The 144,179-nt window shown below is 42.6% G+C and overlaps 5 protein-coding genes and 1 pseudogene across 8 annotated transcripts; 4 read left to right on the top strand and 2 right to left on the bottom strand.

The window, feature by feature from the left end:
- The first annotated feature begins 56,315 nt into the window (after positions 1 to 56,315).
- On the top strand, positions 56,316 to 122,635 carry LOC147627973 (ultraviolet-B receptor UVR8-like). Of its 3 annotated transcripts, none has more exons than XM_086814939.1 (12): positions 56,316 to 56,886; positions 58,389 to 58,575; positions 58,841 to 58,987; positions 80,605 to 80,686; positions 91,843 to 91,995; positions 92,074 to 92,247; positions 92,450 to 92,521; positions 92,884 to 92,955; positions 119,537 to 119,655; positions 121,756 to 121,847; positions 121,963 to 122,021; positions 122,323 to 122,635. In XM_086814939.1, the coding sequence occupies exons 1-12, from the start codon at positions 56,805 to 56,807 to the stop codon at positions 122,410 to 122,412; spliced, it is 1,329 nt and encodes a 442-aa protein (XP_086671065.1). In that variant the 5' UTR covers positions 56,316 to 56,804; the 3' UTR covers positions 122,413 to 122,635. The 3 variants fall into 3 exon arrangements, with proteins under 3 accessions (XP_086671065.1, XP_086671066.1, XP_086671064.1); XM_086814938.1 differs by having other exon boundaries at positions 56,323 to 56,886; positions 121,963 to 122,060; XM_086814940.1 differs by lacking the exon at positions 92,884 to 92,955 and having other exon boundaries at positions 56,319 to 56,886; positions 121,963 to 122,060.
- On the bottom strand, positions 93,814 to 105,985 carry LOC147627974 (uncharacterized; annotated as a pseudogene). The gene is made up of 4 exons (XR_015268357.1): positions 105,649 to 105,985; positions 105,350 to 105,517; positions 104,835 to 105,225; positions 93,814 to 93,918 (listed from the first exon to the last, which is right to left on the bottom strand). The product of XR_015268357.1 is annotated as an uncharacterized LOC147627974 (transcript).
- On the bottom strand, positions 95,067 to 98,168 carry LOC147627978 (uncharacterized). The gene is made up of 3 exons (XM_086814936.1): positions 96,278 to 98,168; positions 95,867 to 96,182; positions 95,067 to 95,736 (listed from the first exon to the last, which is right to left on the bottom strand). Exons 1-3 carry the CDS (start codon positions 97,780 to 97,782, stop codon positions 95,305 to 95,307), a joined length of 2,253 nt encoding a protein of 750 aa, XP_086671062.1. The 5' UTR covers positions 97,783 to 98,168; the 3' UTR covers positions 95,067 to 95,304.
- LOC147627977 (uncharacterized) lies at positions 98,280 to 99,224 on the top strand. The gene has a single exon (XM_086814941.1). It carries the CDS (start codon positions 98,295 to 98,297, stop codon positions 99,222 to 99,224), a length of 930 nt encoding a protein of 309 aa, XP_086671067.1. The 5' UTR covers positions 98,280 to 98,294.
- On the top strand, positions 99,253 to 100,917 carry LOC147627976 (uncharacterized). Its single transcript, XM_086814942.1, has 4 exons — positions 99,253 to 99,389; positions 99,506 to 99,851; positions 99,983 to 100,144; positions 100,266 to 100,917. The coding sequence occupies exons 1-4, from the start codon at positions 99,253 to 99,255 to the stop codon at positions 100,488 to 100,490; spliced, it is 870 nt and encodes a 289-aa protein (XP_086671068.1). The 3' UTR covers positions 100,491 to 100,917.
- LOC147627975 (uncharacterized) lies at positions 101,792 to 104,430 on the top strand. The gene is made up of 3 exons (XM_086815055.1): positions 101,792 to 103,206; positions 103,302 to 103,617; positions 103,748 to 104,430. Exons 1-3 carry the CDS (start codon positions 101,792 to 101,794, stop codon positions 104,171 to 104,173), a joined length of 2,157 nt encoding a protein of 718 aa, XP_086671181.1. The 3' UTR covers positions 104,174 to 104,430.
- Positions 122,636 to 144,179: the final 21,544 nt, after the last annotated feature.

Here is a 144,179-nt window from a genome sequence, read left to right as displayed (position 1 = left end):
ACACAGGAGATTACATTCAATATACAATTCAACTCCAAAACAGTCCACAAAACCTGCATATAACTGTCTCTAGGCTTCTCAAAAGAAACCTTGCAGCACCACATCCACTTCTAGAAACATCACGATGCTGCAAATAGCCTATGTGGTAAGTGTTTGGGACTTCAAAACCAAGGCATTGTAGCACCACATCTCGAACAAAGGCACCCCTCTTGTCTTCTATTCTTTTTTAGCAGAAGCTGCCTCTCATAGCATCTCTCAGGATTCTGTGAGCCCGACACACATGCTCACATCAGCAACTCCCCCGATGCTCCCCTTCATCACCTTCCTTTTTTCCTCTCTCGCATGCTAGCCCATCGACGTCCTCTCCTCCTTTTTCTTTGCCTGTAGTCGACGCCACCTTTTTTCCACGATGACTCTTCCCCTCTCCTCTCAGGGATTCTCTGCTCCCAATATAGCAAGCTCACTCCCTTGAGGCTATGTGGTCCCTTTCAATTCTTTTGGCGCACGCGGTGAGGGTAGACCTGCCAGGATGTCTTGGCGACCGCCATCTTGATTTTTTGGAAGCTTGAAGCTTCTAATCTTATATTAGTTTTTTATTATTTATGGTTGTTCACACTGAGCAGCCCTTTCAGCCAAGTCCCCAAGCCACTTAAGCCTTCCCATCCATTGCTCACATGCCATTAGCACCACCCTTTTTGCCTCCTCATTAGCCTTAGGTCACACGCCACAAGTCATCCATGCTATTTATTTACAAGGGCATGCTCAAATGCAAACAGCACTCATGACACACCCGAAGACTTGCCAACAAAAACAACAAGATCACCACATCATGAAGATGCAAGGCTTGATGGTTATGCCTCTGCTCCTCTTGTACAACAGATTTAATCTCAACCAAAACTCAAAACAAACCCAAACTGATTACATATTTCTTGAAGCTCTTAGTACTCTGCACAGTATGTACACATCATCGGTCTCTGTTTTTGTCCATACACCGCTGCAGAAAATTCAACAATTTGTGGAGGACAAACCAGCGTGCTGTTTCTGGTAAATTTGTGTGTCTAGCAAGATGTCAAATGATGGCATAAACTAGATTGTTGCTGAGAATCTTGATAAGAATAACTTCCATGCTTGGAGGTTCAGGCTGACAAATTTCCTGATGGGAAAGGGTTAATGGGACTATATAGAAGGTGAGCATGAAGAGGCACCGGAGATACTGGAGATCAATCCGACTGCTCTCTGCAGATGTGAAAGAGTTCAAGGATTGGAACCAAGGAGCCAAAAAAGTTATGTATTGGCTCTCTATCAGTATACACAACACCATGATTGGGCACATACAGGATGCCAAGTCCCCCAAGGAGGCGTGCGACACCTTGTTAAAACTCTATGAAACGAATACCAAGGCACGAAAGATACAGTTGAAGAATGAACTTCATATTGTGGAGAAAAAGAGTATCTTTGTAAATGACTATGCATTGAAGAGGGTATTCTATGAAACGAATACCAAGGCACGAAAGATACAGTTTTGAAGAATGAACTTCATACTGTGGAGAAAAAGAGTATCTTTGTAAATGACTATGCATTGAAGAGGGTATTGTAGAATCCCTCGCATCTATTGGTGTTTCAGATGATGATGATAAGGTGGAAGTTTGTCTATGTGGTCTCGGGCCACAATATAAGGCGTTCAAGATGTCTATTCAGACGACTCAGGAAAACATTCCCAATTTCACAAATTTGGTGTCTATGTTGATTATAGAAGAGAAGAGCTTGGGTGAAGACCAACAGTCTTCACAAAACAAAAACAGTTCAGAGCAACAGGCCTTCTACACAAGTTCAGGAACTTAGGACGAGGTAGAGGAGGCCGTGGACGCGGCCAAGGAGGTGGCCGAACAGGTAATCAAAATTATGGCCAGCAAGCAGCAGCAACAACAACAGTCCCAGAATTCACAAAAACAACACGCAGGTGGAAGAGGCCAATTCAGAGGCAGGGGGAATCAAAGAGGTCGTGGAAATTGGCAAAAGTAGTATAATGATACACGTGGATACTTTTACTGTGGTAAGCGTGGACATGTGCAGGCATATTGTTATAAGAAGCAGGCTGACATGCAAAATAGGAAATTGTAGCAAAACAACTATGCATCCTCGAGCAGAAACAATGAGGATAATGAAAGATTGTTTGTTATGCAGCATGTCGTTAATGCCATGTCTGAAAATGTTGAAGCAGCACATAAAGATGATGTATGGTATGTTGATTCAGGTGTTTCGAACCACATGACAAGTCATGGGGAGTGGTTCAAGGAGATGAAAAACCTTTAAAGACCACGTTTTGTGGAAACAAGGGATGACACTGCTCATCAAATTGACCATGTTGGAGATGTGCCATTGTCTATGCAGGGCAAAGTGAAGTACCTTGCAGATGTACTTCATGTTTCGAACATAACAAAGAATCTGGTATCAGTTGGCCAGATGATTGAGCAAGGTTTGCAGGTTTGTTTTAATCCTCATGGTTGTTATGTTGAAGACTTTAAAGACAAGTGCAGGTTGGTTGCAAAAGGCAACAGAGTGGATAGAATGTTTACATTGAATGTAAACATGCCTGAAGTGAGTGCTGCAATGTTTGCAAATGGTTTAGTAATTGTTGCAGACACAGACATTTGGCATAAAAGAATTGGACATGTGAATGTACAAAGAATGAAGTCTATGCAGACTAAAGGAATTGTGACACGGCTGCCAAAGTTGAAAGTTAAAGCTATGCAGAGAATATGTGGAGCATGCCAATTTGGAAAGCAAACAAAGCATGTATTTCCATGTAACAGAAATGTGAGCAGAAATGCACTAGATGTATGGGGTCCTACGAAGACCATGTCTATGGGAGGCTGTAGGTATTATGTGACATTTATTGATGACCACACAAGAAAAGTGTGGGTATACTTCATGAAGGAGAAGGGTGAGGTGTTCACCCATTTTCAGAATTTCAGAGTTATGGTTGAAAAGCAAACAGGGAAATATGTAAAGTGCCTAAGGTGAGATGGAGGGCGAGAGCGCTTCTCCAATGAGTTCTCTGAATTTTTGAAGAAGAATGGTATTCGGAGACAGTTTAGATGCAGATACACTCTGCAGCAAAATGGAGTAACTGAGCGAAAAAATAGGCACATTGCTGAGATTGCGCGAGCATTGATGGAAGAGAAGAATATGTCGCATAGTTATTGGGCTAAGGTTGTTTCTACAACAACAGTTTACATCATGAACAGGACTCCAACTGCAACCATACATGATGTAACTCCAGAGGAGATGTTTACTGGCAAAAAACCTGATTTGTCTCATCTGAAAGTCTTTGGTGGATGCATTGCATATGTGCATGTGCCAGATGAGCTGAGAACTAAGATCGATCCAAAAGCTGAGAAATGTGTGTTTACTGGATGAGCAAAAGGGATACAGGTGTTGTAACCCTACTACACGTGAGTTGAGGGTAAGCAGGGAGGTTGTTTTTTATGAGATGAGCGGTTGGTATGCTACTAAAAAAGAAGCTGTTGGGACTGATGTGAGTGGAAATGTGGTTACATAGAATGCAAGTTAGCAATCACAGTCTTTGAGTGGACCAGGAGAGTCCTCATCTAGTGGTTCAGTTGATAAACCATGGAGTGGCAGGCTGCGTCATAATACCAATCCTACAAATGTGATTAGTACATCACATAAAGGCAAAGAGAAAGTGGTTGAGCCCCTTAGTATGCCTAACATTTTTGCAGGGCATTCTTATGTTGATGGAGAGTCTAGTGGCTCAGAGATGAGCCTTGATGAGAGGAGCTTGGGATACCAGCTATGAGAACACCTGTTGTAAAGAAGGCTATGGAAGCCATGAATGCAAAGCTGTGAAGATCAGGGAGAGTGAAGAATCCTATGCAGAGGTTTACCTATGATGGTTATGTGGCACATCACTATGCATACATGGCAAAGGTTGTGCAGGTTGTAGAGCCCACGTGCATTGATGAGGCTATTGGAAATGTGTGTTGGGAGAAAGCTATGGATGAGGAGATGGATGCAGTATATGGAAATGAGACTTGGGATTTAGTGCAATTGCCTTGGATGCAAGTGGGTGTACAAAGTAAAACATAATAGTGATGGAAGCCTAAGCAGGTACAAGGCTAGATTGGTAGCCAAAGGATATGCACAGACATATGGCATTGATTATGAGGAAACTTTCAGCCCAGTTGGCAAAGATGGCAACAGTGAGAGTTGTGATAGTAGTGGCGCCGTCAAAGAAATGGTCTTTACATCAGATGGATGTAAAGAATGCATTCTTGCATGGGAATTAACAGGAAGAGGTGTATATGTTGCAGCCACTTGGTTATGAGGATGTGAGTCACCCCTAGTATGTTTGCATGTTGAAGAAAGCCTTGTATGGCTTAAAACAAGCATAAAAAAGAGCATGGGCTGACAAGATTTCTGAATATCTTGTCACTATTGGCTTTCATGTAGCCAATGCAGATTTCTCGCTGTATGTGAGACACAGTGATAGCGAGGTTGTGCTTGTTGTCATCTATGTAGATGACCTTATCATTACGGGGGACCATGATGCAGAGATCTTTGATGATGTAAAGATCTTGCTTAGATAGAAGTTTGAGATGAAGGATCTACGGGAGCTCAGATATTTCTTGGGCATTGAGGTGATTAGGTCACCACATTGTATTGGATTACTACAGAGACAGTATGGCTTGGACATGTTGTCCAAGTATGGTATGATAGGTTGTAAGCCTATCTCAGTGCCATTGAATCAGAATGGCAAGTTGAGTGCAGATTCAGGAGAGATTTTGGAGGATCCTACTATGTATAGGCGCATAGTAGGAAGCTTGATCTACATGACGATCACCAGACCAGATTTGAGCTATGTTGTTGGGTTGGTGAGTCAGTTTATGCAGGTTCCGCGAAAGCCGCATTTGGATGCATTGAGACGCATACTGAGATATGTGAGGGTCTACTTTGCATTGTGGACTATTTTATGAAATTGGGACAGAGATATGTGTACATGGGTACACAGATGCTGATTGGGTAGTATCTCATATAGAAGATCTACTAGTGGCTTCATATTTTCTTTGGGGAGTGCTGCTGTGACTTGGAGTAGCAAGAAGCAGCCTACGGTTGCTCTATCCAGTACACAGAGGCCGAGTACAAAGATGCTGCTACGGCAGCATGTGAGGTAGCTTGGTTGAGAAAGCTACTTGCAGATTTGGGTCTATCAGTGTGGATAGACAAGTTGTCATTTTTTGTGACAACATTAGTAGTATACAGTTGGCCAAGAATCCAATTTTTTATGCTCGCAGCGCAGAGAAGGTTTTGGCAGGTGACATTGACCTTGTTTATGTCAGCACCACACAAGATCAAGTCGCTAACATCTTCACCAATGCATTGGGTGTATAGAGAAGCTCTGCAGATTCAGGGCTTTGCTTGGTGTACAAGAGATGGAGTGGAGCTCGAGGGGGGGAGTTTTGAGATATCAAGCTCATCTAGTGAGGCAGTGGACACTGATGACCCGCCTGGGGGATAGGCCCCACACTTACACCACTGGCATGGTTGGTGAGATCATGGGTGATATGCGGCCAGTGGGATGATGACAGGCTGTGTGATAGCCATTCTAGAGAGACTGGCATAGTTATAGCGCCAGCTCATTTAGTTGGGTTCACACTATAGAGAACCCTAGTATATATTTGGTTGAGTACCTTTTCATGAGAGTGTATTCTTATCTTTGTATATGGACTGTTGAGTGTTGAGTGAAGAAGAAGAAGATTTTCAGCCTCTCACCTTGTGTGTTCTCTTTTAGGGTTTTGTGAGTGTGTGTGTGCTTGCAAGAGCTCAAGCTCTCTTCTCCCCTCTGCGAAAGAAAATGAGGACTTTTAACTATCTAATGCTTAATCACTCATTCTGTTAATCAAGCATACAGACCAGCACATACAGTAGTGTTGTCACCGAAGCACCAAAATGACATGCAAAAATGCAACACATTCCAAAAAAACACACACACATCCAAGGAACCAGGATCAAAGAAGAATGATCAAGGTTTATATTCCACTGTAGGGAATTGAGTATTTTAGAACTTGAGGGTGGTTGTCCAAAGTTGTATCCAAAAGGAGTAGCTTTGAGATTGAACAACACTAAATCTTTTGTACAAGAGTCATGGGACTAGCCATCTCATGGAGGTATTGTTTCAGTGAAGGAAATTGGAACTGAGTACATGGATATGAATATTGTTAGTCTACCATAGACAAACAATGACATGGGTAGTTGGACTATAGTGGGAACTCGTGTAAAAAACAAGAGGTTGGTTCTAAATCTTCCTTGAAATCTATGTGTAAATCTTCCTCTTCCTCTTCCTCACTACCATCATCGCTCTCCTCTTGAAATCTTCCTCTTCCTTGAAACCTATGTGTCTTCCTTGAAATCTATCTATAAATCTTCCTCTTCCTCTTCCTCACTACCATCATCGCTCTCCTTCTCTTCACTCTCATCCTCATCATCAAGAGTCCTTCTCCTCGACATATCAAATATTTTCTTTACACCCTTGTTATCATAAATAGTGATAGTAAAATTCCTCCAATTTCTAATGGCACTAATAGCCCTCAACCAAGGGCTCCCTGTGATGAGAAGGAAGCACCCAACTCAATAGGAATTACATGGAAATTTACTTTCACAAGCACATTCTAGAGACTGGCATAGTTATAGCGCCAGCTCATTTAGTTGGGTTCACACTATAGAGAACCCTACTATGTATTTGGTTGAGTATCTTTTCATAATAGTGTACTTTTATCTTGTATATGGAGTGTTGAGTGAAGAAGAAGAAGATTTTCAGCCTCTCACCTTGTGTATTCTCTTTTAGGGTTTTGTGAGTGTGTGTGCTTGCAAGAACTCAAGCTCTCTTCTCCCCTGCATCTTTTCATGGTATCAGAGCCTGGTTCATGCTAAGAAGAAGATTTTCAGCCTCTCACCTTGTGTGTTCTCTTTTAGGGTTTTGTGAGTGTGTGTGCTTGCAAGAACTCAAGCTCTCTTCTCCCCTGCATCTTTTCATGGTATCAGAGCCTGGTTCATGCTAAGGGCTGAGCTGCAAGCAAGAGAAGCACAAGAAGCGGTACAAGGATAAGAGCTTCAACTACTCTTCCCTATTTGTGTTGGTGGTGACTACACCCTTGTCGGGAGCTCTACGGGAGGCACCGACAAACGATCTCTTATTGAGGAGCTTTCTTTACGGGAGTAAAACTATAGGGCAACTTTATTATCCTATCAAACTTATTTTTCGGGCGAAAACGCGTTTCAGGTACGTTACAACCTCCGTTTTTCAGAAAGCAGGCGATTTCATCGAGCACTACGAGTAAGTCATCGATTCTCTGCATAACTCTATTTTAAAGAACTACAGGAAGGCAGATTGGTTATGCAGACATTGTGTGTGCTGCAAGGAGGTCAATAGTTGCCATTGGGTGTATGTATGCACATTAAGGTCACTCGTTAATGACATTTGAGTGTACCACAATACCGCTGCAGAAAATTCAGCAGTTTGTGCAGGACAAACCAGAGTGCAATTTCTGGTAAATTTGTGTGTGTGGCAATATGTCAAATGATGGCATAAACCAGATTGTTGCTGAGAAGCTTGATAAGAATAACTTCCATGCTTGGAGGTTCAGGTTGATAAATTTCCTGATGGGAAAGGGTTACTGGGACTATATAGAAGGTGAGCATGAAGAGGCATCGGAGATACCAGCAGAGATCAATCCGACTACTGCTGCAGTGCTACAGGTTGACAAATTTCCTGATGGGAAAGGGTTATTGGGACTATATAGAAGGTGAGCATGAAGAGGCATCGGAGATACCAGCAGAGATCAATCCGACTACTGCTGCAGTGCTACAGATGTGAAAGAGTTCAAGGATTGGAACCAAGGAGCCAGAAAAGTTATGTATTGGCTCTCTATCAGTATACACAGGACACCATGATTGGGCACATACAGGATACCAAGTCCCCCAAGAAGGCATGGGACACCTTGGTAAAACTCTATGAAACAAATACCAAGGCACGAAAGATACAGTTGAAGAATGAACTTCATACTGTGGAGAAAAAGAGTATGTCTGTGAATGACTATGCATTAAAGGTCAAGGGTATTGTGGAATCCCTCGCATCTATTGGTGTTTCAGTAGATAATGATGATAAGGTGGAAGTCTATCTACGTGGTCTTGAGCCACAATACAAGGCATTCAAGACATTATTCAGACTCGAGAAAACATTCCCAATTTCCCAGATTTGGTGTCTATCTTAATTTAGAAGAGAAGAGCTTGGGTGAAGACCAGCAGTCTTCACAAAACAAAAACAGTTCTTCAGAGCAACAGGCCTTCTACATAAGTTGAGGAAGAGGACGAGGTAGAGGAGGCCGTGGACGCGGCGGCCAAGGAGGTGGCCAAACAGGTAATCAGAATTATGTTGAAATATACAAGTGAATAGGGTGTGTGTGGGAACAAGCCCTTGGTTAGAGGCTATAAAAGAGAATGTGTAAATGTGAAAGAACCTGTGAAAAGGTGAGAAGAATCTACTGGGAGAGAATAAAGGGTAGCATGAGAAGATTTAGGAAGTGTGGAAATATTCTGGGAGATATTCTGGGAAAAGTAAAGAGGTGGAGATATTCTGGGAGAGGTGGAGTGAATCAAGGAGAAATCAGTGGGATTTGATGCTTGGATGTAAACTCTATAAATTGAGGAATTGGCCTAATGAGAATTTGCTGGTTTTTGACTATCCATGCCTACATTAAGCTATTTGCTAATTACTCACTAATTACTAATCACATTAAGCTATTTGCTAATTACTAATTATGCACTACATTAAGCTATTTGCTAAACGTCTTAATTATTTGCTAATCACTTTGTTAATGATGTTGATTCTAGTATTTGATCCACCATAGCTCATCACATTGCTCTAATTTCAATATGGTATCAGAGCCAAGCCTAGAATCCATCATTTTGTGAGCCCATTATCTTGCTAATCATTTTGCTAATTAGGATTAGTAGAAAATTATAATTTTTCCCTCTTTTTTCAACTCACCTTTGTACCCCCAGCTAGTGAAGGAGCTCTAGCTCCTTGCACACATCACATTAGGACAAACCCTTCTAGCCACAACCAGCCAACTCATTGCTACTCAAGCTCATCAAATCAGCGCAGCAAACCGCCGATGGGTTTAGGAGAAATCGCAAATTTAGCAAGCACCTATTTTTGGGAGAAAATTTGAGATCTTCACTTCCACAGTTCAAATGGGTCTAATTCCTCTTAGCCCCAAGTGTTTTCAAGCATGCTCTACAAGCAGGTGAAGTCAGAAATCAATTTAATCAAGTCTACAGTGAGATCCAAGCTCTTCATCAAATCTACATGTGATTTTGGTAAAACAGAGATTAAGCATTCAATATTTGGTCAAATCTTGTGTTTCTTGGCTTAATCCTCTACTAAACTCATTGCTATTGATGTCTTTGAAAGCATTTGAGCTCATTTGAAGTCTAAGGCACTAGATCTGGACTCCCCGCATACTCTATTTTTTGCACATAAAATAGAGGATTAATTTGCTAATCAGTGATTAATCAATGCTAATCACTATATTTTGGTGCAATTGAGGGTTCAAATTAACCATTAGGTATCTGATACAGATCCCTATAACTTTAGATTGCAGTTCGGAGTTGGTTTGATACTCCAACCATTCCGTACAAAAATTGGTTACCCTTGATTTAATATAATTTTTGTGCTGAAATTTGTTGTAATCATCTCTTAAACACCATATTGAGTTGTAAAAGGGTAGACACTGCCCTTGAATCTTGAAATTGGATCAAAAGATAAGACCCCCTTCACATCATCATGAGTATAGCACAAGAAATAGCCAAATTTAATGGGAAGCAGTTTTACACATGGCAAACAAAAACCATGTATTTGCTCATGTGAGGAAAAATCTGTGGGGGCTAGTTGAGGGAAGATATGAATGCCCAGAGGCGAGAGGGGAAAATGAGTAGAAGAGCAGGAATGAAAAAGCATTGGGACTTTTTGCACTCGATTTAAATGATGAAATCATTCATCACATCACAGGGATACAATGGGCAAAAGATGCATGGGATGAACTCAATAAATTATTTGGCACACAAGCAAAAAATTCAAAGATAAATCTATTAATGCAATTCTACAAATTGGACATGAAGGAAAGTGAATCTTTAATCACACACTTGAACAGATATAAAAGCATTAAGCAACAACTGGCAGCTATTGGAAAAAAGGTAGAAGATGATGATGAGGCACTAGCATTGCTTCTAAAGAGTGTGGACAAAGGTGAAGAGCAAGAGAGCAGAGGCAAAGAGAAGAAATGGCTCAACTCAACAGTAGGAGAAGAAAAAGCATTCTTCACCTGAGGAGGATTCTCTTGAGGACGAGGACAAGGAAGAGGCAGAGTAGGAGGAAGGACCTTCACTTGCCACAACTCTGGAAAGCCAGGACACATGGCAAGAGACTGCTACAGCAAACCCAGTGGAGAAGGAACGACATCGACAAACTTCATGGAGGCTCCAAAGGAAGTGGAGTCGGATCATCTTTTCTGAGAGAGAGAGAGAGAGAGAGAGAGAGAGAGAGAGAGAGAGAGAGAGAGAGAGAGAGAGAGAGAGAGACCCCACAACCCAATGTAACCTGTCCCAACAAAGTAAAACCACCTCTGAGCCACCGCCGATGATGTAGGCCATGTGGTAGATGTATGTGTGAGTACTTTAGTCAAGGTCCCGGGCACTTTTAGTAGCCTTGGACACATAGAGAGAGAGAGTGTGTCAAGGACTATGAGTTTAGGGACTTGAGGCACTAGTCGCGGGCTATCAAGTAAGAGAGAAACTTGGTATAGGGTCCAGGTGTGCTAGGAGTATTCACTTGAGGGGAGGTATTGAAATATACAAGTGAATAGGGTGTGTGCGAGAACAAGCCCTTGGTTAGAGGCTGTAAAAGAGAATGTGTAAATGTGAAAGAACCTGTGAGAAGGTGAGAAGAATCTGCTAGGAGAGAATAAAGGGTAGCATGAGAAGATTTAGGAAGTGTGGAGATATTCTGGGAAAAGTAAAGAGGTGGAGAGAATCAAGCAAAAGAGGTGGAGATATTCTAGGAGAGGTGGAGTGAATCAAGGAGAAATCAGTGGGATTTGATGCTTGGATGTAAACTCTATAAATTGAGGCATTGACCTAATGAGAATTTGTTGGTTTTTTATTATCCATGCCTACATTAAGCTATTTGCTAATTACTCACTATTTACTAATCACATTAAGCTATTTAATTACTCACTATATTAAGCTATTTACTAATTACTAATTACATCTTAATTATTTGTTAATCACTAATTACATCTTAATTATTTGCTAATCACTTTGTTAATAATGTTAATTCTAGTATTTGATCCACCATAGCTCATCACATTGCTCTAATTTCAACATGGTATCAGAACTATGCCTAGAATCCATCATTTTGTGAGCCCATTATCTTGCTAATCATTTTGCTAATCATCTTGCTAATAATTTTGCTAATTAGGATTAGTAGAAAATTATAATTTTTTTCTCTTTTTTCAACTCACCTCTATACCCCCAGCTGGTGGAGGAGCTCTAGCTCCTTGCACACATCACATTAGGCCAAACCCTTGTAGCCACAACCAGCCAACTCATTGCAACTCAAGCTCATCAAATCAGCGCAGCAAACCGCCGATGGGTTTAGGAGAAATCGCAAATTTAGCAAGCGCCTATTTTTGGGAGAAAATTTGAGATCACACAGTTCAAATGGGTCTAATTCCTCTTATCCCCAAGTGTTTTCAAGCATGCTCTACAAGTTGGTGAAGTCACAATTCAATTTAATCAAGTCTACAGTGAGATCTAAGCTCTTCATCAAATCTGCATGTGACTTTGGTGAAACAGAGATTAAGCATTCAATATTTGGTCAAATCTTGTGTTTCTTGGCTTAATCCTCTACTAAACTCATTGCTATTGATGTCTTTGAAAGCATTTGAGCTCATTTGAAGTCTAAGGCACCAGATCTGGACTCCCCGCATACTCTATTTTTTGCACACAAAATAGAGGATTAATTTACTAATCAGTGATGATTAATCAATGCTAATCACTATACTTTGGTACAATTGAGGGTTCAAATTAACCATTAGGTATTTGATACAGATCCCTATAACATCAGATTGCAGTTCGGAGTTGGTTTGATACTCCAATCATTCCATACAAATTGGTTACCCTTGATTTAATGTAATTTTTGGTGATTTTATGCTGATAAATTTGTTGTAATCATCTCTTAAACACCATATTGTAAGGTTCCCCCCTTCCACAAATGGGGAAAACGCTTAAGATAGTCCACTAAGTCTTATCTTAGAGAAAATTTCCTACTCATCGACACCTTGACCATACAGAGTTTCAAGGATACGATTCATAGGTAAGACCTAGCTGTATCCCGCAGGGGAGCGTGGTCTTCTAAAAATCAAATCACCCATAGGGTAATTGATCATAATTTGGGCAACTACTAGTCTTGATTCCTAGAGACAACGCTTTTTTTCTCATCCATGCAAGGCACAGCCGTTGGCCTAGTCTTCTAGAATAGAATTGCTCGAGAACCTATTTATCTAACGTAGGGCTTTCACTTAATATGTTGGAAAGCTACCCGACTAATCGGGTCCACCCGTCCGTAGGATGGTGCCGTCGGGGCATAATCGGGTCCACCCGTCCGTAGGATGGTGCCGTCGGGGCATTCATCCTCCCACTTTCCACCCTACTCACGCATCAATTTGTTTTCTAATTAATACTACCACACTGTTTGACATAAATAAACATATTCCTTAATTAGGGCCCTTCTTCACAAGGTTCGTTATAACAGCCTTCTTACACAATACAATCATACCAAAGACAAGATGCATTTATATAAAAAGTTTATACATGAATCCATTTCCATACAAGCCAATCCGGCTCTCTTATTCTTATTCTGCCAATGATCTAGAATTCGGCCTTCCAGCCTCTACATGCTGGGCATAACCCTACGGGACCATACACCTCATCGTCGGCTGCTGGCGAGGACTCAAGCCGGCCTGTCGCCCTCTCAGGCTCCATCGCTCGATCCTCCCGCCCCTCAGAGGGATGTCTGCACACTAGGGTGGGCTAATTCACCGCACTAGCTTGGGCCCTCAGAACTAGGCAGCATCATAATCACTAGCCTCAATCGGCAAACCTCATTCTCCCAATGGTATGAGGGATACCATGGGCCAACTCCGGGCCTTACTAACGTCTCCGTCGTCCAGCTATACAAGCACAAGAACGGGGCAGCGTCAAGGCAGGGAGAAGTTGTACCTGTACCTTAATTTAACCAAGATAACAATCCATTTACTCACTAAACCATAGGACTACAATCCATGTTACTTTCTTAAAAAAACAATCCTTTTCTCACACAGATTTTAGCATTTCAACTTGAGATTGCGATAAGACATTCTTTATTAAGGCATATGCTGTTGTTTAAAAGAATACAAACTTTAAATGGTAAATCAATAAAATAGATCATTGTAACAATCAATAGAGAAGCCGGGGCCATACCTCAACCCCTAAGAATGATATATAATTGAAAAACAAAATATATATATACCTTATAGAAATTTGTCGTTTATCGTTGCCTTTGCTCGTTAACAAGAGCTTTAGAACTTGACATATGAGAATAGAGTCTTCTAATACCTTGTCTTACGATTGAAATCATCCAATCATCTCCAAGATTTATCTCCTCTTACTCATACTATGACTCTTCTCTCTTTCTAAGATCTATGGTGGCAAAATAGCCTCCTCTTTTACAGGGCTATGGCATACTATTCTTTCTCTAAAAGAAAAGCTATGGAGTTTTGGTCTCTTCCTCCGAAAGACTATAGCAATCTAAGCTTCTTTTCTGAGATATTAGATAAGAATGAAGGGATATATACATCTCAAACTCTAGGATTACCTTGAGGCTACTTGCTGTCTTCTCACAGTTTTCTCTATGTAGAGACCCTGACAGAAACAGCAAACTATTTCGGCCATAACTCTCTGATGAAAACTCAGAATATAGTCATGTAACCAGTCAAAAGAACGGGAAGACATCTGGTCTACAAGCCAACATGAGCAGAATAGGCAAAAACGTCTGTATATAGCCACAAACGCACTATCTTTAGAAACGCATTGTTTTTCTACATTTTTAGTATGCATGGACTCTAAATGTGTAAAAGTACTCTAAATATGACCTCTTATCACTTAAACTCAAAATTCTATTTTGGGGATACTTATCTCTTAATAGAACTATTCTTATGTTCTTATTTCTTTTAGGATTTTTAGAGCTAATATTTTTATTCTAACACTTTTCTAATGTTTCTAGCCTTATTGTCTCACTCTTTCTAATTACACTCTCTTTTCTTATTGAAATCTATATTAAAAGAGACACATACATACATGGCTTGGGAGGGACCTTACACATATTGAGTTGTAAAAGGGTAGACACTGCCCTTGAATCTTGAAATTGGATCAAGAGGTAAGACCCCCTTCACATCATCATGAGTACAGCATAAGAAATAGCCAAATTTAATGGGGAGCAGTTTTACACATGGCAGACAAAAACCATGTATTTGCTCATGAGAAAAAATTTGTGGGGGCTAGTTGAGGGAAGAGATGAATGCCCAGAGGCGAGAGGGAAAAATGAGTGGAAGAGCAGGAATGAAAAAGCATTGGGACTTTTTGCACTCAGTTTAAATGATGAAATCATTCATCACATCACAGGGATACAATGGGCAAAAGATGCATGGGATGAACTCAATAAATTATTTGGCACACAAGCAAAAAATTCAAACATAAATCTGTTAATGCAATTCTACAAATTGGACATGAAGGAAAGTGAACCTTTAATCACACACTTGAACAGATATAAAAGCATTATGCAACAACTGGCAGCTATTGGCAAAAAGGTAGAAGATGATGAGGCACTAGCAGTGCTTCTAAAGAGTGTGGACAAAGGTGAATATGAAAATATTGTAGCAACACTAAAGAATATACCTGAATTGAAGCTCTACTAGAGCAAAAGAGCAGAGGCAAAGAGAAGAAATGGCTTGACTCAATCAACAATAGGAGAAGAAAAAGCATTCTTCACCCGAGGAGGATTCTCTCGAGGACGAGGACGAGGACGAGGCAAAGGCAGAGTAGGAGGAAGGACCTTCACTTGCCACAACTGTGGAAAGCCAGGACACATGGCACGAGACTGCTATACAGCAAACCCAGTGGAAAAGGAACGACATCGGTAAACTTCATGGAGGCTCCAAAGGAAGTGGAGTTAAATCATCTTTTCTAAGAGAGAGAGAGAGAGAGAGAGAGAGAGAGAGAGAGAGAGACCACAACCCAATGTAACCTGTCCCAACAAAGTAAAACCACCTCTGAGCCACCGATGATGTAGGCCACGTGGTAGATGTATGTGTGAGCACTTTAGTCGGTCGTCTCGCGGCGGGCACTTTTAGTAGCCTTGGACACATAGAGAGAGAGAGTGTCGAGGACTATGAGTTTAGGGACTTGAGGCACTGGTCATGGGCTATCAAGTAAGAGAGAAACTTGGTATAGGGTCCAGGTGTGCTAGGAGTATTCACTTGAGGGGAGGTGTTGAAATATACAAGTGAATAGGTTGTGTGCGGGAATAAGCCCTTAGTTAGAGGCTGTAAAAGAGAATGTGTAAATATGAAAGAACCTGTGAGAAGGTGAGAAGAATCTACTAGGAGAGAATAAAGGGTAGCATGAGAAGATTTAGGAAGTGTGGAGATATTCTGAGAAAAGTAAAGAGGTGGAGAGAATCAAGCAAAAGAGGTGGAGATATTCTAGGAGAGGTGGAGTGAATCAAGGAGAAATCAGTGGGATTTGATGCTTGGATGTAAACTCTATAAATTGAGGCATTGACCTAATGAGAATTTGCTAGTTTTTGATTATCCATGCCTATATTAAGCTATTCAATAATCACATTAAGCTATTTGCTAATTACTAATTACTCACTATATTAAGCTATTTGCTAATTACTAATTATATCTTAATTATTTACTAATCACTTTGTTAATGATGTTGATTCTAGTATTTGATCCACCATAGCTCATCACATTTATCTAATTTCAACATGGTATCAGAGCTATGCTTAGAATCCATCATTTTGTGAGCCCATTATCTTGCTAATCATTTTGCTAATTAGGATTAGTAGAAAATTATAAATTTTCCCTCTTTTTTCCACTCACCTCTGTACCCCCAGCTGGTGGAGGAGCTCTAGCTCCTTGCACACATCACATTAGGCCAAACCCTTCTAGCCACAACCAGCCAACTCATTGTTACTCAAGCTCATCAAATCAGCGCAGCAAACCGCCGATGGGTTTAGGAGAAATTGCGAATTTAGCAGGCGCCTATTTTTGGGAGAAAATTTGAGATCTTCACTTCCACAGTTCAAATGGGTCTAATTCCTCTTAGCCCCAAGTGTTTTCAAGCATGCTCTACAAGCTGGTGAAGTCAGAAATCAATTTAATCAAATCTACAGTGAGATCCAAGCTCTTCATCAAATCTGTATGTGAGTTTGGTAGAAGAGAGATTAAGCATTCAATATTTGGTCAAATCTTGAGTTTTTTGGCTTAATCCTCTACTAAACTCATTGCTATTGATGTCTTTGAAAGCATTTGAGCTCATTTGAAGTCTAAGGCACTAGATCTGGACTCCCCGCATACTCTATTTTTTGTACATAAAATAGAGGATTAATTTGCTAATCAGTGATTAACCAATGCTAATCACTATATTTTGGCGCAATTGAGGGTTCAAATTAACCCATTAGGTATCTGATACAGATCCCTATAACTTTAGATTGCAGTTCGGAGTTGGTTTGATACTCCAACCATTCCGTACAACATGATGTGCAAACAACTCTTTCTATATCCAATAAAAGGACTCAAAAAGGTTGTTATCACTGCAACAAATGGTGGGACAATTACTCTCTCAGAAGTCTCATTTGTGCCACGCATAAAAAAGAACTTGTTGTCAGTCTATACCATTGCTAGGATAGGCCTAGTGGTCAAATTGTTTGATATATAGGTGTACAATTCATTGACAAGAGTGATGGAGATGTCACTATAGTATCTGGTACTCTAAGCCATAGGCTTTACATATTGGATAGGTATGAGGCTTTACATATTGGATAGGTATGAGAGATTGGCACATAATGCTTATTCAATTACTACCACACGTGTTATGAGTGACGCGGAGCTAGGGAATGCCCACTTTGGTCACTTGAATTTGGGTAGTTTGTTACACCTTAAAAAGAGTGGTCAAATTGTTTGATATATAGGTGTACAATTCATTGACAAGAGTGATGGAGATGTCACTATAGTATCTCGTACTCTAAGCCATAGGCTTTACATATTGGATAGGTATGAGAGATTGGCACATAATGCTTATTCAATTACTACCACACGTGTTATGAGTGACGCGGAGCTAGGGAATGCCCACTTTGGTCACTTGAATTTGGGTAGTTTGTTACACCTTAAAAAGCAAGAGATGGTATCAAAGTTGCTAAAGTTTAAGGTTTCTGTCAAACATGTATGTGGGGTGCATTTTGGGCAAGATGCAATGCGCATCATTCCCAAAAATGGATTAGTTAGAACTGTCCAGAAATTACAACTTATATATAGTGATGTATGAGGTTTACAACATACCATCACCCTCCCTCATTTCTAACTTGGCTAGTGTTATGGCTCACCCTAACCCTCCTTGAAACACATCCAAAAAGAGATTACCTGGTGAACCGCAATTGTTGTGATGAGGAGGATCTTTCCAATGGGGCTGAGCTCATAACCCTTGAGGTCTCCAAGCTCTACAACTCCTTGAGAAGCAATTCCATCGCGTCTCCCGCGAGCGTTGTCACACTGTCGCGTTGCACTACGGGTACCCGTCCCTCCTCTCACCTCACTTCACTCACACACTCACTAGCATGAATTAGGGAGAGAGATTAGTAAGAGCAAGACTCAATTGCACAATGGGAGAGTACGTTGTATTATGAGAGAAATTCACTTATATACATGGCCATAAGTGTTCACACTCACTTAAACTGTGGTGGCTGGTCATGCACTTTAGGCTCATAAGAGGCCTAATGCTATTACAATGACTACTCTCATAATATATCCGTGAAGTACATCACTTAGGACTTCATCCTATCTTGCTACCGGGAATCGCCATAAATACTCCATCACACCATTACAGGCGCCCGTCCAAGTTGTAGTTTTGGACACTATTGCTTCATATCTTTAATGTATGACCCTTTGGTGTATCTATCGTGACTCCTTGATGTAAGATAATGGTGGTAGCTCTTGTTAATCCTAGAATTGGATTAATAGCTAGGTGACTCAGAGGCTCTTTACCTTGGTTACTCTTCTCTAGCTCAGAGGTTATTTTAGAGATGGTCTGGTCGTCGAGTGTTTTACATTTGCATCACTTCCCCTAGGTGCTCTTTGGCTACTCTTTAGTGGTGGTAAAGCATGCAAACGCATAGATTTTCCTACTCATTTGGTGGCTTACAACATATGATTTAGTTTAGGTTAGTGGTTGGTATCTCCTTTGTTGTTCAGTGTTGCTGCTTGTTTGAAATCTCCTTGCTTTTGCTTGATGAAGATCTCTTGTTGCTTTTGCTTGATGAAGATCTCTTGTTGCTTTCTTCATGCTCCATGTCAATGTTGTTTCTTCATGCTCCATGTCAATGTTGTTTCTTTTTCTTCTTTGCATTGTTGGATGCTTCTTGTCTCTTGGTCTTTACTTTTTGGTTTGACTTTTTAGCTCTTTGACCACTTGTCATTGCTTGTTGTCATGTCCAACTTCTATTTTATTCATTGTGCCTTTGATGTAAACCTTTCTCTTGATGCCACTTGGTGCTTCTGCTTGGTGCTTTGATGCTTTGTATGTGAGTGCCATGCTTTGTAATGTGGTCACTCCATGAATTTGTACTCTTGGCATGCTTAAGAAAGTGTTTTATGCATCTTTTCTTTGCTTATGCACATGTGCGTACAATTTCATGCTAATGGGGTGCTTTGCCCGAGTGTATGTCCCTTCTCCAATGAACTTCTCAATGCTTAATGCCATGTATCTATTTGCCATTTGAGAAGGTCTTACCACATGAGCTTTTATTAAGTCTCTATGGTATTGTCTAATCTCATAAAAGTAATAGAGAAAATGCTTTAAATGCTTCTCAGCACTAACTCAAATGTCAATTGATGAAATTTGATACTCATACAAGGTTAATACAACCCAAACGTGTGAGTGACATGCTCAATTTTTGCTAATTACTATCGATTTGTTGTTAATTGATTGATTAAAATTTAATTATAGTGATTATCAGGGCCAAGATTTAGAGGATTCAATTGCTTTTTGTATAGGGATGTTACCCTTGTTGATGACGAGGAAAAAATACATAAGCAAGATCTTCAGCTCAAAGTGGGTCAAAAAATGCGAATATATGTTGGAATGGGTGACTAGATTTTCAATTCTCCCGCCTCGTGTAGTTAATGGAATGCCTTAAGATTCAAGCTATGGTGGGTAGCTTGTACCATGCTACAAGCTCACCTAAGAGAGATTGACCCAGTTTTGTGTGTGGTGGGAGAATAGAAGAGAAAACCAGTCGGGAGAGATGCAACGATTTTCGACCGTATAATGCAAATCCAGGAGATGGTGTGGTGACAATGGGCATCTAGGAGAGATTGACTTGTGGCTAGACGGATTTTCAAAATGGTGGAGAGGATGATCAATGCCAAGCCTTTCAATTTGGGCCATAAAGGGGGTTGGATGGATAAGCTTGGGATTAGTGACCTTATTAGTGCTAATGATGTTTAGTGGGTTGAGAGAAATGTCATGGAGAGGCTCATGAGTAGAGGGTTGGCTCTGATACCATGTTGCAAAACATGGATACCATTGCATATGCATGGCTATGGTTATTAGTACTAATCTTACATTAATCTAGTGATTAAGCTAATCTAAGGTGGGTGAGCTTAAGTATAAACATGATGGTTAATTGCTAACTAATTAAGCTTAGACTCAAGAACAATTAGGATACAAGAATGAGACTTATACTCAAATAAAGAGACTTGAGAGCTTGCTTCATTTTTCATTTCTTGAAATGGTCCCTTTTTATATGAGGAGGTACACCTTTGGGCTTGTACATCAATGTGGGATAATTCCCTTTGCTCATGTGGCTCACGCGTGTTATGAGTGACGCGGAGCTAGGGCATGCCCACTTTGGTCACTTGAATTTGGGTAGTTTGTTACACCTTAAAAAGCAAGAGATGGTATCAGAGTTGCTAAAGTTTAAGGTTTCTATCAAACATGTATGTGAGGGGTGCATTTTGGGCAAGATGCAATGCGCATCATTCCCAAAAATGGATTAGTTAGAACTATCCAAAAATTACAACTTATATATAGTGATGTATGTGGTCCCACAATGAGGACACCATCGATTGGGGGATATCTCTACTTTGTAACTTTTAGTGATGACCACTCCAGGCACACCTAGGTGCATCCATTGAAGGCAAAGTCAGAGGTCTTTACATGCTTAAACACTTTCTTTCTATGGCTGAAAATGTATCTACAAGTAAAGTTAGCATCCTTCATACAGATTGAGGGGGGTGTTTATGTCAAAGGAGTTTCATGTATATATGGTTGAAAGAGGTATAAAACATCAACGCACAGTTCCTTATACACCTTAGTAGCAAAGTGGTGTCGATAAGAGGAAGAATATATCTCTCATGGGAGATGGCATGTTGCATGGTTAAAAGCCTGGATTTGCCTCATGTTTTTTAGTTGGAGGCAATTATGTGTGCCATTTATGTGCTAAACAGATTTCCTACCAAGGCCTTAAGACAATTACTCCTTATGAAGCTTGGAATGGCAAGAAGCCCATTGTGGCTCGTTTATGTGTTTTTGGTTATCTTACTGATGCTCTTGTGCCTAAGCAACAATGCAATAAGCTAGATGAAAAGCAAAGGGTATAGACTCTACCATCTAGCCACAAAAAGCTGATTTTAGTGAGTAGAGATGTTCTCTTTTTTTGAGAACTTAGTTTAGCCGATGCTTTTATGTAAAAAATAGTAAAATGTATGCTCACATGACATCTTTTTTTATCTTTGTGTTTTTTGTTATCTTACTTATTCTCTTATGCCTCAGCAACAATGCAATAAGCTAGATGAAAAGCAAAGAGTATAGACTCTACCATCTGGCCGCAAAGTGGATTTTAGTGAGTAGAGATGTTCTCATTATTGAGAACTCAGTTTAGCAGATGATTTTATGTAAAAAACAGTAAAATGTGTGCTCACATAACATCTTGGATACACTCCTAACTTTGCACAATGTTGGGCAACCATATGTGGAATAAATGAATGCTCAAAAAGGTGTTGCAAATCAGCCCATACTAGCTGAAAATTAGCTTGAATTTCAGCCCATAGTCAACCTATTGATGAGGCAATTATGGATGATACAGTGGTATATGAGGAAAGGATAACCATATAGGCATCTAAGAGTATGCCAAATTTTCTCTGGTCTAGACATTGCAAGATAAAAAATTAGCTACGACTCTACCTAGCAGGATACGTGCAGTTTCTCATCATGCATCTTATTCTTTTATGGATCATGCTCTCTTTGCCAGTATATGCAATGAAGAAGAACCTATTTCCTTTGAGGAAGCACAAGAAAATGATCATTGGATGCATGCCATATAGGATGAGTATGACTCAATCCTCAAAAATGACACTTGGTTTAGCATATTTGCTTTATGGTAAAAAGGCCATTGGTACAAAGTAGGTTTATTGTTGAGATTCAAGCTCGATGTCAGCTTGTGCCAGCTGCGCTATGTGCTGGCATGTTAGGTAGGAACATGTGTGAGACATAAATGACCGCGTCTAGCTGGTCATAGTGTGTGGACATTAGCTAGGGTTAGCAGTGTGTGGACACAACACATACAGTGTGTAATGTGTATTATGGATTATGGCTTTATGCATTGTGTGAGAAGGGAGATGGCTTCCCTCTATGGTTAGGGTTTGCAATATACATTAGGGTTTGCTCCTGTGTGTGTGTCTCCTCTCCCTCTACCTGTTTTTCATCATGGTATTAGAGCCTGGTGCTCTCTATTAGGGTTTATGAGTGAGTGAGAGAAGAGGGAGAAGAAGCTGTGAAGCTTGAAGTTTGCCATTGATGCTGTGAAGCTTGGAGCACACCAATTTCTATCAAATCTGAGAGCTTGGCCTACCGGGTAAGGACTACTAAACACCCTTGATCGGATTGCAGGTGATTCAAGCACAAACAAGGCAAATCAGGGTTGCCCAAAGCAAAAGAAAATTTTGGTTTTTTGCAAGCTTTCCATTGGAGCTTGAAAGCAATGATGTATTGCAAATGGATGCAATATGGCAAAGGAAAATGTATTGCAAATGGATGCAATATGGCAAAGGAAAATGTATGTGACAAGGATTAATGTATTGGCAACTCATGTGCAAATCCTAGAGTAAATCTGGAACAAGATTGATGCATTAAAATAAGAGAAAAATTTTGGTTTTGAAACCTCCTCCAAAACAGTGAGTATATGCTCAAAATTGAAGCGATTTGTGAAGGTTTTTACATCAAATCAATGCATTGATTGGTTGGCAACCTACCTTAGGTCTTTGCTAAGGCTTATGAGCAATCATTAGTGTGTATAAACTCTCCAAAAATTCCTACAAGTAGGCGGCACTAATCTCTGCAGGCTAGGAGTGCATTTTTTTAAAAATAATTCACAAGTTGAGGTCTTTTGGATGATATGAATGCATGGGAAGCTTCTTTGCAAGTTTAACCTTGAGCAACATAAAGATTTGAGCTGAGTAATGAAAAGCAATGTGGGGTAGTCAATTGATGCATGAGTTCTCTACCGTGTGCATGAAGTTCTTCTCTTTCTCAAAATCTGAATTTTTTGGCAAAGGAGTATAAGTCTTTTAATACATCTATCTCGGTTCGGAGTACATGTTTACCAGATTTTGATGAGTTGGTTTCACTCTTGCTTATTGTGAGGAAATCAAACTCAGTGACTCTTTTCATGATGCATCTACTAGCCATGATGATAATGGCAGAAATCAAACTCAGTGACTCTTTCTATTCACAAAGGGGATTTAGAGGCAGGGGGAGATTTGTATCACGTGGCTGTGGTAATGGTCATGGATGGCAGGACAGGTCACCACAACAGAATTTTCAGCCTACATATGGTGCGAGAGGTGGTCATGGATATACACCTCAGAGAGGCATAGGTAATCCTCGTGGGGGTAGGACGTTGGCAAGGCCAACAAACATTTATGCAAAATGTGGAATGCCATTACTGTGAGAAATTTGGTCATATGGCACGTGATTGTTTCCGCAAACAAAATGATTTGAGAGGGGGTAAAGCACAACATGGTGGACATTATGCACAACATGGTGAAAATTATGCAAGTGGTGGAAATTATGCATCAAGCAGTAATGAATGGCAGCGCAAATCACTTGTTTGCCACCATAAAACATGTTGTGGGATCTATGATGACAAATGGTGAAAGTGATGACACTTGGTATATGGACTCTGGAGCATCAAACCATATGACTTGTCATGGCGAATGGTTTGAGCATATGAAGCCTATGGATGTGAAAGGCTATGTGGAGACAGGAGATGATACCCAACATGCTATCACACATGTTGTGGAAGTGTACCATTGGTTATGCACAATAGTGAAACAAAGTCTATGGCGGATGTCTTGTATGTGCCTTCTATTACAAAAAGTTTGGCCTTAGTTAGTCAAATGGTGGAATAGGGTTTACAGGTTCGTTTCAACGAGCATGGTTTCTTCGTTGAGGATTTCAAAAATGGATGTAGAGTCATTGCCAAAGGCAAGAAAGAAGGCAGGTTATTTATGTTGGATGCTGGGATTCCTGAGTTGAAATCAACCATGTTCTCTAAAAGCCAAAATGTGGTACAGGACATTGACATATGGCATAAAAGGATTGGACATGTGAACATACAAAGGTTAAAGAACATGCAGGCAAGAGGCATTGTTAGTGGGCTACCTAGATTCAAGTATGATGGGAATATGCATGTTTGTGATGCCTGCCAGTTTGGAAAGCAGGTGAGGTTGTCGTTTCCTAAAGAAGGCAACATGAGTAGCAGGCCACTTGAGATAGTTCATATAGCGATGTATGGGGTCCTACCACAAAACCAATCCATTAAAGGCAGCTTGTATTATGTGACATTCATTGATGATTTCAACAGAATGACTTGGATTTACTTTCTCAGAGAGAAAAGTGAAGTGTCGGGAAAGTTTATAGACTTCAAAGCTTTTGTAGAGAAGCAATATGTCTCTTGGATAAAATGTTTGAGGATAGATGGAGGTGGTGAATACACCTCACATGCTTTTGAGAATTTCTTGAGATGGCATAAGAAGACAGTTAACTTGTAGGTACACACCTCAGCAAAATGGTGTTGCTGAGAGGAAGAATAGAGTCATTTGTGATGTGGCCAGGGCAATGCTCAATGAAAAGAGCATGCCAGACTATTATTGAGCAAAAGCGTGTGCCACAGTGGTGTACATACTTAATAAGATACCCACAGCAGCCATACATGGAAGTACGCCAGAGATGCGGCTTACAGGTTTTAGGCCAGACATTGGACACCTCAAAGTGTTTGGTTGCATAGCTTATGTACATGCGGCTTACAGGTTTTAGGCCAGACATTGGACACCTCAAAGTGTTTGGTTGCATAGCTTATGTACATGTGCCTGACGAGAGAAGGAGGAAGTTGGATTCTAAGGTAAAAAAGTGTGTGTTTGTGTTGGATATGCATAGGATCGCAAGGCATATAAATGTTACAATCCACAAACTAGGCAAGTGGTTATCTCACGAGATGTGGTGTTTGATGAACAGGCAAGTGGTTATCTCACGAGATGTGGTGTTTGATGAACTTGCTAGTGGTTATCTCACGAGATGTGGTGTTTGATGAACTTGCTAGTGGTACAAAGCAAAGGATGAGGGTGTCATTGATTCCGTTGATGCTGATGTGCATGTGAACTTGCCACAAGCAAGTTCTATTTTTATGTCTGGGCCAGCAGAGTCTGAGAATAGCACTATATGTCCATGGTCAGGACGCTTGAGACATGAGAGTGTGAGCACTGGGAGTAGTGCTGTGGATAAAGGGAAAAAGAAGGTTGAAGGAATTGGCATTACAGGTTGTGAGTCGTCAAGTTCAAAAAGTTTGGATGAGGAACTTTGGTATACCAGTTTTACGCACACCAGGTGCAAGGCAGGATAGAAATGTGCCTCCACATGCTAGAGTGACAAGTGTTCAGAGTGATCCGCATGCATTGCGGAGATCCCAAAGGGTCAGGTATCCAGTTGACAGGTTGACATATCGTGATGACTTTGCTATGCATTACGCATGTATGACCTCTTTGGTGAAGCATGTGGAATCTACATGCTATACAGAAGCTATTGGGAAGCATGTATGGGAGAAGGCAATGGATGTTGAGATGGATGCATTGGTTCATAAGGAAACATGGGATTTAGTTGCCTTACCACAAGGCAAAATGTCATTGGTTGCAAATGGGTTTACAAGGTGAAATGCAAGTCAGATGGTTCCATTGAGCACCATAAAGCGCGATTGGTAGCTAAGGGTTATGCACAAACCCAAGGCTTGGACTATGATGAAACATTTAGTCCAGTTGCAAAGATGGGAACAGTGAGAGCAGCAGTCATTGCTATGGCTGCAGCAAATGGTTGGGAAATGCATCAAATAGATGTGAAAAATGCATTTCTAAATGGTGATTTATAAGAGGAAGTTTATATGGCACAGCCAGAAGGATATGTACACCCAAGGTATCCCACTCATGTATACAGATTAAAGAAAGCATTATATGGTTTGAAGCAAGCACCTCGTGCTTGGAGTGGAGTGATAAGATAAGCCGATATCTTATCTCCCTTGGATTTCAGGTTTCTTCAACAGATTCTTCACTCTATGTGAAGAAAACAAATCATGGGATCGTCTTGCTTGTCATCTATGTGGATGACTTCATTATCACAGGAGATCATGCTACAGATGTTATGCATGTAAAGAAGGCATTGAGTGGGCAGTTTGACATGAAAGACTTGGGTGAATTGAGATATTTTCTTGGCAAAGGAGTATAAGTCTTTTAATAATCTATCTCGGTTCGGAGTACATCACTCCAAGCACGAGGTGCTTGCTTCAAACCATATAATGCTTTCTTTAATCTGTATGCATGAGTGGGATACCTTGGGTGTACATATCCTTCTGGCTGTGCCATATAAACTTCCTCTTATAAATCACCATTTAGAAATGCATTTTTCACATCTATTTGATGCATTTCCCAACCATTTGCTGCAATCATAGCAATGACTACTGCTCTCACTGTTCCCATCTTTGCAACTAGACTAAATGTTTCATCATAGTCCAAGCCTTGGGTTTGTGCATAACCCTTAGCTACCAATCGCGCTTTATGGTGCTCAATGGAACCATCTGACTTGCATTTCACCTTGTAAACCCATTTGCAACCAATGACATTTTGCCTTGTGGTAAGGCAACTAAATCCCATGTTTCCTTATGAACCAATGCATCCATCTCAACATCCATTGCCTTCTCCCATACATGCTTCCCAATAGCTTCTGTATAGCATGTAGATTCCACATGCTTCACCAAAGAGGTCATACATGCGTAATGCATAGCAAAGTCATCACGATATGTCAACCTGTCAACTGGATACCTGACCCTTTGGGATCTCCGCAATGCATGCGGATCACTCTGAACACTTGTCACTCTAGCATGTGGAGGCACATTTCTATCCTGCCTTGCACCTGGTGTGCGTAAAACTGGTATGCCAAAGTTCCTCATCCAAACTTTTTGAACTTGACGACTCACAACCTGTAATGCCAATTCCTTCAACCTTCTTTTTCCCTTTATCCACAGCACTACTCCCAGTGCTCACACTCTCATGTCTCAAGCGTCCTGACCATGGACATATAGTGCTATTCTCAGACTCTGCTCTGGCGCCCAGACATAAAAATAGAACTTGCTTGTGGCAAGTTCACATGCACATCAGCATCAACGGAATCAATGACACCCTCATCCTTTGCTTTGTACCACTAGCAAGTTCATCAAACACCACATCTCGTGAGATAACCACTAGCAAGTTCATCAAACACCACATCTCGTGAGATAACCACTTGCCTAGTTTGTGGATTGTAACATTTATATGCCTTGCGATCCTATGCATATCCAACAAACACACACTTTTTTGCCTTAGAATCCAACTTCCTCCTTCTCTCGTCAGGCACATGTACATAAGCAATGCAACCAAACACTTTGAGGTGTCCAATGTCTGGCCTAAAACCTGTAAGCCGCATGTACATAAGCTATGCAACCAAACACTTTGAGGTGTCCAATGTCTGGCCTAAAACCTGTAAGCCGCATCTCTGGCGTACTTCCATGTATGGCTGCTGTGGGTATCTTATTAAGTATATACACCACTGTGGCACATGCTTTTGCTCAATAATAGTCTGGCATGCTCTTTTCATTGAGCATTGCCCTAGCCACATCACAAATGACTCTATTCTTCCTCTCAGCAACACCATTTTGCTGAGGTGTGTACCTACAAGTTAACTGTCTTCTTATGCCATGCTTTCTCAAGAAATTCTCAAAAGCATGTGAGGTGTATTCACCACCTCCATCTATCCTCAAACATTTTATCCAAGAGACATATTGCTTCTCTACAAAAGCTTTGAAGTCTATAAACTTTCCCGACACTTCACTTTTCTCTCTGAGAAAGTAAATCCAAGTCATTCTGTTGAAATCATCAATGAATGTCACATAATACAAGCTGCCTTTAATGGATTGGTTTTGTGGTAGGACCCCATACATCGCTGTATGAACTATCTCAAGTGGCCTGCTACTCATGTTGCCTTCTTTAGGAAACGGCAACCTCACCTGCTTTCCAAACTGGCATGCATCACAAACATGCATATTCCCATCATACTTGAATCTAGGCAGCCCACTAACAATGCCTCTTGCCTGCATGTTCTTTAACCTTTGTATGTTCACATGTCCAATCCTTTTATGCCATATGTCAATGTCCTGTACCACATTTTGGCTTTTAGAGAACATGGTTGATTTCAACTCAGGAATCCCAGCATCCAACATAAATAACCTGCCTTCTTTCTTGCCTTTGGCAATGACTCTACATCCATTTTTGAAATCCTCAACGAAGCAACCATGCTCGTTGAAACGAACCTGTAAACCCTGTTCCACCATTTGACTAACTGAGGCCAAACTTTTTGTAATAGAAGGCACATACAAGACATCTGCCATAGACTTTGTTTCACTATTGTGCATAACCAATGGTACACTTCCAACATGTGTGATAGCATGTTGGGTATCATCTCCTGTCTCCACATAGCCTTTCACATCCATAGGCTTCATATGCTCAAACCATTCGCCATGACAAGTCATATGGTTTGATGCTCCAGAGTCCATATACCAAGTGTCATCACTTTCACCATTTGTCATCATAGATCCCACAACATGTTTTATGGTGGCAAACAAGTGATTTGCGCTGCCATTCATTACTGCTTGATGCATAATTTCCACCACTTGCATAATTTTCACCATGTTGTGCATAATGTCCACCATGTTGTGCTTTACCCCCTCTCAAATCATTTTGTTTGCGGAAACAATCACGTGCCATATGACCAAATTTCTCACAGTAATGGCATTCCACATTTTGCATAAATGTTTGTTGGCCTTGCCAACGTCCTACCCCCACGAGGATTACCTCTGCCTCTCTGAGATGTATATCCATGACCACCTCTAGCACCATATGTAGGCTGAAAATTCTGTTGTGATGACCTGTCCTGCCATCCATGACCATTACCACAGCCACGTGATACAAATCTCCCCCTGCCTCTAAATCCCCTTTGTGAATAGAAAGAGTCACTGAGTTTGATTTCTGCCATTATCATCATGGCTAGTAGATGCATCATGAAAAGAGTCACTGAGTTTGATTTCCTCAACAAGCAAGAGTGAAACCAACTCATCAAAATCTGGTAAACATGTACTCCGAACCGAGATAGATGTATTAAAAGACTTATACTCCTTTGCCAAGAAAATATCTCAATTCACCCAAGTCTTTCATGTCAAACTGCCCACTCAATGCCTTCTTTACATGCATAACATCTGTAGCATGATCTCCTGTGATAATGAAGTCATCCACATAGATGACAAGCAAGACGATCCCATGATTTGTTTTCTTCACATAGAGTGAAGAATCTGTTGAAGAAACCTGAAATCCAAGGGAGATAAGATATCGGCTTATCTTATCACTCCAAGCACGAGGTGCTTGCTTCAAACCATATAATGCTTTCTTTAATCTGTATACATGAGTGGGATACCTTGGGTGTACATATCCTTCTGGCTGTGCCATATAAACTTCCTCTTATAAATCACCATTTAGAAATGTATTTTTCACATCTATTTGATGCATTTCCCAACCATTTGCTGCAGCCATAGCAATGACTGCTGCTCTCACTGTTCCCATCTTTGCAACTGGACTAAATGTTTCATCATAGTCCAAGCCTTGGGTTTGTGCATAACCCTTAGCTACCAATCGCGCTTTATGGTGCTCAATGGAACCATCTGACTTGCATTTCACCTTGTAAACCCATTTGCAACCAATGACATTTTGCCTTGTGGTAAGGCAACTAAATCCCATGTTTCCTTATGAACCAATGCGTCCATCTCAACATCCATTGCCTTCTCCCATACATGCTTCCCAATAGCTTCTGTATAGCATGTAGATTCCACATGCTTCACCAAAGAGGTCATACATGCGTAATGCATAGCAAAGTCATCACGATATGTCAACCTGTCAACTGGATACCTGACCCTTTGGGATCTCCGCAATGCATGCGGATCACTCTGAACACTTGTCACTCTAGCATGTGGAGGCACATTTCTATCCTGCCTTGCACCTGTGGTGTGCGTAAAACTGGTATGCCAAAGTTCCTCATCCAAACTTTTTGAACTTGACGACTCACAACCTGTAATGCCAATTCCTTCAACCTTCTTTTTCCCTTTATCCACAGCACTACTCCCAGTGCTCACACTCTCATGTCTCAAGCGTCCTGACCATGGACATATAGTGCTATTCTCAGACTCTGCTGGCGCCCAGACATAAAAATAGAACTTGCTTGTGGCAAGTTCACATGCACATCAGCATCAACGGAATCAATGACACCCTCATCCTTTGCTTTGTACCACTAGCAAGTTCATCAAACACCACATCTCGTGAGATAACCACTAGCAAGTTCATCAAACACCACATCTCGTGAGATAACCACTTGCCTAGTTTGTGGATTGTAACATTTATATGCCTTGCGATCCTATGCATATCCAACACAAACACACACTTTTTTACCTTAGAATCCAACTTCCTCCTTCTCTCGTCAGGCACATGTACATAAGCTATGCAACCAAACACTTTGAGGTGTCCAATGTCTGGCCTAAAACCTATAAGCCGCATGTACATAAGCTATGCAACCAAACACTTTGAGGTGTCCAATGTCTGGCCTAAAACCTGTAAGCCGCATCTCTGGCGTACTTCCATGTATGGCTGCTGTGGGTATCTTATTAAGTATATACACCACTGTGGCACACGCTTTTGCTCAATAATAGTCTGGCATGCTCTTTTCATTGAGCATTGCCCTGGCCACATCACAAATGACTCTATTCTTCCTCTCAGCAACACCATTTTGCTGAGGTGTGTACCTACAAGTTAACTGTCTTCTTATGCCATCTCAAGAAATTCTCAAAAGCATGTGAGGTGTATTCACCACCTCCATCTATCCTCAAACATTTTATCCAAGAGACATATTGCTTCTCTACAAAAGCTTTGAAGTCTATAAACTTTCCCGACACTTCACTTTTCTCTCTGAGAAAGTAAATCCAAGTCATTCTGTTGAAATCATCAATGAATGTCACATAATACAAGCTGCCTTTAATGGATTGGTTTTGTGGTAGGACCCCATACATCGCTATATGAACTATCTCAAGTGGCCTGCTACTCATGTTGCCTTCTTTAGGAAACGACAACCTCACCTGCTTTCCAAACTGGCAGGCATCACAAACATGCATATTCCCATCATACTTGAATCTAGGCAGCCCACTAACAATGCCTCTTGCCTGCATGTTCTTTAACCTTTGTATGTTCACATGTCCAATCCTTTTATGCCATATGTCAATGTCCTGTACCACATTTTGGCTTTTAGAGAACATGGTTGATTTCAACTCAGGAATCCCAGCATCCAACATAAATAACCTGCCTTCTTTCTTGCCTTTGGCAATGACTCTACATCCATTTTTGAAATCCTCAACGAAGAAACCATGCTCGTTGAAACGAACCTGTAAACCCTATTCCACCATTTGACTAACTAAGGCCAAACTTTTTGTAATAGAAGGCACATACAAGACATCCGCCATAGACTTTGTTTCACTATTGTGCATAACCAATGGTACACTTCCACAACATGTGTGATAGCATGTTGGGTATCATCTCCTGTCTCCACATAGCCTTTCACATCCATAGGCTTCATATGCTCAAACCATTCGCCATGACAAGTCATATGGTTTGATGCTCCAGAGTCCATATACCAAGTGTCATCACTTTCACCATTTGTCATCATAGATCCCACAACATGTTTTATGGTGGCAAACAAGTGATTTGCGCTGCCATTCATTACTGCTTGATGCATAATTTCCACCACTTGCATAATTTTCACCATGTTGTGCATAATGTCCACCATGTTGTGCTTTACCCCCTCTCAAATCATTTTGTTTGCGGAAACAATCACGTGCCATATGACCAAATTTCTCACAGTAATGGCATTCCACATTTTGCATAAATGTTTGTTGGCCTTGCCAACGTCCTACCCCCACGAGGATTACCTCTGCCTCTCTGAGGTGTATATCCATGACCACCTCTAGCACCATATGTAGGCTGAAAATTCTGTTGTGGTGACCTGTCCTGCCATCCATGACCATTACCACAGCCACGTGATACAAATCTCCCCCTGCCTCTAAATCCCCTTTGTGAATAGAAAGAGTCACTGAGTTTGATTTCTGCCATTATCATCATGGCTAGTAGATGCATCATGAAAAGAGTCACTGAGTTTGATTTTCTCACAATAAGCAAGAGTGAAACCAACTCATCAAAATCTGGTTGTCATCTATGTGGATGACTTCATTATCACAGGAGATCATGCTACAGATGTTATGCATGTAAAGAAGGCATTGAGTGGGCAGTTTGACATGAAAGACTTGGGTGAATTGAGATATTTTCTTGGGATTGAAGTGATCAAAGACCATGTAGGGACATGGTTAGTGCAACGCCAATATGCATTGGATATGTTGGCAAAATATGGGATGACAAGGTGTAAGCCAATGAGTACACCTTTGGAGCAGAATGTGAAGCTGCGGGCTGATTTTGGTGAAGAGTTGGATGATCCATCTATGTATAGAAAGATGGTTGGGAGTCTTATTTACATGATTATCACACGCCCGAATCTCAGTTATGTTGTGGGGCTAGTAAGCCAATTTATGCAGAGCCCCAGAAAACCTCATTTGGATGCAGTGAGACGCATTATGCCATATGTAAAGACCACTGCACATTATGGTCTTCTTTATGAGCATGGTAAAGGCTTGGATATACATGGCTACACATAGACGCAGATTGGGTAGGTAGCTCGTATGACAAGAGGTCTACTAGTGGTTATGTCTTTACATTTGGAAGTGCAGTGGTGAGTTGGAGTAGCAAGAAGCAACCTATTGTTGCTTTATCTAGTACAGAGGCTGAATACAGGGGTGCAGCCACCATTGCTACATGTGAAGGAGTATGGTTAAAGGGTCTCTTGGCTGATTTGGGTGAGCCTATTGATGGGGCAAGGTTATCATTCATTGTGACAACATGAGCAGCATCATACAGTTGGCCGCCAAGAATCCATTTTTTTATGCGTGGACCAAACACATAGAGGTCCACTATCATTTTGTCAGAGAGAAAGTGTTGGATGGTACAGTGGATTTGCAGTATGTGAAGACTGTATGTGAAGACTGAAGAGCACATGGCTTCCGTACTATGTTGGGAGTACGTGGGATGAGCTTGAGGGGGAGTGTTGAGAGCTTTGATAGCCCAAGCTCATCTACATCTTCATCTATGGCAGTACATCATGAGCTTGAGAGAGGCTGTTGAGAGATTCAAGCTCGATGTCAGCTTGTGCCAGCTGCGCTATGTGCTGGCATGTTAGGTAGGAACATGTGTGAGACATAAATGACCGCCTCCAGTTGGTCATAGTGTGTGGACATTAGCTAGGGTTAGCAATGTGTGGACACAACACATAGTGTGTGTTGTGTATTATGGATTATGGCTTTATGCATTGTGTGAGAAGGGAGATGGCTTCCCTCTATGGTTAGGATTTGCAATATACATTAGGGTTTGCAATATACATTAGGGTTTGCTCCTGTGTGTGTGTGTCTCCTCTCCCTCTACCTGTTTTTCATCATTTATAAGCTAAAGCGTAAAGCTGATGTGGTAGTGTTATGATTGCTTTACAAGGGAAGGCTTGGGGTTATGCTCAAGAGAAGGGCATAAATTATGATGAGACCTTTACACCTACGCCTTGCATGACTACGATCATGTGTATTAGTGCATTGACAATACATCATGGTTGAAATATACATCAGTTGGATATGAGGAGGCTCATGTATCTCAACATCATGGTTTTATTGAGAAGGGGCAAGAATTTAAAGTATGTAAATTAAGAAAAGTTTTATATGGCCTTAAGCAGGCTCCCACACCATGGTACGAGAATATAAACACATACTTGGTTGTTGCAAATGGTTTTTGCAACAATCCAATTGAGAGTACCCTCTATGCAAAGAAGAGCAAAGATGATTTTTTGCAACAATCCAATTGAGAGTACCCTCTATGCAACAATCCAATTGAGAGTACCCTCTATGCAAAGAAGAGCAAAGATGATTTTTTGCAACAGCCCCCAGCTGAGAATACCCTCTAAATAAAGAGGAGAAAAGATCGTTTTTTGGCCATCATTTTATATGTTGATGACATGCTGCTCATATTTCAGCCTTCAAGGTTAATTACATGTGTCATTTAAGATGACAAATTTGGGCTCATTGCATTATTATTTAGCAATTAATTTATGCAACATAATGATAGTATTGTAATGTTACAACAATCAAATTAATTAGAGATGCTACTTACACATTTTAGTCTTGAGACTGTCAGCCTATTGCTACACCAGTAGAGACAGGTGATAGGTAGTCCATCCCCCACCTCCATCTTTACTGACCAGCCAAAGTGCATTAGTCATTTATGAGGAACCCAATGTTTTATGCTCGCACAAAGCACGTTAAGGTGCATTATCATTATGTCAGGGAAAGGCTCATTACATGAGAAATTAGGTTGGCTTATGTCCCTACACACGATAATGTGGTAGATATGTTCACAAAGGCTCTCTTACGAAAGTTTGAAGCTTTTCATAAAGCTTTTGGCTTATTGCCATTTGGGGATTGATCAGCCACACATGATCCTTGTATATGTTCACATCATCACTACATGGGGTCTTTGCAGCATTTATATGGTGGTGATTTGTAGATATATGCTAATAATTGGATGGGACTTTTTTTCCCTTGAGCATATGTACACACTCTTATGAGTGTGTAAGTGATCTTATCATGACACTTCTCTTGTACTTCACTCAGTCTCATCAATCTTAGGAGGTTTTTTACCTCGAGCATATGTACACAATCTTATAAGTGTGTAAGTGATCTTATCATGTCGCTTCACTTGTACTTCACTCATTCTCATTAATCTACTTTGAGTGTTGTGCTTCCATCTATCTTTGTTTACTTGCTACATCTATGTGTGTGTTGCTACATTGGTCTCCACTCCAATAGTTAGAGGGCTGAGATTTGTTTGGGTTCACATATACTTCATTCTTCCATTCTCTAAAATAGCTCATCCAAGTCAGATAAAATATATTTTGGTGTGGTAAGAATGGCAATTAGTCACCTCATATCTTAAGGGTGTCCATTTGATTGAAGCTCCATTCTATATGATCATTGTACATGCTTAGATGGAGGTGGGATAGTCTTCACTGTTCAGGGATTGGTGAAGGAGCCATAGATGGAGGTGGGATATGTTGAAAATACAAGTGAATAGGGTGTGTGTGGGAACAAGCTCTTGGATAGAGGCTGTAAAAGAGGAGATGTAATTGTGAAAGAACCTGTGAAAAGGTTAGAAGAACCTACTGGGAGAGAATAATGGGTAGCATGAGGGAATTTAGGAGTGTGGAGATATTCTAGGAGATATTCAGGGAAAAGAGAAGAGGTGGAGAGAATCAGGCAAGAGGTGGAGATATTCTGGGAGTGAATCATGGAGAAATCAATGGGATTTGATGCTTGATGTAAACTCTATAAATTGAGGCATAGCCCTAATGAGAATTTGCTAGTTTTTGAGTATCCATGCCTACATTAATCTATGTGCTAATTATTCACTAATTACGTCTTAATCATTTGCTAATCACTTTGTTAATTATGTTGATTCTAGTGTTTGATCCACCATAGCTCATCATTTTGCTCAAATTTCAACATGGTATCAGAGCCATGCCTAGAATCAATCAGATTTATGAGCCCATTAGTGAATTAATTAGGATTAGTAGATAATTAGCAAAAAAATTAATTTTTAGTGAGTTTTTCACCTTCCCCTTCACCCCCAGCCAGTGGTGGAGGATCTCTAGCACCTAGCACACATCAAATTAGGGCAAAAGCTTCTAACCATAGCTAGCTAAGATCCTTGGCTTCAAGCCCATCAAGAAAACACAGCAAACCGCCGGCGCGCGGCGGGTTCACGAGAACTTCACGTTTTTTTCAGCGCTGATTTTTCTGAGTAAATTGCAAATCTCCACTTCATCATTTCAAATAGATTCAATTCCTCCTAGCCCAAGGGATAATCAAGCATGCTCTACAAGCTGATGAAGACAGAAATCAATTTCATCAAGTCTACAGTGAGATCCAAGCTCTTCATCAAATCTGCAGGTGACTTTGGTAAAACAGAGATTAAGCTTTCATTATTTGGTCAAATCTTGTGTTTCTTGGCTTAATCCTCTACTAGACTCATTGCTATTGATGCCTTTGAAAGCATTTGAGCTCATTTGAAGTGGAAGGCACCAGATCTGGACTCCCCGCATACTCTGTTTTCTGCACAGCATTAATTTGCTAATCAGTGATTAATCAGTGCTAATCACTGTACTTTGGTACAATTGAGGGTTCAAATTAACCATTAGGTATCTGATACAGATCCCTAAAGCTTCAGATTGCAAATCGGAGTTGGTTTGATACTCCAACCATCCCGTACAAATTGGTTACCCTCAATTTAATGTAATTTCTGGTGATTTTATGCTGATAAAATTGTTGTAATCATCTATTAAACACGAGATTGAGTTGTAAAAGGATAGACACTGCCCTTGAATCTTGAATTTGGATCAAGAGGTAAGACCCCCTTCACATCACCATGAATTCATCACAGGAAATAGCCAAATTTAATGGGGAACAGTTTTATACATGGCACACAAAAACCATGTATTTGCTAATGAGGAAAAATCTGTGGGGATTAGTTGAAGGGAGAGATGAATGCCCAGAGAGAGAAGAAAATGAGTGGAAGAGTAGGAATGAAAAAGCATTGGGACTTATTGCACTCAGTTTAAATGATGAAATCATTCATCATATCATAGGGATACAGTGGGCAAAAGATGCATGGGATGAACTCAATAAATTATTTGGTACACAAGCAAAAAATTCCAAGATAAATCTATTAGTGCAATTCTACAAATTGGACATGAAGGAAAGTGAACCTTTAATCACACACTTGAACAAATATAAAAGCATTAAGCAACAGCTGGCAGCTATTGGCAAAAAGGTAGAAGATGATGAAGCATTAGCTGTACTTTTGAAGAGTGTGGACAAAGGAGATTATGAAAACATTGTAGCAACACTAAAGAATGTACCTGAATTGAAGATACATGAGATAGAAGCAGCTCTACTAGAGCAAGAGAGCAGAGGCAAAGAGAAGAAAGGGCTCGACTCAACAGCAGGAGAGGAAAAAGCATTCTTCACCCGAGGAGGATTCTCTCGAGGACGAGGACGAGGAAGAGGCAGAGTAGGAGGGAGGACCTTCACTTGCCACAAATGTGGAAAGCCAGGACACATGGCGAGAGACTGCTATACAGCAAACCCAGTGAAGAAGGAACGACATCGGCAAACTTCATGGAGGCTCCAAGAGAAGTGGAGTCGGATCATCTTTTCTGAGAGAGAGAGAGAGAGAGACCCAACAACCCAATGTAACCTGCCCCAATAAAGTAAAACCACCTCTGAGCCACCGATGATGTAGGCCAAGTGGTAGATGTATGTGTGAGCACTTTAGTCAAGGTCGCGGGCACTTATAGTAGCCTTGGACACATAGAGAGAGAGAGTGTCAAGGACTATGGAGTTTAGGGACTTGAGGCACTGGTCACGGGCTATCAAGTAAGAGGGAAACTTGATACAGGGTCCAGGTGTGCTAGGATTATTCACTTGAGGGGAGGTGTTGAAAATACAAGTGAATAGGGTGTGTGTGGGAACAAGCTCTTGGATAGAGGCTGTAAAAGAGGAGATGTAATTGTGAAAGAACCTGTGAAAAGGTTAGAAGAATCTACTGGGAGAGAATAATGGGTAGCATGAGGGAATTTAGGAGTGTGGAGATATTCTGGGAGATATTCAGGGAAAAGAGAAGAGGTGGAGAGAATCAGGCAAGAGGTGGAGATATTCTGGGAGTGAATCATGGAGAAATCAATGGGATTTGATGCTTGATGTAAACTCTATAAATTGAGGCATAGCCCTAATGAGAATTTGCTGGGTTTTGAGTATCCATGCCTACATTAATCTATGTGCTAATTATTCACTAATTACGTCTTAATCATTTGCCAATAATCACTTTGTTAATTATGTTGATTCTAGTGTTTGATCCACCATAGCTCATCATTTTGCTCAAATTTCAACAGGATAGTCTTCAGGGATTGGTGAAGGAGCCATAGATTTCTATAAGAGGGAGTCGATGATCAATAATAACCTTTTAAGATATCAATATTTTAGAGATGTGAAGGTATTTAAGCTATTGACATACTTATTATTAAAAATGTGTGGAAGATGCTTAGACTAGATTTGTTGAGAGGGAATGTAGAAGAATATCAAAGACGCGGCCACACTAAGAGCCAAAGAAAGAAGGAAAATGCAAATGAAAATTGAGAGAGAGTGGAGCCAAATCCTAGCTAAAAGACATGGGACTACCCTCCCCCTAGATTAGGAAGAGACACAAAGAAAGAGTGGATCCAGCTCCTGCTAAAAGACATAAGACTAAAAGACAAGAGACTACCCTAGATTAGGAAGAGACCAAGAAAGAGTGGTGCCAACTCCTAGCTAAAAGACATGAGCTAAAGGACAACATACTACCCTAGATTAGGAAGAGACACAAAGAAAGAGTGTAGGCAGCTTTCCTAGCTAAAAGACTGGAGACCACGAAGAGTGGAGCCAACTCCTAGCTAAAAGATGAGCTAAAGGACAACAAACTACCCTCGATTAGGAGGAGGCACAACAAACTAAAAGACTAGAGACTACCATAGATTAGGAAGAGTGGAGCCAACTCCTAGCTAAAAGACTAGATACTACCCTACATTACGAAGAGACACAAAGAAAGAGTAGTGCTACTAGCTCCTAGCTAAAAGACATGAGACTATACCCTAGACCAAGAAGAGACACAAAGGCCTAGATTCAATGTAAAAAATAGATGGACATGTTTGAACTCAAGAGTAGGTTGCTCTCTAAGAAACTATTCTTTAAAGCTAGTAAAGTTCCCTTGAAATATATTTTTTAGAAGTCTTTAAAAAAGGAGAGAGCCCATGGGCTTATTTCGTAGAGGGAATCTCAAAGAACCCTCATATTATGGCAAAAAAGGGGTGGAATTTTTGGGGGATACGCTTTGGCTTCAAGAGGATGTGTCCGTTAAGAGATTCCAAGCTAAAAGATGGCTCTTATATATTATTCGGGAAAATCTCCTATAGTGAGGATGGATTCTTAGTTGAGTTGTTCATTGAATTTTAGCCTTCTCTAGAGCAACATGTGAGTTTCATTGTTAGTACAACATTCATGATTGGTAAGATGGAGAATAGGATTAAAAAGACATAATTAAGTGCATACCTATAAACAAGTTGCCTGTGTGAACTTCTCCCTAGCTATGATTGTATGTCAGATGATCAACATTTGTAATAAATTTAATTTGACCCTCCCTCTTGACATCTAACATAGCATCCACCCAAGTCATCCTAATCCCACACAAAAATCATTCTACATGATGCTAATTGAGACACAAGGGATTTATTATTGCACTTATTTTGAAATTTTTCATAGAAGCATGTAAGCTTTTGCACACACTCAAAATAAAGAAAAGTGCAATTCATAGAAAACATTATTCAAGCTATGTGAGAAGTTAATGTGTGGAACACAACTACATATGAGGGTGAAGTAATGCTTTATGACCAAGAATTGACTTTATAGCCACATTTCATCAATTGTTATACCATAGCCATGATGCATGGCTAGATAAGACTATACACTACCATAAATATTTTGAGAAAAGTCTTCCATGTGGTTCACATGTCCTTCACATGCACAGTTGATAAATTAAGAGCTCCCTACAAGTAATAGGCTTATTGTCACATTTTTGTCTGCTGCACCAACCCAAGGAGCGTTTAGTATTTATTGGTGACGGCTCACGAATCACGTCCATAAAATGTGGGGCCCAGGCATTGTACGTACACACTATGAGACGTCCTTTGGAGCACACTTTTTTATTTATTTATTTATAAAGGCTCCAAAAAGTGTGGATGGGTGGACCGTGCGAGTTTGGAAATGCGAGCCACGTGAGAGGGTTGTTGGGCGCACGAAGATATGGTGTGGACTCCAGCAGGGCAGGCGGTGGGGTCGGGCAGTTTGAACCTGGAAGTTTGACGCATGTGCCGACGCATAAGGCAAAGCCGCTGGCCTCTCTCTCACGATTCATGTGAGCAATTATATATGAATGAAAGCTCAGTAAAGCTGTTGCAGTTGGTCGTTTCCTGCTTGGCATGTTCAACGAAGGAATCGTACCCCCTCCTTGTTCCACACCTTCTCCGTTCTCTTGTCCAAATTTGTGTGTTAGGCCCGTTACACATATTGCTTGCCCATAAATTATGGGCAGTGGATACCCCCACCACATCAGCATGGGCATGCAGGGCTATGGCGATGTGTAATGGGCCTTAAAACATGGAGCCGCCCACTCCACCAAGAATGTCCCAACAAGGAGAGAGAATAAGAAACTCTCCAAATCATTTATAGAAATAACCTAGTAATCTAAAAACTCACTAAGGAAGCTCTCAAAAAAACCACGTCCAATAATAATCATAATGCATCACCAAAAACCCATGGCATATACTGTTTCACCATGAGAAGGTCTGAAAATGAATTGTCCTACGAGTGATGCTATCCATTTTGCAAGCCTCGCTATGCGTCATCCTGGAGAAGAAAGAAGCAAGATGTGTCAGTTTGGTTCCCTATAAAGTTTGACATGTAAATTCAATACTGTCTCTACGTGTTTGTAGACCTCATAGAAGAAGCAAAGAGCTACATGTCTCTAATCATCATATTCAACCATCTTGCAAAGAAAACTAAATCCTCCATAATTATCAAATAACATAACATGTTGGACAATTGTAAACAATAAGTAGTGTGTATATTCTCATCACTTGCTCTTGTTGATAATCTTAAGCGTAATGCTATACGTATCTTGAAGGTTGCTTTTGAACTTAGGACTCTCGAATTTTGTTTGATGAATGCACAACTAACTCTAAATAGCATCTATGTTTGCTGTAAATAAAGGATGCATTTTTTAGAAGCCATACTCTCTATGTGCATGGAGAAATAAAGGATGCATTTTTTAGAAGCCATACTCTCTATGTGCATGGAGAAATAAAGGATGCATTGCAAGAAGGGGCTCTTATACCAACGTAAGAAGGGAGAAATGGGGAGACTCGTTTACATGGAGTCTAGAGACATGAGACGTCGTTTACATGGAAGTCTAGACATGGACGTCACCATTAGAAGGTCAAATGAATAGTCCTATGAGTGATGTTATCCATTTTGCAAGGCTCGCTATGCTTCATCCTTGAGAAGAAAGAGGCAAGATGTGTTAGTGTGGTTCCCTACAAAGTTTAACATGTAAATTGAATAGTGTCTCAACGTGTTTACAAACCTCCTAGAAGAACAAAAGAGCTACATGTCTCTAATCATCATACTCAACCATCTTGCAAAGAAAACCAAATCCTCCCTTGAAGAAATAACATAATTATCAAATAACATAACATATTGGAGAATTGTAACACACAATAAGTAGTGTGTATATTCTCATCACTTGCTCTTGTTGATAGTCTTAAGCGTAATGCTAGACATATCTTAAAGGTTGCTTTTGAACTTAGGACTCTTGAATTTTGTTTGATGAATGCACAACTAACTCTAAACAGCATATGTATGTTTGCAAATAAAGGATGCATTTTTTTAGAAGCCATACTCTCTACATTCATGTGCATGGAGAAAATAAAGGAAGGGACTCTAATACCAATGTAAGAAGGGAGAAATGGGAAGACTCATTTACGTGGAGTCTAGATACATAAGACGTCGTTTACATGGAAGTCTAGACATGGGTGAAGTTCACCATGAAAGCTTGGGCATAAGCTCCAAGAAGACAAGATGTCTATAGAGTAAAATATCATCAAAAGGGTTCAAAAGGGTACAATGTCCATGAGCCCCATGCCTAATATAGCCCAAGGCCCCCAAAAGTACACATGTGAATGACCCTAAGCCTAAGTGCCTAAGCCCCATCCCCCATGTGCATGTGCATACCAAATCCACTTCATTACAAACCATCCTATAATGATTTCGTCCTCGAAATCGAAGGGTGGTCACGCACAAAAGACATACAAAGGCAATATACAAAAGCCAAAAATCATGACATATGTCACTATCATGGAAGACCCAAATACCATAGCATAAGTAGTATGATCCCCAGGGTCAAATGGAAAGGATGAGGGACTCCCGTCCGATGATGATGAAGCTAAGCAATCTCCCTCCTAGGTCAAAGGAAAAGTGTGAGAGACCACTGTTAATGATGAAGGTAACCGAATATCCTCCAGGGTCAAATGGGAGATGTAGGAAACCAATGTCGATGAGTGACGAGGCTAGGTATGAGTCTTGCTGGGTCAAATGGATAAATGTAGTATACATCACGGACCCTCGAATCCAATGTAACAATGGCTCTCAGGTCAAAAGTGAAGCTTAAGTCTGAGGGATAGCTCATAAGCCCATCCTCGCAACCATAACATCATCTAGGGTATCTACCAAATGGAAACATAACTCCTAGCTAGAATGTCGAATGGTCCGTGTAGATCAAGACCAGGAAACATCATAAGTGCATATAAACGGTATGTCATGTAATCATCTACCATACATTGTAGTGGTATATGATGCACCCAAAGATGAATATCTCGCCTCCAAAGAAACTAGGGTCATGTAGACAATCATGGAAGCCAAAGAAACACATCTCAAGGTCGGCATCGTGTAGGAACTCGTGTGAACTAATGCCGTCATCCACTATAGTATAGCTCTAATCATCTATAGCATTCCTAAGGTCTCTAAGGTCATCCTCATAAACATCGATTATCTCCATCAATGATGCCCCTATGTGACCTACTTCCCATGACAAATCTATCTCTGACAATATAGGATCGATGGAGATGTCTAGATCAAATGCAAATCTCTCAAGATCTATGCCATACGATCTACTATGGATATGATCAATATCCTACTACGATCTACTATGGATATGATCAATATCCTACTACGATTCTCACCTTAATGGAATCATCACTACTCTCATGCATTGTCCCTGACTGCTCAAATACATGAACTCTATCCATATAAAATGCTGCCAAGAATGCTATGAATAATAGGAGTAATGGTCGTATCATGGATATCTCCACAAATAGAAATCCTAGAAAATTAGCATGACGCATCTAACACTAGGAACTCTAGTCTAAGATCATAGGTGTCTGTCACTCGTATGTGGAATAGCACTAATCTCAAGTGTGCTAATGGATACATTAATCCCGAGTGTGCTAATGGATGCATCACTAATTAAATGCATACTATCCTCTAGAATGTCGCCATGAAGAATGCTATGAATAATAGTAGTGGTCGTAAACAATGATATCTCCACAAATAGAAATCCTAGAAAATTAGCATGACGCATCTAACACTAGGAACTCAAGTCTAAGCTCATTGGTGTCTTTGTCACTCATATGTGGAATACCACTAGTCTCAAGTGTGCTAATGGATACATTAATCCCGAGTGTGCTAATGGATGCATCACTAATTAAATGCATACTATCCTCTAGAATGTCACCACGATCAACTAGCGTGTCCACATGACCTATAGGAAAGACAATAGGCATATAGTGTTGATACTCTGTATGCTCGTCTGCCATCTCTTCCCTCGATATCATGCCCACATGATTTAATTCACACACATCACTATCACATACATCATCATCATGTGTTTATGTGTTAGTAGCATCATTTGCACGTATATCACTATGATCACGTGCATGTGTCTGCGATACATTAATATCATCATGTGTGTGTACAATACATCATCATGTGTATGAGTGTACAATATATCATCACCATCATAAGTATCTATGTCGGTGTAGTCCATAAAGAGAATGCGGGGGAGAGGGAGAGCTTGAGTTCCTTGTAAGCAAAAACACACACGCACACACATACACACACACACACATAAGAGAGAGAGATGGATGGCTGAATTTTCTTCTATCTTCTTCTCTACAACCATAATCTCACCAACCATTCTAGTGGCATAATCTTCTTCTAACTTCTTCTCTTCTCTACAACCATAATCTCACCAACCATTCTAGTGGCATAATCTTCTTCTATCTTCTTCTCTTCTCTACAACCATAATCTCACCAACCATTCTAGTGGCATAAATGCGGAAGCTATCACCCAGGCGGGTCATTGTCAAGACACCAGTAGGACTAGGCAAGAGTCAGGCGGTTCAAGGGAGTCCGGACATATGTGGATGGCCAGGGTTATTTTAGCCGGCCAGGGTTCTTATATACGGCGATCGGGTGGAGAGTTGCCATATTCTCTTCTAGCAGTCTTCATGGAGATCTCACAGTCTCATCAATGTTCACCGTAGCACTAGGCCGAGCTCGATATCTCAACACTCCCCCTCGACCTCAAACTCCACACACTGCACTCCAAGTAAGCTCAAGACACCAGTAGGACTAGGCGAGAGTCAGGCGGTTCAAGGGAGTCCGGACATATGTGGATGGCCAGGGTTATTTTAGCCGGCCAGGGTTCTTATATACGGCGGGTGGAGAGTTGCCATATTCTCTTCTAGCAGTCTTCATGGAGATCTCACAGTCATCAATGTTCACCGTAGCACTAGGCCGAGCTCGATATCTCAACACTCCCCCTCGACCTCAACTCCACACACTGCACTCCAAGTAAGCTCCTAAACCTGTGGAGCTTCTATGTGCCCAATGCCTTTGGTGAGAAGATGTCAGCCACCTGATCCTCTGTGCTGACATATACCAAATCTACATCACCTACTAGAACCTTCTCCCTCACAAAGTGAAAGTGTATCTCAATGTGCTTCATTCTAGCATGGTATACTGGGTTACTAGCCAACTATATGCTACTCATGTTGTCACAATAAATAACAACTACCTTATCCACGGGCTCACCCATATCACCAACTAGCTTTTGAAACCAATTTACCTCACAGGCTACCATAGCAGCACTCCTGTACTCTCTGTCTCTGTACTCGACAAGGCAACTGCTGGGTGTGTCTTAGTGCTCCAACTCATAGCAGCACTCCCAAATGAGAACATAAAACCATTGGTAGATCTCATGTCTGCAACACTACCAACCCAATCACCATCTGTGTAACCATGTAGTTGTATCTCTATGCCAGCCTCATAGAAAAGTCCAAGCCATACTGTCTTTGCAATAATAACAAAATGCCATGAGGTGATCTCACCACCTCTATGCCTCAGAAATACTGCAGCTCACCCAAATCCTTCATCTCAAACTTTTGCTTCAAAAGCCTCCTAACATCATGTATGTCAGCATCCACATAGATAACTAATAGCATAAACCCTCTATTTGTCTTTTTCACATAAAGTAAAAAATATGCATTGGATATTTAAAATCCAATGGTAACAAGATACTCCCCCATCTTGGTTGACCATGCTCTAGGTGCATCAAGCCATACAAGGCTTTTGCCTAGCCTACACACAAAATCAGGGTGTGCATCATTCTTATAACCATGTGGCTACATCATGTATACTTCTTCTTGCAAATCACCATGCAAGAAGGCATTCTTTACATCCATCTGCTGTAAAGACCAACCCTTTGTTGCAACCATATAAATGACAGCTCTCATGGTTTCCATTCTTGCAACCGGGTTGAATGTCTCTTCATAGTCAATGCCATAAGTATGCACATAGCCTTTGGCAAGCAATATTCCCTTATACCTGCTCACTGAACCATTAGCGTTATGCTTGACTTTATACACCCACTTACTTACATCTAATTCCCTTCTTTTTCTTAGGCAAAGACACTAACTCCCATGTTACATTTGCATCTAATGCTGCCATCTCCTCATTCATGGCATCTTCCCATTTCTTATTTCAAAACAAGTGGGCTCCAATTCCTGTAGTACTTTAACCATGTAAGAATAATGATGGAAAGACATTATCTCTTCTTACTCGCATCTTTACTAGTGGTAGGGTTATAACATCTATAACCTTTTAGCTCCATAGCATAACCAATAAAGATACATTTCTCTACCTTTAGATCCAACTTTGTCCTTACTTCTCATCACTTGAGAACATACAATGCACCCAAACACCTTTAAGTGAGACACATCCGGTCTTATGCCAGTAAACTTTTGTTCAAACGTCATACCATAAATAGCTATAGTGGGTGTCCTGTTCATAATGTACATAGCAATTTCTATTGCTTCTGTCCAAAAATAATGTGGCATATTCTTTTTGGCCATCAAGGCATGTGCCACTTCTACAATGTGCCTTTTTTTCCTTTTTGCAACACCATTTTGTTGCGGAGTGTACCTGCATGTAAATTGTCTCTTGATTCCCTACCTTCTCAGGAAATTGTTGAACTTATTGGAGAAATATTCTCCCCTACCTTCTGATCTCAGGCATTTTATACCTTCTCAGGAAATTATTGAACTTATTGGAGAAATATTCTCCCCTACCTTCTGATCTCAGGCATTTTATTTACATGCCTTTTTCCTTCTTTGACCAAGGCTTTAAATCTCTGAAAGTTAGCAACTTTTCTCCTTCATGAAGTAAACCCACACTTTCCTAGTATGGTCATAATACTTGCAACCTACAACTGTTGCAGTCTTGGCTAGTCCCCATACATCTGAATCTATAACATCTAATGACCTTGAACTGACATGCTTTTCATGTGGGAAAGCATGTTTGGCCTGCTTACCAAGCTGGCATACATCAACCTTAAACTTTGGCAAACCTACAACAATATTTTGGGCCTGCATAGACTGTATATTCACATGACCAATGCACTTGTGCCATATGTCAATTTCTACAATGACACTTGTTCCATGCGCAAACATGGTTACCTTTACCTCAGGCATGTTCACATCCAAAGTAAACATCCTACCATTTATGTTACCCTTTACAACCAAGCGACACTGATTTTTGGAGTCTTCCACAAAACATCCTTGAGGATTAAACCTCATTTACAGACTCTGCTCAACCATATGTCTAATAGAAACCAGGTTCTTTGTAATATTTGAAACATGAAGTACATCTGCCAAAGTGATTCATTTTGCCATCCTACATAGACAATGGCACTTTACCAACATGCGTAATGCGATGTATCATTACCTGTTTCTACATAACTTGATTTTTTCATTTTCTGCATGTCTCTAAACCACTCAGCATAACTGGTCATGTGGTTAGAGACACCAAAATCCACATACCATATATCTTGAGATCCTGACACATCCCCTATTGTGTAACTGTGCATATGATGCATCACAAACAACTGCTCACTTCTATCATCACAAACAACTGCTCACTTCTATCATCACCATCCTGTTTACTAGATGATGCATCACCATCCTGTTTACTAGATGATGCATACTTGCCTTGCTGCAACTTTCCACTTTTAATATCATTCTGTTTTTTATAGCAGTCCTTTGTCACATGTGCCATGGTTTGCCACAATAATAGCACTCTATGCTATTTGCTATTTGCACTTTGATTTCTTTGCCAACCACCTCAGCCTCTTTGGCTTCCCCTGTCTCTAGACTGGCTTCTTCCACCTGTGTTGTATGATTGCTGTGAATCATTGGACTGTTGTTGTCCAGAATTTTGATTTCCTTGTTAGTCACCATCTTGGCCTCGTCGACCACGACCTCTACCCCTGCCTCTACTTGAATTCGAGTAAAAGGCCTAATCTGATGTGTTCTTTTTGTGAAGAAGAGTCCTCACCTAGAGATTTTCCTTCTATGATTATCAGCACTTTGATTTCTTTACCAACCACCTCAGCCTCTTTGGCTTCCCCTGTCTCTAGACTGGCTTCTTCCACCTGTGTATGATTGCTGTGAATCATTGGACTGCTGTTGTCCAGAATTTTGATTTCCTTGTTAGTCACCATCTTGGCCTCGTCAACCACGACCTCTACCCCTGCCTCTACCTGAATTTCAGTAAAAGGCCTAATCTGATGTGTTCTTTTTGTGAAGAAGAGTCCTCACCTAGAGACTTTCCTTCTATGATCATCATAGACACCAAGTCCCGAAAGTTGGGAATATCCTCTCTAACATCAATGGAGGTCTTGAATGACTTGTACTCTTTGCCAAGCCCATTCAAAGAAACACTCAACAAATCATCATCTTCCACCGATACATTGATAGAACTAAGGGATTCAACAATGCCCTTGATCTTTAAAGCATACTCATGACAAACATGCTTTTATTTTCCACCATGAGTGTTCCACTTATATAGCTCTTGTTTTAGCTGCAATTTTTTTATCTTTGTATTAGTTTGGGATATTTGCACTAGGTTCTGCCATGCAACTACTAGAGTGTTGGCATCCTGTATGTGTCCTATCATTGTGTCTGTGATATTAATCGAAAGCCAATAAATGACTTTCCTTGCACCTTGATTCCAATCCTTGAATGCCTTTATATCTACTAGAGTGGCATTCTCTTTAGACAACTCTAGAGGCTCCTCATTGTCTCCTTTGACATAGTCCCAAAATCCTTTACCCAACCATCAGAAAATTGGTCTATCTGAACTTCTAAGCATGGAAGTTGTCCTTGTCCAGCTTCTCCACTGACAAATTTATTGAGTCCGTCAGACATGTTTTCCTGCAACAATCAGAAACCTGCAAATAGAAAATTTATGTATGCAACTTGTAACACACCAGTATCTTCTGTGTCTGCTACATCGGTACTTTAACACAATCTATAAATCACCAGATCTGACCAAAGTACATGTACATACACCCAATATACATGTGCAAACACTGTCTGCACTCCAAAAATGCACTACTGCACTGCAATAACTAGATTTCGACTAGAGACAATTCTCCACTAGAACTTCCTAAAATTGTCGAAATTACCTTGTAGTGACAGAATGGGAGACCGAAATGTGCCCGAAATGCAATTCTAGCTGCAAAATTACTTGCATACCACATAGGCACCTCCAAGCCTACGAAAACAGCTCCTTAATTGGAGATGTGTAGCTCCTGGAGCTACCAAGGGGTGTTGTACCTAAACCAAGAAGGGAAAGAGACGATGAAGCTCTTATCCGTATACCGCTTCCTTCATTGCTTGTTCTTGCCTCTTACTTGCCTCCTTAGCTCTCACACGAACTAGAGCTCTGATACCATAAAGAGAATGCAAGGGAAAGGGAGAGCTTGAGTTCCCTGCAAGCAAACACACACACACACAAGAGAGTGCAAGATATAAGAGACAGATGGATGGCTAAATTTTCTTCTATCTTCTTCTCTTCTCTACAACCATAATCTTACCAACCATGCCAGTGGCATAAGTATGGAAGCTATCACCGAGGCAGGTCATCAATGTCCATCGTAGCACTAGTTGAGCTCGATATCTCAACAACCTGGGTTCTTCGAAACATAATCATGGTGGCTCAAGAGTGTGGGACACTCTTGAAGCTATCACCTAGGCAGGTCATCAATGTCCATCGTAGCACTAGTTGAGCTCGATATCTCAACAACCTGCGTCCTTCGAAACATAATCATGGTGGCTCAAGATTCTTCTATCGTCTTCTCTTCTCTACAACCATAATCTTACCAACCATGCCAGTGGCATAAGTATGGAAGCTATCACCCAGGCAGGTCATCAATGTCCATCGTAGCACTAATTGAGCTCGATATCTCAACAACCTGCGTCCTTCGAAACATAATCATGGTGGCTCAAGAGTGTGGGACACTCTTGAAGCTATCACCCAGGCAGGTCATCAATGTCCATCGTAGCACTAGTTGAGCTTGATATCTCAACAACCTGCGTCCTTCGAAACATAATCATGGTGGCTCAAGATTCTTCTATCTTCTTCTCTTCTCTACAACCATAATCTTACCAACCATGCCAGTGGCATAAGTATGGAAGCTATCACCCAGGTAGGTCCTCAATGTCCATCGTAGCACTAGTTGAGCTCGATATCTCAACAACCTTCGTCCTTCTAACATAATCATGGTAAATCCTTTTGTATCAAGGTAGCCAAGCAATGAAGCGATAGTCACCATTTGTGGACCATATGGCACAAACCTTCGAACATAATCATGGTGGCTCAAGAGTGTGAGACACTTATGTAAGTAGCCAAAAGAAGACATCCCACGCGAACAATACCAAATCCTTTGTATCAAGGTAGCCAAGGAATGAAGTGATAGTCACCATTTGTGGACCATATGGCACAAACCTCTATCTCATCAAACAAATGCCGTTGGTGACTAGGTATCAAACGTACTAGCTCGAGTATGCCGTGGCACGAGTATGCCGCCTTGTCATAGTGAAAAGTTGACGCATGAGGATATAGAGGTCTAAGCCTCGATGTGCGAAAGGTATGTGTGAACACGGTAAATGATATGTGCTGCAAACTTTGAATGAACCCTGCGCTGAATAATATCTAAGCCTCGATGTGCGAAAGGTATGTGTGAACACGGTAAATGATATGTGCTGCAAACTTTGAATGAACCCTGCGCTGAATAATATCTGCGCTTGCTCTCAGCTAGGTCTTAGAAAAACTCTTGATTATGGTGAGTTGAGCCTTTAAAGGCTCGCTCACCCCAACAATAGTTGAGTAACCACATGTATAGGAGACTTGTGTGAGGCGTGGGATTCTTGGGACTCCTATCCGGCCTCACATGGTGCTCTCAAGGTACTCCCATATAGAGGCAAAGTATTCGGGCCCTCCAAGCATCCCTTGAGAGCACCATGTTAGGAATCCCAAGAATCCCACGCCTCAAAACTTGCGTCCACTGACCAACTATAGTTGAGTAACCCACTGTGTGCAGGAGACCTGCGCGCCTGCTCACCAAATAAGAGATGAGCAGGTGTCATCATACTGTGAGATAGGTGATGCCATTAATAACTGCAAGTATGGATCTAGAGTTACCATAGCCATTAAGCATTTCGGAAATAATCATCATTTGAGAAACTCTATATAGAGTTAGTTACCATAGCCATTAAGCATTTGGGAAATAATCCATCATCTTTGTTATTAATGATCGAGCCTTGGCATGTTGTACCAGGCTGAGCCTCAGAGAGGCGATGAAGTTGTTTTCTCCTGAGAAACCAATCACGAACTCTTATGTCCTCCCCCTACACAGCTGAATTCTCATGAATTGAAGCCTTTGTTGCCTTCTCCTAGTGCATTAACTCAACCCAACACTTCGCAACTCAAAAGCATAACTGAAATGCTAAACTTAACTGCAAATCACTGCTTATATTTGAGTCAACATGATGGTTAAGTCAACATGACATAGCTAGGAAGTATGGTTAAGTCAATAGTAATGCTATTTTGCAAATGAAGGGAAACTGTGTTTATTCAAGAGAAAAGAATCTGTTACACATGACAAGTTCTTTTATTATGTCTCGTCTGTAGTGATGAACTCTCGATTAATGCCACATCACCATCCTCGTCGTTCACAAAAGGACCATGACTTTGGAAGAGGTTAACACTTGCTGTTTCAACCTGGGAACAAGTAATGGAGGAAAAAGTAACTCCGTCAAATGTCGATACATTGCAGGTCCCTTTGTGTGACCATGAAGCCTAGAGCTTAAAAACTCAAGGATGACTAGGCACTTGCTTGCATCCACCAATGAACACTGCAGTGAAAGATTCGTCTCAGGGCTGAGCCTTTATCCAAAGGGAATGATGCATGTGCCCTTACAAATATAAATGTTTTTCTAAAGGAAGATGTTACAATTGCTTTAATCACTAATCTTTTGCAAGATTCATCCTAGGAACTCCTTAATCATCTTGATTAAATTAGAATCCACTTAATCTTGCAACAATTGTGTCCAAATGGCTTATTGTTAACAATTTCCTTTTTCCTCAAGTAATTTCTACTTTCTTTTCAAATTGTTTTGTGGTGTATGGTGCACACAAGCCTACACATGTAGACTGGGTTTGATTTTCAGGAAGGCCATACTCTATATCTACATCAAATATACAATATCTTGCATTGTTTTTTTTTGTGCTACAATCTGCACTCAATCTTTTCCAAAACTGCACTTGCTTTATCAAGACAACACTTCTATGAACTTGGTTTGCTTAAACTTCCACAAGATTATCACTAATCTTTGAAGATTAATACTAGTCCACTTGATTACGTTATAAACGACCTAATCTGAGGACAATATCCACAATCCACTATTGTTTAGTCTTTCTTTGTAAACATTTCTTGGCATTTTAACCATTTCTTGGTATTTCAACTGTTTTGTTGCAAGAAATCAACAAGAACTGTAACAAATAGCAAAGAGATGCAAAGAATGTGTAGGATTTTGACAAATATCACTCACAATTGTGAATCTTTGCAAAAATCTTGCTCTCTATACTTGAATCTTCAATTCTGCACTAATCTTGAACAAATCTTAATTGTTCTTCAACTTTGCACTTGAATCTTTAGCTTTGTACTTGAAACTGCACAACAAATTGTATTCTACACACTTTCTTGAAGTTGCGCCAAGATTTTGCACAACAACCTTCTTCATGTAGTATTCCTTCAAGAACTGAAAAATTTGACAATCTAAGGTTTCAATCTTAAAGAAATAAAGGCTTTAAGAACTAATCTTTGAAAAAGTATGCTCCTTAAGTAAGACAATGCAAGAAATCACTCAAACTGGTTTGCTGAAATTTCTAGAATCAAGAAAATTTTAGAAATCAAGATCAAGAAGATCAAGAAATTCAAGTACTAAAGTGGATTGGGGTATTTGAAAATAGTGATTAATACAAATTTAAAAATGATTGACATAAATTTTATTGCTAATCTTCTAAATCAAGAAATTAGCAAATCTAAAAACTATGTAAAAATCAATTCCAAATATGATCAAGTACTAATTAGTCCCTAATTAAAGCACCAAGATCTAAACCAAGGGCTCTAATACCAATGCAAGAAGGGCTCTGATACCAATGCAAGAAGGGCTCTGATACCAATGTAAGAAGGGATAAATGGGGAGATTCATTTACATGGAGTCTAGAGACATGAGATGTCATTTACATAGAAGTCTAGACATGGATGAAGGTTACCATGAAAGCTTGAGCATAAGCTCCAAGAAGATGAGATGCCTATGGAATAAAATATCATCAAAAGGGTGCAATGTCCATGAGCCCTATACCTAATATAGCCCAAGGCCCACAAAAGTACACATGTGAATGACCCTAAACCCAAGTGCCTAAGCCCCATCCTCCATGTGCTTGTGCATACCAAATCACCTTCATTACATGCATTTTTTCGAAGCCATACTCTCTATAACTAGCCCCAACAAAAGGATACATTTTTTAGAAGTCCTACTTTCTGGCCCCAAGAAAATGTTGTTTGCAGCATGTATACATGCATGTATGCATGTAGATTTTGGCATTCACAACAACAACTCCCTTAATAGGTACCTCAATTGATAAATGTTTAGTAAATTGCTCTTGACAAGATGCTTTGATGTTGTGATAGACTATACACTTTGTTGACATGTATGGAATAAGTGTTGTGAGCAAAATAACTGGGATTTGTGGGAAGGTGTGAATTGGGTTATGCTTCTTCCTCCATTGAAAGGTAAGCTTTTGAGCAATTTATTAAGGGAATGGTAAATCTTGCTATAACTATGAGACAATTTAGCATATTGTCTATGGTTATACTTAAATGGAAACACCAAAAGTCAATGTGATAATGAATAAGCATTAAAAGAACATGATAAAAGTGTCAATCTTGCTTTTGATCATCAAACCTTGTTAAGTCCACAATGATGCTATAATTTATTTTGAAACATGACACACTTATATTATTAAGCTTTGTTTTCAAGATGAGCACGAAAACCCCCTTAACAAGTAGGTATGCTTATTTTTAAGTGTATTATTTAAGCACTCTACAAAGTGAAGAGTTTTTATGTGCTCACAAAAATTCAATTATGGATATAAAAATGGCTTTCTTTTAGAGGTTAATGGGTCTCCTCACACAAAAATTCAATTGTGGATACAAAAATGGCTTCCTTACAAGTTAATGGGACGATGAACTTGTGGCTCAACATTGGATAGCTTTGTTCATATGACAAAGGTATAACATGAGTGCTCTTATAGAGTGACTGGTTAACCCTCTTTAAAATTTAAGAGGGTTGCTTAAGCCTTAAATCATATTTTTCCCTTCACCCTTATATGAATTTTGTTCCCTTTATTGATTAGTGATACATGTTTTTCAAATTGCAACATTTTGAGCATGGCTTCATTAAACATGGCTTCATTTTGAGCATGGCTTCATTAAACATGGGTTATGGAAGATTTAAAACATATCATTGATTAGTTGTTTATTTTGTTCTATAAGATTTGTTGTAAGGTTATGGATACTAAGCTCATAATAGTGGTACTCTTTTTTGTTTCAATACTTATCTTTAGTAGGAAGAAGAGTACGACACTTTGGAAGAACCTAATTGGGGAAGCGTTTTATTCTGCAAGATTTGTAGTAAACTTGAGCTCACAACAGTGGTACTCTTTTTTGTATAGGGTCAACATTTATCTTTAGTAGGAAGAAGAGTAAGACACTTTGGAAACCCAATTGCGAAAGTGGGTGTAATAGTAAGTGACTTAGCCAGGCATGCAAGACACACTCATCTGGGTGATAGATGGACTGTCACTCCCCTCTAAAAGGTATTTTCGAGCCATTTGGACTGGAAATCTCCTAGGGGTACTAAGATTTCTACATTTGTCTACATGTGTTTATGGTGTTGATCTTTTTCCTTGGCCTTTTGGGTGCTTTTTGTAGACATATAAATATGTCCTCCCTCCTCTCAACTAGTCAGTGGGATTGTATAAAGGGTAATGCATCTAAATATGTCTTCTCAACTACCCAATGGGATTGTATAAAGGGTAATGCATTTGGTCAAGCCATTAGTTGACATGCGTTTTTTGTAAAAACCTTTTGTTGATGCCCTTTGGTAGCATAGCTAACTAATACACAAAATCATTTCCAAACCTCCCACCTCCCACCTTCTCTAGCAACTCTTTACAAAGATAGGCATGCTTCTCTTAAACATTAGTTAATAAAATAGGTGCTGAAATTTAATGGAAAAGAATGTTTGTCTCTTGGAGATGTCTTTTTGCAAGGTCTTATGGGAGTTTGTGAATACTTATATTTATGATTATGAAATACTAGTTGCACTCAAGAATTGACATGGGGCAATGTGATTTAGAGCCTTACTAGTTGTGCAAGGTACTTACATTCATGATTATGAGATACTAGTTACACTCAAGAATTGACACTAGGCAATGTTATTTAAAGCCTTAGTAGCTATGTCTCAACACCATACAATTGCCCCCATCATACCTTTAAGGGCATCTACACACATCGTGAGTGAAAATGCATGAATGGTCATACAATAAATAGGGGGGATGGCCATATTGCTTTTAGCCTACTTTTAGGTGAAGCTCCCAATACCAACAAAGGTTGCGTAACAATGAGGTACTGCTTATGCTACCGCTTCTTGACCTCTAGTCTCCTATAAAGCTATCCATTGAAGTGACAAGCATTTGCTCTCTAATTTTTGGTGCATTTAGCATAAAACTAGGAGGGGCAGGGGATGTGGGAGACTCCATCGTCCATGAGCCATGGGCAAGGGAGATATCCCATTACTTTCGAGAATGTCAACATAAAAATAGGGTGGGTGCAGCTCATAGGGTGGGAATGGATGATGGGGGAGACTCCATCGTCCCCATGAGCCATCGGCAAGGGAGATATCCCATTACTTTCAAGAATGTCAACATAAAAATAGGGTGGCTGATTTTGTCATGAGACGTAATACTCTAGCTATAATTGAAGAAGGTGGTATCCTACTTAGCATCTTAGGGGAAGAGGCCACCTCATGGAGATTTTCTCGGGTTTTTAAGAATGCCAACATAAAAATAGGGTGGAACACTGTTCGAGAAACTATTTTTACTGAGCCTTTCTCAGCATAAATTGAAGTGGAAATTGTAATTTTGAATAAACGTTTTCATCATATTCAAATCTAATTATAACTAAATCTTCAAAATTTTGATAAAGCTCTCCTAGAGCTAAAGTGAACCTATCTTTTCTTCCCGAGTGATGTGTAACTCAAGACCTCGTTAGGTAATAAATGAATTTCTTCTGGGCGGAACGAAAAACGGCTCGCTTTTATGGGATTTGCTCTTTCTCTCTTCCTCAACGTGTCAGTCGCTAGAAGCCCTCCTCGTAGGATGCTAGTGGGGCCGATGAAGAAAGCAACGCAATTCCTACCTTGAAGGTCTCTCTCTCTCTCTCTCTCTCTCTCTTGTCTCTGTCTGTTGGCTAGTATCGGCTGCCATAGCTTTGCTAGAAAGCTCTGTTTTCCTCTTACCCTGCAGTATGCTTGTCCCATAGCTCGGTTCAATCCAGCAGTACGCTCCGCTTCTTGCCTCCCCAACGAAGGTCACGTACAGAAGAAACAGCGCTGCTAACCCCTGAACACTAGGGCGAACCCCAGCTCACTCAATCTGAGCGAGAGCGTGGTGGGAAACGCATGATTTACATGCTATGGCTTCCCGTTTGTCGCAAAGAATAGGGACCCTCTTTATTCTGCTGTTGTAGCAGAGAATGGAGATGTGCATGTCTGTACCTAAGCTTCGCTCAACGAAAGACAGGATCTGGTATTTGCTTCAAACATCACTCGCAGAGGTGCAGCGAGTGTAGCCAAGTTGCAGAGATATGGACGGAACCGGTCCGAGGATTAGCCAAAGGAGAGTGGAGCTGGTTTCAGCGGGTGCCAGCCACACTCTTGCTCTTCTCTGTATGTATTTCGTCTGCCTCTTCTAACCCAAAAGGCGAAACATCCGTGCATTCTATAGCTATTGAAAAAACTGTAAGGGAAGGGGCAAGACTCCATGCATTCCATTGCTGTAGTTTTAGGGGAAGTGGTTACTGTTAGTGGTTTTGGCTAAAGCATCTATGCATTCTATTGCTGTAGCGTTAGGGAAATGGCTACTGCTGGAGACATGGCCACTCTCCCTCTTTCTTCTTCATGTATGCTGGTATACGCCATGGGATGAATCTCTCTATTTTACCTCAAAGGTAAAGCATCGATTGCTTGACTATTGTGGCTGTAGGCGCAATGGTTAATTTAGGGGGCATGGCTTCTTGTCTCTGTTTGCGTTTAGGATCCATGATGTGAATTTATCTCTTTATTCTCAAAATGACAGCTTTCATTCACTCAATTGCTGTAGTTTAGTGGAAATCGTCCTTCCCTTACTCCATGTTTTTATATGTCCTTCCGTTTCATTTCACAACGAAAGCATTCATGCATTCCATTGCCGCAGCTGTAAGAGAGAAATGTGTTCTTCAGGGGAGATAATGACTCGCCTGTTTTTGCTTCATGTATGAATGATTCTTTCTTCAAACATGAATCCCATGTCTCTCATAGAAATGGTCTGCTGCACTGTACTGCTCTGCTAAATAAACACTAGTAATTTCATGTGTTTCTTGCCTTAGAAAATTGGCAGCTTGCCAATTCCTGGCAAAAGGACTCTGTGATGGTGACATCGCTTGTGAAGTGGGGCTCTGCCTGCTCCTTCTCACTTGGTGCAGCTGGTACAGAAACCTTGGGAGTTATGTTGGGTATGTACATGTCAGGAAACATTTTTTCTCATCAAGCTCACACAGCAGTAGATCTGCTTTTGGGAGAAATTACTAGCCCGCTATTGTTGCAAGAAGGTTTATTGATTACTGGGAATTGTTACCCTATCATATCTTTTCAATCCATCTGTAGGACAGAAATTAGCTTGGATCTGCTTTGTGAAAGTAAATCAACCCTGTCTTTACATTTGCTCGATTCATGGTCCTCGGGAGGACTTTTCTGTCATTTGCAGTTTGAGGGTCTTCCTGCCTTAGTAGGATTCTGTTCTTTCGGAGAGATCAAGTTTGTGGATGTGCAATAAACTGTATAAGGGGTTAGTTTCAGTGCTATTGTAGTATCTCTCAAGATGCACTATCTAGGACCACTCTAGGATCACTGGTCAGTTCCATTGCTTCCAAGTCCTCCTTGGGTGCTCTCAAATGTGATATGGGAAGGAAAGATTTTGCTTTAATATTGAGCTCAGTATTATCTTCCAGAGGCAACTTGTCCTAACTTATCTTGTCATGCTTACAATGGCTTGAAGGTTTAAGATCGCCACCTGTATATGCATATGTTGCCATTCTCTATGGCCATACACGTGTTCTCTTTGTCTTCAGTGCAACTAACTTCACAATTTCAATGCCATTGAGGTAACTTGGGTGCAAATTTGTGGTGGGCAGCTGGAGACATTGTGTGCTCTTGGGGTCGAGGGGAGGACGGACAACTAGGTCATGGAGATGCAGATGAACGACACAGTCCAACCATCATCAGTTCTCTTGAGGAGTGTGAAATTTCCTCTATAACATGTGGGGCCGATCATACAACTGCTCAGTCAGACACAAGATCAACAGTTTACAGCTGGGGTTGGTAAGTGGAAAGCATGTCTCAGATCTGTCTCAGATCCTTTTTTTGCATATTGTTAAAATACAGTGCTCTGCACTTCTGCTGGATTGTTTTGTTGGTAACGTTCAATTTCCAGACTTGACAACGTTGTCATATCTCATGTATGGTCCAGTCACATGCATCTGTGTGCACTTGGTTTTCTGGTTGGGCCTTTGTTACTTCAATATGTAGCTGGTTTCGATTGAGGGAGGTCGCACAAGTGTCCTAAATCTGAATCGAATGCTCACAGGGGTGATTTTGGACGCTTGGGACATGGAAATTCAAGTGATCTTTTCATTCCTCAACCTATAAAAGGTCTTCAAGGCATTGAAGTCAAGCAGATTGCTTGCGGTGACAGCCACTGCCTTGCCATCACCATGGATGGAGAAGTGAAAAGGTATTTGATCAATTTTAAGTGGTTTACTTGAACGGATTTTTCCACTGAAAGGCCCATTGTCGCACTCATCCATCCAGAAGTTTGGTTCACAGGTATATGTTTCTTTTGAAGGGGTTATAAGATAGGCCATATGTTTTTACTGCTAGTTTTTAGTATTAACTGGTTTTTCTCATAATCTTGAAAAAGCCCAAAATTTTAGCAGGTGGTATTTTCAAAAAAGAGAATGCATATGTATTGAATGTACTTTTGGGTGCCAATGACTTGAGTAGGGCTGCCAAATCATTGTTTACACATGCAGGATAGTAGAAATGTACTTTATGCGTTTCAAATGTTTAGTATGTATAATTTCGATGACCCTGAAGTGATTGCATGAGAGCCATATATCTAAAGCATCTTTGTGGAATATTGTTGATGGAATACAAAGTTTATCTTAGTGTATATAGGCTATGAGGTGTTTGTTTTCATGAGTGTGGAGAGATACCAAGGTTCTGTAAACTATATATTTCCAAGTTGTTTAAAGGTCTCTTATAAGAGCCTTTGAATTAGTCGATGATATGGGTGGGCTGAAGGCCAGTTTGCATTCATTGTAACAATCAAGCATTGGAAGAGGACTTGCTTGATCTAAGAAAGAGTTTTCTTCGAGATAGTCAACATTTAACATTCGTTACATGTGGGCGGGCTGAAAGGCAGTTTACATTTATTGTAACAATCATGTTATGTACCTGGACATTAATTTAGGAATTAGGGAACTAATCCAACGGGGTACAGGAGCCTCAGGATTAGGGATTAACAGGTTGATACTCGTGATCTTGGGTGAGCGAGATTTAGCACTTCATCTCGATATGCGAGGTTTCCTTAAGCAGCAGCAAATTATCTTGGGTTTGTCATAGCTGATGAAGTACAAAACGATTGTCGGATGAACGAGAATGTCCAATCTGACAATGGCCATCAGGATGACGATGCGACGATTGATGACCTGGTCACTAAGGTTGACTTCGACGCAAGGATGACCTTGCTTGAGCAGCAGATTGTGAACCTGACTAACACCATGGTTGTTATGCAAGCAACTTTGACGGGTTTGGTGACAGCAGCAGGGGGGGGGGGCTGGGACAACTTTAGTTGTACCCTCTTTCACTCCAGAGCCAGAGCCCTATATGGGGGAGCAACAATTGAAGGCCGAGGAGGTGGTTGACTCTTGGCACTTTGAGTTCCATCCTTTCCATGAGGGGAAAAGATGCAAATGATAGAGGATTCCTGATAGGAAAAGCCCTTACTAAGAATTATGAGTGAAGCCCACGACGTGGGTAGATTTTGAATAGGTTTTCTTGGAAGAGTTCCTGCAAGCCGAGGATGAGTATGACATTGTGTCCAAGTTTAAAAACTTGGAAATAAAGAATATGCCTTTTGAGGCATATTTGCATGAGTAACATGAGTATATAACATGCACGTTCCTAAAAGGTGAATTTGGGCATGTTCTTGGATTCATCTAGGTATATAATTCAGCCGTATTAGCGGACATGGAGATTTCACATTGTGAAGTTTTCGTCCGGGTTGCGGCCGGTTGGTGTTGTGCTTATTCTTTCTATCTTTACCGGTGCATTTGCCCTATCAACTACTTATTTGTTGTACTAATTCTTTCCATTTGCTACTTCCCTTAGTGCTAGGTTGCATTATGGTTGAGTCTGCCTTGTATCTCCGGAGGTTTGACAAAAACTCAGTACGAAGGGATTTGTGTGAATATATGCTCTCGTGTGTGTGTGTGTGTGTGTGTGGAGTACGTGTGTGAGAGCATAGCGTGATACAGAGTCCTACACCCACTATTGGGCATTGATGACGTTAGTGGCGATATCATAGTATCTAGTCCATACTATGCATAATGGAGTTGATAGTTATATAGTCTTGTGGGTTGACTACCATGAGTATATAACATGCATGTTCCTAAAAGGTGAATTTGGGCATGTTCTTGGATTCATCTAGGTATATAATTCAGCAGTATTAGCGGACATGCAGATTTCACATTGTGAAGTTTTTGTCCGCGGGTTGCGGCCGGTTGGTGTTGTGCTTATTCTTTCTATCTTTAGCGGTGCATTTGCCCTATCAACTACTTATTTGCTGTACTAATTCTTTCTATTTGCTACTTCCCTTAGTGCTAGGCTTCATTATGGCTGAGTCTACCATGCATCTCCGGAGGTTTGACAGAAACTTAGTATGAAGGGCTTTGTGTGAATATATGCTCTTATGTGTGCATGTGCATGATCAATGCCATGTACCTTCTCAAGTGCTGATCCAGAGGAGGCAGCTAGATAAAGAAAGAACCAGCTAGGAGCACAAGAGGACAAAGGTGGATTCAGAGCAAGGCTTGGAGGAGCTTCATGACCATGTGTTAGGAGCCAGGACATGGGGTCGGCCGAACCAGCACTGGTCGGTTGAACCAGAGGAAACAGAAGCCGGCGCGTGATGAGCGAGGGGAAAAACCCTGTTGGCTGCATGACTTGGTGTTGTCGGCTGTACCAGAGGGGGCAAGGTGGTTGCAGGCGCTCCAGAGGACAAGGCGGCAGTGGCGACCAAGGATTGAAGAAAGCCACCAGTCGGGTAGCGTTGAAAAGGCGCATTTAAAGCATATAAGACTGGCCGACCAGCAGTCGGCCAGTACACCAAAGTGTCCAAGACTACTATAAAAGGAAGAGTGTGCTCATTATTAGAATCATTCTCTCCCCTGTGGAGTGGATCAAGTATTAGGCTAGATTTTGGTGATGTTCACCTTTTATAAGGCAGCCTCTGGTTGTAGAACTAGAGTACCCTTTTTGTACTATATGAAATATACTGAATTTCCAGCACATCTCTCTCTCTCTCTCTACTCTCTCTCCATATCTGCGTTTTGCATCAGCATGTTGCTAGGAGTGTTTAGGGTTGAAAGAAGACTCCCAGAGCTTCCGTGTGTTACATTGGTGTATCAGAGCATCAAGCTCAGCAAAGCTAAACACTGACTCAGTCCCATATGATGGTGTACAGGTCCAAGGTACAAGAAAGTACACGGATACGAAGCCCAAGGCAAGGAACACAGAATCGGGAAGAGCTCCCAAGAGGTTTGTTGGTGGTGTTCCACAAAGCCAAAGGGGATGGCAGTCCTGTGAGCCAGATAGGTTCTCGGGCAACGGTCTCAAGGGAGGTTTATCCTCCAAGGGTGATGTGAGGGTGCCAGACTCATTTTTCAGGAATGAAGACGAAGACAGTGTTCAGAGTTAGGCCAGGAATGGATTGTGGACTAGATGGAACAGATGCATAGATCTTCGTTTGAGACAGAGTGGTTTGGAGAACAGGCCGGGTTTTTAGAGAAAAAGGGTTGCCAGGGATGGATGGATGACAGAGGGACTTCGGGAAAAGGATTGGGATGATGACAGTCATCCAAGAGCAGGTTGGATTCCCGTCATCAAGTTTAGCAGAGGGGGATGTCATGTGCATGATCAATGCCATGTACCTTCTCAAGTGCTGATCCAGAGGAGGCAGCCAGATAAAGACTATGAACCAGCTAGGAGCACAAGAGGACAAAGGTGGATTCAGAGCAAGGCCTGGAGGAGCTTCATGACCATGCGTTAGGAGCCAGGACATGGGGTCGGCCGAGCACTGGTCGGCTGAACCAGAGAAAGGCAGGAGCCGGCGCATGATGAGCAAGGGGAAAAACCCTGTCGGCTGCATGACTTGGTGTTGTCGGCTGTACCAGAGGGAGCAAGGCGGTTGCAGGCGTTCCAGAGGACAAGGCGGCAGTGGCGACTAAGGATCGAAGAAGACCACCAGTCGGGCAGCGCTGAAAAGGGGCATTTAAAGCATATAAGACTGGCCGACTAGCAGTCGTCCAGTACACCAAAGTGTCCAAGACTACTATAAAAGGAAGTGTGCGCTCATTATTAGAATCATTCTCTCCCCTATGGAGTGGATCAAGTATTAGGCTAGATTTTGGTGATGTTCACCTTTTATAAGGCAGCCTCTGGCTCTAGAACTAGAGTACCCTTTTTGTACTATATGAAATATACTGAATTTCCACCACATCTCTCTCTCTCTCTACTCTCTCTCCACATCTGCGTTTTGCATCAGCTGAAACTCGCGGCGGGTGCCCGGGGGACTAGGGCCTTTGACACACTTGTTGATACCATCAATGCATGTTAAAACACTTAAACATGGCCACAGCCTTAACACATATCCATCATCACTTTGCATAAAACATAAAGCTAGACAAAACATCCACAAATGCTGAAAATGGAGCTTGCACATGTGACACCGCATAGAGGCCGGAATGGGCCGACCCCCCCCCCCCTTGGAGTACTTTATTACCCAAGGAGAATAATATCATGTACAAGCTTTGAGGGCCTTACTCTCCCCATGGGAGATGCCGGATTATCCCTATACAAATGCCATAACACAGCCCAACACAAGGCTACCAAGCCAGAACATAGGCTGTAGAAATGCCGAGCCAACAATATAATCCATATACCTTCGTGTGGGTACTGATTCTTCCCCAAAAACCACGGGTCTTCATGCAATAGAGCTGGTACAGCAAGTACAACTCTCCATTCAGCCGGTATAGCAGGTACAATGGTTGGTACAGCAAGTACAGTAGCTGGTACAGCCGGTACGGTGGCTGGTACAGCAGGTACATCAGTATAAATGCTGGTACAGCAGGTACAATGACTAGTACAGCAGGTATGGTGGCTGGTACAGCCGATACGATGGTTGGTACAGCAAGTACAGCAAGTACAAATGCTGGTGCAACAAGTACAATGGCTAGCAATCATAATAAATGATTAAATACCCTTGCCTTCAGTATTTCTTCGCGATGGAAGCCTCCAAAACAGTCCCCAACAGCCGGTATTCTTCATGGGCAGCCTTCAAGAGAGAGAGAAAGAGAGTAGCCATCATTAGGGAAGCCTGTAACGGTGGTAGAGGCTAGTGTGCAGCAAGAGAGCCTCCCATGAGCTAAAATGGCAAAAGAAGGTTACGATGATAGGTGGAGAGCCACACAATAGCTGAAGTGACAAGTGTGAGGCCACTTGTCTCACTTTGATCCTTTTTCTAACAAGTGTCAGGCCACTTGTCTCACTTTGGTCCACCTCCTTGCCACATGTCCCAATCTAAGAGATGGGTCCTTCCATAAACTTTATCTCTAAAAATATCCCAACTGGTAGACATTCTGTCATAGGCACTTTGCCAACTCTTGGTACCTGCTCAATTCCAGATGTAGTTACGCGAACAGAACTTCCATCGGAGTCGGGCCAAAAATAGCAACTCTCCTAAATTTTAGGAGTGTGGTCCTTTGTATTCTAGGATAATCCCCCATTCCCAAAGCTTGTACTTTCCAAAAATTTAAACATTCTGGAGTTCACCAGATCCCTTTCAGACTGGGAAATGTCCAGGCTGGTGACATCCTCCCAAACTTCTTAAAAGTTGTCCGCAACTTTAAGCTTCAAGCCATATATTCAAGATATAATCATGTCCCATCGATTGGGCGAGACGAGGCAGTCTCAAAAATCCAATATAATTGAAGAATCCATGTCCCAAAGAAATGGGCGAGACTAAACAAGTCTCCATAATACCAATATCAAAATCATGTCCCAAGATAAATGGGTGAGACAAAAACAGTCCCATAAGTCCAGATATCATAATCATGTCCCAAGATAAATGGGCGAGACAAATCAATCCCATAAGTCCACATATCATAATCCATGTCCCAAGTAAATGGGCGAGACAAAAACAGTCCCATAAGTCCGGATATCATAATCCATGTCCCAAGTAAATGGGCGAAACAAAACAGTCCCATAAGTCCAGATATCATAATCATGTCCCAAGATAAATGGACGAGAGAAATCAGTCCCATAAGTCCAGATATCATAATCCATGTCCCAAGTAAATGGGCGAGACAAAATAAGTCTCCTGCCAACAAGACATCGGTCCACATGACCCTTGGCATAGACATAAGTCCCGTCATGTCCACTTTACCACTTGCACTCCGTGTTGGTACTCTGACCACACACCTTGTGACCACACACCTTGGATGAGAGGTGGGCTCAAGTAACAAGATAAAACAATCACTCGCAGGCATAGATAACCTGGTGTTCCATAAGCATTTCTGCTACACATAGTTTATAGGCATTTCGGCCACCAATAGTTTGTAGGCATTTCGGCCACCAACTCACACTACCCTCTCAGGTGCCCATGTTCCCTTCCATCTGCTCTCTATTGTTCCACCCACACATGGTAGAAACAATCTTCAAGAGAGCACGTAGGACAAGAGAACACTACACAGGGTATGTTGTGCTTGTCACTACCCTTTGAAGTGCCCATGTTCCCTTCCATCTGCTCTCTATTGTTCCACCCTCACATGGTAGAAACAATCTTCAAGAGAGCACGTAGGACAAGAGAACACTACACAGGGTATGTGAATCATGAGTTTCATAAGTCCAATGCATCCCAAATAAAGGGAGCCAAAAAGAATAATCCATCCCAGTAAAAGGGAGCCATAAACATAATCCATAAACCTGAGGATGGATCCAAATCCCTAGAAAAGAAGTCCAGGAATCCATAGACCTGTATACCATAATCCTTGTATACCATAACTCTTACCACATACTCCGTGCTAACCACACACCTTGGAGTAGAGGTGGACTTTATCCATAAAAGCATCATATCCATGAGATATCCAAAGATTTCTTCTCTATAAACTCGGACAGATTCGTCCATAGAAATTGCTTGTGAAGCCCAATATCTATATAAATCTCGTCCAAGAAAGAAATCTCCATAGATATAATCCATCCCGATAAAGGGAGCCATAAACAATGTTTCCCTGAAACCATCTCAAGGCAAACAACAACACCTTTCTCCTTGCACAGCTATACAAGGGTTAGTGAACATCAAAAACACTTCATAGCAAAAGCACTAACTTTGCAAACTCAAAGTATACTTAGCTTTTCTTTGCCAGGTTGGTCATGAAGCCAAAAGAAATATCTCCTCACCTTATCCTTAAGATATATCTCCATATAGCTTGCCTGTAAGCTTGATAATATAATCCACAATATCCATATGGAAAGAGTGCTAAACGTGTGCACATAAAGCCAACTCCATACTTCCAAGATAAATTTTGTGAATTCATAAATCCTTAGACCAAGCTGTCTATTGCTCATGCTCTTGCTTCATAGGCTCTGAAGTGACTGGCCATGCTTAATAGCAATGACGGTAAGTGTGGTCCCCATTTGAGATCTTTTCTCTTTCTTATTGATAGAGAGAAGCCTCTGCTTCCAAGAAAGCCTATGCTCTGATACGAATGAAACTCGCGGCGGGTGCCCGGGGGACTAGGGCCTTTGACACACTTGTTGATACCATCAATGCATGTTAAAACACTTAAACATGGCCACAGCCTTAACACATATCCATCATCACTTTGCATAAAACATAAAGCTAGACAAAACATCCACAAATGCTGAAAATGGAGCTTGCACGTGTGACACCCGCATAGAGGCCGGAATGGGCTGACCCCCCTCCCCTTGGAGTACTTTATTACCCAAGGAGAATAATATCATGTACAAGCTTTGAGGGCCTTACTCTCCCCACGGGAGATGCCGGATTATCCCTATACAAATGCCATAACACAGCCCAACACAAGGCTACCAAGCCGGAACATAGGCTGTAGAAATGCCGAGCCAACAATATAATCCATATACCTTCGTGTGGGTACTGATTCTTCCCCAAAAACCACGGGTCTTCATGCAATAGAGCTGGTACAACAAGTACAACTCTCCATTCAGCCGGTATAGCAGGTACAATGGCTGGTACAGCAAGTACAGTAGTTGGTACAGCCGGTACGGTGGCTGGTACAGTAGGTACAGCAGTATAAATGCTGGTACAGCAGGTACAATGACTAGTACAGCAGGTATGGTGGCTGGTACAGCAGGTACGATGGCTGGTACAGCCGATACAATGGTTGGTACAGCAAGTACAGCAAGTACAAATGCTGGTGCAACAAGTACAATGGCTAGAAATCATAATAAATGATTAAATACCCTTGCCTTCAGTATTTCTTCGCGATGGAAGCCTCCAAAACAGTCCCCAACAGCCGGTATTCTTCATGGGCAGCCTTCAAGAGAGAGAGAAAGAGAGTAGCCATCATTAGGGAAGCCTGTAACGGTGGTAGAGTCTAGTGTGCAGCAAGAGAGCTTCCCATGAGCTAAAATGGCAAAAGAAGGTTACGATGACAAGTGGAGAGCCACACAATAGCTGAAGTGACAAGTGTGAGGTCACTTGTCTCACTTTGATGCAGCCACACAACCTCGCAAGCAGCACCACAAGTAGCCCGGTACTCTGCCTCTGTCGAAGATAGGGCAATAGTTGGCTGCCTCTTACTGCCCCAAGAAACTGCTCTTGAGCCGAGGATAAAACTGTAACCTGAAGTAGATCTCCTCGTGTCTGGATCTCCTTCCCAATCTGAGTCACTCCAACCTTGGAGTTTGACTCCATCCCCTCCTGTGTAGAAGAGTCCTAGATCTTTCATACTCTGCAGATACCGCAAGATCCGCAATCCTGCGTCCCAATGAGACTTCAATGGCATCTGCATAAAAGAGCTCAACAGCCCCACAGAGAAGCTCAAGTTCAATCTGGTGTTCAGCAACCAGATCAATGAACCGACCAACTTTCGATACTGCGAGGCATCAACTGGCTCACAAGGATCATTAACAGTTAACTTTGTATTTGGGTCCATTGGCGAAGTAATAGGCTTGCAGTTCTCCATCCCAAAGGCCTGAAGCAACTCATGAACATACCGCTCTGCTGAGAGAAAAAAAACCCCTTTTGGGTTTGCCAGATCTCCAATCCCAAGAAGAAGTGGAGTAAGCCTAGGTCGGTCATCTCAACTCCTTTAACAAGGCAGCCTTCGTCACGCCAATGTGCTCCACATGACCGCCGGTGAGAATGAGATCATCCACACAAAGGATGATAATCGTAACCATGCCGCGTTCCCGAAAGAGATATAGGTTGGGATCTAAAACCGATCTGTGAAAACCACTCCGAACAAAGAAGGAATCAATCTTCTGATTCCAAGCCCTGGGAGCCTGTTTAAGACCATACAAGGCCTTACGTAACCTATAAACCATTCCTTCTGATCCTGGAACAACAAAGCTTGGAGGCTGCTCAACATACACCTCCTCCTTCAGGTCACCATTAAGGAACGCATATTTTACATCCATTTGATACACAGGCCACCTCTGAGAAGAAGCAAGGGCAAGAACGGTCCGAATCGTGGTCATCCTTGCTGTTGGTGCAAAGGTATCCTCGTAGTCGATGCCTGGCCGTTGAGCATAACCTTTAGCCACGAGTCTGGCTTTGTGTTTGTCCACCGACCCATCTGACGCATATTTGGTCTACTGTATTGCTTTTGTCGCGGACTCTGTGCGATCTTCGAGGGCCGTCCTTTGTGGTCCACTCGGAGGGTAGCTCCGTGACATCTGACTCCCGAAGGGTGTCCATCAACCACCTAGGTACTCGAACTTATCGTGGAGCCTCCTGCTGTTGCGGGGACTCTACTCCAACTGCGGGCTCAACCTCCTGTACTGACTGTGGTTGACCAACTGGAACAATGGTCTGGGAATCATCATCAGACTCCTCTGGATCTCCAAGAAGTGGCGGCTCCTCGACAGTGGATACTGGAACATGCTCATCAAAGACCATATCTCGGCTGACAACAATCTCATTCCTCTCTGGATCATACAATCTGTATCCCTTGGAAAGAGAATTATACCCCACAAATATAAGCTTACGGGATCTGGAGTCAAGCTTCCCCCTCTGCTTCTTCGGAATATCTACATACGCATCGCTCCCAAAAACATGGAAGTGGGAGACATCAGGTTTCCTGCCAAAGTATGCCTCAAACGGAGTCATATTAGGTACTGAAGTCGTTGGAGACCGGTTGAGGGTATGGACAGCCGTTGCCACAGCCTCTCCCCAAAGATCACGATGCTCGAGCATGGTTCTCGCCATCTCCACTACAGTCCTGTTTTTGCGTTCTACAACTCCATTCTCTGAAGGCGATCTTGTTTTGGCCAGTTTCCTCTTGATGCCATGATCTGCACAAAATCTGACGAAAACATTCGAAGAGAATTCACCCCCTTTGTTAGCCTTGAGAGTCTTTACCTGCAATCTAGACACTTTTTCCACCATCACGTGCCAATCCTTGAACCGTGCAAAAGCTTGGTCCTTCTGTGAAAGAAAGTAGACCCACGTGAATCTGGTACAGTCATCAACAAGTAGCATGAAATAAAGAGATCCTCCCAATCATGGTGTCTGCTGAAGTCCACACAAGTCAGTGTGAATCAACTCCAATGGTTTTGAAGCCCGCCTGGAAGCCTGCTTCAGAAAGGATTCCCTGTGCTGCTTACCACGTATGCAAGAACTGCAATGTCCTTGCTTGCTGCCAACATTTGGCAAGCCAACCACCATCTGGTCCCGGAAAGCTCGCCGTAGTGCATCCACATTTAAGTGGCCAAAACGAAAGTGCCACAGATCTTCGACCTGAGAACCTGTCTTCAATGAGGAGAGTGCAGAGAGCTTGTAGATACCATTCTCCCCACACCGCCTTCTCAAACAACCTGGCCAGTCTCACTGTCCCGTAGAGTGATTGAATGCTCCTCAAATTCCATCCGAAAGCCAGTCTTGCATACTTCATGCACTGACAGAAGATGAAAACCAAGAGCATGGACGTAAAGAACACGGAAGGAATGCTCCCCCCCTTTGCCGTTGGGAACTGTTGTGTATCGGAATGGTGGAGTTGTCGCTAATGAAGATGCGACCTGACTGCCGTTTAAGATCCAAAAAGAAGTCTCGGGAAGGAGTCATGTGCCTGGAAGCACCACTGTCAGGAATCCACTCCCGGGTATTCTTTGCGGTGAAGCCAACTGCCTCCTCGCTCGAAGACGATGAAGCATCCGAGTCCATCATCTCTAAGTGCACAAATGCTGGAGTCTTTGCAGCTGAGGCTGAAGAATCAGCACTCTTCCCAGTCCGCTTAGGACACTTCCGCCAATAGTGGCCTTTCTTGCCATAATCATTGCAGGACCTCTCGGCCTTCAGTTTCTCTCTATTTGTGTCAGGCTTCTTCTCAGAAGACTTCTTTGGTGAAGCCTTCCCTTTGCCCTTGTTGTTATTCCAGCCTTTTGGCCGTTGGCCAGTTAAGGCCTCTGAACCTCCACTGTGAGGAGGGTTCGTGAATCGTTCCTCCTAGTCCAAGACCATGGGCACAAGCTCCTCCCATGTAATGGTGCTGAGCCTGCCACTAGTAATCAAAGAGGAGTAGAAAGCGGAATATTGAGCAAGTGGGACAGCAAAGTAATGGCCATATCTTCTGATGATATCTCCTTCCTAGCCTGGAGGACTTCCTGCTGAAGGGCTTGCAGCTTGTTAATGTGGTCCCGCATCGTCAGGGTTCATAACCCGCATCTGTACTTCCAAGGAAATCCTCTTCATGGGCGATACCCTGTTATAAAGAGAAGCCAAGTGCTGCCATATGCCTCTGGCCAGCGTCATATGCTTTACGTGATTGATTACTTGCGGTGTGCAGTTGAGGAAGATAAATGAACGGACCCTGGTGTTGACACGATCCCACATCTGTGCCTATGCCTCGTGGTCTTTTCTGGTTGACTGTAACTCCCCTTCCTCTGCTTCTGGCCGTGGAACCCCGACAACGATGAAATCAACAAGGTCGTATGACTCCAGCACAGACTCCATCATAACCTTCCAGATGCTGTAATTGTTCCCGTCCAATTGCGGTCCACTGGGAACGTGGGGAGTGTTGGGATCTTCACATGCTTCTCAGCCATCTCTAACAAATCCGCCATCGCGGGGATGTCACTGAAAAGTGTGGGTGAGTGGGGAAAAAAACTTACACCTGCAAGTGGTTGTCAAGCAACTCAGCCCGCCTTCCTCTTGCTTCTTCTCTTCCCGAACAGTCCCTAACAATCCACCAATCAGCAACGCAACAGTCCCCCTCTTGCTCAAAAAACTCCCAAGATCTTTCAAGAGCCTAGGGCTCTGATACCATGTCAAAATACGCAGTGGAGATGATAACCAAATCTGAGACCACAAGAGCAAGTAGAGTGCAAACAGCACAAGAGAAGGAGAGAGATAGGCGTGTAACTCTGCTCTATATACACAAGATCCTGGAATGATACAAGATGAATATGGCAAGGGGCTATGGGGCCTTTTTATATGGCCCCAAGAGAGCAGTCGGCCTGCTTCAGGAACAGCCGGACAGGGCCTGCATCTCCACGACCTGCTGAAAACATCAAGTCAGCCAGCTCATAGATGTAGTCGTGGACCTGATTCCTGAAGCATCAATCGGCTTGCAACTGTGTACTCTAGCCACCACAGGGCAGTCACCCAAGCCATAGAGAAATAGGGAAAAATGGGGAAAAAAATACGGGGAGTGAGGAAAAATGAGAAAACACCTACAAAGGGTGGGCACACCCACAACAGAGGCCTTGGTGTCTGAAAAAGACAGGAGATGACTTCTAACAAAGCACTGCGTATTACGCTTACTCGGACTGGGAGGTAGATTCGTGACAAAGTTTATTGAAATATCTTGGAAAGGACCCTCAGGAATTGGCAAGGGCTGTAACAACCCTATCTTCTTTACACGAGGAGCTTTCACCTTTTGACAAATATCACAGCGTTGTACATATGTAAACACATCTCGCCTCATCTTTGGCCAATAATATTGCTGTTCCAATTTCTCCAGAGTCGAATTCATGCCCCTATGACCACCAGTAATGGCGTCGTGGGCATCATGGAGAAGAGCTGCCCTGAACGACTTCATGACACACAGTAGGTCTTTGTAGAAAAGCCAACCATCGCGTATCAGAATGTGGCATGGTCTTGTGGCATCCAATGCCTGTTCCCACTGTGTGTACCAAATTCCTTGGAATCCGCGTACGTGTGCTTCATGTCATCTAGTCCTGTACCAACAAGATTGAGTCTTTCTAGTGGTCTGAATCGAAGTCACTTGTTCCTTCCTGCTTAAAGCATCGGCCACTGGATTGGCCTATCCTGGAAGGTACTCAATCATACCACCGAATTGCTGGAATATCTGGCTCCAGCGGTGTTGTCGATCACTCCACTGTGCACTTGGCATTGTCCTAATCCAGCGTAATGCGTGATGGTCAGTGCGAACCTCAAAGTCATGGCCATAAAGAAAATGTTTCCAATGTTTCAAGGCCTGTATAACTGCGAGGAGTTCACGATTGTAGACTGAGTAATTTCTCTCTCTGTGCAGTAACTTACGAGACATGTAAGCTACTGGATGACCATTCTGTTGTAACACACCTCCAATTGCGATGTTACTTGCATCGGTGATCACCTGAAATGGTTCGTCCCACGAGGCAAGTGCTAAACAAGGCGCTTTTGATAAAGCCACCTTGAGGTTCTTGAGTGCCTCCAACGCTCGTGGAGTCATTCGAATCTTTTGTCTTCTTGTCTTCACACCTTTAGTAGATCGGTGAGATCCGCCGAGAGATCAGAAAACTTGTCTATGTGGGTGGAGTATGCCTGGCATATACCTACAAAGGATCTGATGTCATAGGCCGTCTGAGGTATTTCCCAATTGACAATCTCGGCCACTTTAGCCGGATCAAGTCGAATGCCTTCGGCACTAATTATGTATCCTAAGTAATGCACCTGGAATAGATAAAACTCCGATTTCTTTTCATTGACGTAGAGCTCGTTGCTTTCCAACAACTTAAGGACTTTCTCCACATCAATGTCATGCTGCTTAACCGTAGCTGAAAATACCAGTATGTCGTCCAGAAATATGAACACACACCTTTCAATCAAATCCCGGAAAACACGCATCATCATGCGGTTAAATGTAGTTGGGGCGTTCATCAAGCCAAATGGCATGACCACAAATTCATAGTGGGCCTGTTCCGTATGGAAGGTTGTCTTGGGGATGTCCCCCTCCACAATCCTCACCTGGTGGTACCCACTCTTTAAATCAAGTTTCGAGAACACCTTTGCTCCATTTAGCCTCTCGAGAATATAATCTATTCGAGGCATCGAGAATCTGCTCTTGATAGTCAGCTTGTTGAGTGCACGATAATTTTACACAAACAGGAAGACTCATCTTTCTTCTTGACAAATAAAATCGGTGCTGCAAATGGCGACACGCTGGGGCGGATGAAGCCAGATTGCAACAATTCTTGGAGTTGGCGGTCCAACTCCGATTCCATTGCCTTGGAAAGGTGATACGAAAACTTGCTCGAGGATTCCGAGCCTGGGAGGAGGTCAATCTTGTGGTTCTCCGGTCTAGACAGGGGGGGTTCGGGAGGGAGGCTGTCCCGAAGAAAAATCTTCTGGAACTTTTCATGGAGAGCCGAGTACTTCTCGGAAGCACTGGCCACCGTTTGGGCTGACTGGATGTATATCATCGCACACTATGCATCTTTCCCGACTGCTCGCTTAGCCTGCAACAAGTGGCTTATGAGCGGAAAGTTCGGAATTCTTGGCTCACACTTAATGGTCATTGGGGCGTTTGACACATTCCGATTGATCTGGAACGTGTGCTTGTCCCACTTGACATCTAGAAGAAACTTGTGAAACCACTGAATACCCAAAATTATGTCTGCTTCTACAAGAGGTGCAATCATAAAATCACGCACAAATTCTATGCCCTGAATAACTAACTTAGCACCTAGAGCTTCATACTTGACGCTCGTTGTCATGCCTGTGCTAAAACCCTCAACCTGTTTGTCCACCGAAGTCAGGACGAAACGGGCACGCCTAGCGGTCTGTTCCGTGACCACATCCTCCGTGCTGCCGTTGTCAAACAAGACAACGACTCTCTGGCCACCTATGTAGCCAAAGGACTTAAGCGATTCGTTGCGCTCATACCCTTGGTCATGGGCGCCCTTCTGCTTATCTTCGAGTTCCCGGCTAATAATTGCACCAGCTGAAGCACCGGGATTTGAAGAACTAGGGGCAGCCCCACTGGGGTCTGTGTGGGAGTTGAGCTCACCACGGAAGCTGTGGAGGCAGCGGCGGCGGGCTTTGGAGGCTTCTTAGGACACTCCCGAGAAGTATATCCTTTTGTATGACAAAAGAAACATCTACCCTCCTTCTTGTACTGACAAAGCTCCGCAGCATTCAACTTGCCACCTGTCTTGCTTGCCTCCGCTTTCTGGTCTGGAGTAAGCTTAGACGCATTGTTCGAGTTCTTGGAGCTAGAGCCTCCCGGCTCTGTCCTGGGGAAGACCCCGTCGGGTTCTGGCCTTTGCCCCTCGAGGCGGTAGCCTTGGGAGAAGCCGGTTGGGAAGTCTTGGGCTTGCCATCATTATGCTTCATTTCTGCACTCTGCACAAGCGAGAGTGCGTCTTCAAAGGTGGCTGGCCTAAATATACGCACCTCCCATTGGATTTGCGTGTCAAGGCCATACAAAAACTGCCCTTTCTTGTCCGAATCAGATAAGCCTAATTGCAAACATAAGGTTGAAATTCTATTGGCAAACTGAAGGACTGGTTGCGCGTTCTGACGGGCTCCCTGAACTTGTCTTTGAGTTGGTCAAGGTAGTGGGGCAGTAGAAACCGCTGCTTAAGGTCGCGGACAAACTCGTCCCACACATAAGCTGCCATACCTAATCTAGTGTGGGCAGGAGCCCACTGAGTCCACCAAGGAATGGCCTCACCTTCCAAGTACCAACTAGCTAAGATCACTCTGTCAGTATCTGTCTTTCTAACTGCGGCAAAGTAAGCTTCAAACTGATGTAACCATGAATAAAGAGTTGTGGGATCAAGTTTACCATTATACTTACTGAAGTTCATTTTATCAGGAAAATGATTCGAGGGCGCCGTCGGTGTCAATCTGGCGTCCAAAGCTGCTAGGTAACGCTTGTGTTCCGCGCGTCGCATGGCTTCGTCTTCACGTTGTCGGATCTCCAATGCACGCATCTGCAACTCAAGCAAAGAGCTCGGCTGCGGTCGTGACCCCGCGAGAGGGCCCCTGTGTCGAGGATCTGGAATCTGGGATACGGAAGGAGAGGGAGGAGGAGATGGAAAACGCGATGCTGGGGAACGGGTACGTTCTTCCAGAGCCTTGGTATCTGCGCCTTCTACTCTTCCAACTTGGTCGTCTGGTTTGCGATTGCTCGCATCATCTACTGGAACAAATCTGTAACACTCAAGCCTGGTGCCCTAGCTGGGCTGCCCGGTGCACTCTGGTCCCATGGTTCCTGGTCTCTCTCTCGTCGTCGAAGCTCGCCATAGCAGGAGAACGCACTTCCTTTCCGGAGCGCAATCTGACCATCCACTATGTGTGTGGGAGACTTCCGGAGGTTTTTGCATCAAGTTGTTTCTATGAAAGGTGTTTAGGGCTGAAAGAAGACAGAGCTTCCGCGCATGTGACATTGGTATTAGAGCTTCAGCAATGCTAAACACTGATGGTGTCCCAGATGAAGGTGCATCGTCCAAGGAGAGTAACGCAGCATGTGTCAAGACCCCTTGAAGCTGGTTGGTGTCTGGCAAACCCAACGGGAGCGTTTATGAGAATCGGTAGCCACTTGGGGATGCTCGAGAGGCTTTTATGGAGTACTCCAAGGGATGAAGATCATCCAAGCATAGTTGCATCCAAACTACGTTTCCAAACGTTCCAAACACTTAGAACATTCACTAACGTTTGGAAAATAGTGAACGTGCACTTTTGATTTTATAGGTTAAAAAAACGGACACAAGTCAACGTCGTTTTTGTTTTTGCTTTTCCTTACGTGCGTGTGGCAGCTTTTGTGCGGCGCTCAAGTCTTCTCCTGCGGGCGTCTCTATGCGGCGCTCAAGTCTCTCTCTCTCTCTCTCTCTCTCTCTCTCTCTCTCTCCCGCACACGCTCAAGTCTCTCTCTCTCTACCTCCCACAAAATTGAAACTAAAAGTTGTATAGTATTAGTAAGTGCTTCCTTCAAACTTCATATTTCAAAATTTTATAACTAAACTATAAATTTTGTATATATACATATCGGGGGCAGTGTTCACTATGTTTGGAATCTTTTCAGCATGTTTTCCAAACGCACGAAATGTATTGTTCACTACGTTTGGAACCACCTTGCATCCAAGGATGGAGCCAAGGATGCCGGGACCAGTCTTCAAGAGGGAGGATTCATGTTTGTGTTCAAGGACATGCCTGTCTCCAATTCAACTCCAAATCTGATGCAAGCTTGTGCATTTGTTCCACTTTGTCCCCTTGCAAGGTTTTCAATGAAAAGGTTGCGAGGAAAGGAAAGATGACTGTATGGGAGACCATATGTGGAGACAGGGGATGATGATAGTCATCCAGGGTCAGAAGTTGGAATCCGGTCATCAAGTTTCGTAGAAGGGGATGTCATGTGCATGCACATGGACATGCTCATCCTAGGACTAATCCTTGAAGGAGCAACATATAAAGACTAGATTCAGGAGCTTCAGTAGCTGTAAAAAGGCATCAAAGGCATTGTGGTGGACTAGTTTCCTATGGGCCAAGAGATAAAGGAGCTTGTCAAAGTCACGTAGCAGCAACACGCAACCACCCTAGGGCACTGAGCAACGTCGGTGGCTGGGCTCCCATCTCCTAGCCGTTGTTGCTGCCTCCCAAAAACTTGGCCTGAGGAGATATCTATGACAAGGTGCCACCAGGTAGATTCCTGACTGGTCGGGATGCTGGTCTTCCTACTAAGAACATCTGCTACTGGGTTATGCTTACCAAGGGATGTATTCAATCATACCTCCAAACTGTTGGAAGATTTGACTCCACCTTGCCTGTCGATCACTCCACTGGGCACTTGGCATAGTCTGAAGCCACTTAAGTGCTTGGTGGTTTTGTTTTCACTGTGAAAGTCTGTCCATAAAGAAAAGACTTCCAATGTTTGAGCGCTATGATCACACCCAAAAGCTCTTTGTCATATACCGAATAATTCTTTTCAGCGACATCCAACTTTCTACTATAATATGCCATGGGTCTATTGTCCTACTGGAGGACTGCACCTATGGCTACATTGCTGGCATCGGTGATGACCTCGAAAGGTTCGTCCCATGATGTTAACTTTAATACAGGTGCTTCTGAGGCAGCTTTTTGGAGTGCACGGAATGCATCAAGTGCCTTACGTGTAACTGAGACTTTCTGCTTGCGAGTCTTCACCCCCTTGAGCAAGTCAGTAAGAGGTGCTGCAAGGTTGGAAAACTGATGGACATGAGTACTATGGGCCTGACAAAGACCTACGAATGAACGAATTTCTTGGGCGGTCTTAGGAATGTCCCAGTCTAAGATCTCCCGAACCTTTGACGGGTCCAGTCTAATCTCATCGGAACCGATGACGTAGCCCAAATACCGAACTTCCTTAACACCAAAGATAGACTTTTTGGCGTTTATGTAGAGCTGATTATCTTGCAAAAGTTGCAAGACTTTTTCCACATCTTTCTCATGCTGTTCCACAGTGGCTGAGAAGACTAGTATGTCATCAAGGAATATGAAAACACACTTCATAATGTGGACTGCGAAAATCCTAGACATCATCTTATTGAACGTTGCGGGTGCATTTGTAAGCCCAAAAGGCATGACTACGAACTCGTAGTGACCACGCTCTGTCTGAAAAGCTGTTTTTCGAATGTTAGCTTAAAAAATGCGGACCTGATGGTAACCACTCTTGAGGTCGATCTTAGTGAAAAACTTAGCACCGTCTAAACGCTCCAAAATGTACTCTATCCTGGGCATAGGAAACTTATTCTTGATAGTGAGTTTGTTTAATGCCCTGTAGTCTACACAAAGGCGTGCAGACTTGTCCTTCTTTTGGACAAATAGGATAGGTGCAGCAAATGGGGAGGAAGAAGGCCGAATGAATTCGGCTCGAAGCTCAGATAACTGCTTTTCTAACTCGCCCTCTAAAGTCTTGGAAAGACGATAGGAAAACCTGCGAGGAGGATCTGATCAAAGGACCAAATCAATGTGATGGTCCTCAGGGCGAGAGGGTGGGAGACTGGGCGGGAGATCGTCCCTAAGCATAATGTCCTGGTGTCTGGATAGGAGGTCTGCTAACTGAGGGACTGAAGATGTAATGGATGCTACTAATGAGGGAGGGGTTGTTTGAGCACGAACATAAAGGAGTGCTCCTTCTGCTCCCTTGCGGATAGCTCGTTTGGGTTGGAGATGCGAAATCAATGGGATGCCAAGAATGCTTCTATCCCCACGAATCATGACAGGCTCAGGAAAACCTTTACAAATAGTAAAAGTGTCCTGCCGCCAATCGGGAATAGGCTCATGTGCGAAGACTAGGTGTAAACTCGCCCACATCTAGATGATATGGGACTAATGTGTAGTTCAATTTATTAGCCAACTGGGGAGAGATGGCGTCTTCAGAACTACCCATGACGAAAAGGACTACAAACTGTCGGCCCTGGGCAGAGCCATAAGCTCGGATGAGGCTCTTCTGAGCAGCATGGCTCTCACCCTCCTGCTTAGCATCAAATACCACGGATGGCATAGGATGCATGGAAGGTAAAAGTTGAACTGCATTTGAGGTAGTAGGCGGGGCTGGAGGAGCTGGGGAGGGTGTGGCAACTGTGGCAGAAGAAGCTTTGGCGGCTTGTGCCGATTACCATTTGTGGCAATTCTTCTTACCATGCCCTATAATATGACAGAAAAACATCTATTTTCTGACTGCATGTATGACTATCAGAACATGCACACATGGTACATGGTAAACGCTATTCAATTGGATAATACCTCAACTCCCTTATGCATCACACAATTTTGTTGTGCACACAAATGCTTTCAATACACCCTCTAGCTTAATATAAACGAATATTTATAAGACTATTCTCCAAGAGCCAGCTGCTAACCCCTAATTAAACTAGGATACATGGTTGTTCTACACTAAGGATGTAATTGATAAGTTAATGTCTAGAGTGCAGCCACACAAAAGTGAGGAGAAGAGGGAGAGATGATAATTAACAAGAGAATCAGCACAAGATTGAGGGGATTGTGGGAGTACAAGATGTAGTTGAAAGCATGAATTCATATAGAACTAGGTCCTTTTTATAGGAGAGACCTCATTACATATTCTAAGCATATGCTAGATGTGATGCCACCACATATGCTACATATGATTCCACCACATATTCTAAGTATGATGCCACCATATATGCCAAATATGATGCCACCACATATGCCTTTTAAGAGGCTATTCCTACACAAGAGACTTGTACATACTAGCAATTGTTCACACACATTGGAACCGCTTTATTTAAGGCTTACATTCAGTGCTAGTTTACTCAACCGCCTACTAGCACTTGTTTATTCTCACATTAATCACTATTAATATTTAACATTCTCCCCCATAGTGATAATGTGGCTAGAAAGCCTAGTCATCTTGGACTAGGGTTACTTTATCTTTTGGCTGCTGCTTCTTGTTGTCAGAGGTAGAGGAAGCAAAGTTTGCAAAGTCTTCATCAGCTTTCAATTTTGCGAGCCTCTTTCGACACTCTTTGGTGTAGTGCCCTGGATTGTGGCAGTAGTGACACTTTCCTTTCTTCTTCTTGGTGAGTGTCACCCTCGGACGAGTCCACTTTGCCTTTTGTCCTTTGAGAAGTAGGCTAGATCTCCTTTGCGTACATCACCCCTAGATCTATCTGTTCTTCCTTGTCTACTCCTCTTGGAGAAGTAATCCAACCAACTCCTCCAAGGATATAGGATTGCCTCCTCTCATAGAGAGATTCAAATAAGTATGGAAACTTTGATATGACTCAAGTAAGGAGTTAAGAACGGTGGTGATCAATTTCCTATTATCAACTACCTCATCTATATTCAGCAACTGTTCTTTAAGGTCTGTTACCTTGGTAAGATCATCTGAAACGGAATCACCTTCGTTCATGGTCAAGTCGTCCAGCTTCCGCATCAGGTACATGACTCGTACTTCATTATGAGATTGGAACATGGTCTCGAGAACCACCCAGACAGCCCTTGCAAAGCTGTAGGATCGGATGTGAGGTACAATCGAGCGCTTGACTGAAAGAGCAATCATGGCCATTGCTTGGGTATCACGGGCATCCCACCGTCTTTGGTCTTTAGTGGGTCTAGGAGGCGGTGCTGTAATGATTCAACTCTCTATTTTGGGGGTTTTCCAATAGGGTTTTGGTTTATGGTTGGATTGCATTGTCAACGGCGAGCTTTTCTTTTTTAAGGTTTGTCTTTAGCGCTTCTATGTGGGTTGCTTTGGTGCTCCAAATGCAAGAAGGTTTCTGCAAACAACAATCGAGCTACACACAATGAAATGAGTAAACTAAGCAAATTTGGGGTCCCAGTGGGGTTTTTTTTTGTGCGAGAAAGATGGAAAACTTTTGCATGGGAAATGGAGCTACTTACTTTTTGATGGACTGGGGACTGTTAGCATCAGCATTATAAGAGGTTCTACAAGGACTTTTTGATATAGCAAACTTAAAAGTGATGCTAGTTTCGGTCAACAAATTCATATGAGCACTTGCAAATACTTGAAATAAGTTTAGATTTTGTCAAAACACTAGTCTTGAAGCTGTCTGGCCGTTGTTATTCTTTGTGCCCTTTCAAGTTTGGTGTTCTTTGTGCAGCTGGGGTCGAAATCAAAATGGGCAACTTGGCCTTGGCAATACTGAAGACTCACTTATTCCTTGCACTGTTCAAGCTTTCCAGGTTAGTTGGGATTGTCTTCTTCTTCCACGCGGGGGGGGGGGGGGGGTGCGCTAGGTTGGGTACAGTACACTCCACGATTCCTCTGCTGACAATTGTAAGTGCTTTGTGCCATGCTTTAGTTCATTATGCTTGCCTAAAAGTGCTAGGTTGGGTACAGTACAGTCCCCGATTCCCCTGCTGACAATTGTAAGCGCTTTGTGCCATGCTTTAGTTCATTATGCTTGCCTAAGAGTGATACTTGCTCTCTGCCTTGTTTTTCTTCTTTGCTCATACAACATGTTGTATTCTAAAATAAGAGCTGCACATTTACCTTTTTTTTTTTTGGAAATGGAGAAGGCTTCACATACTTTTGCGTTTCATTCTTTGTACAAAAGATCTGGCCCTTTTTGTTAAGTTTTCTTTTTGGTTAGTTTGAACTTGGCTTCTCACACTGGGAAACCGATGGGTCTACACCAACTCGACCTAGCACATACCAAGATATTTTTTAGTTTTACTCTTTCAAGGTTCAAGCTTCACTTTTGCAAACGTACTTTGTCCTATGCTTTAATATGCTTTTTTGTTTTTTGTATTTTGCAGCGAAGATGATTCACTACAGCATAGATGTTACATCCCAAGCTCGGGGCTGGTTTAGATGTCTAACTTGTCTCGTTTATGTTAACCCAAGGGTTTGGTTGAGGCATCGAAAGGCAGGTTTAGTGGTTAATAGAGGCATTAGGCTAATTACAGCACTTGGTTTATATGGGAGCCATATAAGTCAATTATTGTCTTGGTTAAGGGGGAATCGATCATTTTATCTTGGACTAGTGGCCTAGGAAAGATTAGTTGGTGTGACAACATCCAATCAGGTGGTATGGGACTAATGGCCTAGGCGAGACTACTATGTGACAACACCCAAGAGGTGTGTTCAGGTGGTATAGGATTAGTGTTGGAGGTGGCAATTCTCGTAGCTACTCTTGGGTTATCACATGACTAGAAGTTGTGGTGGATTATCCCATATGCAAGAGTATGGGAAGTCGAAGAGCATATATATAGGGTGTGGTGGCACCTTGTCATAGATATCTCCTCTGGCCGGGTTTTTGGGAGGGAGCAACGGCTAGAAGATGGGAGCCTAGCCACTGACGTTGTTGAGTGCCCTAGGGTGGTGTGCATGCTGTTGTTGCGTGACTTTGACATGGTATCAGAGCTCGGCCTGTGTGGTCTTGGGCGGTCCTAACCTTTGTTTGATCGAGGTGCTCGAATTGGAGGGTATTGGAGGTGGCAATTCTCGTAGCTACTCTCGGGTTATCGCATGACTAGAAGTTGTGGTGGATTATCCCATATGCAAGAGCATGGGAAGTCGAAGAGCCATATATAGGGTGTGGTGGCACCTTGTCATAGATATCTCCTCCAGCCGGGTTTTTGTTAGTAGTCATCTGCTGTCTGTACACTATGTCAAGGCCTATGTTGTGGGTGTGCTCGCCCAGTTTTGGTGTGTCCCCATTTTTTTCTCACTTCCATGTATTTTTCCCATTTTTTTTGCTTGGTGTGGGAGGCTGTTTTGTGCTTGTCGGCTATATCAAATGCTGGCCGACTGGACTCTGCTACCCGACTTGATCTGCAGTAATGGCTGACTGACTTCTTCTGGCCGACTGTACTTGTTGCTGGTCGTGAGCATTTTTGCTGTTGTCGGCCTGTTTTGTGCTGGCCGATCAGCAGCCTGGGGCCATATAAAATGGCCCCTTGCCCCCCCACACTATTCATTGTATATTTCGGGATTTCATTGGTGTATATAGCAGAGTTACACTAGCTTCTCTCTCTCTTGCATCTGTGTATTGCTCTCTACAGCAGTTGTCTTCATTTCCGCTGTGCATTCTGACATGGTATCAGAGCCCCAGGTGGCTTGAAGCTTGAAGACAGTGGGACGTCGAGGGTTTGTTGATTCAGGTGTTGATTGGAGATTGTTTTGGGCTGTACGGGACTTGGAGATCGGGTAGAAGGTGGCCATCACCGTTGGACAGCCACCTTGCATTCTATTTGCAGCCTCTTCTTTTTTCCCACCCACCCTTCCTTCACAAGACCTTGTGAACCCTTGAGATGGCAGATTTGCTTGAGATGGCTAAGAAGCACGTGAAGATCCCGACACTCCCCACGTTCCCAGTGGACCGGAACAACTACGGTATATGGAAGGTAATGATGGAATCTGTTTTGGAGTCTTACGACCCTGATGATTTCATTGTTGTTGGGGTTCCACGGTCGGAGTTAAAGGAAGGGGAGTTACCCTCTATTCGGAAGGAACGTGAGGCACAGGCACAGTTATGGGATCGTGTCAATGCTAGAGGCCGTTCTTTCATTTTCCTCAATTGCACCTCATAGGTAATCAATCATATCAAGCATATGACGCTGGCCAGAGGAATATGGCAGTATTTGGCTTCTCTCTACAACAAGGTATCACCCATAAAGAGGATCTCCTTGGAAGTTCAGATGTGGGTGATGAATCCTGCAAAGTCGTCGACGATGCGGGAGCACATCAACAAGCTACAGGCTCTTCATCAGGAAGTTCTCCAGGCTAGGAAAGAGATATCATCGGAGGATACGGCCATAACGTTGCTGTCACATTTGCCCTCTCAGTACTCAGCCTTTTATTCTTCGTTGATTACCAGTGGTGGCAGGCTCAGCACCATCACATGGGAGGAGCTTGTGCCCATGGTCTTGGACCAGGCGGAAAGATTCACGAACCCTCCACAAGGCGGAGGTTTTGAGGCCTTAACTGGCCAACGGTCGAAGGGCCGTAATAACAAGGGCAAAGAGAAGGCTTTATCGGCGAAGTCTTCTGAGAAGAAGCCCGACTCAGACCGCGAGAAACTAAAGTCAGAGAGGACCTGTAATGATTGTGGCGAGAAAGGCCACTATTAGAGGCAATGTCCCAAGCGGAGCTCCGAGAAGGGTGCAGAATCCTCAGTAGCAACCGAGAAGACTCTAGCTTTTGTGCACCGGTGTTTCATCTTCTTTGTGCAGGGTGTGGTGGCACCTTGTGACAGGTATCTCCTCCGACCGGGTTTTTGGGAGGCAGCAACGGCTAGGAGATGGGAGCCCAGCCACCGACGTTGTTCAGTGCCCTAGGGTGGTGTGCGTGCTGCTGGTGCGTGACTTTGACATGGTATCAGAGCTTGGAGACAATGGGACGTGGTTTTGCTGATTTAGGTGCTGATTGGAGATTGTTTTGGGCTGTACGGGATTTGGAGATCGGGTAGAAGCAGCCATCACCGTTGGACAACCACCTTGCATTCTATTTGCAACCTCTTCTTCTTCTTTTTTCCCACCCACCCTTCCTTCACAAGACCTTGTGAACCCTTGAGATGGCAGATTTGCTTGAGATGGCTGAGAAGCACGTGAAGATCCCGACACTCCCCACGTTCCCGGTGGACCGCCAGTTGGACGGGAACAACTACGGCATATGGAAGGTAATGATGGAATCTGTTTTGGAGTCTTACGACCTTGTTGATTTCATTGTTGCTGGGGTTCCACGGCCGGAGTTCGAGAACGGGGAGTTACCCTCTATTCGGAAGGAACGGGAGGCACGGACACAGGTATGGGATCGTGTCAATGCCAGAGTCCGTTCTTTCATCTTCCTCAATTGCACACCACAGGTGATCAATCATATAAAGCATATGACGTTGGCTAGAGGTATTTCGTAGGATTTGGCTTCTCTCTACAATAGGGTATCACCCATGAAGAGAATCTCCTTGGAAGTTCAGATGCGGGTCATGAATCTTGCAAAGTCGTCGACGATGCGGGAGCACATCAACAAGCTGCAGGCTCTTCAGCAGAAAGTTCTCCAGGCAGGGAAAGAGATATCATCAGAGGATATGGCCATAACGTTGCTGTCACATTTGCCCTCTCAGTACTCAGCCTTTCACTCTTCGTTGATCACAAGTGGCAAGCTCAGTACCATCACATGGGAGGAGCTTGTGTCCATGGTCTTGGACCAGGAAGAGCGATTCACGAACCCTCCACAGGGCGGAGGTTTTGAGGCCTTAACTGGCCAACGGTCGAAAGGCCGTAATAACAACAACAAGGGCAAAGGGAAGGCTTCATCGGAGAAGTCTTCTGAGAAGAAGCCCGATTCAGACCTGTAATGATTGTGGCGAGAAAGGCCACTATTGGAGGAAGTGTCCCAAGTGGACTGGGAAGAGTGTTGATTCTTCAGCTTCAGTTGTAAAGACTCCAGCCTTTGTGCACTTGGAGATGTTGGACACGGATGCTTCATCTTTTTCGAGCGAGGAGGCAGTTGGCTTCATTGCAAAGGATACTAGGGAATGGATTCTTGATAGTGGTGCTTCCAGGCACATGACTCCTTCCGGTGACTTCTTTCAGGATTTGAAACGGCAGTTAGGTCGCATTTTCATTGGCAACAATTCCACCATACCGATACACAGTGAGGGCCGGATGGAGATCATTCCCGATGGCAGAGGGGTGAAGCATTCGTCTCGTGTTCTTTACGTCCTAGCACTTGGTTTTCATCTGTTGTTAGTGCATGAGGTGTGCAAGACTGGCTTCCGGGTGGAGTTTGAGAAGCATTTTGTTGCTCTACGGGACCGCGAGACTGGCCAAGTTGTTTGGGAAGGCGGCGTGGAGAATGGTATATACAAACTCGTTGCACTCTCCTCTTTGACAAGTTCTCAGATTGGTGATTTGTGGCCTTTCGGTTTGGCCACTTGAATGTGGATTGGTGTTCCATTGGGTATGGTACCTCGTGTACTTGCTTGGAGCACGTCTATTTTGGTATATTCTCATGAACAGGGATTGTTCATACCAATGCTGCATTTTATAGCATCTTTATGTGCTTGCTTGCAATTGAAATTGCATGCTATTTTCATGCTTGCTTGACCATTGTGTAGTTCTAGGTAAGGGGACACTCGCCTGCGAACCGTACGTGTGAAATTGTCTGCTGACATGGTTATGTGGCATGTGAGAGGTGGTAAGTATTGGTCATAAACCTAGCCTTAGGATTTAACACTAATTTATAAGTGAGTGTGTACGCACTTCATTAAGTTTTGGGTGACCAAAACTCACTTATAAATTATAACCAGCTCAGTGTTCACACACACTAATGTCCCGAGGTGGACAAAACCCAATGTCCACCGCCCAGACCTTATCTCCTTTGTACAAAGGGAGTAACCAGCCATGTGTACTTTCTAGCTTGCTCCACAAAGCACTTGCCACCTAGAGTGGACAACTCATCACCTCACTCTTCCCTCTCTCTCTAGAAGAAAGTGCCTCCTTCATGAGGCCATTTGGGTTGTATTTTTTGCACTTTATCCTTCCCAACTCCATGTCCAAGCTTGCTAAGGTGTTTCCCAAGCTTCCAATAGTGTTTTCGGGTGCTAATCACTCTCTTACACACTCCCAATGACTGAAATTCAGCAAAACAACTCTCTTTCTTGCTGTAATTTTTGATCTTTTTGCTGAAAATCCTAATTTTTGTCCTCCTTTCTCAAGTTGAACCATAGGGGAAGCTTTCCGAGGGTTCCCCTTCATCCTCTTGAAGACTCTTGTCGCGAAGAATTGCGACAAATTGAAGATTTCATCACTCCAAGCACTTTCATCGTGAAGACTTCTGTTGTCATCGACTCTACTTGCAATTGGTAAGCTTTTATGCTTAAATATGGAAGCAAGTAGCAGGAGGAAGGAACCGGATTACAAGATCACATACCTTGTGTAGTGTTCTCTTGTCCTACGTGCTCTCTTGTAGATTGTTGCTACCATGTGTTAATGGAACAATAGAAAGAAGATGGTAGGGGACATGGGCACTTGAGAGGGTAGTGTGAGTTGCAAGTCTACACCAACAACCACTTGTTTGCAATACTGTATTTATATACATTGGTATCAAAATCTAGTCAGAAATGCCCATGACACTATGTACTTAATTCTCCGAAGATCGATATACTTTATTTGAGGGAGGGGCCGGCCGTTCCGGCTCATTGTGTGTCTCTTGTCAATTCAGCAAATTACTTCTTGTATTGAGCATGTGTCCATCAAATCTTAGTGTATTTAAGTGTATTGATTAGCATTGTGTTCAACCAAGCTACATTGGTATCAGAGCATACGGTTCTCTTTCACTTCTATCGTGAAAGACGATCATCATGAGCACTAGCTATCTCTACACTTAGAACACTATGGACAGCCATACAGTGAATGTTGGAGATGCTAACACAAGAGGTGGGGACAATGAAATGCATGCCTCCAATGCTTTACAAGATGAGCAAACTCATGTGGTACACAATAGGGAACATGAATATGTGGGACAGCTGTCCCGTGGCAAAGAGAAGATATAGGAAGAAGAGTCCATAGTCTTGAAGTCTGAACTTACTCGTATGTAGGCTCTTCTCCATGCACAACAAGAAGAACTGAATCTCTACCGCCGCCGCGAGGATCCATTGGTACATGACCGTTTGAAAAAGCCAAGAAAGTTGAATCTTATATGGATCATGCAATGGCAATGATTGCTCATCAAGAGTTGCATATGCAACCAAGGGATGCAGCACGTGCATACTTGGTTCGTACCGAGGATGCCTATGCAGAAAATGCAACCATCCCACATGTCTTGCAATCCCTACAGGTGCCCAAACAAGAACTTATGTTTAAGAGGATGAATCTCCATGCTATGGAAGAGGAACCATCGACGACTTCACGCCATGCAGGAGTACTTTATGTAGCCCGTGAAGGATATCTTATGTAGCTCGTGAAGGATACAATGTTTATGGCAGTGGTCAAAATGAATGTCAAATGCCATTGCCAGTTGGAAATGTGCATGCACAACACATGCAACATGGGCTACAATTTTCTGTTGGTGCAGGTATTTGGCTTATCTCTCATGCAACTCATGCCTTCGAGTGTGCTCGTGAGGGAGAAGCTATGACTGAAAATGCACCAATGCATGTTGAGGGGCCAGCCATGCTTCATGCTTATAGGGCACATGTATCTATGCTTTATGCATCACCTTTTGCTCCTAAAATGATGCCAGTCACAAGGGTTGTCCCGATGGACAAACATGGGGGAAAACATGTTGAGATGCATGCACATGCATCAAAGTCTTGTGACTTCAAAGCCGGAGACAAATCTATGAAGTTTGACTCATATCATGGGGAATATGATGCATCAAAGGCACTTGCGTTTATTTTTCATTTTGATATTGCTTTCAATGATGAGGATTTCACTCAGAAATCCATGATCCTGCATGTAAGCATGTTCATGAAAGGCACTACTGTCCATTGGCGGTTCACGGAGAAGCTCTTACCGATTCCTGTTAGATCATAGGAAGAGTTCAAGGAGAGGTTCTATGCCCAATTCTTGCCTCCCAATGCATTGAATGAGATAACAATGAAGTGGGATTAGGTGAAGCAAAATCAGAGGGAAACAGTGAATGCATATGTACAAAAGTTTTGGAAAGTGCTTTTGGTGGTGTCTCCATTTATGCATGTCACCAAGGTGGAAAGGAAGAGAAGGTTTCAATCGGGATTGCAAGCAGGACTACAAATGTATCCTGGTCATACCTTACACTAACTAATCGCAGCCGCCACTACCACCACCGAGCAATTGGAACTCAAATTGAGTAGATCCAATAAGACTAAACCCTCATTTCAAGGCAAAGAGAGGGTTGTCCAAAACCTGTAAATAATGTACAGCCACCTAAAAAGGACCAAAACCATGATAAAAATGGTCCAAAGGCTGAAATAATACTACCAAGAAGCGTCCCTTCAAAGTGAGAGACTATGGTCTCACTCCCAAATTCCAATTCTTGCCTCCCAATGCATTGAATGAGATAACAATGAAGTGGGATTAGGTAAGCAAAATGAGAGGGAAACAGTGAATGCATATGTACAAAAGTTTTGGAAAGTGCTTTTGGAGGTGTCTCCATTTATGCATGTCACCAAGGTGGAAAGGAAGAGAAGGTTTCAATCGGGGTTGCAACCTGTGTACAAAGCAGGACTACAAATGTATCTTGGTCATACCTTACACTAACTAATCGCAGCTGCCACCACTGCCACCACCGAGCAATTGGAACTCAAATTGAGTAGATCCAATAAGACTAAACCCTCATTTCAAGGCAAAGAGAGGGTTGTCCAAAACCTGTAAATAATGGACAGCCACCTAAAAAGGACCAAAACCATGATAAAAATGGTCCAAAGGCTGAAAATAATACTACCAAGAAGCGTCCCTTCAAAGTGAGAGACTATGGTCTCACTCCGGAGCAGAAAAAGCAATGTATGAGCGAGGGGAAATGCTTTACTTGTGGTAGCACCGAGCATATTGCAAATGCATGCCCAAACAAGAAGCGTGATGATGCAAATGCATCAAAGCTCAATGTACATATGGTCCGAGATGTGCAGGACAACACTTCACATGAAAGCAAAGACAGGGTTGTATGTAAAGTTTGGAGACAGCTTAAGGATCAGCCCGCTTTGTTTATGTTTGATGATTGTGCAACTGAGAACTTCATATCTACACAGATGGTAGTTGCTTTGGGTATTGAAGTGGAGGACATGGGTCCTCAAATTGAAGTAGGGGCTGCCTTTGTTGTTGGTAGAGAAGTGCAGGTCATGCCTATTATTGGCAAGTTACGCATACACATTTAAGGCTATGTGGATCATGTGGATTTTCTTGGGGTGCCTTTGAATGGCTGTGATGTATTGCTTGGAAAGCCTTGGCATACACACATTGATCCGTGCAAGGCTTACAAGACCAATAGGATCACCTTCATGCATAAAGGTTGAGAGTATATAATTGATGCTGGTAAAGAGGGTGATATCATTCCCCTTGTATCTCAGATACAAATTAAGAAAGTAATGAAAAAGATTGTTTTTGCGTACTTGATTTTTGTACGGGATCATGTTGAGGAAAATGATGTACATGTAAACACTCTTAGTAATGATAGGTTGAAATTCTTGCAAGAGTACAATGATTGTTTTGCTGATGAGTTACCAAATGAGTTGCCACCCGTACGACTGGAAGATCATCGCATTGATCTTGTGCCAGGTAGCTCACTACCTAATAGGCCAGTCTATCGTGTAAGTACATTCCAAAAAGAGGAGATCATGAAGGAGGTAAATTCCCTTCTTGAGAAGGGTTTGGTTCAGCCAAGCTTTTTCCCATATTGTTCACCCATCTTCTTGGTTCAAAAGAAGGATGGATCCTTTCGTATATGTGTGGATTATAGAGCTTTAAATAAGCTCACCATCAAGAATTGGTTTTCGATTCCACGCGTAGACGACATCCTTGACAAGTTGGATGGATCGGCATGCTTTAGTCGAATTGATCTCAAGAGTGTATCATCAAGTGCGTGTAGTGCCTGAGGATGTACACAAAACTGCTTTCAGGACAGCATTTGGGCTTAATGAGTATCTTGTTATGCCTTTTGGTCTTACGAATGCCCTTTAGTCTTACGAAATTTACAGGTGTCTTCTTTGATGACATCCTAGTCTTCTCGAAGACCGAAGAAGGCTATTGTTTTTGAAAAACTCCGTAAGCATAAATTCTTCATAAATGCAAAGAAGAGTGAGTTCTTCTTGTCAAAGATACACTATCTTGGGTATATTGTGTCCAAAGATGGAGTGCGGATGGATCTTGCAAAGATTGATGCAATTCGGAATTGGCCCGAATTGAGTTCTTTTTTCCATTCTTCTTTTTTCTAGCATTGACCGGTTATGCAAGGAGACTTTATTTCATCGACCTTAGCTTCTTGGCAGAATGTTGAAGATCCTTGGGTTGATCCTAATCTTCCTACATAGGCATCTTCCTCTTGATCCTATTGCCTTCCATAGGTACACTAACATCCCCTTTTACCTGCCCTTTGCCATGGCATCCACAGGCATCTTGCCTTTTCCCTACACATATATCCTCAGACTTGTCCCTTCCATAGGGTTCTTTGCATGCATAATTGGCAGGGACTTATCTTGCCCCTCATCCGTGTTTTTTTTTTTCCATAGAAGTACTATGGGCTGCAAATCAGGCTTTTGATGAGAGAGGAGGGTGGGGAGAAGGTGAATGCATCGGCACCGCTTGAGTTTGTGTCCTTGCACTTGCACAGGCTGTTTGGGCAGCAGTCCCATTGGGGCTAAGGTGGGGTGGCTTCACAAGAGTGAGGTCGCCTGCCTCATTTGCCATCACAATTCCCCGTTTGATCAAATATGCAAGGGCAAGTTCTCAGGGCTCAGCATTCATTTCCCTTGCCAAATCTGAAAATGTTGTAAAATCTTGCTCAACTGGAGATTGAGAAGCCATTTGTTTACGATTGAGCGCCCATTGCAAATTCAGGTCATCCTTGAGTTGGTTGATGATGGATGCTTGCTTCTTCAATCCTTTTCCAGAGTTTCTCCATCTTTTGATTGGTATGCACCATGGCTTGATGTGGGTCCACTGATTATCGGACAGTCGGGTGTGCTTTGAGAGAAGCAGTCACTAAAGATGGTGACTGACAAGCAACTCCTGGAGAGGCACTCACGTGTGAAGGTGAATGGCTAGCCATCCTTGGTTAATCCCGTTAATAGTTACTTAGCAAAAGAGAGGTCTTTCTAAACCACCATGGGAAGGGAACCTCGGCTGTGATACCAATGTAATGGGGCGGATTAAAAGCCTTAAAATCTTGCGGTTAAATAACTATTAAAGAGAATAATGCTGGACAACACTTAACCAATTCACACAACACACTCAAAGCATACTACACCACAAAAAAAAAAAAGAAAAAGAAAAAGAAAAAGAAAAAAAGAGAGAGAGAGAAAAAAAGGGAATTCTTCTAAGTACAAGATAGCGGGTGCTAAGCATGAGATTCTCAAATACAATATGAAACCAAGAAAACAGGTTCTCCAACCTAAGTCACTTAGCAAGGGAAGAGAAATCAACCACCCAAGCCATAAGCAAGGGGAGACCACTGCCCTAGCCCAAGGCAAGGGGAGTATCCAGCATCCCTCTTTGCATGCCTATCTAGGCTTCTTCTTCAGCATGTCGTACTTACACTTTTTACCGATGATGATGGCTTCTGAAAAGACTGTCAATGACATTGTTGGATGGGGAACATGTTTCTGATTGACAAGATAAACTGCATAAGCATGAAACAATTTCTTCTCATTGTCTTCATGTATTTAATGATGCCAGTTAGGAATACTGTTATTTTGATGCAGGGAATTCCTGTGAAGATGGTTGCAGCTGGAGCGGAACACACAGTTGCAGTGACAGAGAGCGGCAAGTTGTATGGTTGGGGTTGGGGCAGATATGGAAACTTGGGTTTGGGTGATCGGAGCGATCGCCTAGCTCCAGAAGTTGTGTCCATTCCGGTGAGTGACCTTCAATTTAAAGTGCCCATTAGATGTGGCTGCATTGGATGATAATTTATATGGTGTTGGTGTTTATAGGGCAAGCAAATGAACCTGGTGGCGTGTGGCTGGAGGCATACGATAGCCATTTCTGATGCTGGACTTCTGTATACATATGGATGGAGTAAATATGGGCAACTTGGGCATGGTGATCATGAAGATCATCTTGTACCTCACCAAGTAGCAGCTCTTAAAGAGAATCGCATTGCCCAGGTTTGGAGCTTGATTTTGGAGTTACCTCCTGCTGTGAAAACGTATTAGTATTTTTTGGAGAGGCATACCCATGGTACCCAGTGTTTGTGTAGCTCCTTCTTGTATTTGTGTAAAAGGAGATTTTGGCATCACTTTTCTAATATGCCTTTTAAAAAAAAACTAGCATTTATGAGATTGAAATGCACGAATGTTTCATGGGCAGATTTCTGGAGGCTGGAGACATACAATGGCTCTTGATGACCAAGGAAAGCTGTATGGATGGGGTTGGAACAAGGTATGTTTTGGGTTTCTCTTGTTCCTCATTTGTTAATATGCATTGTTTTTCAGAACAACTCAGCAGTGTTCATGACTGCTTTTTTTATGTAGGTAGAAAAGACCATAGTTTTGGCACTATTGTTGGTGCTTTATGGAGATTATTGTGAAAATGGGTGCACATTGAGTGGCTTTTAATGTTAAGTTTTAAAAGGCTATGCACTTTTCTTGACTTGTTTGCTTAATGGGATTGAAGTGGAAACGACCACTTTCAAGCAGTATCTTTGTTGCCATTGGAGATGGTTATGAGGATGCAGATTGACTATTTCCTTCAAGATTTGGTTTCATGTGCTTGGTTTCCAAATGGGTTTTTGTTGCTTGCAGTTTGGACAGGTTGGAGTGGGGAATAATGATGATCATAACAGCCCACAATTGGTAAAAGTTCCAGATGAAGAGGTGTGCTCTTCAATTCTTTTGGTTCCATTGTAGATTTTTTGATCGAGCATTATCACTCTAATATAGGCCCATATCATGCAAAAGTTTATTTGTCCCTACAATAGCAAAAGATGCCTCGAGAAACATCACTGTATCATCAGCCTGCTCAGAGTCCAAAAGCTCAACCTCGAGAAGTATATAAAGCAGTGTAAGTTCTCATAATCATGAAAATAGGAGCAAAAGATGCCTCGAGAAACATCACTGTATCATCAGCCAGCTCAGAGTCCAAAAGCTCCTCCTTTATGCGATGCTTGAGCTCGAGCTGGAGAGGAGCCCACGCTGCTGCTGCTAACTCCCGCCTCTGCCCTGCTGCTGCCCACTGCCCCCGCCTCTGCCTCTTGTTGCCCCCGCCTCTGCCCCTGCCTCTGCTGCTGCTGCTTTTGTCTCCCTCTCTGCCCTTTGCTATTCCTTCAGCAGCTGTTTTTAATCGGATTCAAGTCGGCCGCTTGCTTTTGCTTTGCTTTTCTCTTTTTGCCTTTGCTTTTTCTCTTTTTACTTTTATTAATAAAATATTACTCAACTTTTGGTGCTTTGCTTTTCTAGCATTAAGGCCTTGATTTTTGGTCTTAGAGATGCTTTTTTGAGAAAGCGCCTTTTAGCTTTTTAGTCCGGCTCAGTCTCCTCTTTCCTACAGTGCCCTTGGCTTGCGGTCAACCTTGTTTGACTTTTTGCTTTTTCTTGTTTTTTGACTAAGAATGGTGCTTATTCTTAATCAAACCATGGTTGATGTGTACGTACTGTACGTTGTGTATATGTACGTACTGTACGGTGTTCCGTACAGTAAAAATTTTTATGCACGTAAAAATACGTACCATTGACAAACAATAGGACATTCAACACCTTTCTACATTTAAGGTACATAAAACATTCAAGAATCAAAATAAACCACTTCAAGGTTGACATATACGTACGTACGGATCCGATCTGTACCGTACGGTCGTACTGTACGGATCCGTACGTGTACGGATCGATCCGTACGTGAGGTTTTTTTGGGGCTGAAAATCGTCGTGCGTTGTCTGATTGGGCGTCCGCCTGGCCTTTGGGTACATACTAGGCCTTTGATTAATGTACATTGTATTGTATACACTTATTGCAGAGAGCGTGCGTTACAGAGAGCAAAAAATTATCGAAAAAGACCAGGCGAAAACATTTGCACAGCGTTGGAGCTTTGGTGTGCCTGTAGGTAAATTGAGCATCTTCCTCTTTCTCTCTTTCTCTCCCTCTTGAGTCTTATCTCTTTCTCCGCGTCACGCAAGACCTCTGGCTTGCCGCTTATAAGTTATTCCTGAGTCCTTTGCATATGTGCTGCGCACTTGGCAGGTGCAGACAAAAGTCTCAAGAGCCATCATGCCTAAGCCAACTAACCCGTATTGGCAAGAGCACACCAATGTCATCCGCATTGTCAACACGCCAGGGCAAGCTGGATCTGGCACACGACGATGGCAATGCAAGTATTGCAACTTTCAGCTCACGAGTACCATTTCTCGCGTCGTTATGCACTTGACAGGCATTGGCACAACCAATAACTGTGCAGGGTGCAAGGCAGTACCAAAGGACATTAGGGATAAGTTGATTGCTGAGAATTTTCCAGCAATGGGTGCAGGGAAAAAGGTAAAGGTGAAAGGTAGTCAACAGACACAGGATGCTCTCCATGATGCACTCTTGGCATAGTTGCCACACGTTTTTTGAAACGCGTTTTTGAAACGTGTTTGAAACGTTTCAAAAACGTTTCAAACAAATTTCCAAAAGTTTTTTAAAAGTTTTTTTCAAATTTTTTTTCAGGTGTTTTTTCCAGGTTTTTTTTAGGGGGGTGTCCATAAATTTATGTTTGGTACAGTTTAATGCTAAAATCTACATTCAACTTTCATATACATGAATCATGATACATCATGAATGATGAATCCATGATTCAAATTTCATACTGAATCCTGATTCTTAATACATCATACATGATTACAATTTACATCATACAATGATCATACATGTAACATGAATCATGATACATCATACATGATACATGGCAGTCTTCAGGAATCAGGAATTAGATCATAGATGGCAAAAACCCATATAATTATTAATAGCATAACCAGTTTGAAGTTACAAGTTACAACTTACAACATACTAAGCAACATACTAAGCACTAGTGAATAGTGTCAAATGATAAATCTGAAATCTGAAATACAGATGTCTGTACCGAAAGACCAAATACAAAAACTCTGAAAAAACAAATGGTCTCCAATGTCTGGAGTCTGGACTCTCAACTCTAGACTCAAGTGTCAAGAGTCAAGAGTCACTAGTAGTAACTAGTAACTACTCAGCATCATCCTCCTCTGAGGAATGTGAGTCTGTGTCGTAAGAAGATGAAGCCTCAGCCTCAGCCTCAGCCTCAGCACTCGTAGATGCATGATCTGCTGATGTCGGTGCCCGTGATCGTGTCATAGTAGCTGGTGCCATCATCTCCTCGTATAGCATGGCATAGATGTCGCGCTCCTCAGCAGGGATCTCTGGTACGTCCTTCACTTTCTCTATGTCGATCTTGTCGACATTCACTTGGCGCGGCTCAATGGGATTGCCTTGCTGCTCAATTAAACGGAGGTTGCAATGACAATACACCAACCGTTCTAATTGAGCAGTGGACAATTTGTTCCTCTTCTTTGTATGGAAGAGGGCCCATGTGCTCCAGTTTCTCTCACATGGACCAGAGCTGCAATCCTGTGAGAGGACTCGTAATGCAAGGCGTTTCTGTCAAAAGATAACAGAAAACTTTATAAATAATAAGAAGAAACAACTTATATAAGTTGTAAGTACTAAGTTGTTACTTCAAAGTGCAAACTTATTACATGTAAGTTGTAACTTGTCAGTGGGCACTTACCAGAACTGGAGTACCGATGCCATATTTCTCCCACCAAGAGACTGGCTGAAGCTGAGTCTCTCTCAAAACTGCAGTGGCTCTCCCAAAGGCATGACTCCCATTCCGAAATACTAGGAGCTCATCCTCTAACTTCCTGAGGAGCTGAACATCACCTCCAGTCCAGGTCTGGATGTAAGACTGCCATCCCTCTTCTAGCTCCTCATTGTTGAACTGCTCCTCATTCCGCCATAGTGGGTGTAGTATATGGGCAACCGCATGGATTGGCCTATGAAACCAATCCCATCTACGGTTCCACACCTCCCTGATGTCCTGGATCCTGTTCAACGACACTTGGAAGCATGGAATTAATATCAATGTATAATGTGGCCACTGGCAACTAAAAGAACAACAATGACATACAATGATACATACCTCTCAGCTGATAGTATAGTGCATCGATCTAGGGCCTCTCCAATGCGGTCCATGAACTCATATAAGAGTCCAAGGGTGCTGCCCTCCATGTCCGTAATGCGAAGCACACTATATATAGGCTGAGTGGCCGTGACAAGTGCAAGGGCCTCAGCCCACCAAGTGTCTCGCATTACCGCGCGCACAAATGCTACTGCCTTGGGATGCTCTCTATCATCCCATGCCATCCACTCCTGAGAGACAACAGTGCGGAGTAAACCTGTACGGACCCGCACAAGCCTCTCAACCACAATGAGCATGTAAGCAAACCTGGTGTTTGAGGGCTTCAACAACTCCAAATCACTGTGTGCACGAAACATAGCTAAAACCTTTGGCCTCTTGGTGACAAACTTCACCATGCTCCGAGAAGTACTAAAGAGGTCGGCAATCCACCCAATTTTGGCCACATCCTCTATCAAGAGGTCCAAGCTGTGTGATGCACATGGAGTCCACACTATCTTTGGAAACTCATCCTCTAACATCCTGCCCATAGATACACAATTTGACCCATTATCTGTAACTACCTGCACTATGTTCTCTGGGCCAATCTCTAGCACTGCCTCACGCAAATGTCTCCATATGAATGCTCCAGTAACAACTGTACCTGGAACCGAGGCATCAATGGCACGCAAAAACATTGTGCCCTTACAACAGGACACCAAAATGTTATATACATTTCTCTTTCTCATGTCTGTCCAGCCATCACAAAGCAATGTGCATCCATATTTCTGCCAGGTTGCCTTCAAAGGCTCCATCTCAAGCTCCACTGCCTTCTTCTCCTTCCTTAAGTGGGTTTTGCGAAGGGACTCATAAGATGGACCCTCCCACTCATACCCAATGCGGCTGATAGCTTTAATGGCCTTCTTCCAACGAGGAGTACGCACGACGTGAAATGACAAAGCGCATTGTATAAACAACTTTGTCAATTCACGTGTGGCCTCCTTGACAGCTTGCTTTTGTATGCCTGCTTTAATGCCTGCCCTCTTTAGAGAAGGCACGGTGGGCAATGAAGATCTGTGGGCTACAGGAATGGAGCTAGACCCACCTGCTTGACTCTGCAAATCATCCTCTGTCCTAGCTCTTTTGGACACATCACCTACAGAATCTGTATCCTGTACATCATCATCAATAGGCTGAATTCCCTTTGCTGCTTCATGTTCTCTCTTCCATTGCTGAAGAGACGCTACAACCTCTCTTGGTACTTGACTGCAAGGGCCAATGCCTTCCCCTCTTACTCCTGTAAAATGGGCCTTTACCCTAATAATAGACCCACCTGACACTTTGGCACAAAAATTGCATTTCCACCTTTCTGTGCCTGAACCCCCATATCTGCTCACAGGAGTTACGTGGTTCCACATGGCATCCTTAGCCCGAGGCATGATGAATGAATGAAGAAATTTGGGCAACCTGGCAAGAAATGCCCAAATTTCAAATCTGAAATTTGGTCCAAAATCAGAAAAAATCAGCATTTAGGGTTATTAAAAACCTGAGAAGCAGGGTGCGTAGGGGCCGGAGGAGTAGGCTTGGTGCGTAGGCAAGGTGTGCATGCACCAATGTAGGCAACCTGGCAAAAAATGCCCAAATTTCAAATCTGAAATTTGGTCCAAAATCAGAAAAAATCAGGATTTAGGGTTAGTACAAACCTGTTACCTACGGTGCGTAGGGGCCGGGGGAGAAGGACTGGTGCGTAGGTAGGGGTGCAAGCAAACCTGGAAGACTTCAAAGGCTGGAAACGTCTCTTTCAAGCGTCACTTTCAAAACTGAAATGCCAGGAGATACTGCATCGTACGTTTTCTATCATAAAAAAAAACTGGCCCAGCAAAAAAACGCGTTTCAAACGTTTGAAACGTTTGCACGTTTCAAACGAGTAGCCTAAAGTTTGAAACGCGTTTTTTTGCAACTATGACTCTTGGGAGACTTGGGTAGTTTTTCACAGGTTCAGGAGGTGCAGCCCTCTGGCAGTAGGAAGAGGGCTCGTACCATGCATGAGCAGCAGGACTATGTAGAGGATGATGGAGAGATGCATGCACCAAGGCAGACTACCTTGCCTTCTGGAGTGGCCTCTCTTTCTTGGGTGAAGGAGCGCCAGAAAGTGGCTGAGATGGAGATTGCTTGCACTCTCATTGAGTGCAACATCTCCTTTCATGTCTTGAGGACTGAGCAGTGGCAGAGGATGGTCAGAGCCATAGTCCAGGTTGGACACACAGAGGATTGGTCGGGGTTGGAATACAATAAGATGCGGACCACTATGCTTGAGGAGCAGAAAGCATTGATAGATAAGGCATTGGTACCAGTGAAGGCAGGTTGGGGGCAGTTTGGGTGCACCATCATTTCAGATGGCTGGAGTGACATTCGTAGGCGACACATCATTAATATTCTTGTGTCGTCTTGCCTTGGCACGTACTTCTTGCGTGCTGTTGATGCAGGAAAGGCTGGAGAGCGGATTACAGGTGAGTTTATCTATGAGCACATCCGGCAGGCTATACTTGAGGTTGGCCCAGAGAATGTGGTGCAGGTTATTACTGACAACGCCTCCAATTGCAAGGCTATGGGTGAGATGATTGAGGCAGAGTTTAAGAACATTGTTTGGACTCCATGTGCAGCTCACTGTCTTGACTTGTTGATGGAGGACATTGGGAAGTTAACATGGGTGTTGCCTATTGTTTCCGATGCCACAAAAATGACTACTTTTTTCCGCAAAAAGCACCAGGCATTGGCTATCTTTAGGAGTCACAGTACACTTGACATGGTGCGGCCCTTGAAGACCAGATTTGCATATATGTATCTTGTGTTGCAGCGACTCTATGCAGTGAGGGATCCACTTCTACAGACAGTAGTGGACCCGAAGTGGAGAGAGATGCATCACGCACAGGAGGAGTCCACTAGATACATAACAGCGGCGGGTGCTTGATGAGTCCTTTTGGTCGGAGGTGCAGGCTATGATAGCAGCATTGCAACCAATTTATGTGTTGCTGCGTGTCACAGACATGGAGGGCTCCACCATGGGCCTAGTCTATCATCTCTTCTCAGAGATGAAGACACACATCAGAGGCTGCAGATCATTGGCGCTTGATCGGTATGTACTTGCTTCTGTAATGATTAATCTATTAAATATTTAGTATAATACTATAATGTATAATACTATAATCAAAATTCAGCCTGTTAACTAATGTTGCGTCAATGCTTTTACAGTCGGGAAGAGATCTTGGCTATTGTAGACAAGAGATGGACATTTATGAGTCGGCCCATTCATGCGATGGCTGCATTGCTTCATTCTTTCTACAAGAAGCCAACTCTTTTTAATGACAGGAGTCTACTAAAGGGCAAGGATGGGTACATTGGCTTGATTTGCGAGGAGGATGAGCAGTTGGACATTGATGCAGAGATCGCTAGCTATGAAAATAATTTAGGGTCATCCTTTACTAGAGCTGTGGCGTTGAGGCTGGAGGCAACGAAGTTCTCTCTTACATGGTGGCAGAGTTATGGAAGACAAGGTCTTCCAAAGCTCACTCGTATCGCTTTACGTGTCCTCTCACAGGTAAAGTTTTCTATCTTTACATTTTTCATACATGTGTTATGGACCTGGGACCATGGTTCATTGTCCAATGTCTATTGTCTATGACCATGTCCAATGTCCATTGTAATTTGTCACCAACATGTGACATGCAGGATTGCTCTGCTGGTGGATGCGAGCGCAATTGGAGCGCTTATTCGCTAATTCACACGAAGATCCGTAATCGACTCAGCACTGCACAGCTAGAGAGATTGGTCTACTGCCGAGCAAATATGAAGCTTGTGCGAGATTACCACGCTTTGGGGACACCCAAGCAGGTTTGAAAGTTGAAACTTTGGGCTAGCGTTTATACATATTACAAGCGAATATTTGTAATTACTAATTACTACTTTCTACGCTGTTAATAATGTGAACACTGAATTGCATTTTGTTTTTTAGCTGACAGATCCATCAAAATTGAAGTTGGTCTCGGAGGTGAGTGCAGAGGAGACTGAGCAGCAGCAGCAGCAGCAGCAGCAGCTTGTGAGAAACGAGCAGGAGGAGATTATTTGCATGCTGCACAGAGAGCTGGAGAGTGTGGATCGACGTGTGACGAGGTCACGTGCGCGAGTTCTCAGTCTCCCGTTAGTCGGGCGAGATGCAGATCCAGAAGTTTCACGATGAGAGACCATTCGGCGAGGAAAGCTTCCTGTCCGTACTCCTCGGAGACGGGCAAATGAGGCTGTTCCTCTCATTCAGCCTACGGAGGATGATGATCCAAGACAGCAGAGTATGATGGCAGAGCCAGAGTATGATGAAGAGGGCAACGTTCTGACAGATGGGGACTTGCTCTCTTCAGGAGTGTCATCATCCTCATCCGATGAGGAGTTTTGAGATTTAGAGAGTAGAGTCTCGAGAGTCGAGTCGAGACTCTTTGTTATTGCTTAGTGTTTTTTACTTTTGAGTCTTGACATCAGACATTTATGATTTGTTATTTGTATGCTCTAGTATGAGCCTTTTAGGTTGACATCAGACATTTGTTATTTGTATGCTCTAGTATGAGTCTTTCTACGTCTATTTTGTCTTGATAGATATACAATGTGCCATTGTGTCAAGTATATGATGTGTGTTTTGAAATTAGTACATGCAAAGTGGTTTATTTCGATTCTTGAATGTTTTATGTACCTTAAATGTAGAAAGGTGTTGAATGTCCCATTGTTTGCCAATGGTACGTATTTTTACGTGCATAAAAAATAGACGTAGAAAGGCTCATACTAGAGCATACAAATAACAAATGTCTGATGTCAACCTAAAAGGCTCATACTAGAGCATACAAATAACAAATCATAAATGTCTGATGTCAAGACTCAAAAGTAAAAAACACTAAGCAATAACAAAGAGTCTCGACTCGACTCTCGAGACTCTACTCTCTGAATCTCAAAACTCCTCATCGGATGAGCATAGTTGCAAAAAAACGCGTTTCAAACTTTAGGCTACTCGTTTGAAACGTGCAAACGTTTCAAACGTTTGAAACGCGTTTTTTTGCTGGGCCAGTTTTTTTTTATGATAGAAAACGTACGATGCAGTATCTCCTGGCATTTCAGTTTTGAAAGTGACGCTTGAAAGAGACGTTTCCAGCCTTTGAAGTCTTCCAGGTTTGCTTGCACCCCTACCTACGCACCAGTCCTTCTCCCCCGGCCCCTACGCACCGTAGGTAACAGGTTTGTACTAACCCTAAATCCTGATTTTTTCTGATTTTGGACCAAATTTCAGATTTGAAATTTGGGCATTTTTTGCCAGGTTGCCTACATTGGTGCATGCACACCTTGCCTACGCACCAAGCCTACTCCTCCGGCCCCTACGCACCCTGCTTCTCAGGTTTTTAATAACCCTAAATGCTGATTTTTTCTGATTTTGGACCAAATTTCAGATTTGAAATTTGGGCATTTCTTGCCAGGTTGCCCAAATTTCTTCATTCATTCATCATGCCTCGGGCTAAGGATGCCATGTGGAACCACGTAACTCCTGTGAGCAGATATGGGGGTTCAGGCACAGAAAGGTGGAAATGCAATTTTTGTGCCAAAGTGTCAGGTGGGTCTATTATTAGGGTAAAGGCCCATTTTACAGGAGTAAGAGGGGAAGGCATTGGCCCTTGCAGTCAAGTACCAAGAGAGGTTGTAGCGTCTCTTCAGCAATGGAAGAGAGAACATGAAGCAGCAAAGGGAATTCAGCCTATTGATGATGATGTACAGGATACAGATTCTGTAGGTGATGTGTCCAAAAGAGCTAGGACAGAGGATGATTTGCAGAGTCAAGCAGGTGGGTCTAGCTCCATTCCTGTAGCCCACAGATCTTCATTGCCCACCGTGCCTTCTCTAAAGAGGGCAGGCATTAAAGCAGGCATACAAAAGCAAGCTGTCAAGGAGGCCACACGTGAATTGACAAAGTTGTTTATACAATGCGCTTTGTCATTTCACGTCGTGCGTACTCCTCGTTGGAAGAAGGCCATTAAAGCTATCAGCCGCATTGGGTATGAGTGGGAGGGTCCATCTTATGAGTCCCTTCGCAAAACCCACTTAAGGAAGGAGAAGAAGGCAGTGGAGCTTGAGATGGAGCCTTTGAAGGCAACCTGGCAGAAATATGGATGCACATTGCTTTGTGATGGCTGGACAGACATGAGAAAGAGAAATGTATATAACATTTTGGTGTCCTGTTGTAAGGGCACAATGTTTTTGCGTGCCATTGATGCCTCGGTTCCAGGTACAGTTGTTACTGGAGCATTCATATGGAGACATTTGCGTGAGGCAGTGCTAGAGATTGGCCCAGAGAACATAGTGCAGGTAGTTACAGATAATGGGTCAAATTGTGTATCTATGGGCAGGATGTTAGAGGATGAGTTTCCAAAGATAGTGTGGACTCCATGTGCATCACACAGCTTGGACCTCTTGATAGAGGATGTGGCCAAAATTGGGTGGATTGCCGACCTCTTTAGTACTTCTCGGAGCATGGTGAAGTTTGTCACCAAGAGGCCAAAGGTTTTAGCTATGTTTCGTGCACACAGTGATTTGGAGTTGTTGAAGCCCTCAAACACCAGGTTTGCTTACATGCTCATTGTGGTTGAGAGGCTTGTGCGGGTCCGTACAGGTTTACTCCGCACTGTTGTCTCTCAGGAGTGGATGGCATGGGATGATAGAGAGCATCCCAAGGCAGTAGCATTTGTGCGCGCGGTAATGCGAGACACTTGGTGGGCTGAGGCCCTTGCACTTGTCACGGCCACTCAGCCTATATATAGTGTGCTTCGCATTACGGACATGGAGGGCAGCACCCTTGGACTCTTATATGAGTTCATGGACCGCATTGGAGAGGCCCTAGATCGATGCACTATACTATCAGCTGAGAGGTATGTATCATTGTATGTCATTGTTGTTCTTTTAGTTGCCAGTGGCCACATTATACATTGATATTAATTCCATGCTTCCAAGTGTCGTTGAACAGGATCCAGGACATCAGGGAGGTGTGGAACCGTAGATGGGATTGGTTTCATAGGCCAATCCATGCGGTTGCCCATATACTACACCCACTATGGCGGAATGAGGAGCAGTTCAACAATGAGGAGCTAGAAGAGGGATGGCAGTCTTACATCCAGACCTGGACTGGAGGTGATGTTCAGCTCCTCAGGAAGTTAGAGGATGAGCTCCTAGTATTTCGGAATGGGAGTCATGCCTTTGGGAGAGCCACTGCAGTTTTGAGAGAGACTCAGCTTCAGCCAGTCTCTTGGTGGGAGAAATATGGCATCGGTACTCCAGTTCTGGTAAGTGCCCACTGACAAGTTACAACTTACATGTAATAAGTTTGCACTTTGAAGTAACAACTTAGTACTTACAACTTATATAAGTTGTTTCTTCTTATTATTTATAAAGTTTTCTGTTATCTTTTGACAGAAACGCCTTGCATTACGAGTCCTCTCACAGGATTGCAGCTCTGGTCCATGTGAGAGAAACTGGAGCACATGGGCCCTCTTCCATACAAAGAAGAGGAACAAATTGTCCACTGCTCAATTAGAACGGTTGGTGTATTGTCATTGCAACCTCCGTTTAATTGAGCAGCAAGGCAATCCCATTGAGCCGCGCCAAGTGAATGTCGACAAGATCGACATAGAGAAAGTGAAGGACGTACCAGAGATCCCTGCTGAGGAGCGCGACATCTATGCCATGCTATACGAGGAGATGATGGCACCAGCTACTATGACACGATCACGGGCACCGACATCAGCAGATCATGCATCTACGAGTGCTGAGGCTGAGGCTGAGGCTTCATCTTCTTACGACACAGACTCACATTCCTCAGAGGAGGATGATGCTGAGTAGTTACTAGTTACTACTAGTGACTCTTGACTCTTGACACTTGAGTCTAGAGTTGAGAGTCCAGACTCCAGACATTGGAGACCATTTGTTTTTTCAGAGTTTTTGTATTTGGTCTTTCGGTACAGACATCTGTATTTCAGATTTCAGATTTATCATTTGACACTATTCACTAGTGCTTAGTATGTTGCTTAGTATGTTGTAAGTTGTAACTTGTAACTTCAAACTGGTTATGCTATTAATAATTATATGGGTTTTTGCCATCTATGATCTAATTCCTGATTCCTGAAGACTGCCATGTATCATGTATGATGTATCATGATTCATGTTACATGTATGATCATTGTATGATGTAAATTGTAATCATGTATGATGTATTAAGAATCAGGATTCAGTATGAAATTTGAATCATGGATTCATCATTCATGATGTATCATGATTCATGTATATGAAAGTTGAATGTAGATTTTAGCATTAAACTGTACCAAACATAAATTTATGGACACCCCCCTAAAAAAAACCTGGAAAAAACACCTGAAAAAAAATTTGAAAAAAACTTTTAAAAAACTTTTGGAAATTTGTTTGAAACGTTTTTGAAACGTTTCAAACACGTTTCAAAAACGCGTTTCAAAAAACGTGTGGCAACTATGCGGATGAGGATGATGACACTCCTAAAGAGAGCAAGTCCCCATCTGTCAGGACGTTGCCCTCTTCATCATACTCTGGCTCTGCCATCATACTCTGCTGTCCTGGATCATCATCCTCCGTAGGCTGAATGAGAGGAACAGCCTCATTTGCCCGTCTCCGAGGAGTACGGACAGGAAGCTTTCCTCGCCGAATGGTCTCTCGTCGTGAAACTTCTGGATCTGCATCTCGCCCGACTAACGGGAGACGGAGAACTCGCGCACGTGACCTCGTCACACGTCGATCCACACTCTCCAGCTCTCTGTGCAGCATGCGAATAATCTCCTCCTGCTCGTTTCTCACAAGCTGCTGCTGCTGCTCAGTCTCCTCTGCACTCCCCTCTGCCGAGACCAACTTCAATTTTGATGGATCTGTCAGTTAAAAAACAAAATGCAATTCAGTGTTCACATTATTAACAGCGTAGAAAGTAGTAATTAGTAATTACAAATATTCGCTTGTAATATGTATAAACGCTAGTCCAAAGTTTCAACTTTCAAACCTGCTTGGGTGTCCCCAAAGCGTGGTAATCTCGCACAAGCTTCATATTTGCTTGGCAGTAGACCAAATCTCTCTTGCTGTGCAGTGCTGAGTCGATTACGGATCTTCGTGTGAATTAGCGAATAAGCGCTCCAATTGCGCTCGCATCCACCAGCAGAGCAATCTTGCATGTCACATGTTGGTGACAAATTACAATGGACATTGGACATGGTCATAGACAATAGACATTGGACAATGAACCATGGTCCCAGGTCCATAACACATGTATGGAAAATGTAAAGATAGAAAACTTTACCTGTGAGAGGACACGTAAAGCGATACGAGTGAGCTTTGGAAGACCTTGTCTTCCATAACTTTGCCACCATGTAAGAGAGAACTTCGTTGCCTCCGGCCTCAACGCCACAGCTCTAGTAAAGGATGACCCTAAATTATTTTCATAGCTAGCGATCTCTGCATCAATGTCCAACTGCTCATCCTCCTCGCAAATCAAGCCAATGTACCCATCCTTGCCCTTTAGTAGACTCCTGTCATTAAAAAGAGTTGGCTTCTTGTAGAAAGAATGAAGCAATGCAGCCATCGCATGAATGGGCCGACTCATAAATGTCCATCTCTTGTCTACAATAGCCAAGATCTCTTCCCGACTGTAAAAGCATCGACGCAACATTAGTTAACAGGCTGAATTTTGATTATAGTATTATACATTATAGTATTATACTAAATATTTAATAGATTAATCATTACAGAAGCAAGTACATACCGATCAAGTGCCAATGATCTGCCGCCTCTGATGTGTGTCTTCATCTCTGAGAAGAGATGATAGACTAGGCCCATGGTGGAGCCCTCCATGTCTGTGACACGCAGCAACACATAAATTGGCTGCAATGCTGCTATCATAGCCTGCACCTCCGACCAAAAGGACTCATCAAGCACCCGCTGCTGTATGTATCTAGTGGACGACTCCTGTGCGTGATGCATCTCTCTCCACTTCGGGTCCACTACTGTCTGTAGAAGTGGATCCCTCACTGCATAGAGTCGCTGCAACACAAGATACATATATGCAAATCTGGTCTTCAAGGGCCGCACCATGTCAAGTGTACTGTGACTCCTAAAGATAGCCAATGCCTGGTGCTTTTTGCGGAAAAAAGTAGTCATTTTTGTGGCATCGGAAACAATAGGCAACACCCATGTTAACTTCCCAATGTCCTCCATCAACAAGTCAAGACAGTGAGCTGCACATGGAGTCCAAACAATGTTCTTAAACTCTGCCTCAATCATCTCACCCATAGCCTTGTAATTGGAGGCGTTGTCAGTAATAACCTGCACCACATTCTCTGGGCCAACCTCAAGTATAGCCTGCCGGATGTGCTCATAGATTAACTCACCTGTAATCCGCTCTCCAGCCTTTCCTGCATCAACAGTACGCAAGAAGTATGTGCCAAGGCAAGACGACACAAGAATATTAATGATGTGTCGTCTACGAATGTCACTCCAGCCATCTGAAATGATGGTGCACCCAAACTGCCCCCAACGTGCCTTCACTGGTACCAATGCCTTATCTATCAATGCTTTCTGCTCCTCAAGCATAGTGGTCCGCATCTTATTGTATTCCAATCTCGACCAATCCTCTGCTGCTCCTCCTGAACCTGTGAAGAACCACCCAAGTCTCCCAAGAGTGCATCATGGAGAGCATCCTGTGTCTGTTGACTACCTTTCACCTTTACCTTTTTCCCTGCACCCATTGCTGGAAAATTCTCAGCAATCAACTTATCCCTAATGTCCTTTGGTACTGCCTTGCACCCTGCATAGTTATTGGTTGTGCCAATGCCTGTCAAGTGCATAACGACGCGAGAAATGGTACTCGTGAGCTGAAAGTTGCAATACTTGCATTGCCATCGTCGTGTGCCAGATCCAGCTTGCCCTGGCGTGTTGACAATGCGGATGACATTGGTGTGCTCTTGCCAATACGGGTTAGTTGGCTTAGGCATGATGGCTCTTGAGACTTTTGTCTGCACCTGCCAAGTGCACAGCACATATGCAAAGGACTCAGGAATAACTTATAAGCGGCAAGCCAGAGGTCTTGCGTGACGCGGAGAAAGAGATAAGACTCAAGAGGGAGAGAAAGAGAGAGAGAGGAAGATGCTCAATTTACCTACAGGCATACCAAAGCTCCAACGCTGTGCAAATGTTTTCGCCTGGTCCTTTTCGATAATTTTCTGCTCTCTGTAACGCACGCTCTCTGCAATAAGTGTATACAATACAATGTACATTAATCAAAGGCCTAGTATGTACCCAAAGGCCAGGCGGGCGCCCAATCAGACAACGCACGACGATTTTCAGCCCCAAAAAAACCTCACGTACGGATTGATCCGTACACGTATGGATCCGTACAGTACGGTCGTACGGTACGGATCGGATCCGTACGTACGTATATGTCAACCTTGAATCAAACCTTATGGACCTTGTCCCCATGTCTTCTTCCACCTGTCTGGTTGTCCGGGCATGGGTTTCATCATGTGAAATAGAGCTAGGAGGGCCAAATAGTTACATCTTGTTTGACAGCGGCAACACGAAGGATGTGGTCACAGAATAGGCGGCTTGGTGAGCTACTTCGGTAGACAAGAAAGTTCAGGGATTTAGCATAGGAATGACGACGAGCATTAAGTTTGAAGCTCAAGTTACTAAATTAGTGATTCAGGGCATTGAGTTTGTGAGAGATTTTATGATTTCCCCTCTCGTTGGAGCATACATAATTCTAGGAATTCAATGGTTTCACAAGTTCCAGCCAGATATTGTTTGGGATAGGCACACATTTTGTATTATCTAGAATGTGTCCAAAGCCTGAGTGACCGTTAAGTGTGACCAAAGAATCTTGAACTTTCCTCTCATAAGCCAGTTGCAAGCTAAACGAGAAATCAAGAAAGGTACACAATGTGTGATGATATATATTCAGACTGCCCAGACGGTGGCCCGGGCTTCAGAGAAGTACCAGATTCTCCATGAAAAGTTCCAAAAGATTTTTCTTCAGGACAATCTCCCTCGGCTCTCCCCCGTCTAGACTGGAGGACCACAAGATAGACCTTCCCCAGGCTCGCGTCCCCGAAGCAAGTTTTCATACTCCCTGTCCAAGACAATGGAAGCGGAGTTGAACCGGTAACTCCAAGAACTGTTGCAGTCTGGCTTTATACACCCCAGTGTGTCACCACTTGTAGCACCGATCTTGTTTGTCAGGAAGAAAGATGGTTCTTCTCGATTGTGTGTCGACTATCGTGCACACAAAAGCTGACTATCAGGAGTAACTTCTCGATGCCTCAGGTAGATTACAACAGAATGGCCATCCAACAGCTTACATGTCTCGTAAGTTACTGCCCGCATCAAAGAATTACTCGGTCTACAATCGGGAACTCCTAGCAGTCATGGAGGCCTTGAAGCATTGGAAGTATTTCCTTTATGACCATGAATTTGAGGTTCGTGTTGACCATCAGGCATTACGTTAGATTCAGACAATGCTAAGTGCATAGTGGAGTGACCATCAGCACCGCTGGTCAAATCTTCCAGCAATTTGGTGGTATGATCGAGTACCTTCCAGGAAAGGCTAACCCAGTGGCCGATGCTTTGAGTAGGAAGGGAACAATGACATTGATTCAAACCAGTAGACTCGACCTTGTTGGTACAGGACTAGATGACATGAAGCACGCGCACGCAGATTCCAAGGAATTCGGTACAAAGTGGGAGCAAGCATTGGACTCCAGAGGACCATGTCACTTTTTGATACGAGATGGTTGGCTTTTCTACAAAGGTCGACTTTGTGTCATGAAGGCGTGCAGGACATCTCTTCTCCATGACACCCATGAAGGCGTGCAGGACATCTCTTCTCCATGACACCCATGACGCTATCACTGTTGGTTACCAAGGCATGAATTCAACTCTGGAGAAGCTAGAAAGACACTATTATTAGCCAAGAATGAGGCGCGATGGGTTCTCTCATGTGCAACACTGTGACTTTTGTTAGAAAGTGAAAGCTCCTCGTGGGAAGAAGATAGGGTTGTTATAGCCTTTACCAATTCTCGAAGGACCTTCCCAAGATATATCAATGGACTTTGTCACAAATCTGCCTCCCAGTTTGGGTAAGCATAATATGCAATGCTTAACTATTGTTGATAGATTCAGCAAATTTGTTATGCTTATTCCATGCAAGGCATTGGTACCCGATTGGCAGTGTGGAAGATGTTGCCTATTATTTATTCGGTATTGGTACTCGATTGGTTGGATTCCTAGGACCATAGTGGTATACCGAGATGCCAAGTTCACTAGTCATTTCTTGAGGGCATTGTATGACAATTTTGGTACTAAATTGATTTTTTCTAGTGTATTTCGTCCACATACTGATGGCCGGAAAGAACTCTACAACATGTTGGTCTTTTGATGTGCGGAAGTGTTATGTCCATGATCAACGAGGTAAGTGGGAATCATATTTGCCTTTAGTTCAAGCAGTTTTGAATGATTCATTTTCTTCAACTATTGGCAGGTCTCCATATGAAGGAGCGTTTGGAAGACCATTCTAGTTGCTATTGACCAGAACCTCGTCGTTAGTACTTGAAGTAAACAGATTGACGGAGTCTTGCCAAGAGATCTTGGAATCAATTAAAGATAGGTTGGTTAAAGCGCAGGAGGCCTAACACTCGACAGGCCAACAAAGACCGAAGGGATGTGAAGTTCTCGGAAGGAGATTGGGTTTATCTTTGGATTATGAAGCAAAGACTGAAACAGGTGGGCAAGCGATGTCCAAAGTTCTTGTTCAGGAGCTTTGGACGTTTTTCTATCTAGAGAAAGATCAACGAGGTGTCAATGAAGTTGAAGCTACCTCCGAGTTGGACTATGCACAATGTGTTCCATGTCAGTTGGCCAAAACCGTATGTAGGTCCAATCCCTTCAGAAGTGAAAGACGAAGCGGAACCATACATACTTGATGAAGCTAAAGTGATGGTTCTAGAACAGATCCTTTTGCATCGCTTAAAGCATGGCTCAAGCCAAGGACAAAGACAGTTCCACGAAGTTTAAGGACTGAGGGACCTTTTGTCTTGACAAAGAATTCTTCAACAACTATCTGGCTTTATTGACGGACTATTTGGAGGCTATGCAGCTTCCGTAGTTAAGCAAAAGGGAATGTTGTGTGCATCCCGCACTTGGATGCAACGTAGACACATCTGAACAAGAAGGTGCAAGACTTGGAGTGGAATTTGGTCCCATGTGAGCCTAGTGCGGGACGAGTTAGCCAGGGTTCCACTCTACGCGTCCGGGGTCAGGTGTGCATTGTTCTACACATGAAGGGGTGCTAGTCCCCGTACTGTGAGTGTCCCTCTGGAATGATGTCAGATAACCTGAGTGTTGATGGGAGAAGGAACCTGAATTAGGGTTTAGAGTTCATTCATGGGAGACATACACAGAGAAGCAAGGGAGAGAGAGAGAGAGAGAGTTGTGGGGATAAGTCAACTCATGAAAAGCATGAGTGTGTGACTCCCCTATCACACATGTATATTGCACTAGTACACATAGTGCACTTAGTACATTAAAAGTACTAAGTGTACTATGTACTATAACTTATGGGCTTGTACACACTATAAGGGTGGGCATAACGCCTTTACCCCAACAACCTCCCACTTAAAGGCAAAGTGCCCTTAAGTAAAGGAAAAGAAAAAATCAGCATGTACATGATAATATACAAGGCCATATCAAGGCTGAAAATGGCCTCATCCAATGCCCATCAAGTGTCTGCAATGAGCAAACCGCTCCGGAGGCAAACTCTTCGTCAACAGATCAGCCGGGTTGTCATCCGTGTGAATCTTAACAAGCTGAATTTGCTTGTTCTCTATCACCTCTCTGATGAAGTGATACTTCACATCCACATGCTTCGTCTTTGCATGAAAGACAGGGTTCTTTGCCAACTGGATGGCACTCTGACTGTCACAATGCAACAATGGAATATCCCCTGTATATCCCAAATCAACCACTAACCGAGATAGCCATAATGCCTCCTTGCAAGCCTCTGTGGCTGCAATATACTCGGCCTCTGTAGTAGATAAGGCAGTGCACTTCTGCATCCTGGATATCCATGACACAGCACCTCCTGTGAATGTAAACACATAACCGGTAGTAGACTTCCGGTTATCTGGATGACCGGCATAATCCGAATCCGTGTAACCATGCACTAATGCATCCTGTTTGCCAAAGCAAATGCACAAATCCTGTGTGCCCTTCAGGTATCTCATGACACCTTTCACTGCTTCCCAATGCTTCTTGCCAGGGTTGGCCATGTATCTAGAAACCACTCCCACTGCAAATGCAATGTCCGGCCTAGTAGCAACCATGGCATACATGAGACTGCCACAAGCTGAAGCATACGGAATCTTGGCCATATCAGCCCTGTCTCTATCCGACTGTGGGCTGTCCATAGCACTGAGTTTCACATATGGAGGCAAAGGAGTACTAGCTTTCTTCCCCCCGTCCATATTGAACCTCTGCAAGACTTTGCCAATGTATTCCTTCTGAGACAAATACAACACATGCTGATTTCTGTCCCGAAGTATCCGCATACCCAAAATGTGATTTGCATCACCCAAATCCTTCATATCAAAGGTCTCGTGCAGCCTCTTCTTCAAGGCATCCATCTCTTTACGAGATTTCCCGGCAATCAACATATCATCAACATACAAAATGAGAATCAAGAGACTGCCATCCAAAGCTTTCTTGGTGTACAAGCAGTGATCTATGTCACTTCTCCTGAATTTCTGTGATTTCATGAATGTATCAAATTTATGATACCATTGTCGTGGTGCCTGTTTGAGCCCATAAAGACTCTTTTTCAGCTTGCATACAAGCTTCTCCTTTCCACTCACTGCATAACCCTCTGGCTGCTGCATATATATCTCTTCATGGAGATCACCGTGAAGAAAAGCAGTCTTCACATCCATCTGAATCAAGTCCAGATCATCATGCGCAACCAAAGCCAACACAGCTCTAAGTGTGGTCATTTTGACCACTGGAGAGAAGATCTCATCAAAGTCCACACCATATTCCTGCTTGAAGCCCTTAGCCACTAATCTGGCTTTGTATCTTGGCTTTGCATTTGGTGCAACTTTGAGCCTGTAAACCCACTTGCATGGCAAAACCTTCTTGCCTGCAGGCAAAGGCACCAACTTCCAAGTTCCATTTTTATGCAGAGAATCCATCTCTGACTTCATGGCACGCTCCCATAGAGCCTTGTCTGCCCTCTGTAAAGCCTCTTTGTAACATGAGGGCTCCCCACAGTCAGTAAGCATCAAATAGTCAACCCCTGGAACAAACCTGTCAGGGACTCTGGAGGGTCTAGTGGACCTCCGTACCCAATGACCATCATTTGCAGGTTGCTGTCCAGCCTGCATATCACCCATTGGTGGCTCCTGTTCCATGCCATAAGGCTGAAAAATCATGCCCGGTATATCCTCCAACTGTGGTATATCCATAGGGATATCTTCTGCCATCTCTGGCTGTCCATTTGGACCATTTTCAGCACCATTTAAGGGCTGGTTTTCCTGCTGTAATGGCTGATTTACAGCCCTTTGATGTTGTCCATGATGTCCATCATCATCAAAGATGACTCTGCCAGGCTCCTGTTGCCTTGCAGGCTCCTTATACATGCATGTTTCATCAAAAATGACATCATTGCTGCGTATGATCTTTCTATTTATGGGATCCCAAAGTCTATACCCCATTTCACCTTTGTCACCATATCCTAGGAATATGCATTTATGAGACTTAGGATCAAGTTTGGTGCGCATTTCCCTGCGTATGTGCACGTACGCAACGCAACCAAACACTCTCAAGTGCTTGTATGACGGAGGCTTCCCTGTCCATACTTCTTCTGGCACTTTCCCACCAAGCCTCGTGTTAGGTGACCTATTTATAAGGTGAACGGCTGTCATAACAGCTTCAGCCCAAAAACCATGAGGTAATGCAGCATGTGACAACATAGAACGGACCTTCTCCTGTATGGTCCTGTTCATCCTCTCTGCTGTCCCGTTTTGTGGAGGATCATAAGGAGTAGAGAGCTCCCTCTTGATGCCTTTAGCATCACAAAAGTCCTGAAACTGTTTGGACGTATACTCTCCACCATTGTCGGAACGCAAAGCCTTCAGTGTTTTGCCAGTTTGATTCTCCACATGAGCAACAAACTTCTCAAACACTGAGAATGTATCACTCTTCAAACGAAGAGGATAAACCCACACCTTGCGTGTGGCATCATCAATGAAAGACACAAAGTATTTTGCCCCTCCCAAAGAAAGCTGAGGCATCTCACATACATCTGTATGCACAAGCTCTAACTGAGCATCTTTTTGTCCAAGAGCTTTCTTGTGGGGGCACTGTAGTTGCCTACCATATATACAATGCTCACAAAACTGAAAACTTGAAAACTTTAGAGAAGGCAAGTAACCCAAACGAGACAATTGCTCCATTCCCTTGACACTCATGTGTCCCAACCGGCTATGCCACATAGAAATTTCCGGCAGCTCAGTTGCATTTACATTTGCATGGTGACAAACACCTGCATGCATGAAATAAAGAGTGTCCACCTTAGAGCCTCTGGCAACAACCAGTGAGCCCTTACTAATCTTCCACTTTCCACTACCAAATGTGGTAACATAATCAGCATCATCAAGCTGTCCAGTAGAAAGCAGATTCTTCTTGATCTCAGGCACATGCCTGACATCATGGAGCATAAGCTGTGAGCCATCTGAAAATACAAGCCTCACGTCACCTCTGCCAAGAATTTTGCATGCATGGTTATCACCCAAATAAACCACTCCTTCATTGCCAGCAGTGTACCTGACAAACAAGTCTCTGCAACCTGTGACATGAAAGGAGGCACCTGAATCAATGATCCATGAGTGCATACCATGACCACCTGTAAGAAGTGAATGGGCATCAAGTGAAGACGTAAAGAGGACCTCATCCTCACTGCCACCTGCATGTGACACATTGATTTCTTCGATCTTGACTCCACTTTTGCCCTTTGGCTTTACATCTTTGGCTTCATCCTTCTCTTTGTCTTTGCCTTTTCCCTTTTCTTTCTGATCATTTTTCCATTTGTAGCATTGTTTTTTGATGTGTCCCTTCTTGCCACAATAATGGCATTCCAAATCCTTTTTGGAGCGAGACTTGCTCCTTCCCCTTTCTTGGCTTTTCCCCCTTTGCTGGGATCTCCCACGTGCATTCATTGCATTGGACTTTCCAACAGAGTTGTTTTTCCTGTTCATCTCTTCTTGAAGAAGAGCACCCTCAACATCTGCATATGACAGCATAGCATGCGAATTGCTAGTGGCTGTCCTGAATGTGTCCCAACTCTCTGGCAAAGTGCATAACAAAAAAGTGGCTTTGAACTCATCGTCCATTGCCAACTTTTGATTTATAACCTGGCTGACAATACCATTAAACTCATTGAGATGGGCTGTCATAGAAGCCCCTTCCTTCATCTGAAGGCCTATGAGTTTCTTCAACCAATACACTTTGCTTGAGGCACTTTGTTGGGCATACAAGTCCTGCAATCTCTGCCACATTCCCCAAGCTGTCTTCTCTTCACGAATGCTGAAAAGTAATGAGTCTGACACAGACAACATGATAGTAGATCTTGCCAGCTCATCCATATCTTCCCACTCTTCAGCTGTAAGAGAAGCGGGCATCACACCCCTTTCTTTGATAGGCTTGTGCTGCTTTTTCTGGAGCAACACATTGTAGCACTGGGTTTGCCAAATATCATAGTTATGCGAGCCTTCAAGCTTCTTGATGTGAAGCAATGAAGAGCTCTCACCTGTGGTTACCATAGCAAAATGCAACCTTTAATGCCTGACTCCCTGCAAATGTGCAAACACTGCACCAAAAGATGTGCAAACACTGCACCCAAAGCACACAAAGTGCTCACAAATGTTCTCCCAAGCTTTATCTCCCACTGCGGAAGCAAGAATGCAACTTTTCTCCCACTTTTTGTGATGAAAACACCAAAATCTGGTTGCTGCAGATTTTGGACAGCACCTTAAATGTGCTCTTTTGCCTCTCCAAAGTACTGTACAGCAGTACTAAGCGCTCTCCAATGATGTACCAAACCTGTACCGGCAATTTCAGCAGCTGAATTTGAACCTTTTGATCACTCAAAACAGTGTACAGCCATGCCAAAACATGCACAAAGCTGTGCTAAATCTGTACCAGCAGGTACAATAGCAATAAATGCTCTCCTGGCTGTCCAAATGAGTGAAAATCAGACTTTTACAGTCCTGTACACTGCATAAAACAGTCCCGAACAGAAATTGGGCAAAAGCCCCTTGACTGCAAGCTGATTTTTGAGGATTCAAGGCATAAAAGTCTCGCCTGCTGCTTTGCCAAGCTCAACAAGCATACAAACTTGAAAAGCCCCTTGATTTAAGATCAATTTCTGATCATACATGGTACATTGACGCACATGAAGGCATCCAGAGTGTTCACGATGCTTCCCCCTGGCCACATATACATTTAATACATGAAAGCCCCTTGATTTACAGGCACATTGAGTGCTTGTAAGGCATCAACACATTATCCACAGCATCAAATGCGATTGCCTGCATGCAAATCAACCAAATCGGCACAAAAGCCCCTTGATTTGCACTGCAATTTGCTGCAATTTTGCCCAAATGTGCAATTTTTCACATCATACAGCATGTATGAGTGCTTAATTGCACAATTACATCAAAAGCCCCAAATTTCAACATCCAATTTCCTGCAAATTAATCCTGATTGTGACCAATGTCACCCGATTTTGCGAATTTTGCTCAAAATTGAGCAATTGGGTACCTGTATCCTGCTCAATTAATTGAATTGATAAAAAATTCCCAAAATTGAAGCAAAATACCTCTGATTTTTTTGATTTTCGGGCTGAATTTGAAAAAGGGCAATTGATGCTGTTGCAGTTGCAAGATTTGTTGATTGTTGATGCTTCCTGTGTGTGTTGATTTCTGATCCTTGCAGGTGAAAAGGGGGGGCACTGTTCTGTTGCTGCTGCACCACGAGTCTCTTCCAAAAAAAAAGAAGTCGGGCTGCCTCTTTCCTGCTGTACTGGCTGTGCTGACACGTGTTTGTATGACAGAAGGCGCTTGGCTGGTTACGCACGACCTGGGCAGATACGGGATGCTCTGGCTGATTGCGTACGTGCTGATTTGCTGTCCCGTAGGGCTCCTGTGCAGCCCGTGTGGCTGCTGCTGCTGCTGCTGGGCAGCCCCTGCGCTGCCTAGTTGGGCAGCGTGGCAGCCCACGTGGCTGCCTAATGGCAGCGTGGCAGTCCACGTGGCTGCCTTATGGGCTGCAGGCGACGTGAACAGGGCAAGGCGACCAGCATAAACGACCAGTTATTGGTGACCAGCAAAACGACCAGCAGCTGTGCATACACAGGCGACCAGCAAAACGACCAGCTCTATGGAGGGCTCACAGAAATCAGCAATTGAATGACGGAGCAGCTCACAAATCAGATTAGGGCAAGCAAAACAGGTGCAGTAGAATATGAGCATGGTGCAGCCATCATGAAGGTGCAAGAGGGAGGGAACCTATGCTCTGATACCAGTTGATGGGAGAAGGAACCTGAATTAGGGTTTAGAGTTCATTCATGGGAGACATACACAGAGAAGCAAGGGAGAGAGAGAGAGAGAGAGTTGTGGGGATAAGTCAACTCATGAAAAGCATGAGTGTGTGACTCCCCTATCACACATGTATATTGCACTAGTACACATAGTGCACTTAGTACATTAAAAGTACTAAGTGTACTATGTACTATAACTTATGGGCTTGTACACACTATAAGGGTGGGCATAACGCCTTTACCCCAACAAGTGTTTAGTTTGCAACCAGAAACTGGGCATCTGTAGGAGCATGTAGAAGAGGGGGCAGCCCTTTTGGCTACCCTAGAAAGGGAGTGAAGACTCGCTTCACTTTGCATGGGGAGGTCTCTAAGGTCACCCTAGAGAGGGCCAAGAGGCCCAAGAGAAGGTCGGCCAGCCTCAAGGCATGGCCAGGTTGTGGGCTACAGCCGCCCATGGGCAGCCAGCCAGCATGGCTGGGGCAGTCTGTGCAGGCTGAGACAGCCCCAAAAGCTAGCTGAACAGCAGTGCATATGAACCAGCCATTGTACAGTGTGAACTCCATGGAATAATTTGTATAAAACAGTATTTATTTCCAGGACCAAGTCGTGGAGAGACTTTAGAACAGGCTGACCAGCATTTGTAAGGGGTATAAATACCCAGACCAGAATTCAGTCTTTTCATCTCATTATTCACAAAGGGTTGCTGCGTTCCAAGGGCCTGGACAGCCAAGGGGACGTGCTCAGCCAAGGTGAAGAAGTGCAGGTCAAGAACCAGTATTTATTTCAGATTTACATCATTCTTATAAAGCAAATACACCATTCGTGGTGGGGGCCCTATAGAGGGTATTCGGGACCCAATACTATGTCCTCTGCTCCCTCTCTCTCTCATGGCTCTTGGTGTTTGTGACTGTAGGGTGGCAGTCCTATCAGATATCTTCAGTGGGATCCAGGTGAGTGGGAGTGGATTGATACCTCTCCGATTCATTGAAAAGCCTTCCCTTTTTCAGTTTCATGGTCCGAAATTACAGGCTTCTCATCACTCGATAGATGCATGGGATCCGTACTCTCAGTGTCTTGCTTAATCCTCAGCTTGGTCTGCAATCTAGATGCTTGCATTTTTTCCTAGAGCTGCCCATACCCGAGTGACAATCATTTTTCCGTTTCTTTCAAAATTTTTTTTTTCCATGGCACAGTATATCCTTGGTATCATTGAATCACTTATGGTCTCGTAGACCGTTTTGGTATTTTGTAGGCGTCAACAATACTCTCTCTCTCTCTCTCTCTCTCTCTCTCTCTCTCTCTCTCATGTTAATGCACACAGTTAAACCCAATATTTAAGGTAGAAAGTCTTTTGCATGTGACTCAGGTGGGCTGCATATGAAGAGCATGGCTAAGAAGGAAGGCTCTCTTTGAGTGTGGATCAGGGCCAGTAGGGAAGATAAAAGTTAAAAGTTGTGAAGTTGGTCTTGTTCTTGAGAGAAGTAATGGTGATGGTAGGTGACTGTGTGTGTGCATATGTGATATGTATGCGTGCGCATTTGCCCACTCACGCACATATGCATTTGTGTTGTTGAAAACTTGGAGACATGGGAGAGAAGAGAGAACAAAGGTATGAGAGAATGTATTTGCACTTCTCCCCCCGTCTGCCTGAGCTGCCGGCTCAGCTCAGCCCCGTTGGCATGCTATCACAAGCTCTGCCGGTGTGGGGTGCAAACGGGTGGCGGCAGCAGCTGAAGCGGTGGGCGAGACACCAGGTGGCACGGTTCAGAGTGGCGTGAGGCAAGCATGGGAGAGAGAAGAGAGAGAACAAAGGTCTGAGAGAATGTATTTGCATGACTCAATGCTCATGGTTTGATTAATTGTGTAATCACCAAGTACAATGCAGTTTTTATAGACTTGGAAGTAGCCTTATCTTTTGAGACACACATTGGACACATGTCTCACACAGGATACTCAAACACACACTAGTGGCATGTGGCACATGCACTTATCTTATCCAAATATAAGGGGTGTTCACACACATACATATGAACAAGGCTTAAACACACCTTTTAAGCCCTTTTTAGAGGCTGTTCACACACACATAAGCAGGGACACAAACAGTGGTTCACACACAAGATGGTACACACATACGAAGACTTTGAATACCCAACATGTGTGTGTATGAGAGAGAGAGAGAGAGAGAGAGAGAGAGAGAGAGAGAGAGAGATTAAACACTTTCAAAAGACCCAATGGGTGTATGAGACCAAAAGTGATACAATAGTGTCCATTTATTCCCATCATGGTACAAACGAAAACAAAGACTAGAGGTATGAGCTGGGAATGCCAAGTCTGCGAGAGAGAGAGAGAGAGAGAGAGAGAGAGAGAGAGAGAGAGAGATTTTCCTTGTGACTGATAATATGCCAGAGTGTCAATCTTGTCTCATGTGGGTGGAGGCATACTGTGGCTGTTTCCGCTGCTGCACATGGGTGCGTGTGTGTGTGTGTGTGAGAGAGAGAGAGAGAGAGAGAGAGAGAGAGAGAGAGAGCTTTTCCTTGTGACTGATAATATGCCAGTGTGTCAATTTTGTCTCATGTGGGTGGAGGCATACTGTGGCGATTTCCACTAAATACAATGTGTTCTCATGGGGTAGAGGAACAAGTGGCCAATTAGGCCACGGAGACATCCTTGACAGGTGAAAGCACATCTTCCATTTGTGCATGGTCTTCTAATAGAAAATGGCATTTCTTGTTTGAATAGTCACTACTCCTTCCTTTTGTTTTGAAACCTAACCTACAAAATCTTATGTCAGTAAGTGACATTGTGACAGCATTGCTGTCTTCTCATTGTATTTAAGACTCACAGCTTGTGTTAATTGGTTTAAGAGTAGGCTTTGGTAGGAAATGCCTGTTGAGGTACACTTCAAAATACTTGGACTCAGACCCATTAATAAATGCATATCGTTTTTCCTCTTGGATAGTACCAAACAAAAGCTCTATTGTTTCAAATTTTCAGAGTTGATAGTTAACTTGAATTACAAAATTTGAATGACGAAAGATATACAATGGAAGGATCAAAAGAGATCACTCAAACACTGCGATTACCTTTGTTTCTAGTATGCATATTGCTTTATAAAAATTGAGCACAACTAGCTCTACTCCTGTACATGGTAGGATGCGACAAATTCTACAAGACGACGCCCACTGCCTACTCAATCGACTGGTGATCTCTATTGTCTGGTTGGCATCATCTTACCTGAGGAGCTGCTCACAAACATGGGAGAGGATTGGGTTGAGGAGATATTTGCATGCTGTTCTTTTTTGGTCTTTTTTTTGGGGGGGGGGGGGGGGGGGGGGGGGGTAACTTTTAAGTATTGATAGGGCATGTGGTGGTGGTTATTATCCCCCTTAGCCATGCCCAACACTGCAAAGGGGGAGCAGTTGAGAAAGGGGGAGAAATAATGGCCAACCTTTTCCTCCTGCAGGTGTAGAATTACAAGCTTCACATTGCACTGAACAAAATTTATTGCAAATTTGTTGTGTGAAAATGTGCATGGTCAGCGAGTTCCAATGGTTTGATGGGCCAGCTGGCATGTTGTCTGCCCACCTGTTTGCATGGCCATGTTGAGTGTGAACATGCTAGCTGTTTCAAAAAGCTTGTGGGGCAAGGCTTTTCACTGGTGGGATTTGAAACTTGTCAACCATATACATGCCTGTGCTGAACAGGTCCACATTCAAACCTAGCTAAGCCTCATCCAATCCATGAAATGTTGTGGGTTGTAGAGCCAACTTCTTGCTTCTTGAAAGCCACCACAGACAAGTCCACAAAGCATCAGTATCCCTTGGGGTTGCCCGAGTTTAAGGGCGGCAAGCAACTAGCTATTACAGTCTGTATCCTTGCTAAGGGACGAATGAAGGTGCCTCATAAATTCCTTCAAGTAGAAATTGAATTGGGAGATTGGATTGCCAATTGCTTCCAAGCTCCACAAGGTGGGCATAAATAGTATGGCCTCTGTGCTAAATGTGTGGAAACCCGGAGCACACATGCATCTTTTTGGGAATGTTCCTGTCTAGAACAATTTAGCCTTAAAATGAGAAAGGTTTAGCACGTGGCCTGTATCTTCTTGGTTCTTTGTGGACTTGGAACGCAGCAAGCTGTGGTGAGTTCATGCCTCGAGGCACAAAGTCTAAGAATTATGCTGTAATAAGATAATGCCGGCAGGGACACAATTGATTTAGACAAGCAATGTAGTTAAAGAAGTAGCTCTTACAAATTTTTGGTCTTGGAGAGATGGGAGACTCCTTTTGAAAACATGCAAAATGTGGTTACTCTGCTATCAAAGATAATTATTCAAGGAAATGGCGCACTGAAAGAATGCTTTATTGACCAGATAATTCTGGTCATGATATGGCGTACCCATAACATTATGTCATAGGGTAGAGTTTGTCAGACTTGAGAGCTTGGTGGTGATAACCAACATGCTGGTTGTTGAAGTGGCATGCCTTGCCATCATGTCCAGCAAGGATGCGGTATTATCATATCTAATAATTGTGGCATCTTCTCCAAGAATAATAATCACTGCCAAGGAAGATGTGTTTTTGAAGGAAAGGTGCTAGAAAGTATTACTTTCTATATAGCTAGAAAGTATTACTTTCTATATAGCTTCGGGGCAACCTTTATTTTCCTTGCATGGGCATGCTTCAAGGTCACTAATTGCTGAGGAAATTTCTAAAATTACATATTTAGTCAATTCAGAAATTTGACAAACATGGTTCTTCACTTGACTGGAACGCAGGAATTTACCCAAGATGATAGACACCTTGAGTGCAGATGGGGAAGCATGTGCGTGGGTGGTTCAAAGCTCCAATAATTCCATGGCAAACACAGGTTTGAAGTTTCAGAACATTACCTACGATAGATGAAGAGAAAAATTGCATGACAAATTATGTTTGTAAAAATTGAATTGGTGAGAGATGGAATGCAACGTCTGCAATTTCTACAGCTGCTGCTGCAAACTGGATCTCACCGTCTGAAAGATATGCGGTCGTTCCAGATGAAACTGTAAGAACGCTCGCCAGTCATCTTCACCAAACGGCCAGTGTATGATTTATTATCTTTTTGATTTTTTGGGGTTTCATTTTGAATACGACACCCATCAAATTATAGAATTTCTCGACACTGTCGAACCCACCATATGTACTGGTTTATCTTCATGAAATTCAAATTGGTCTTGATACTAATGTAGCATATTCAAAAACACCAGTCTCTGTAGCCTGTGTCGAGCAGGCTGTACAGTTTAATTCGGCACATAGTTTTCTCGCATCTGTTTGTAAAACTCTACATGTCACTATTTTTTTTACAGGTGAGCAGCCAGCCACCTTGGTCTTTGGAGGGCTTTAGGGAAGATGCCAGTGTTCCAGACACTGATTTTAAGCGCATAAGGACTGAATAGATTATGACTCAAATCTAAAGGGGATGTATGCAGTTGTTGATGTGCAAAGGTAAGTGTAATTTGTAGCTTCCCAGGGCAACCATTCATTGTTTTTTTTGGCTGCCCTTATAAATAATGGCCTATTGTGAAGACTTCTTTCTGGATGCATGTTGGAGTGGCACAAAAAATGTGTATAGGCACATATCTCATTAAATTTACAGAATATCCTTGTTGAGGTGTGAAAGGCTTCTATGTTGGTTTGAATTCTGCTAGTCACAATTTTAGGAGCAGTTCTCATTATTTCAAGAAAAAACGTTGTATTTTTTTTTTTTGCCATTACAATGCGCTTCTGAGCTCAAAAGTGTACCTTTCATGTGTAACAGACTATGATCCATTGATTTTGCAATTGACTGACATGTGAATGCTCTTTGATTTTGGGATTTTCACATCAGCATTCTAGCTTTGGGATGAAGTTAGGAAAAGTTTCAAGTCCCTAACATAGGCCTTTAATAAGTTGAAGGCCTTTAATTAGTTGGTTGAAACAGCTTAGTGGCTTGACCCTGGATCCAATATTTCTCCAAATTGGTGTGTTCTATGAAGCTAATGATGCCTTCTGCCTGGGGATTTGTGTAGCTGGCTGTTGTTTGCAATTTCGCAATGCCGATGGCCTTGTTATTTTACCTGATTTAAATTCCTATTTGCATTTTTGCAATGCAGGTAGCCTTGTTATTTCACCTGATTTAAATTCCTATTTGTTTGTTTGGTTTTCTTGTTTTTTGTTTTTTGCAAAAAGGAGATTCTATTAAGTATGAATAAATCTTACAAAATCGCGGCTGGAAGCCGGAACAAAACAAAACCTCATCCCAAAATGTAGGTTGATCTCATCCAATGTGGGGTACAAAGGTGCCAAGAGAGTCCTGTGGGGGTCATTGAGAAAAATATCCCTTGATCCCACTCCCTAATGAAAACAATGCACTTTGCATGCGCAGATATGGAAGGTCCTTGTGTAAGAGCCCTTGTGGCTATAAAGAGTGTGAATATTATCTCCCCGTATAGTACAAATGCATGGAGTGTCGTATATCTGAATGCCCTCAATAGTCTATGTGCATCTGGCCTTCCAAACCCTGCCAAGTTGTGAGATACTGGCAATGAGCTCCCAAGTAGTATCAATCCTCTGCAAAGGTGGTCTATACTAGGTATGAGGAATATCCTTTAGCATTGAGCGTTGGGCAACACCTCTGCATATCATTATGGCAATGTCCTTATCCCTGTCCTCAAAAAACATGTGTGGACCAGATTGAATGAGCCAAGCAATAGAGCCCCAAGTAACATAAATGGTCTCTCTCCTCAATTTGCACATAAGCTGAGCTATAGAGCCCCAAATCCTTTGAGCAGCTCTACACTCCCAAATACAAAGTTGCATTGTCTCTAAAGCTATTTGGCATCTGGGGCAGGTGGGGTGTACTCCAAAAATAGTCGTCCACTGATTAGTGGGGAGACGCCACGATGTAAGAATAACCAAAAGAAGTGAGATTTAGTCCTCCTATTCTTCCTTCATTTGTCCCTTGCGTAGCTTTATTTTATCTTCTCCATCCGAACTTGGAAGTCTTTTTGGAGTCGATTGAGGTTGAATCAATGTGTTAAAGTTTTAGCAATTTCAGGGTCATTATGACTTGGTTTCTTCATTGAATCCTTCAAGTTCTCCTTAGTAGCTCTCAAGGCTTTGACATAATGCAAATAATGTAGGTGTTAGCCTTGCTAGATTAGGATGAGGAGGGAGACCATGTTTTTTATTCTTTCCATCTAGGATGGAGATTAATGACATGTGACATGTTGGAGATTATTCCTAGCATTGCCCTTCATCCAGTGAGAGTAGTTAGCTGCCCAGGAAAGTAGTGGCACGTTGACCCTCTACCTAATATTGTGACCCCATGGGTCTTGGTGCTTATGGTTGTGTGGCGGATGTCCTATTAGATATCTTCATTGGGATCTTGGTAAGTAGGATTGGATTGATGCAATGAATTTTATGAAGAGTAACCCTTTTTTCAGCTAGACTGTCGGTAATGCTAGGCTCCTTCTACTTGGACAAATTCTAAGGACAACTCCTCTCAGGCTGCACTGGGAAAGCTATAACATCATCCCATTGATTCTAAGGAGGACTCCTCTCAGGCTGCACTGGGAAAGCTAATAACTTCATCCCATTGATTCAAAAGAGATTTTGGCATAGACTTTGGCATTCACCATCAGGATCAAAAGAAACTAGAATCACACATCAAGTAGGAAAGCATAAGCTACAACAGTGACATTAGCTCTATCTAAGAAAACTCTATGGCTCAAAGAGTTTTCTTAGATGATAGAGCTACCCTCACTCTTGTAGCTTATTGCTTTCGTATTTGATTTGTGATTTGATTATCAGTAACGGAACTCTAGTTTCCTTGGGTCTAGATGGTGATGTTTTAACTTCGTAAGCTTGTCTACGTATATGATGTGACTCATGCTTGTATTAGCATATTGAGCCATATAATAGCAATGTAAACAGCTCAACATGTGCATTAGAAAGCTTGTGTGCGGAGTACAAGATAACTCTTATTTGGTGTCAGTAAAGTGTTGCCAAAGGTTAGTGAAGCGTTGCCAAAAGTTAGTGGTAAGGTAGAGAGTTTGTGTATGTCTCGTGTCCCCTTACATATTGAGTTTTTAACTTAAAAGTTAATTGCTTTTGAGTTTGAGCCCGATCAAGCAATGGTACCATCACTAAAAGTTTTAGTGGGGTCTCAACAAATGAGAGTTTTTGGCTGGCTTGGTATGCAAGTGTTGAATCTCATCTCATCAAACAGGACAAAGAGCTCTACATGTGCAATAGGAAACTCATGAGTGGTGGGGGATTTTGCATATGTTTGGTGACTCCAACTCACCCTCAATCATTTGATAACTCACCCTCACTCATCATCAAATGTATCATAATGGCTTGAAAGCTCTATAGCTAGAAATAGAAACTCTGGTTATAGGAGGCACAACTTGCATGAAGTTAATTTGTAATTGTAAAGGTACATGCATGATTTGTCAAAGAATCTTCTGTTCATTGCATAAAGAAGTATATTACAGGGTATGGAAGTTGATCTAGAGAGAGTCAGAGTAGTTCTCCATCCGAAAAGACACCCAAAGTACACAAAGTGAATATTGAGCTTGTAGATGGTATACCCATTGTTGATGTCTTGGTAAAAGGAGTCATGTTGATTGGGTCTTTTTTGATGGAGGAACAAGTTAATGTCATGGGTTAAATTACCATCGAAAGGTTGAACTTGAAGCATCACCCTCTAGATCAAATTGGTGGATAATACAAGAGTAAAAGCTTTGTATGCTACACATGTTTTGCAAATTCATGTTTTGGGTGTAGAATTGATTGCATACTTTCACGTTATACAAATTGTCTCATTGTTTAGACTAGCCTATTTTGTTTGGATGGCCTTGGCTAAGAGATCAAAGCTCTCAAAAATGGGCTACTAGTGAGTATATTATAATAAACGGGAAGAGGAGAATGACACATGTATGGCCATAAGACAACTCTCCATTATTACACCTCTTCTAGAGAATCTTCTTTTGAGTCTTTGGATTATACCTTATCTTCATGTTCTACCTCAAAAGACAACTCACATGTTGGACTAAAGAAATGTTTGGTATGTTTAATAACAAAATTGGTATTTCTCTTGAATATACATGTAGAGATGAAGTGCGCATTGGAAAAGTGTGAAGATGAGAGAGAGAGAGAGACTAGAAGAAGAGATAACTCAAAGATGCTTGATTTAGATTGCACCAAGGAAGAGAATAGGACAACATAAAGTAGAGCTTTAGGCAAATGCTAAGCCAATGGTATTGAAGCTAAGAATCTAATGTGATATCCTTAAGGTTGAGATCCAAAGGTTGTTACATGTTGGATTTGGTTTTTTTGTGGATAATTTTGGATGGGTTTCTCCAAAAGTGCTGACACATAAGAAAGGCAAAATAAATGGAGAATATACATCTTTCGAACTAATGTAAAAATAAAGAGGGACCATCTTTCAAGATTCAATTCTTAATCAAGCTATAGGACATGAGAGGTATATCATATGTCATGATTATTTTTGTTATTTTTAAATACCAAACGTTGAAGAAGATCAAAATGAGATCACTTTTACCACATCTTGGGCCTATTTTATCAACAAAGAGATGCAAAAATTCCCTAACCACTTTCAAGAGGTCAAGGCTTATCTTGGCTTTTTGTTAGTGTACCTTTATGATTTGTGCACTTCTAGTTTAAGGTTACTGTGCTGTCCAAATGTAACATTAGCTCTTAAGGCGCTAGATGATTTAAAAGGCAATCTTGATATGTTAAAATGACATTATTGCTAGATTAAAAATCACTCTCTTAGGCCGTGCACAATGTCTAGTGAGAGGGGATCTGTAAAGATTTTGAGACGGTCAAAACAATCTTTATCTCTTGCACCAATTGAAAATGTGAGCCAATTTTTTGGAGAGGGGTTATTTATAAACTATGAGAAGGTCAAGACAATCTTATCTCTTGCATCATTGTGGAAAATGTTAGCTAGCCAATTAAAGACTTTTATGTAAAAGGTTAGATATTTGAGTAGATTTTTGAATGCCTTATCCTCAATTTACTTTTTTTATTAAAGATATCACTACAACTACCTTAGCAAATTTCTTGGCTAGAAAGGAAAGTTAAGAGGAGAAACTCAAGATAAAAATAACTCATACCAAGGAGTCAAAAAATAATCTTAATCTAGAGATTGTTTTGTTGCCCAATGCAGTCACTCTTCATTTTGATTTTGTATTTAGAAGGATGGTAGACAAAGGGACCGATGGTATGGAGTGATGATATTGTAATATATGATGACAAGATGCATGAGATACTAACTAAGTTAGTTGAGTTGTTATATGCTAAGACATGATGCATTACTTTATGACCTTCAAAGGTGTAAGGATTTAGGCATCCAATAATTAAACGAAAGGAGACTCTTTGCTAGAAATATGACAAGTACAAGGTATTTAAGGTATTTGAGAAGTTAGGAATCAAAATTCACAAATACTTTTTGGTAATAATGTGATGCAAGATTTGAAGAATATTTTAAGCAATGCATCTGTCCAAGAAAGACTATCAAAAGAGGTTTCCTTGCCAATTATGCCTTGAATTCCTTTCAGTCTACATAAGGGATAATAATCCATGGTTAATGTATATGAATATCTTGTGAGTGATTATTTTCCTCATAAGATTAATAGGCAAGGTAAGAAAACATTAATTTACAAGGCAATGAAGAATACATCGATTGATGATAATCTTTATCACATTGTCAAGGAATTGGTTTATTAAGAAGCATGAAAGAAAGTGTATGCATGCAAAGAGGACCTTTGTGGTGGTCATTTTGCACATGAGACTACACTAAGAAATATCTTGGTGTAAATCTTGCACATGAGACTACACTAATGTATTTGTGACCTATTTTGCATATAAATGTGCAACAATGGTGTAAAACTTGCCGCGACAATGCCAAATGTTTGGGGTAAGGAAATTGGTGAGTGAACCCTTACAAGTAGTTGCATATAGATATGCAACAATGGTGTAAAACTTGCCAACAACGCTAAATGTATGGGGTAAGGAATCTGGTGAGTGATCCGTTACATTTAGTGCTTGAATATGGTCCATATCAAAATTAGGGTTTGGATATTATTGGTCCTTTTTCTTGGTGTTATACATGCAACAGATACATTTTGGTGGCTACAGAATATATGACCAAATAGACTAAAGGTAAGGTTGATTCAAAAACTATGAATGAAATTCTGGTTAAGTTTTTGTTTTTGTTTTTTTTGTGTTCCATGTGTGGAGCTCATCTAGGTATTGCTCTACTATTCAAGGACTAGTCTTTCAGGGAGATAATATTAGAGATATTATATGAAATCTCTCCATCAAGCATCAACATTATTCTCCTTACTATGCTCAATGCAATGTAGAGAAGACCAATGGTTGTGCCTAACTATAGCTAAGATGGTGATGGATTGATAAATTTTTTGGGGATATATGGTTGATGTTAGCTCTATGAACACATCACACAACCTAGAAGGTATCCTTTTAGATTTAAGGCTATCTTATCTGTTTAGATTTAAGGCTATCTTATCTGTTTAGATTCCAAGTCTTAGGGTTGCACTTCATGAGAAATGGGGGGTAAATTACAAGAGTACACAATAATTAACTTAACTCAAAGCACTAGAAGAAGATAGAGAAATTGCTACCAACAATGATGAAGATAGATAAACTACCAAAAGAGATCACCAAGGTCCCATAACACCCTCATGCACCACACTATAACACCAACTTAGGGAACACTAACCAAGTGCTGGATAGACAAATGAAATCAACAATGGTGGATTCCAAGATTTCATCATCGTTGTGGAGGATAGACAAAGTCATCTCTCACTTCACCCCCATAGCCATGGAATCATTTTGATGTGACAAGAGGTGAAGGATGCAATGGACATGCTAGCACACCCACATCAGGAAGTTGCATTTATGGCTCTAAGGAAAGACTAAACCACACTTGTTTTAGCATAGGATTGAGGTAAGATATTATCTTAAACATATTTGGTGCCAACAAGGGCACTAGCCTAGTGCTCAGCTTCATTTTTCCATCCATTCCAAGCTATTAGGATCACCCAATATTGCTCGTCAGTATTGATTAGTAGGTCACACTTTGAAAAACATACGATTTTGTTATTGTCTTTAAGCTTGTTTTTCATTCTTATGTACATTAGGTTATTCTATTTACATATTCTTTTGCCTATTTGCATGATTTTGAAGCACAAAAGACTTTAATTTTGTTTTAGACAAGAAATAGCTTATTAATTATGATTAGGAGTGTAATCTACTCCAAAAAAACAATCTATAAGCTCTCCATTTGTTGGTGTGGTTTAAAGTGAGGAAGTTGTGAATTTTGTTCAGACATTTCATAGTTTTTGTTCATGCATTGTTAAAGTTGGTAGCATAGCGCATCTAAAATCAACCATAATCAGTCAAAAACACTCAATCACTTACATATAAATATTATTAATTAAGATTACAAAACCTTAAGCACTCATAACAAAAACCAAGCCAAACCACCTCTTGAATTAGGAGATGTGAGCTCATGAAAAAGATGTGAGCCTTGTAGACGTGAGTCTCGAGGACGTGACGTGAGCCTACAAATGAGGGATGTGACGTGAATCTACACAGACATGACATGAGTCTACCTAACTGAGACATAAGCCAAGTACAAGAAGTGATGTGAGCCTAGACATATTTGAACCTAATATTATACCACCCAGTTAAAACTATCTTGAAGACTTGTAAGGACACGTCTACCCATTTAAAACTTCCTTGAAGTCTTGTAAGGACATAGCTACCCATGTCCTATAAATATTTCCCTATCATAAAATATGTGTCAACATTAATTTTCAATGAAACTTCTTGTCCTTCATAATTATTGGAGCATTAAGAATACTTATTTTAATACATCACCATCCCTATCACAAGCATATGCACCGCTTGGAATCCGTGTTCAAGTGTAAAAATCAAAATTAGTGAGCCTATTTCATAAAAAATCAGAACCATAAGGCACCTAGCTAGCCATGAGACTGTGAGCTGGTCCCACTAGCCATGAGAGATGAGCCTAACTAGACATGATGTGAGCCCACAAGATGTGAGTCCTATTTCATAAAAAATCCATAAGCCTATTTCGTAAACAATAAGTGATCCTAACTAGCCATCAACTAGCCATGATGTGAGCCTATAAGACTTGGGCCTATTTCATAAAAAATATGTGCATAAAAAGTTAGTGAGTCCAATTAGTCATTAGCAGACATGAACCCATCTAGCCAACAACAAGCAAGCCATATGATCCTAGCTAGACATGATATGAGCCCACAACTAGACATGAGCCTGATAGGTGTAACATGAGTCTAGCTCACCCTAATGCGCATGAATCTATTTCATCCTTGAAAATGCATGAGCCACCACTAACTAGGTGTGAGTCCACAAAGCACAAATCGTGAGCCCACTAGATGGGATCCCCCAAATGTGAACCACTAGGCATGAGCTTATAAGATAAGCCCACAAATATGACGTGAGCCAACCCAAAAAAAGAGGGTTAAAAAACCAAAAAAAAGAGGGTTAAAAAACCAAAAAAAAACTTTTTTTAAAAAACAACTTAGGCACACACATATCTAAAGATCTACTGTTAACCTATGAACGGACATTGAGACGTACTATGTTTTACGTCATGTAATTAATTTAAGTATTCTGAGTCATGGGCCGGGCTTGTCAGCACCACATGTAAAGGATAAAGGGATTGGGTGATCGCCGATGAGAGGCGACAGGATAAGAGTTAGGATCGGCCGGCCATGTATGGGCACCCATGTGTGAACGGCTAGGTCACCTATAAGAGTCAAATGTAACCCTAAAACTCTCATTCTCAATGTGTTGAATACAAAGTGTGCTCTTGCCGTATCTTCTCGGTCCCCTTCTCCTGCGTGAGAGAGAGAGAGAGAGAGAGAGAGAGAGAGCGATCGAGCACTGTGTGGCGACACGACGGTGGTGAGGCGATAGAGTGGCAACGGCGGCTCCTTCTTCACTGCAACGCGAGAATTCTTCACGAGACGGCGGTTTGAGCGGTGAGTGACACACCTTTGCTTCCTATTTGAGCTTGCTAGTTTCTGGTTGTATGCTTTCAACCATTCGTGGCTCGCATACAGTGTTCGGCAACAAGTCCCTAGCTCCGACTTGTGCGGTAAAAGCGTACATTTTTGGCGCTGCCGGGGAAATGCCCTGCACCAAGCTCTAGTTTGTAGCTCGGGCTTCTACGTGAAGTGAAATTTATACTGTAGGAAAGGCGATTGTGTGTATGGTGTTGACGTTTTTTGTTTTCTGCAATTTGTTTTCTGCAATTTGTTTCTGCAATTTTGGTTTTCCCGGTTATTTTCTTGTTCCGCGCGTAGTGTGCACGCGCTTTGTTTTTCGGTTTTTTGCGCTGTGCGCGTGTGCGAAACACGGACGAGGGGATTTTTGAATCCTTAGGTATGCGCTATGTCCGAGCAGCAAGGCGCCGTGGCCAAGCCCAAACCCTAGAAAACAAACCCTAGGAAATTTTGTTGAAAAAAAAATAAAAAAAGATAAAATTAAAAAAGATAAAAATTTAAAAAAAAAGAAAAAGAAAGAAAATGAAACCCGCGTGGAGAGGAAAGAAATTTTTTATTTGGAGATTTTTTTTTTGAGAAGAAAACACCCCCACCCCCTGGCCTCGGTCTTTTGATATATATATATATAGGAGAGTGAGCCTCCATAGCTTTCTTTCAAGTGAAAGCTTAAGGGAAGTGGAGCTCTATATGTACTCCACCCCCCAAGGAGTGGAGTGAGCATGTGGGATAAAGCCTTCACCTTTTTCCCACAAGCAAATAGAGTGTTCTGAGGACCATGGGAGCTCCAGATAGACGAACACTGTGATGTAAAGCACGCTAGGACCTCTTGAACGATACGCTCGTCTCGAGCTATCACACGCCCTAGTCCAGGTTCCTAGTCCAGGTTCGACCATAAGTAAGGGGATAAAAAACGGGTTGAAAACAATACAAAAATAAGTAAAAACGGGGTGCGAAACACCTGAGAAACCACTTGGGTGGGCTTCAAGGGTAGTTACCAATGCCCGTAGGGTACCCACGTCACATGCATCTACGCTCTGGTCGGGTGCTAGAGTCTGAGTAACTAGAAAGCGTTTCAATTTACGCAGGCTCACACCATCCCTCCACGTTAGCATCTTGGCCTTCAATTGGAACCCAAGGAAGTGCAACCCAAGATCCACGAATAGCGGCTAGTGACTCGTCCTCTGACTTTGAAGTCATGGAAGGGCACCCTACCAAGAACCTTGAGGAGACAAGCCAAAACATGCCAGTTTGGGCCCCACAACCCGGATCTAGCATGTTTAGTCATCTAATAGAGGCCTTTAGTAGAGCTACACGCTCTGAAGTAAACGAAGAAGGAGGGGTAGTAGATTCGGCATTCACATCTCATGTAGACCTTACCCTCCGAAAGAGTGTCCATGTGGATATTCTACCCACTTCGTTTAATGAAGGCCCTACTGAGCTACCACCTTCTGACGCTCTTCCTAAAGTAGAGGTCCCTAGAAGTCAATCCATAAGAAGTGACATTGCGTCCACTTCAAGAGAACCGTTTGGCACGCCAAGTCTAGATGGGATATTTCTCAATGAAAATTGGGAATATGATCTACACACGGAGACTCTGACTGACCTATACACGGGTTACACATACCATGTAGGTTCGTTAGAAGTCATACAATCTACATCTAGTGCCACTAATCTAGAGGAGCAACAACAAATGATATGTGAGGTTATTCATAGAATTATCCAATTCGAGAGGCAAAATAGGGGAGTGAACCTAGTTTCCACTGGCCCTATGAAATTTTTGGATACGGGCAAGGCCAAACAACCAACCCTGTCACAATTGGACTCCCCCGGTGAGTCCCATAGACCCTTCGTATGTTGTTTCGCCTGGAGTCTCAATGCAGGTTGAGCCCACGAGCAATAACTTTAGCTTTCCAACCTTGGCTCAACTTTCCATTAGGGAATCCACAATGCCTACTCCAATGATGAGCATGACGGAAAGTGCACCCGTTACCACTGTAGTTAGTACAACACCACTACTTAGTGGTATAATATCTACAACAGTGCGTACCACTGCATATCGACCATATGTACCTATCGCTACTCATGCTCATGTAGCTTCTACGCTTCTTGTTATGCCAATGGCATATGCTCCATGACCGCCTTATCACAACCCTTATCCAAGAGGAGCTAGGCCTAGTCACATATCATATCCTACGTCTGGTGCATACATACCAAGACCAACGCCAACTCTTATCAACCAGGCTATCCCAGAAGTGTCTCCACCAGCTATGCTTGCTCACCTAGGTGATCTCGGAGCGTTTGCTCATACGATCGGACGATCTATTGCGGAAAACATGCGGGGCATGCCTGAGAGAGAACCTAGAAGCAAGGCCGTACAAGTAGCTAAGCTCACTCAGACTTCAGTGGTGGTAACGAAGATGTTAGGAAGCACATTGAAGTTTTTGAACACGTGTGTGATTCCTTAGAAGAGCACAATAAGCTACAAAAATGTAAAGCCTTAGGCTTAACCTTGAGTGGAAAAGCCAGAGATTGGTAGTATCGAACTTTAAGGGTTGAAGAGCGTACTCACTATCCCACTCTCAAGAGATTGTTCTTGAAGGAATACATACGTGAGGGCACTGTGCTTTGGGGAGTAGCATCTCAACTCCAAAACGTTGAACGCGAGGAAGGGGAGTCAGTGAGAGACTTTATTAGTCGATTAAAGCATCTAAATTCTCACTGCACTCCCGATGAGCGCTTCAATAACAACCAACTGCTTGATAGATTCATCTGAGGATTGCGCCACGAGGACATATACAATGGACTAGTCATTAGAGGTCTTACAAGCAGTCACTGCCAATGCAATCCAGTTAGAAGACAACTTGATGATTGCAGGTAAAAAGGTGTCTTCGGAGACAAAATCTGTTAGTTTGCAAGTATCTGGGCACGAGCCAATGACCGTAATACCTATTGCCAAGGAGCCCAAGATATCCGAAATGTCTGTGTGTGACTGACCTTACTAAGGCTCTCCAAGAATACTTTAGGGGTAATCGAGCTCCTCAAAATAGCCATATGTACCCAAGAAGAGAGCAACAATGGTGTTCGATTTGCTTAGGACCACATAGCACGAGTGAATGTTCCACATTCAGAGTTAAATTCAATGGGAATTGCAATGCATGTGGTAAGTATGGCCATCAATCTAAGGATTGCCTAGTACTTAAGCGTATGTTAGTAAATTAGGCACCAGTAGCCTAGTCAAACACACCTCAAGTACCCGTATTGATGCCTGCACCACCGGCCGAGTAACCGTCACAACACATAGTTCCAAGGAACCCAAATGTAGGCCAGTCTATGCCGTTACCACTGCCAGTGCTAGGACCACAACCTCCACATCCAAGGATTACCCCTATAAACCAGATGGGTTGTGAGTCACATAGTGCGTGTAGGGATTATGAAGAGGAGATAGACCCCACTGCTCCATATGGGATTGATACGTTTGAAATGACTCCCGAGTACTACATGGAGGATCATTTCGGGCAAGTCAAGCCTGTATATCAAGCGGTTGCTCTCGCCACAAGAGGGCAAAACCTTAATACCTTGGCGAGGAGACCACCTCTTCAATGCTATGATTGTGGTGGACCGCATTGTGTAGCGGAGTGTCCTAATAGGCTACAAAAGATCGCTACTCAAATGCAACCGAATCAAGGGAGCACATCGGGAATGCCGGTACTTACATGTAATCGTTGTGGCATAGATCATTTGATTGCTCAATGTCCACATAATCCTAGTGCACCCAAGATTACGCCATTGAATTTGATTGAGGTCACCCAACGAGGCCCACGAGGAACCACACCTGTTGTATCCGCGAATGTAGTCACACGATCAATGCTTCAAAATCAAAACTACATTCTTGAAGAGAGGGATACTGCATCAATTGCTCGAGCAAAGAAAAAGAAAACGCGACAGAAGAGATCGCTTAATGCCACGAGATCCAAGCCTAGTTCTAACATAGGGACAGGAGACGACCTCGTGTATATGAATGATCCTGAAGATGATTATGATTTAATAGAAACCATGGGGACCAAAGCCACTACCTTAAGGGAGGAACCCACTCGGGAGATCAACGAGGTAGAATCAAGCAAATACATAAATCAGGGGAAACAAAAGGAAACTCCCCCGGCCCCACAACCATAGCTAATGCCCCTTCGGCCACCCAAACTGACTGAGACTCCCCAACCAAGACAAGCCACGTGGGCCAAAAACCCTCAAGAAAAAGATTGGAACTTACCCAAACCCAGTTGAGGAGATTGAACAAGTGCAACACTTAAAGGGGTTTGGTGGAAGAAACACAAAGAGAACTGGAGCCAGCAAACCCTAGAAGAATCAAAATTCCAGACACAGTGTTTCCTACACAAGTTCAGCCTCATAGGAGCCATAAACCGTTAGCGGAAAGATTCTCCTTATATGGATGTCCTACCACTGAGTCGGATAATGTGGATTGGGTACACCTAGCGGCAACCATAGACATGGGGAAATAGAGGCACAAGTTGGGTAACGCCTGAGGGGCAAGATATGGCACCGTTAGTGCCAGTAAACATGATAGGTATTATGCACTTGACTCTTGATGACAAGAAAGTAGCAAACTCCCCTGACACTGAAAGTAGCGAAGACTCTGACCAATGCAATTCTGAGTCTAAATCTCAAGAAGAAACTGACTCTGAGCCTAATGGGGGGAATGAATCAAATATTCACCCAAGTGTGGAAGCAAGGTGCTCAAGGCCTAGGACAGTGACCTCCTGCAGTTCATCTGAGAGTGAGCGGGGCACAAGTGAAGATCGACCAAGTGAGTCCGAATCTGATAGAAACAAAAATCAAAAACTTAAACACAAACTAGACTACCCCATTAGCTTTGCCAGTCGATTGAATGGTGCTGAGATGAACTATACCACTAGCTTTGCCAGTCGATTGAATGGTGCTGAGATGAACTACACCACTACGGAGCGAGAAGGGTTGGCAATGATATATGCAGTAAGGAAATTTTGTTATTACCTCCTTGCCACCAAGTTTGTTTTCTACGTGGATCATCAAGCATTGCTGTATCTGGTAAACAAACCATGCTCCACAGGAAGAATTACACGATGGCTATTGATTCTTCTTGAGTTTGATTTCACTGTTGTTGTGAGACCTGGCAAAAAAACATGTCATGGCTTATCATTTGTCTCGCATACCTAATGGTGAAGCTCCTACGGGAGTTGATAATGACTTACCTGACACTTCCCTGTTCATGGTAGAGACAATGCCTGAATGGAGTGAGAAGATTGTTAACTTTTTGGTTAATGGCTTTCCACCCAAGGAGCTTCGTAAAGATCTAGCTCAAAAGCTGATCAAGGAATGCGAACCCTATTGCCTGATAGCCGAGACTCTTTATAAAAGAGGAAAGGATGACGTTCTTAGGCGTTGTGCCCGAGAGGATGAGTATCTATACATTTTGCAAGGCACATATGGGCGTAGCCGATGGTCACTTCTTAGGACACTTAACTGCGCGAAAGATCTTACAATCAGGGTATTGGTGGCCCACTATGTTCCAAGATGCATCACTTTTTGTGAAGGGTTGTGATGAATGCCAACGATACAAGAAACCCCAGCGGAAAGATCAGATGCCCCTACAACCAATTAAAGTAAACCAACCATTTGAAAAGTGGGGTTTAGACTTTGTCGGTCCAATTAGCCCAGCGGCCCCCGCAACACACAATCTCGCTATATTATTGTGGCCACTGACTATATGACCAAATGGGCTAAAGCGAAAGCAACACGTAAGGCAGATGCGAGGACAACAGCCAAGTTCCTCTTTGAAAATATAATCACACGCTTCGGTTGTCCTTTTGATCTTGTGAGCGACAATGGTACGCATTTTATAAATGAAGTGGTTAAGAAGCTCACAACAAATTTCATGATATCCCATCATAAATCTACTCCTTATTATCCGCAAGCGAATGGCCAAGCCGAGAGTACCAACAAGACCTTAATATCTGTTCTGACAAAAACTATTGAGGCTCATCGCACGGATTGGGATCTAAATCTTACGACAGCTCTATGGGCCTATCGTACTACGTATAAAGTGGCTATATTAATTGCACACCATTCAAAATATGGTATATGGCCAAGAAGCAGTCATGCCGTGGAAATTTGTCATTCTTAGTCTTCGTGTTGCTACTCAAGAGGGTTGGGATGGTAATCCCTTAGTAGAGCGTCTGTATAACCTTGAGCAGCTAAACGAAGAAAGACAATTGGCTGTGTACAATGCCCTTTTGTGGAGAAGGATAGAAGGAAAAAATGGTTTGATCGCCACCTGAAAGACAAGGACATCAAGGTTGGGGATAAAGTCCTAATGTATGGAGTGCATAACGAAAAGAAGAAGCTCAAATATGTTGGTAAGGGACCGTATAGAGTATGTGAAATTACCCCGCAAGGTACCATCTGAGTGGAGACTCTCGAGACAGAGTTGAAACCATTGGATTCCTTAATGGGAGTAAATTCAAAAGATACTATGACCCCCTGAGCCAAGAGGAGTTACATGCAATCCATCAGAAGAAGGCAGCTAAAGAACAAGCTGAGCTTAAGAAGATACAAGCAAGAATTGAAGCCAAAGAACGTCAAAAGCGTGCTAGGCGCCAAACGAGAAGCCAACTTGGGGATTACACAAGCATTTTTCGAGGAGGCAGAGGAGGATTCACCTAGAATCTGACCCGCCTCTAAGATACCCAATTGAGTTACAGAGTCCTTACGGGGAGGTGCTGTATAATGCATTATTGGATACAGGAGCTCAACACAATTTGCTATCATATGACATGTGGTGTCAACTTGGAAAACCACCTTTATCCAAGAGTGCTATCCAAGTTAAAGGTATCAAACAAGAAGAAAACCCTTGTCTCAGGAATTGTGCACACTCGATTGCCTATGACAAGGGGACCGTAATTCAAAGCTTTTTGGTTTTGCCTGCTGTCTGCTGGTACCATGGAGGGGACTGTAAACTTAGGACGCAAATGGATGTTAGCCACCAAGTGCAATATTGATTGGGTAACCAGGCGAGTTACAACGCAAGAACCCGCTCTCGGTCTCACCGCTCAAAATCTCGCACCTAAGCCATCGACTCTGGACAAAATGTTAGATAACAAAAAATCACAAAGTCAAGTGGCAAAACCATCTTTGATTGTTTACCACCCCTCTAACGCTTCAATGCCAAGAGTGGAAACAGGCAGTGTGGTCTCCAAGGCTCCGCTTTACTATACCAAAGAGTACATACAAATGGGTCCCAAAAGCTTCGTTAACAGCTACCTCCCCTGCTCAATCTCATTCAGACAAGAAGCCTCATAGAAGGAAAGCAACTACCCGCTCGAGAAAAGGCAACGTAACATCACGATGGATTCCTAAAAAATTATTAGTAGCCCAAAGGTACTACGAAGGGAATGACCAGATTTGTGTCCCTAAACATAAGCTGAATCCCTATACATTACCTGTAAAACCTTGCAAACCAAATGTTGCCACCCCAACGACAATTCAAGACTGTGGTAAGGGAAAGGTAATAGAGTGCTCCGCACCACTTCTTCCAGAGCTAGTTTGGATTCCCAAATGATATCGATCAATACCACCTAGCTCAGGAAGGGGGGAGCCACATGAAGCTTCTAGCTCCTCATGATGCCAGGCACACGTTGATATAGAAATTTCTTCATGCTCTACACCTACTCTTGTCAACACCCAACAAGAGACCGATGAGTCTATGTCTCCCCTTGTAAAAGTATCGTCAAGGGTCATAAAAAGCTATCTGACCACATCACCACCTATGACCCGCTGGACAAATTGGTTCCAAGAGGCTGCAACATCATTGCGAAAAATATGATCTACCCAAGGAAAGGGGGAGCATGTAATGCTCGACATTCTACTACTTCCTCCCTAACCTTTTCCCCTGACCATGTAATTCCCAAATTTGAGGGGATGTATATATATAGCTTCATACACAAAAAAGAAAAAAAGAAAAAAAAATAGTAAAAAGAGCAAGAGCACATTAAGAGGAGAAACATCCGTATACAATTAGGAATTAGATTGACCTATCTTCATAAACCTACTGATGCTATATCTGTGTTTGCAGATATGGCAAATGCACGAGCATCACACACTTCATCCACTCCCACCTTTGGTGAGAGCTATCATCTGTACCTTTCTCAGATATTTCACATGTGCTATCATGTAACCGAATTGGATTGTATAGATGTACTAGCCACCAGAGAGGAAAATTTTGAGGAATTAGAATGGCTAATTCGCCTATTGACCATGACTGACCCCTACTCCATAGAGGACATATCCCCGATAGCCCAAGACTTTCCTTTTCCACAAGATGACTATCCTTGCATGGTTACATTCTTGATGAGTTTATGTGGATGGGAAAACAAAAAAGATATATCTGACGACGATGAATGGACGGATGAAACTCATGGCACTACCGAGGCTGACTTTATTTATTTGGATGATGCGGATAGAGGCTTAGCCTTAGGGCTAGAGCCAGGACTCTACAACATCCTCTTACCATATCCTCAGTAGTAGTGTGGTGACTGGTAGGTAGGTTAGTGTTTTCAAGTTGTTTCTAGTCTGGAGTCCTTAAACGAGTCTTTAATTTTTCACACTGTCGAGGTATAGTGCTTGTTAGTTGGTTGTACAGGTTGAAAAGTTTGAGGTGGGTTCGCTTTCAAGTCCTGAGACTACCGCAACGTTCATACATAAATATCTCATCAAATTGCAAGCATTTCTCATCAAATCAAGGAGATCTCCAAAATACAGGTGTAATTCTTCCATGCCCACTCTCTTCCGTTTTTACTATTCAATTAATTGCATGAATTATAATGCATGACCACAGGGAACTTGTCAAAGCACTACTTAGTTTTTAAAGTTGCCTAACGTGCTAGTGTAAATCATTAATGAGTCTAACCTTATTGGATATATTCTTGAGAATGTAGGAAGTCTTTAGTTAACCTGGGAATATGGTTGTCTTAAGTCTAGGGTTATAACCATCTTAATGTTTAAACAACCTGGCTGTGTGTGTGTTGACCTCTAGGACATAGCTTTTACCCCTTTGTCGAAAGGATATAAGAACACATTATAGTTCAGGAGCGAAGATCAAAAGAAATAAATTTATAAAAAAAAGCCTACAATAAATGGCAAGGCAACTCTATATGTGCTCTAATGTTGGCCTATCGCCTTATTGACACTTGGTAGGCGAGGAGTATTCTACTCCAGACCGATGCCCTGGGTTGGTAGGGGGTAGCCTTGCCTAAGGTGAGAACTAATAGATTCCTGGAGAATGCCTTGTGTTAAACATGGTACCAGAATCGATGTTAGTTTTGCCTTTTAGGGAGGTCGCCATTGTGTGTAAAAATGTCACGTGCATAAAGAAATAAAGGCAAAAGGCTCCTGTAACTTTGATGTTTCTTGTGTCCCTAGGCTCATGGTATTAACTTGTTCTTAGAGTAGACACATTGTGGTCATATGTTTATTTATTAAGCTTGGAAATTTTCTTTGACTTAGGCCAGCTATAGACCTTGATTAACCTTTGACACCTTGCTAACTCTTGATTTACTTTCAATAATTTTAAACTCTTGTTAATTTGCTACGCTAGCTCATTCATGTGACCCCTTAAACTAAGTTCTCAAGGCAACAAAAATTGTGGTCTAACATGCTTGAATTTATTACACTCTATATCTTTTAAATTCCAGCATACTTTCACTCTACTTCCCTGTTTTGCAACAGACGGTCTACCACAACAAACCCTATCGAGCTTACCATACCATAGCTTCCGAGGACGGAATCTACATCAGAAAAGGGGACATGTTAACCTATGACGGACATTGAGACGTACTATGTTTTACGTCATGTAATTAATTTAAGTATTCTGAGTCATGGGCCGGGCTTGTCGGCACCACATGTAAAGGATAAAGGGATTGGGTGATCGCTGATGTGAGAGGCGCACCTCGAATGTCAACAGGATAAGAGTTAGGATCGACCGGCCATGTATGGGCATCCATGTGTGAACGGCTAGGTCACCTATAAGAGTCAAATGTAACCCTAAAACTCTCATTCTCAATGTGTTGAATACAAAGTGTGCTCTTGCCTTATCTTCTCGGTCCCCTTCTCCTGCGTGTGTGTGTGTGTGTGTGTGTGTGTGTGAGAGAGAGAGAGAGAGAGTGATCGAGCACTGTGTGGCAGCACGGCGGTGGCAAGGCGGTAGAGCGACGGTAGCTCCTTCTTCACTGCAACGAGAGAATCCTTCACGACGGCGGTTTAAGCGGTGAGTGACACACCTTTGCTTCCTGTTTGAGCTTGCTAGTTTCTGGTTGTATGCTTGCAGCCATTCGTGGCTCGCATACGGTGTTCGGCAAGTCCCCAGCTCTGACTTGTGCGGTAAGTCCCCAGCTCTGACTTGTGTGGTAAAAGCGCACATCTACTTTAAGAAGAGATTGAATCATTAGACAAAATCCCTTTGTCGATCCAAGCTAATTGTTAGAAATGATAATTCAGTTGACTGTAGTGCATCAAACCATATCTCCTTAAACCCACCTAGCCTTTAGTTCCATCAAAATGACTAGCACTCAATAGATTGATGTTAAGAAGGCAAGACTCCTTTGGATCCTACCTTAAGGAATGGGATTTGAAAATAAAATAGATAAACAAACATAGATATGAGTGGAGGAAAAGCAGAACCCCTAGAAATAGAAGGTGCCACGGTCCTCCAAGATTCGCCAAAAAAAGTAGTGAATAGTACCATAAATTTAATGAAAAGACATTAAACCACCCCATATTTAGGCAAATCTCCTCTAGTGAAGTAGGGCCAAGACCAGTACTATGAAGTTTTACTCCATCCTAAAGTTCTCAAACCATATCGGATGCCCTAGTGTTTTAAACTTTTAGTGTTGACCCCAAGTGGGTTTTTGCCTAGCTAATCATGGCCAAGTAGCCCGACTACAATATTTACGACATTGCAACATGTCTCTTATAGCACCATTAATAAGGGAAGTCACCATAGGGCAATCCACAAACTATTTGCAAGCACACACCATGCAAGCAACAAGAGTATCACCTCCTAAAGGAACACATTATGGAAGCTTTAGAAATAAAATAACTAAAACAAACATAGATGTGGGTGAAGGAGAAGAAGAACCCCTATAAATGGGAGGCACCACAGTCCTCCCAGTCCTCCCAGCTCTAGATTTGCCAACAAGCTCAATGAATAGTACCATAAATTTTGTGAAAAGACATTGAACCACTCCATATTTAGGTAAAGTTTCTTTAGTGAGGGTTTCATAACTCCATCAGAGTAGTCTGAGAGAACTTTCTAGATTTTTAGAAACTAATTACCTTCCTCATCCATGAGGAGATGAATATTTGGGGAGAGGTTCATTCTCTGGAAATTTACATGAGCATTCCTTCTCCTCAAATATAGATAGAGGTAGAGGGAAATCATCATCTAGAGGCCAAGGTGAAGGTCATTTTGGAAACAAAAGTCATGGGCAACAACAAGAATCTAATGTACAAACAGGTGAAAGAAGCCAATCTCTAGAGCTAGGGGGAGCCATAGAGGCCAAGGCAGTTGGCAAACAAATCAAAATATAAATATCATGGAGTACTATTACTGTGGAAAATTAGGGCACATTGCAAAGGACTGCTATAACAATGTGATGTACAAACAGGTGAAAGAAGCCAATCTCTAGAGCTAGGGGGAGCCATAGAGGCCAAGGCAGTTGGCAAACAAATCAAAATATAAATATCATGGAGTACTATTACTGTGGAAAATTAGGGCACATTGCAAAGGACTGCTATAACAATGTGATGACAAAAGAGAGCAGTTATTTGTGATACAACACATGCTTAGTTTCTTCACGACGACAAGAGATGTGTTAGGATGATTGGGAGATATTTTGTATGTTTAATCTGGCACCTCTAACCACATGACCAGTCATGGTGAGTGGCTTAGAGATAAACAAAAATAGAAAAAATAGGGTATGTAGAAATAGGTGATGATATCGTGCACCCATTGTGCATGCTGATAAAAAGCCATTGTCTCTATACAGGATGGCAAAATGAAGTACCTAATAGATATACTTCATGTTCCTAATTTTACCAAAAATAGAGATAAACAAAAATAGAAAAAATAGGGTATGTAGAAATAGGTGATGATATCGTGCACCCATTGTGCATGCTGATAAAAAGCCATTGTCTCTATACAGGATGGCAAAATGAAGTACCTAATAGATATACTTCATGTTCCTAATTTTACCAAAAACTATTTCTTATTGGATAGATGGTTGAGCCTTAATCTTCAAGTGAGACTCAATCCTTAAGGGTGCTTTGTGAAACGCTTCAAAAATCAATACACTTCTTGGTTTTGTAAAGAGCAAAAGAAATGGCAGAATGTTTACTTTGGATGTTAACATCCTGAGGTGAAGGCATCCATGTTTATGCATGGGGCATGTGTTATTATACAGATATTGACATATGGCACGCGTATTTGTCATGTGAATATGCAGTCACATTGAAGTTTATACATCCCTAAAATATTATTGTACGTTTGTCGAAGTTTAAGGTTAATGATATGCACAAAGTATATGAGCATACTTGTAATCCAAACATGCTTTCCCACATGAAAAGAATGTCAGTGTGCAAGGCCATTGAATGTTATGCATTTTGATGTATGGGGACCAATCGAGACTACAACAATTGAGGCCTATGTATACACGTGTGTGTACAACCCTAGCAGTAGTGGTGGGTAATAAATAAAGATGAGGGAATTTAAACAAATGGGCCCCAAAAATGAGTTCAGCACATGCTAATTACCCTAGTGGAAATATCCGACATAAAATATTATGGTTATCCCTAAGAAAATAATTAAAGACCCACCTTAAGGCAAGGAGAGTGCACATTAATTAATAAAATTGCCTAAGGTTAATGTTGCCATATATATATAGGCAGTGGTGTGTGAACACACTTAGGACCGTCGGGGCACTTTTTCCCTCTTTAGGAGGTTTTTTCCCTCGACTTGTATATACGCC

This window comes from Cibotium barometz, chromosome 20, assembly GCF_041138505.1.
Source record: "Cibotium barometz isolate CiBa-2024 chromosome 20, ASM4113850v1, whole genome shotgun sequence".
Taxonomy (NCBI): Eukaryota; Viridiplantae; Streptophyta; class Polypodiopsida; order Cyatheales; family Cibotiaceae; genus Cibotium; species Cibotium barometz.
This window is presented reverse-complemented; position numbering and strand designations above follow the sequence as displayed.

Bases quoted from the DNA above. Each gene is read 5' to 3' on its own strand.
- LOC147627975 (XM_086815055.1), top strand. From the start codon at position 101,792: ATGCCTCGGGCTAAGGATGCCATGTGGAACCACGTAACTCCTGTGAGC. The intron at 103,207-103,301 runs GTATGTATCATT...GTCGTTGAACAG, and splicing joins ACTATACTATCAGCTGAGAG to GATCCAGGACATCAGGGAGG. The intron at 103,618-103,747 runs GTAAGTGCCCAC...ATCTTTTGACAG, and splicing joins GCATCGGTACTCCAGTTCTG to AAACGCCTTGCATTACGAGT.
- LOC147627973 (XM_086814938.1), top strand. From the start codon at position 56,805: ATGGACGGAACCGGTCCGAGGATTAGCCAAAGGAGAGTGGAGCTGGTT. The intron at 58,576-58,840 runs GTAAGTGGAAAG...GAATGCTCACAG, and splicing joins ACAGTTTACAGCTGGGGTTG to GGGTGATTTTGGACGCTTGG. The intron at 119,656-121,755 runs GTGAAAGCACAT...ACTGGAACGCAG, and splicing joins CACGGAGACATCCTTGACAG to GAATTTACCCAAGATGATAG.
- LOC147627978 (XM_086814936.1), bottom strand. From the start codon at position 97,782: ATGCTGATTTTTTCTGATTTTGGACCAAATTTCAGATTTGAAATTTGG. The intron at 96,183-96,277 runs GTATGTATCATT...GTCGTTGAACAG, and splicing joins ACTATACTATCAGCTGAGAG to GATCCAGGACATCAGGGAGG. The intron at 95,737-95,866 runs GTAAGTGCCCAC...ATCTTTTGACAG, and splicing joins GCATCGGTACTCCAGTTCTG to AAACGCCTTGCATTACGAGT.
- LOC147627977 (XM_086814941.1), top strand. From the start codon at position 98,295: ATGCATGAGCAGCAGGACTATGTAGAGGATGATGGAGAGATGCATGCA.
- LOC147627976 (XM_086814942.1), top strand. From the start codon at position 99,253: ATGATAGCAGCATTGCAACCAATTTATGTGTTGCTGCGTGTCACAGAC. The intron at 99,852-99,982 runs GTAAAGTTTTCT...TGTGACATGCAG, and splicing joins CTTTACGTGTCCTCTCACAG to GATTGCTCTGCTGGTGGATG. The intron at 100,145-100,265 runs GTTTGAAAGTTG...TTTGTTTTTTAG, and splicing joins CTTTGGGGACACCCAAGCAG to CTGACAGATCCATCAAAATT.